The sequence below is a fragment of the Carassius carassius genome, chromosome 48, assembly GCF_963082965.1.
Source record: "Carassius carassius chromosome 48, fCarCar2.1, whole genome shotgun sequence".
Classification (NCBI taxonomy): domain Eukaryota; kingdom Metazoa; phylum Chordata; class Actinopteri; order Cypriniformes; family Cyprinidae; genus Carassius; species Carassius carassius.
The window spans coordinates 19,727,275-19,871,453 of record NC_081802.1 but is presented as its reverse complement, the minus strand read 5'-3'; the positions used below and the strand labels follow the sequence as shown (position 1 = coordinate 19,871,453).

General features: G+C 34.6%; 4 protein-coding genes, 1 long non-coding RNA gene and 2 other non-coding genes across 8 annotated transcripts; 4 read left to right on the top strand and 3 right to left on the bottom strand.

Annotated features, from left to right (window-relative positions):
- The first annotated feature begins 9,791 nt into the window (after positions 1-9,791).
- LOC132131506 (C-type natriuretic peptide 4-like) lies at positions 9,792-12,214 on the top strand. The gene is made up of 3 exons (XM_059543548.1): positions 9,792-9,962; positions 10,885-11,183; positions 11,786-12,214. Coding segments are annotated over exons 1-3 (393 nt in total). The 5' UTR covers positions 9,792-9,869; the 3' UTR covers positions 11,787-12,214.
- A 31,981-nt stretch (positions 12,215-44,195) lies between these two features.
- Positions 44,196-51,729, top strand: LOC132131947 (nucleolin-like). 2 transcript variants are annotated; one of them, XM_059544137.1, is made up of 16 exons: positions 44,196-44,353; positions 45,914-46,202; positions 46,290-46,400; positions 46,486-46,611; positions 46,713-46,850; positions 46,974-47,090; positions 47,499-47,588; positions 47,768-47,891; positions 47,984-48,120; positions 48,303-48,429; positions 48,512-48,642; positions 48,732-48,861; positions 49,620-49,768; positions 49,857-49,983; positions 50,218-50,537; positions 51,081-51,729. In XM_059544137.1, exons 6-16 carry the CDS (start codon positions 46,979-46,981, stop codon positions 51,137-51,139), a joined length of 1,506 nt encoding a protein of 501 aa, XP_059400120.1. In that variant the 5' UTR covers positions 44,196-44,353; positions 45,914-46,202; positions 46,290-46,400; positions 46,486-46,611; positions 46,713-46,850; positions 46,974-46,978; the 3' UTR covers positions 51,140-51,729. The 2 variants fall into 2 exon arrangements, with proteins under 2 accessions (XP_059400120.1, XP_059400119.1); XM_059544136.1 differs by having other exon boundaries at positions 46,971-47,090.
- LOC132132006 (small nucleolar RNA SNORD82) lies at positions 47,629-47,701 on the top strand. Its single transcript, XR_009428987.1, has one exon. It is a non-coding gene; the product is annotated as a small nucleolar RNA SNORD82 (small nucleolar RNA).
- LOC132132005 (small nucleolar RNA SNORA75) lies at positions 50,017-50,146 on the top strand. The gene has a single exon (XR_009428986.1). It is a non-coding gene; the product is annotated as a small nucleolar RNA SNORA75 (small nucleolar RNA).
- Positions 51,730-55,206: 3,477 nt separating the features above from the next.
- On the bottom strand, positions 55,207-58,459 carry LOC132131615 (UDP-GlcNAc:betaGal beta-1,3-N-acetylglucosaminyltransferase 7-like). Its single transcript, XM_059543676.1, has 2 exons — positions 58,266-58,459; positions 55,207-57,093 (listed from the first exon to the last, which is right to left on the bottom strand). Coding segments are annotated over exons 1-2 (1,206 nt in total). The 5' UTR covers positions 58,268-58,459; the 3' UTR covers positions 55,207-55,889.
- A 7,681-nt stretch (positions 58,460-66,140) lies between these two features.
- On the bottom strand, positions 66,141-78,791 carry LOC132131541 (uncharacterized). Its single transcript, XR_009428892.1, has 4 exons — positions 78,754-78,791; positions 75,761-75,869; positions 74,529-74,698; positions 66,141-66,728 (listed from the first exon to the last, which is right to left on the bottom strand). It is a non-coding gene; the product is annotated as an uncharacterized LOC132131541 (long non-coding RNA).
- A 5-nt stretch (positions 78,792-78,796) lies between these two features.
- On the bottom strand, positions 78,797-100,379 carry LOC132131311 (lisH domain-containing protein ARMC9-like; the record flags this gene model as incomplete). Its single annotated transcript, XM_059543337.1, has 22 exons — positions 100,297-100,379; positions 100,085-100,210; positions 98,969-99,139; positions 98,571-98,726; positions 98,239-98,331; positions 97,242-97,266; positions 95,457-95,614; positions 95,263-95,361; positions 93,675-93,710; positions 90,772-90,806; positions 89,967-90,078; positions 89,708-89,800; positions 89,124-89,214; positions 87,668-87,791; positions 87,008-87,147; positions 86,733-86,809; positions 82,693-82,767; positions 81,869-81,959; positions 81,398-81,462; positions 81,152-81,250; positions 80,277-80,386; positions 78,797-78,890 (listed from the first exon to the last, which is right to left on the bottom strand). Coding segments are annotated over exons 1-22 (2,121 nt in total), but the record flags the coding sequence as incomplete, so codon positions are not given.
- Between the last annotated feature and the right edge of the window lie 43,800 nt (positions 100,380-144,179).

The window sequence follows — 144,179 nt, the reverse complement described above, 5'->3', positions numbered from 1 at the left end:
GATTCCTTTAATTAAAAACAACTAGTTTGAGATTAATAGACCTATCCCAGGGGTGTCAAACTCAGTTCCTGGAGGGTCGTAGCCCTGCAGAGTTTAGTTCTAACCCTGCTCCAGCACAGATATCATGTAGTTTTCAAATAAACCTAAATGATAAGATTAGCTGGATCAGGTGTGTTTAATTAGGGTTATATCTAAACTGTGCAGGACTGTGGCCCTCCAGGAACTGAGTTTGACACCCTTGGCCTGTCCCATTTTTGACTCCCTCCCACTGTTAAAATGTAACTAAGTAATTTTTACTCTGAGTAAATTTTAAATGAGCTACTTTTTACTTTTACTTGAGTAGATTTTTAGACTGGTACTTTTACTTGTACTTAAGTAAAATTTCATTAATGTAATGGTACTTTTACTTGAGTAGAATATTTTTGTACTCTTTCCACCTCTGCTTGTAATGCATTACCCCAACCCTGATTGTGTGTAGTTTTTGTCAATTGTAAATCTGCGTGGCCATTGTGAAATCTGCATGGTTAAATCTTTGGTTCTCTTGCGAAATTTCCAATTGTTTAGATTCCTATTAAAATTACTCTATTTTGCCTGCAAAAACTGGAAAACTACAGTGTCACACTGACTGCTCGATGCACGAGATAAAGAGCTCACAACTAAGAAAATTAACTTGAAATGCTTTTTAGATAATCCACAGGCAGAGGAAGATAAGATCCAAACAGCATGAAACAAAAACAATACACGACAACGACATGAACAGAGGGGGGAGCTTAAGTAGGGTGACTAACGAGGGACAGACAGGTGAGGGCAATTAACTAATAAAGACACAAACATAAAACTAGGTCAGGGAACTAAGCAGGAAAACAGAGAAACACAGAAACAAGATCCATATAGTGACAGTATTCCTCCCTCCCCAAAGGTGATGGAGGGAGAAGCCACAGAGGAATCAGGAGGAGCCAGGATGGAGACAGGAGGGACTTGGAGCAGGGTGAATCAAGCAACGAAATTGGAGGAAGAAGCCAGGGCAGAGTAGACAGAGGAAGGAGCCATGACATAGACAAGAGGAGCCCGGAGCAGCCGATGGAAGGAGGAGCCATGGTGGAGGAGGCCTGACAACTCCAGGGGGCCACCTGACAGTGGTAGAGCAGGTGGGAGATGAGCCCAGGGTGGAGACGAAGAGCTACAGAGCCAGGGAGACGCAGATGATCTGGGACAAGGTAAAGGCAGAGGAGTGTAGGCCCGAGGTGAGGGCAGGTCAACGACTGACCTAGGTGGAGCCGGATGGACAAGGGAGCCCGGTGGAGCTGGTGGACTGATGGGCCACGGTGGAGATGAGGAAGCTGGGAGCCATGTATTATACGCTGGATGGCAGATGATTGATAAAAGGGGTTTGAGAGAGAGGCTGGGTGGGAATTCCTGACGGATGGGGCTTTCTGGAAAGGTGTATGCTGCCCAAACACACCAAAGTGCAACTTCCAACACAGGGAGCGCGGCAGACAGGGGAACAACCTCAGAAGTGACGGACAGTTTAGGACAGTCAAACAGTTCAATGCAGACCTCCATGGTCATGATGGGACAGACAGACAGTTCATAAATGACCTCCTTGGCTATAACTGGACAGGCAGAGAGTTCAAAAGAAGATGGGAGAAGAAGAGGCATGTCCACATATAAATCTTTTCCTCCTGAGTCCGACCTCAGAGGTGAAACAGTGGGCAGGGCTTTCCTCCACATCCTCGTACTTTACTGTGCAATGGCTCTTCAGTCGTGGCAAACTCTGGCTCTTTGTCTGCAATGGGCTCTGGCTGATGCTCCACGCAGCGGGGTGATGCATGGCTGGACTCTGGGTTGGGAGTTGGGCTCGTATCATCCGCGTCAGCAGAACAGATGGTCAGAGGTGATCATCAGGATACCAGTACCCACTCCATGTAATCCGCAAAGCTCCCTCGATGGCACTCCCTTGACAACTATGCTCATATGCACTGTTTGGGAAGGTGGTCTGATGTGCGAGACTCAGGAATTCCCCCCTGCGAGTGGCTTCCCTGCTCCAGACAGAGCAGACGGACAGCGGCGAACTAATCCATCATAACAGAAAACAAGAAATGAAAGCTTTAGCCTAAGTTCTGCCAGGAAGACTCAATTACTTCGTCACTAATTACCTTCATCATTATCCAATCACGTCTTTATACTTCGGTATAAAAGATCGTACTTACACATGTTTGAGTTCGCAGATGCCGACGTGATAACAACCTCCACCCTCCCCACCACCACCGGGATGGTCCCGTCCTTACCTTCCAGGGGGGGTCGGCTGCGCCCCTGCCTTCGTCTTCAGGCAGGAAATGCAAATCCGCTACCCTCGGATTACGAACCATGGACGGGGCCTTCCGCCAAAGAAACTTATAATTATGCTTGCTGAGTTGTCAATAAATGTATGCTTCATACATCATTCTATCTCCCGAGTCTTTCTGGTAGAACTGAAAATGAAATGGGGTAAAAGTTAAGTAGGGTGACTAATGAGGTACAAACAGGTGAGGAAGATTCATTAATAAAGACTCAAATGGGAAACTAGGTCAGGGAACTAATCGAGGAAAACAGAAACATGGTAAACATTACCATGCCTCAAGTACTGTTAAAGCTAATTTCATAGCTAGCATTTTGTGTATCCTAAATATAAACAACTACATAATATTATTATTATTTTATTAATTTTTTACATAATTTGATTAAATTAACGCTTGAGTTGAATATGTGTATCAAACACATTGGAAAAAGAATCTGTTCACTAGTTACACAAATGTGATTTTCTTTGTCGCTTACATGAAAACTCAAATATTTATCAGGGTCAAAATTGTTGCATCTACCTAATTACAATGTACCTAAATATGAACAAATATTGGAATGAAAATGTAATGAAAATTCTAAATTTCAGAATGAATATACAAATTGTTGGTTGTGGTCGATATGATGGATAAATAAATTATTTTACACATACACACACACTTATGGATCTAAACTTATCTGCTTTTTCCTCCACATGAAAGCTGAAGAGTGTATAAAAATCAGTGAAAACCGCCACTTTTATAATTAAGTTTTTATAATTTCAAATGAGTATTCAACATTTTATGTCTGGCATATCAAAACATTATTCATGCATTTGTAACTGCAGGTTAAAGGCATTCTTGTCCTGCACTAAACAGTGTGTAAATACATCTAAATGCCACTTCCGATGAAGCTTTTGCATGTCCTCTGTATTGAAAAGGTGAGTTTGTTGATACTGATTTGCCAGATAACAGCCCAAATGTTTTATTATTCTAAATAACTGATTCCTTTAATTAAAAACAACTAGTTTGAGATTAATAGACCTATCCCAGGGGTGTCAAACTCAGTTCCTGGAGGGCCGTAGCCCTGCAGAGTTTAGTTCTGACCCTGCTCCAGCACACATATCATGTAGTTTTCAAATAAACCTAAATGATAAGATTAGCTGGATCAGGTGTGTTTAATTAGGGTTATATCTAAACTGTGCAGGACTGTGGCCCTCCAGGAACTGAGTTTGACACCCTTGGCCTGTCCCATTTTTGACTCCCTCCCACTGTTAAAATGTAACTAAGTAATTTTTACTCTGAGTAAATTTTAAATGAGCTACTTTTTACTTTTACTTGAGTAGATTTTTAGACTGGTACTTTTACTTGTACTTAAGTAAAATTTCATTAATGTAATGGTACTTTTACTTGAGTAGAATATTTTTGTACTCTTTCCACCTCTGCTTGTAATGCATTACCCCAACCCTGATTGTGTGTAGTTTTTGTCAATTGTAAATCTGCGTGGCCATTGTGAAATCTGCATGGTTAAATCTTTGGTTCTCTTGCGAAATTTCCAATTGTGTAGATTCCTATTAAAATTACTCTATTTTGCCTGCAAAAACTGGAAAACTACAGTGTCACACTGACTGCTCGATGCACGAGATAAAGAGCTCACAACTAAGAAAATAAACTTGAAATGCTTTTTAGATAATCCACAGGCAGAGGAAGATAAGATCCAAACAGCATGAAACAAAAACAATACACGACAACGACATGAACAGAGGGGGGAGCTTAAGTAGGGTGACTAACGAGGGACAGACAGGTGAGGGCAATTAACTAATAAAGACACAAACATAAAACTAGGTCAGGGAACTAAGCAGGAAAACAGAGAAACACAGAAACAAGATCCATATAGTGACAGTATTCCTCCCTCCCCAAAGGTGATGGAGGGATAAGCCACAGAGGAATCAGGAGGAGCCAGGATGGAGACAGGAGGGACTTGGAGCAGGGTGAATCAAGCAACGAAATTGGAGGAAGAAGCCAGGGCAGAGTAGACAGAGGAAGGAGCCATGACATAGACAAGAGGAGCCAGGAGCAGCCGATGGAGGGAGGAGCCATGGTGGAGGAGGCCTGACAACTCCAGGGGGCCACCTGACAGTGGTAGAGCAGGTGGGAGATGAGCCCAGGGTGGAGACGAAGAGCTACAGAGCCAGGGAGACGCAGATGATCTGGGACAAGGTAAAGGCAGAGGAGTGTAGGCCCGAGGTGAGGGCAGGTCAACGACTGACCTAGGTGGAGCCGGATGGACAAGGGAGCCCGGTGGAGCTGGTGGACTGATGGGCCACGGTGGAGATGAGGAAGCTGGGAGCCATGTATTATACGCTGGATGGCAGATGATTGATAAAAGGGGTTTGAGAGAGAGGCTGGGTGGGAATTCCTGACGGATGGGGCTTTCTGGAAAGGTGTATGCTGCCCAAACACACCAAAGTGCAACTTCCAACACAGGGAGCGCGGCAGACAGGGGAACAACCTCAGAAGTGACGGACAGTTTAGGACAGTCAAACAGTTCAATGCAGACCTCCATGGTCATGATGGGACAGACAGACAGTTCATAAATGACCTCCTTGGCTATAACTGGACAGGCAGAGAGTTCAAAAGAAGATGGGAGAAGAAGAGGCATGTCCACATATAAATCTTTTCCTCCTGAGTCCGACCTCAGAGGTGAAACAGTGGGCAGGGCTTTCCTCCACATCCTCGTACTTTACTGTGCAATGGCTCTTCAGTCGTGGCAAACTCTGGCTCTTTGTCTGCAATGGGCTCTGGCTGATGCTCCACGCAGCGGGGTGATGCATGGCTGGACTCTGGGTTGGGAGTTGGGCTCGTATCATCCGCGTCAGCAGAACAGATGGTCAGAGGTGATCATCAGGATACCAGTACCCACTCCATGTAATCCGCAAAGCTCCCTCGATGGCACTCCCTTGACAACTATGCTCATATGCCCTGTTTGGGAAGGTGGTCTGATGTGCGAGACTCAGGAATTCCCCCCTGCGAGTGGCTTCCCTGCTCCAGACAGAGCAGACGGACAGCGGCGAACTAATCCATCATAACAGAAAACAAGAAATGAAAGCTTTAGCCTAAGTTCTGCCAGGAAGACTCAATTACTTCGTCACTAATTACCTTCATCATTATCCAATCACGTCTTTATACTTCGGTATAAAAGATCGTACTTACACATGTTTGAGTCCGCAGATGCCGACGTGATAACAACCTCCACCCTCCCCACCACCACCGGGATGGTCCCGTCCTTACCTTCCAGGGGGGGTCGGCTGCGCCCCAGCCTTCGTCTTCAGGCAGGAAATGCAAATCCGCTACCCTCGGATTACGAACCATGGACGGGGCCTTCCGCCAAAGAAACTTATAATTATGCTTGCTGAGTTGTCAATAAATGTATGCTTCATACATCATTCTATCTCCCGAGTCTTTCTGGTAGAACTGAAAATGAAATGGGGTAAAAGTTAAGTAGGGTGACTAATGAGGTACAAACAGGTGAGGAAGATTCATTAATAAAGACTCAAATGGGAAACTAGGTCAGGGAACTAATCGAGGAAAACAGAAACATGGTAAACATTACCATGCCTCAAGTACTGTTAAAGCTAATTTCATAGCTAGCATTTTGTGTATCCTAAATATAAACAACTACATAATATTATTATTATTTTATTATTTTTTTACATAATTTGATTAAATTAACGCTTGAGTTGAATATGTGTATCAAACACATTGGAAAAAGAATCTGTTCACTAGTTACACAAATGTGATTTTCTTTGTCGCTTACATGAAAACTCAAATATTTATCAGGGTCAAAATTGTTGCATCTACCTAATTACAATGTACCTAAATATGAACAAATATTGGAATGAAAATGTAATGAAAATTCTAAATTTCAGAATGAATATACAAATTGTTGGTTGTGGTCGATATGATGGATAAATAAATTATTTTACACATACACACACACACACAAAAAATTATTTTCACTTGTTTTTTTAAACAATGTTTATGCTTTTTAACAATGTTTTTTTTTATTTTTGTTTACCTTTTCATAGTTTACATGACATAACCTGTTTTATGAAGGATTTTCAGTTTAAGATTAAAAATCTGGGTCTTAGAAAGTGTAAAACAATCAACTCCATCCACTCCTCCATATTTGAACCTCCGAGCTTTCAGTAAGCAGACGATTTCTTTAACAGCTTCGTTACTGATGTAGTGAAATAATATTTCTTTGCTTTCTCTATGAATGCTATCTACCTTAATTTGCTAAATGAATGGCCTAGATACTTATGAAATCAACTCATCAGCCATTCTGCTATCAAAAAGCGCCTTTCTCCATTCAAAAACATGTGTATTTTATGAATTAAAAATGTACCAAGTAACATATAAATCATAAATATTTTATTATATTATAGTAGATGTTTAGCCAGCGCTCTTCAAAGCATGAAATGGAAAGGTTTCCCTGACCACTGCCACTGACGTCACAGCTCAGGCCGCTCACCAGTGAATGACTTGTGACTGTGCACATTCTTGCGGTGCTATCAGCCAATCAGCACCGACATGACATCATTTCCCTCTGCGTTTATGGCCAAGCAGCTGCTACTGAATGGGAATGCTAATGGATGGCTTTCTCCAGGTATTACAGACCTCCTGGATTTCTCCGGATGGCCATTCAAGAAAATTCTGCAGACAGACCGACAGACTCAACCACAATGCTTCGAAAAAGCTACATAAGCAAGAGTAATGGCCACAATCTTTCTGAGTGCAAGTCCTGTCCTTGAAGACATTTACATCTACTGATGCTTTTATCCAAAGCGACTTACAAAAGCGATTCGTCTTGAGCAGGAAATTGCATTAGAAGTTTTAAAGTTGGTATGAAAAAAAAAAAAAAAAGTACACACAAATACAGAGAAAAAAGGGGTTGAATATAACAATCTAGTAGGTCAGTTCATCTCGCAGCTTATGAAGGATTATTATTATTATTATGGCAGGGATAGTATAGTTAAATAAAATACATAATAATAAAACCTTAAAAAAACTTATTTGTTGCTATATAAATGTGCTATATTAATGTTAGCTGAAAAAAAAAAATTATTACAAATAAAACTTAAACTTAATTTCATTTCAGCAGTTGCCAAGGAACATTTCTCATTTTCGTTTTGTTTATTTTGATGTACTGAAATAAATAAAACCAAAATTTAAAGAAATAATCATAAAAAAAAAAATTAATACAAATGTATAAAATTAAAAAAAAAAAAAAAAAAAAATATATATATATATATATATATATATATATATATATATATATATATATATATATATATAAACTAATTCAAACTGTCAATGAAAACTATAATAGTGTATTTTAATTGTACTAAAACAACACTGATCATGACAATTTATTATCATTTATTTATTATCAGTTATTATTATATGGTCTGTCATTAGAAAAATAAACTGCAAATAATTTTCTCATATATTTCATTACATTTTCTATTCTAAATGTTAATGTGTAATGGTAGGTTAGGTATAATAATCATGGAGGAATACGTGAGCAGTCAGGCTTGATAGGACTTTAACACAATTGAGGAAGAGAGTCTAACAGTTAAACATAAAATCTGTGATCCGTATGATTTCCTTTGTTAAATACGACCACCAAAAATCTTGTGTTTCCATTTTAAGACTGTTAGAGATCCTTTATACTGTGTTTAACATATGGGGAATTGTCTTAAGGATAAGGCTGCTGCTTTTTGAAAGGTCACACATTTTGGAACTATTTTATGAACGGAAACAACCATGTTTTTAAAAGTCATATTTTGTTCCCTTTCCGTTTTATAACAATAACAGCTAATATAAAATTAATAGTTGCAATCATCTATGCTTATTGACCAATACTGTTAAAAAATAAATAAATAAATAAAAACAAAAATTCAAACTTGTTGAAAATGTACGCACCTTCAGCTAGGCCATCCAAGATGAGTTTCTTCAGCCAGAAGCAGCATTATAAAGGTAAAACATCTTAATGATGGATTTGTTTCTTACAAACATGCATCTTTTGTCTTCTCAGGATGTTAACTGATGGATTGGAGTGGTGTGGATTACTTGTGATGTTTTTATCAGCTGTTTAGACTCTCATTCTGACGGCACCCATTCACTGCAGAGGATCCACTGGTGAGACAGTGACGTAATGCTACATTTCTACAAATCTGATGAAGAAACAAACTCACCTACATCTTGGATGGCTTGAATATTAATACATTTTCAGCTAATTGACATTTTGGGGTGAACTGTTCCTTTAAAGATGGTTTGAACTCAGATTTTTGTAAATATACCTTTGAAGTAAAATTTCATGCCTTCAGCATGCAACAGCTTAACATCAGGGACCCCTAATGTTACCAATTAGCAGTAGCTTTTGAAAATCTTCACTGAGCTCGTTTTCTTGCTACTAAAGTGAACAATAGGGAGGGGAAATTGTCCATTGCAGTATGCATTATGCATCATAAATGCATCATCATATGTGCATTATTTAATGTATTTTAGCTACATTTAAAAATGAAAACAATTCTGAAAAAGAGAGATAGTAAAAAAGAAAAAGAAAGAAATAATTCGAACATGCATGTAGCAAGAATTGTTGTATTTTTATTTTGGGCCAGTGTGTCAACTTCTCTCAAGCTCAATAACACATTCATCTTTAAGTATGTCGACGTGTAATTAAAACTGAGCATTCACCCACTGCAAGAGTATGAGTACTGGTTTTAAAACCCTCGTTTGTAAACGATTATCCCGTCTCTGCAAACTGAAATCTGTGCGCTGGCTGCTGAAAACATTTGAATCAGCATATACTGCCACACAGTGTCACGACCCAGAAAGTGCTTCCTCTGAACACGCATAGATGCGCTATTTTACTGATGAATATGTTTTATTTTTTAACTCCAGCTGACATTTTAGTGTCAGTTACAGATGGCATATGTAATGTAATGCAATTTTAATAAGTGTATTATTTATTTGAGATTATTATAATTATTTCTTCACAACGAATTTACATTCAATGTTTTCATTTAATATATGTGTATAATGCCAATATGCAAATAAAATAATTATTGTTTTCCTTATGTCGAATCAGAATTTTAAGTTGTTTCTATATTTGCAGGACTTTAGACGGCATATGGGATTAAAACCAAATGTAACTTATTACCTCTCCAACGAAATGCAGTCCGGTGATTTGTGGTTATTGTTCTCTTCCCACTTTATACTGAAGCGGTCACTGCAAACGATGACTAAACTAAACTTGCAGCACAAATATCTTCTGATCAGTTACAAAAACACCGTATTGGTCATTAATATTGTGAACGGTAACCTATGACGCAGTCATGGGGGGGTGGGGGGGATTATGATGTCACATCGGCTATAAAACTCTGAGCCGAAATTGCGTTGAGAAAGAGTTGAGCTCGACACCTCTGGGAGTAAATATAGTCGTGCTCGTGTTCTCCACTGACCCCAGCGCACTGAAGCAGCATCACGATGATCGTCTCGCATCTGCTGGCGTGTGGACTTATTCTGACTCTTCTATCAGTCAGCACGGAGACAAAACCACTAACGCAGGCAGAACAGAGGGTGAGCTTCCTATTTAGACATCTATAGCAAATTGAAAAAGTTAGTGTAGGCTGAAACTAAGTCTAAAGCATATGATGCACTGTTTAATAGCCTATATAAAAGTTAATAACAAGATCATTTCAACTTGGGTAAAAGATGCGCAAAAGCTCGGATACGCAGTTGCGCGCAGTCTATGAGAGAATCTACGAGTGTTCAAATAAACAAACATCATCTCAAGTTCAAAATTAGACTTTTTGCTATTCATCTTTCAGTGTCCTTCTCCTCCCATCATCACGATTTGAGAGCATCATTAGAGCGCAGGAGCTCCAGGAGACTCGGACACTTGTCCTGACTCTTGCGCAAAACTTTTGATTCATTCATTTCTGAGGCTTATGTGTCAACAGCTTCTCGTTCTCAGACGTGACAAATAAGTGCATTTACACACTAGACGCGTTCGAGCTGTTACTGAAGCTGTAACATTTAAACACGGCTCCCTTGACAGGTCTCTGTTGATATTAATAGATTGAGTTAGAAGCTGGAGAACCATTTTAGGCTGAAATGGAACTTTGGGGAAGAGTTTAAAGTTCCTGCTCAAGGAGCTCAAACTGGATCGTGCGGTTTTTTTTTGTTGTTGTTGTTGTTGTTGTTTTTTTGTCAGGTTAACTAAACGTGGAGACTAGTTTATTCAAGTCGGAAATCTTTTTAATATTAATAAAACCTAAAATCGATAAAAATCTTTTTTTAAGAATCAGTTCAGGGTGAAATATCTTTAGTACCAGTTTAGATTTTTACGGTGTACATATAGACAAAAAAAAAGAAAAAGGATGTTTAGCAAGTGAAATTGAGAACACACATGAGTAGTAAGAGTGCACTTTGAGTTGTGAGGCTGGTGAGAGTATTGAGAGTGTTTCTGAAGTGCTGCATCATGTGTCCCGTCCCGCAGACCCTGCGGATGCTGTTGGGAGAGGAGCTGTCTGAGATCCTGGCGTCCGATGAGAGCCAGAGGAGGATGGAGAACCGAGTTCGTCTGCTCCGGGACCTCCGCATGGACACTCGAGCCAAGGGCCCGTGGGCTCGGATCCTGAACGAGCAGCCCGGCTCACGCAGACTCAAAGCTGGATCTAAGAAGGGAGGAACGACGGCCAGGAGCGGCTGCTTCGGACACAAGATGGACAGGATAGGAACCATGAGCGGGATGGGCTGCCAACCCTCTCATTACCAGTCTGTCAATAAGCTCTCATGGTGAGTGTCTCGCCAGATCTTTTAATATGAATAATAAATATTAATATGAATTATATTTAATTACATAGACACATGTTTGTGTGCGTATCTATCTATCTATCTATCTATCTATCTATCTATCTATCTATCTATCTATCTATCTATCTATCTATCTATCTAAATCTTGGATATTTGTAGGTATTTTGGGGGGGGGTTCATTCAAACAAATTAATTGCATTTATTTATTTTTACTAGGTATACAATTTTGTTGCATATTACCTTTTGTGTGCCCATACATACAAAATGGTACATATGTATATCATATGTATCATGTGACATGCTAAACTCACTAAATTCCCGATTATTACTGAGTTTTTATATGCAAAAGGCTTTACATAACATTATAGCAGGTGTTGTATGATTGCACGGAGCTTTATTGTGTTAATCATAATGTGACCTCTGCAGTGGGTTGAACAGATTTGAGTGTGTAAGTGTGGTGGATAACTAACTGTGGAGCAGACAGGTTTCGTTTGAGTGCGTCACGTGTCAAACTGATGAGAAGAGTATCTGACTGTGAGATGTGAAGGATCAGTCCATCTGACCAAATGTGCTCTTGTTTTCAGAACCAATCACGGACGTCATTCATTTTGGACAGAACAGACTCAGCTGCTCTTCTTCTGAGGAGAAACCTAGAGAATCAGACTCATGGTACGAAGCCACTACGACAACCATTTGTGAGGACAGCGAAACATACAACAGAAAGGAAATAATTCGATAACATATACGTACAAAAGAAAAGAAACACACGGCGGATGATGTGGATAAAAGCTGTACATTGTTGCTGCTGCTGTACATTCATGTATTTCATTCTCGCATAAATGTATTTATGTTTTAAAAACTATTTATATGTTTATAAAAGAGATATTTATAAATATGAGTTTATTTATGTAACATTTTGAAATGAATGCAAACTGCAGGTCAATTCTGTTTGTAACTATTTTGTCTCTAATAGTTGTAAATGTTTTAAAAATCATTAAAAATGCACAAATGCAAAAAAATTTAACTGATCACTAAAGTTTTTACTATTTAATTTTGTGCAAATTATGATGAAAATGAATTGTGTGTATGTATGAGTGAGTGTGTGTGTGTGTGTGTGTGTGTGTTTTTCATCAATATTTTTACTGTATTAATACAGTAATACATGTATTGTTCATTGTTTGTTCATGTTAATTAATGCTTTGACATTAACTAACGGAAGCTTATTCTAAAGTGTTACTGATATTTATACTCAAAAAAAAAGGTTTTCTCTTAGAAAAGTGAGTGAGTAAAAAGCCTGCGGTCTCTATACTGAATATTTCATTAATAAACCTGCTGTAATGTATAAGCGGGGACATGACAGAGCATTATGTTCAGATGAATCTCTCAAACATTAGGCAAGCGTTTAGCAGAATTTGAACTGAAATGGCAAAAAGGAGTCCAAAAACATTGCTTACTACCATTAAGTTTGACCCACTAAGTGGGCAAAACAGCAGATTTATTACAATGAATTAGTGCTGTATATATTTGTAGAGTGCTTTTAAAGGAGAATTACAGAGATAAGGAAAAAAAGAACAGTGTTTTGTCCTTGAAAGCCAATTCTCAATGACTCGCGCTGGCTCATTTGGGCCTAAATATTGTAAAAGAAGAGACACTGAAATAGATAACCTCACTCCAGTTAAACAAATGATGAGAAACTGGGAGGACTACAGCATGGCCAGACTTTAAACACACAGAAACTATATAAATACGGTAACTAAATATACTGATAGAATAACGTTTTATATTTGTAATTATATGATTCACACCTGATCATTTTTACACCCTGGCCATTTAAAATTCCAATAGAGGGAACAGAATTATTACTCTTTCTGATTTATTTCTGTGAAAAAAAAAGAAAAGAAAAGAAAAGTACCCCTTAATGGGGTCAGTAAGATACATATATTTATATATAATAAAATTGTATTTTACTCTTATAAACTCTTTTCTACTTGAATATATTGTAAAATGCAGTTTATTCCTCTGATCAAAAATGAGTGTCACATGATCCTTCAGAAATCATAATAATATGCTGATATTATTATAATAATTTTATGATATTTGCAGTATTGAAAGTAAGTGATTTTTTGTTGTTGTGGAATTTGTTTCCCCCCAGAATTATATAATGAAGATAAAGTATATATATATATATATATATATATATATATATATATATATATATATATATAATGTATGTATGTATGTATGTATAATTACTTGAAATATTAAATTCAATTGAAATATATTTTGTTAAATATAAATGTCCTTATTGTCATTTTTTTTTATAAATTGAATGGATCTTTGGTGAATAAAATGTATTCATTTTTAAAAAGAAGAAGAAAAAACATACTGACCCTTAGGTGTTTGAACTGTAGTGTATATAGCAAATTGATTATTTAAAAAAGTATATATATAGGCTAATATTTAGATTTTATTGATATTCACATCAAACCATGACTTTTTGTCCAAAACACATTTAGAAAGCATATAAACCATATCCAGAAAATATGAACCGGAGAAGACTAAATTAAAGATAAAAAAAAAATCAAATAAAGACTAGACTTTCCACCTAAGAATATACAGAAAGTATACAAAGAAATACGTTTGGTCTGAAGTTGCAGTACCACTAATAGCCTGCAGGCGGTCACTCCTACATCTGCACCTTCAACATGCTTCGACTGCCGTTTACAATGCAATGATGCCATCTTGTGCCCACTGATAATCACCATTAAAGATTCCTCATTGACACTGATGTTGTAGTGTGGTGAGGTGTTCACGTGTGGGATTTGCTGAGGACAGAGACCTGTTGCATAAGAGGAGAAGATGGAGAACTGAAGGCATGGATGAGATGAGTCAGATTTCAGAGTGAACATCTTACATGCTCTGTTTACAGGGGTTTATAGACTACACGGTATAAGAACAGAAAAAAAAAGTTATTTTGTTTTGTTAGTTACTAAACTATTTTAGTTCCTATTGATTTCCATTATAGACACGGTATTTCTCAAAATATCATATTTTATGTTCCATGGAAGAAATAAATTCCTTTGTGAGGTATGGGAGCTTGTTTCTGCCGGATTTAAAATAAATTAAAAAAGGTAATTGTGACATTTTATATCACAATTCAGACTTTTGGTCTCATTTTATGAGATATTTACTCAGAATTACGAATGACTATATATATACATATAAAAATTGTGAGAGAAAGTCGACTCGTGATTTTCATTTTGTATTTCGTGATTGAAACCAAAAGGCAGAATTATAAGATATAAACTCAGAAAAGAGATATAACCTCAGAATTGTTAGAAGTAAGTTCAGAATTGCGAAATACTATCTGAGAATCGTGATATATTAAGTATATTTGCAAGATTTAAACTCAGAATTGTGAGGTATAAACTTATAATTGCACAATACTATCTCAGAATCATGAAATATTATCTCAGAATTACAATATATAAACTCAGAATTGCTAAATATAATCTCAGAATTATGATATACTGTATAAAGTAAGGATTATGAGATTATCACTCAAAATTGCAAGATGCAAACTCAGAACTGAGAGATATAAAATCTGAATTGAGAGATATATACTAAAATGTATGATATATAAGGTAAGAATTATGAGCTATAAATTCAAAATTGTCAGATATAATCTCAGAATAGAAAGATATAAACTCAGAATTGAGATATAAACTCAGAATTTGGATATTTAAACTCAGAATTGCGGGATGTAAACTTAGAATAATGATATATTAAGAATTATGAGATGCAGTATAAGCTCCGAATTGCAAGCTAAAAACTCAGAATTGCAAAACATTAGTTCAGAATTGAGATATAACATCTGAATTTAGAGATTTAAACTCAGAATAATGATATATTAAAAAATTATGAGATGCAGTGCAAATTAAAAATTGCAAGTTATAAACTCAGAATTGAGATATAAACTCAGAATTGAGATTTAAACTCAGAATTGAGATGTAAACTCAGAATTGATATATAAAATTAGAATTGAGATATATAAACTAAGATTTGATATATAATCTCAGAATTTAGATATAAACTCAGAATTGCGTTATATAAAATCAGAATAGAGATATAAACTCAGAATTTAAACTAAGAATTGAGATATAAACTAAGAATTTAGAGATATAAACTCAGAATTTAAACTAAGAATTGAGATATAAACTCAGAATTTAGAGATTTAAACTCAGGATTGAGATATATAAACTCAGAATTTAGAGATTTAAACTCAGGATTGAGATATATAAACTAAGAATTTAGAGATATAAACTCAGAACTGCCAGATATAATCTAAGAATTAGAGATATAAAACTCAGAATTAAGAGATATAAAACTCAGAATTAAGAGATATAAAACTCAGAATTAAGAGATATAAAACTCAGAATTAAGAGATATAAAACTCAGAATTAAGAGATATAAAACTCAGAATTAAGAGATATAAAACTCAGAATTGAGAGATATAAAACTCAGAATTGAGAGATATAAACTCAGAATGGAGAGATATAAAGTCAGAATGGAGTGATATAAACTCAGAATGAAGAGATATAAACTCAAAATTGTGAAATATTAGTTCAGAATTGAGATATAAACTAAGAATTGAGAGATATAATCTCAGAATTAAGAGATATAAAACTCAGAATTTAAACTCAGAATTGAGATATATAAACTCAGAATTGAGATATAAAATCAGAATTTAGAGATTTAAACTCAGAATTTAGATATATATAAAAAAATCAGAATTGAGATATATAAACTCAGAATTGAGAGATATAAACTAAGAATTGAGAGATTTAAACTCATAATTGAGATATAAACTCAGAATTGCAAGATATGAACTCAGAATTAAGAGATATAAAACTCAGAATTGAGAGATATAAACTAAGAATTGAGAGATTTAAACTCATAATTGAGAGATATAAACTCATAATTGAGAGATATAAACTCAGAACTGCCAGATATAATCTCAGAATTAAGAGATATAAAACTCAGAATTGAGATATAAACTCAGAATTGCAAGATATGAACTCAGAATTGAGATATAAACTCATAATTGAGATATAAAATTAGAATTGAGATATATAAACTAAGATTTGATATATCATCTCAGAATTTAAATATAAACTCAGAATTGCGTTATATAAAATCAGAATAGAGATATAAACTCAGAATTTAAACTCAGAATTGAGATATATAAACTCAGAATTGAGATATAAAATCAGAATTTAAACTCAGAATTGAGATATAAACTCAGAATTTAAACTCAGAATTGAGATATATAAACTCAGAATTGAGATATAAAATCAGAATTTAAACTCAGAATTGAGATATAAACTCAGAACTTAGAGATTTAAACTCAGAATTGAGATATATAAACTAAGAATTTAGAGATATAAACTCAGAACTGCCAGATATAATCTAAGGATTAAGAGATATAAAACTCAGAATTGAGAGATATAAACTCAGAATGGAGAGATATAAACTCAAAATTGTGAAATATTAGTTCAGAATTGAGATATAAACCAAGAATTGAGAGATATAAACTCAGAATTGATAGATATAAACTCAGAATTGAGATATAAACGCAGAATTGCCAGATATAAACTCAGAATTAAGATATAAACTTAGAATAGAGATTTAAACTCAGAATTGAGACTTATAAACACAGAATTGACATATTAACTCAGAATTTGGAAATTTAAACTCAGAATTGAGATATACACTCAGAACTGATAGATATAAACATAGAATTGTGGGGTATAAATTCAGAATTGAGATATAAACTCAGAATTGAGATATAAACCCAGAATTGAGATATAAAATTAGAATTGAGATATATAAACTAAGATTTGATATATAATTTCAGAATTTAGATATAAACTCAGAATTGCGATATATAAAATCAGAATAAAGATATAAACTCAGAATTTAAACTCAGAATTGAGATATAAAATCTGAATTTAAACTAAGAGTTGAGATATAAAATCAGAATTTAGAGATTTAAACTGAGAATTGAGAGATTTAAACTCAGAATTGAGGGATATAAACTCAGAATAATTATATATTAAAAAAAAAAAAAAAATATATATATATATATATATAATTAATATATTATATATTATATATATATATTGAGAGATATAAACTCAGAATTGATAGATATAAATTCAGAATTGAGATATAAACTCAGAATTGAGATATAAAATTAGAATAGAGATTTAAACTCAGAATTGAGATTTATAAACACAGAATTGACATATTAACTCAGAATTTGGAAATTTAAACTCAGAATTGAGATATACACTCAGCTCAGAACTGATATATATATATAAACTTAGAATTGTGAGGTATAAATTCAGAATTGAGATATAAACTCAGAATTGAGATATAAACTCAGAATTGAGATATAAAATTAGAATTGAGATATATAAAATTAGAATTGAGATATATAAATTAAGATTTGATATATCATCTCAGAATTTAGATATAAACTCAGAATTGCGATATATAAAATCAGAATAGAGATATATCCTCAGAATTTAAACTCAGAATTGAGATATATAAACTCAGAATTGAGATATAAAATCAGAATTTAGAGATTTAAACTCAGAATTTAGATATATAACTCAGAATTGAGAGATATAAACTAAGAATTGAGAGATTTAAACTCATAATTGAGATATAAACTCAGAATTGCAAGATATGAACTCAGAATTAAGAGATATAAACTAAGAATTGAGAGATTTAAACTCATAATTGAGAGATATAAACTCATAATTGAGAGATATAAACTCAGAACTGCCAGATATAATCTCAGAATTAAGATATATAAAACTCAGAATTGAGATATAAACTCAGAATTGCAAGATATGAACTCAGAATTGAGATATAAACTCATAATTGAGATATAAAATTAGAATTGAGATATATAAACTAAGATTTGATATATCATCTCAGAATTTAAATATAAACTCAGAATTGCGTTATATAAAATCAGAATAGAGATATAAACTCAGAATTTAAACTCAGAATTGAGATATATAAACTCAGAATTGAGATATAAAATTAGAATTTAAACTCAGAATTGAGATATACACTCAGAACTTAGAGATTTAAACTCAGAATTGAGATATATAAACTAAGAATTTAGAGATATAAACTCAGAACTGCCAGATATAATCTAAGGATTAAGAGATATAAAACTCAGAATTGAGAGATATAAACTCAGAATGGAGAGATATAAACTCAAAATTGTGAAATATTAGTTCAGAATTGAGATATAAACCAAGAATTGAGAGATATAAACTCAGAATTGATAGATATAAACTCAGAATTAAGATATAAACTCAGAATTGATAGATATAAACATAGAATTGTGGGGTATAAATTCAGAATTGAGATATAAACTCAGAATTGAGATATAAACCCAGAATTGAGATATAAAATTAGAATTGAGATATATAAACTAAGATTTGATATATAATTTCAGAATTTAGATATAAACTCAGAATTGCGATATATAAAATCAGAATAAAGATATAAACTCAGAATTTAAACTCAGAATTGAGATATAAAATCTGAATTTAAACTAAGAGTTGAGATATAAAATCAGAATTTAGAGATTTAAACTGAGAATTTATATATATATATATATATATATATAAATTCAGAATTTAGATATAAAATCAGAATTTAAACTAAGAATTGAGATATAAAATCAGAATTTAGAGATTTAAACTGAGAATTTATATATATATATATATATATATATATATATATATATATAAATTCAGAGTTTAGATATATATATATAAATTCAAAATTGAGATATATAAACTCAGAATTGAGAGATATAAACTACGAATTGAGAGATTTAAACTCAGAATTGAGAGATATAAACTCAGAACTGCCAGATATAATCTCAGAATTAAGAGATATAATCTCTGAATTAAGAGATATAAAACTCAGAATTGAGAGATGTAAACTCAGAATTGATAGATATAAACTCAGAATTAAGATATAAACTCAGAATTGATAGATATAAACTCAGAATTGAGATATAAACGCAGAATTGCCAGATATAAACTCAGAATTAAGATATAAACTTAGAATAGAGATTTAAACTCAGAATTGAGACTTATAAACACAGAATTGACATATTAACTCAGAATTTGGAAATTTAAACTCAGAATTGAGATATACACTCAGAATTGATAGATATAAACATAGAATTGTGGGGTATAAATTCAGAATTGAGATATAAACTCAGAATTGAGATATAAACCCAGAATTGAGATATAAAATTAGAATTGAGATATATAAACTAAGATTTGATATATAATTTCAGAATTTAGATATAAACTCAGAATTGCGATATATAAAATCAGAATAAAGATATAAACTCAGAATTTAAACTCAGAATTGAGATATAAAATCTGAATTTAAACTAAGAGTTGAGATATAAAATCAGAATTTAGAGATTTAAACTGAGAATTTATATATATATATATATATATATATATATATATATATATATATATATATAAATTCAGAATTTATATATATATATATATATATATATATATATATATATATATATATATATATATATATATATAAATTCAGAATTGAGATATATAAACTCAGAATTGAGAGATATAAACTACGAATTGAGAGATTTAAACTCAGAATTGAGAGATATAAACTCAGAACTGCCAGATATAATCTCAGAATTAAGAGATATAATCTCTGAATTAAGAGATATAAAACTCAGAATTGAGAGATGTAAACTCAAAATTGTGAAATATTAGTTCAGAATTGAGATATAAACTAAGAATTGATAGATATAAACTCAGAATTGAGATATAAACTCAGAATTGCCAGATATAAACTCAGAATTGAGTTTTAAACTTAGAATAGAGATTTAAACTCAGAATTGAGATATAAACTCAGAATTGCCAGATATAAACTCAGAATTGAGATATAAACTCAGAATTGCCAGATATAAACTCAGAATTGAGATATAAACTTAGAATAGAGATTTAAATTCAGAATTGCCAGATATAAACTCAGAATTGAGATATAAACTTAGAATAGAGATTTAAACTCAGAATTGAGATATATAAACACAGAATTGCCAGATATAAACTCAGAATTGAGATATAAACTTAGAATAGAGATTTAAACTCAGAATTGAGATATATAAACACAGAATTGAGATATAAACTCAGAATTTGGAAATTTAAACTCAGAATTGCGGGATGTAAACTCAGAATAATGATATATTAAGAATTATGAGATGCAGTATAAGCTCCAAATTGCAAGTTATAAACTCAGAATTGCAAAACATTAATTCAGAATTGCAATATATAAACTCAGAATTGAGATATAACATCAGAATTTAGAGATTTAAACTCAGAATAATAATATATTAAAAATTATGAGATGCAGTGTAAATTAAAAATTGCAAGTTATAAACTCAGAATTGAGATATAAACACAGAATTGCCAGATATAAACTCAGAATTGTGAGATATAAACTCAGAATTGAGATACAAACTCAGAATTGCCAGATATAAACTCAGAATTGAGATATAAACACAGAATTGCCAGATATAAACTCAGAATTGTGAGATATAAACTCAGAATTGAGATATAAACTCAGAATTGCCAGATACAAACTCAGAATTGCAATATATAAACTCAGAACTGATAGATATAAACTCAGAATTGCAAGATATAAACTCAGAACTGATAGATATAAACTCAGAATTGCGGGATATAAATTCAGAAATGAGATATAAACTCAGAATTGAGATATAAACTTAAAATTGAGATATATAAACTAAGATTTGATATATAATCTCAGAACTGAGAAATATAATCTCAGAATTGAGATATATAAATTCAGATTTGAGATATTAACTCAGAATTGACAGATATAAACTCAGAATTGAGATATATAAAATCAGAATAGAGATATAAACTCAGAATTTAAACTCAGAATTGAGATGCATAAACTCAGAATTGATAAATAAAATCAGAATTTAGATATATAAAATCAGAATATTTAAAGATTTAAACTCAGAATTTAGATATATATGAACTCAGAATTGAGGGATATAAACTCAGAATAATTATATATTAAAATATATATATATATATATATATATATATATATATATATATATATATATATATATAATTAATATATTATATATTATATATATATTGAGAGATATAAACTCAGAATTGATAGATATAAATTCAGAATTGAGATATAAACTCAGAATTGAGATATAAAATTAGAATAGAGATTTAAACTCAGAATTGAGATTTATAAACACAGAATTGACATATTAACTCAGAATTTGGAAATTTAAACTCAGAATTGAGATATACACTCAGCTCAGAACTGATATATATATATAAACTTAGAATTGTGAGGTATAAATTCAGAATTGAGATATAAACTCAGAATTGAGATATAAACTCAGAATTGAGATATAAAATTAGAATTGAGATATATAAATTAAGATTTGATATATAATCTCAGAATTTAGATATAAACTCAGAATTGCGATATATAAAATCAGAATAGAGACATAACCTCAGAATTTAAACTCAGAATTGATATATATAAACTCAGAATTGAGATATAAAATCAGAATTGAGATATATAAACTCAGAATTGAGAGATATAAACTAAGAATTGAGAGATTTAAACTCATAATTGAGAGATATAAACTCATAATTGAGAGATATAAACTCATAATTGAGAGATATAAACTCAGAACTGCCAGATATAATCTCAGAATTAAGAGATATAAAACTCAGAATTGAGATATAAACTCAGAATTGCAAGATATGAACTCAGAATTGAGATATAAACTCATAATTGAGATATAAAATTAGAATTGAGATATATAAACTAAGATTTGATATATCATCTCAGAATTTAAATATAAACTCAGAATTGCGTTATATAAAATCAGAATAGAGATATAAACTCAGAATTTAAACTCAGAATTGAGATATATAAACTCAGAATTGAGATATAAAATCAGAATTTAAACTCAGAATTGAGATATAAACTCAGAACTTAGAGATTTAAACTCAGAATTGAGATATATAAACTAAGAATTTAGAGATATAAACTCAGAACTGCCAGATATAATCTAAGGATTAAGAGATATAAAACTCAGAATTGAGAGATATAAACTCAGAATGGAGAGATATAAACTCAAAATTGTGAAATATTAGTTCAGAATTGAGATATAAACCAAGAATTGAGAGATATAAACTCAGAATTGATAGATATAAACTCAGAATTGAGATATAAACGCAGAATTGCCAGATATAAACTCAGAATTAAGATATAAACTCAGAATTGATAGATATAAACTCAGAATTGAGATATAAATGCAGAATTGATAGATATAAACTCAGAATTAAGATATAAACTCAGAATTGATAGATATAAACTCAGAATTGAGATATAAACGCAGAATTGCCAGATATAAACTCAGAATTAAGATATAAACTTAGAATAGAGATTTAAACTCAGAATTGAGACTTATAAACACAGAATTGACATATTAACTCAGAATTTGGAAATTTAAACTCAGAATTGAGATATACACTCAGCTCAGAACTGATAGATATAAACATAGAATTGTGGGGTATAAATTCAGAATTGAGATATAAACTCAGAATTGAGATATAAACCCAGAATTGAGATATAAAATTAGAATTGAGATATATAAACTAAGATTTGATATATCATTTCAGAATTTAGATATAAACTCAGAATTGCGATATATAAAATCAGAATAAGGATATAATTTCAGAATTTAAACTCAGAATTGAGATATAAAATCTGAATTTAAACTAAGAATTGAGATATAAAATCAGAATTTAGAGATTTAAACTGAGAATTGAGAGATTTAAACTCAGAATTGAGAGATATAAACTCAGAACTGCCAGATATAATCTCAGAATTAAGAGATATAAAACTCAGAATTGAGAGATGTAAACTCAGAATGGAGAGATATAAACTCAGAATTGAGAGATATAAACTCAAAATTGTGAAATATTAGTTCAGAATTGAGATATAAACTAAGAATTGATAGATATAAACTCAGAATTGAGATATAAACTCAGAATTGCCAGATATAAACTCAGAATTGAGTTATAAACTTAGAATAGAGATATAAACTCAGAATTGCCAGATATAAACTCAGAATTGAGATATAAACTCAGAATTGCCAGATATAAACTCAGAATTGAGATATAAACTCAGAATTGAGATATAAACTCAGAATTGCCAGATATAAACTCAGAATTGAGATTTAAATTCAGAATTGCCAGATATAAACTCAGAATTGAGATATAAACTTAGAATAGAGATTTAAACTCAGAATTGAGATATATAAACAAAGAATTGCCAGATATAAACTCAGAATTGAGATATAAACTTAGAATAGAGATTTAAACTCAGAATTGAGTTATAAACTTAGAATAGAGATATAAACTCAGAATTGAGTTATAAACTTAGAATAGAGATATAAACTCAGAATTGCCAGATATAAACTCAGAATTGAGATATAAACTCAGAATTGCCAGATATAAACTCAGAATTGAGATATAAACTCAGAATTGAGATATAAACTCAGAATTGCCAGATATAAACTCAGAATTGAGATTTAAATTCAGAATTGCCAGATATAAACTCAGAATTGAGATATAAACTTAGAATAGAGATTTAAACTCAGAATTGAGATATATAAACAAAGAATTGCCAGATATAAACTCAGAATTGAGATATAAACTTAGAATAGAGATTTAAACTCAGAATTGAGATATATAAACACAGAATTGAGATATAAACTCAGAATTTGGAAATTTAAACTCAGAATTGCGGGATGTAAACTCAGAATAATGATATATTAAGAATTATGAGATGCAGTATAAGCTCCAAATTGCAAGTTATAAACTCAGAATTGCAAAACATTAATTCAGAATTGCAATATATAAACTCAGAATTGAGATATAACATCAGAATTTAGAGATTTAAACTCAGAATAATAATATATTAAAAATTATGAGATGCAGTGTAAATTAAAAATTGCAAGTTATAAACTCAGAATTGAGATATAAACACAGAATTGCCAGATATAAACTCAGAATTGTGAGATATAAACTCAGAATTGAGATACAAACTCAGAATTGCCAGATATAAACTCAGAATTGAGATATAAACACAGAATTGCCAGATATAAACTCAGAATTGTGAGATATAATCTCAGAATTGAGATATAAACTCAGAATTGCCAGATACAAACTCAGAATTGCAATATATAAACTCAGAACTGATAGATATAAACTCAGAATTGCAAGATATAAACTCAGAACTGATAGATATAAACTCAGAATTGCGGGATATAAATTCAGAAATGAGATATAAACTCAGAATTGAGATATAAACTTAAAATTGAGATATATAAACTAAGATTTGATATATAATCTCAGAACTGAGAAATATAATCTCAGAATTGAGATATATAAATTCAGATTTGAGATATTAACTCAGAATTGACAGATATAAACTCAGAATTGAGATATATAAAATCAGAATAGAGATATAAACTCAGAATTTAAACTCAGAATTGAGATGCATAAACTCAGAATTGATAAATAAAATCAGAATTTAGATATATAAAATCAGAATATTTAAAGATTTAAACTCAGAATTTAGATATATATGAACTCAGAATTGAGGGATATAAACTCAGAATAATTATATATTAAAAAAAAAATATATATATATATATATATATATATATATATATATATATATATATATATATATATATATATATATATATAATTAATATATTATATATTATATATATATATTGAGAGATATAAACTCAGAATTGATAGATATAAATTCAGAATTGAGATATAAACTCAGAATTGAGATATAAAATTAGAATAGAGATTTAAACTCAGAATTGAGATTTATAAACACAGAATTGACATATTAACTCAGAATTTGGAAATTTAAACTCAGAATTGAGATATACACTCAGCTCAGAACTGATATATATATATATAAACTTAGAATTGTGAGGTATAAATTCAGAATTGAGATATAAACTCAGAATTGAGATATAAAATCAGAATTTAGAGATTTAAACTCAGAATTTAGATATATATAAAAAAATCAGAATTGAGATATATAAACTCAGAATTGAGAGATATAAACTAAGAATTGAGAGATTTAAACTCATAATTGAGATATAAACTCAGAATTGCAAGATATGAACTCAGAATTAAGAGATATAAACTAAGAATTGAGAGATTTAAACTCAGAATTGAGATATATAAACTCAGAATTGAGATATAAAATTAGAATTTAAACTCAGAATTGAGATATACACTCAGAACTTAGAGATTTAAACTCAGAATTGAGATATATAAACTAAGAATTTAGAGATATAAACTCAGAACTGCCAGATATAATCTAAGGATTAAGAGATATAAAACTCAGAATTGAGAGATATAAACTCAGAATGGAGAGATATAAACTCAAAATTGTGAAATATTAGTTCAGAATTGAGATATAAACCAAGAATTGAGAGATATAAACTCAGAATTGATAGATATAAACTCAGAATTAAGATATAAACTCAGAATTGATAGATATAAACATAGAATTGTGGGGTATAAATTCAGAATTGAGATATAAACTCAGAATTGAGATATAAACCCAGAATTGAGATATAAAATTAGAATTGAGATATATAAACTAAGATTTGATATATAATTTCAGAATTTAGATATAAACTCAGAATTGCGATATATAAAATCAGAATAAAGATATAAACTCAGAATTTAAACTCAGAATTGAGATATAAAATCTGAATTTAAACTAAGAGTTGAGATATAAAATCAGAATTTAGAGATTTAAACTGAGAATTTATATATATATATATATATATATATATATATATATATATATATAAATTCAGAATTTAGATATAAAATCAGAATTTAAACTAAGAATTGAGATATAAAATCAGAATTTAGAGATTTAAACTGAGAATTTATATATATATATATATATATATATATATATATATATAAATTCAGAGTTTAGATATATATATATAAATTCAAAATTGAGATATATAAACTCAGAATTGAGAGATATAAACTACGAATTGAGAGATTTAAACTCAGAATTGAGAGATATAAACTCAGAACTGCCAGATATAATCTCAGAATTAAGAGATATAATCTCTGAATTAAGAGATATAAAACTCAGAATTGAGAGATGTAAACTCAGAATTGATAGATATAAACTCAGAATTGATAGATATAAACTCAGAATTGAGATATAAACGCAGAATTGCCAGATATAAACTCAGAATTAAGATATAAACTTAGAATAGAGATTTAAACTCAGAATTGAGACTTATAAACACAGAATTGACATATTAACTCAGAATTTGGAAATTTAAACTCAGAATTGAGATATACACTCAGAATTGATAGATATAAACATAGAATTGTGGGGTATAAATTCAGAATTGAGATATAAACTCAGAATTGAGATATAAACCCAGAATTGAGATATAAAATTAGAATTGAGATATATAAACTAAGATTTGATATATAATTTCAGAATTTAGATATAAACTCAGAATTGCGATATATAAAATCAGAATAAAGATATGAACTCAGAATTTAAACTCAGAATTGAGATATAAAATCTGAATTTAAACTAAGAGTTGAGATATAAAATCAGAATTTAGAGATTTAAACTGAGAATTTATATATATATATATATATATATATATATATATATATATATATATATATAAATTCAGAATTTAGATATAAAATCAGTATTTAAACTAAGAATTGAGATATAAAATCAGAATTTAGAAATTTAAACTGAGAATTTATATATATATATATATATATATATATATAAATTCAGAGTTTAGATATATATATATATATAAATTCAGAATTGAGATATATAAACTCAGAATTGAGAGATATAAACTACGAATTGAGAGATTTAAACTCAGAATTGAGAGATTTAAACTCAGAACTGCCAGATATAATCTCAGAATTAAGAGATATAATCTCTGAATTAAGAGATATAAAACTCAGAATTGAGAGATGTAAAACTCAGAATTGATAGATATAAACTCAGAATTAAGATATAAACTCAGAATTGATAGATATAAACTCAGAATTTAGATATAAACGCAGAATTGCCAGATATAAACTCAGAATTAAGATATAAACTTAGAATAGAGATTTAAACTCAGAATTGAGACTTATAAACACAGAATTGACATATTAACTCAGAATTTGGAAATTTAAACTCAGAATTGAGATATACACTCAGAATTGATAGATATAAACATAGAATTGTGGGGTATAAATTCAGAATTGAGATATAAACTCAGAATTGAGATATAAACCCAGAATTGAGATATAAAATTAGAATTGAGATATATAAACTAAGATTTGATATATAATTTCAGAATTTAGATATAAACTCAGAATTGTGATATATAAAATCAGAATAAAGATATAAACTCAGAATTTAAACTCAGAATTGAGATATAAAATCTGAATTTAAACAGAGTTGAGATATAAAATCAGAATTTAGAGATTTAAACTGAGAATTTATATTATATATATATATATATATATATATATATATATATATATAAATTCAGAATTTAGATATAAAATCAGAATTTAAACTAAGAATTGAGATATAAAATCAGAATTTAGAGATTTAAACTGAGAATTTATATATATATATATATATATATATATATATATATATATATATAAATTCAGAATTGAGATATATAAACTCAGAATTGAGAGATATAAACTACGAATTGAGAGATTTAAACTCAGAATTGAGAGATATAAACTCAGAACTGCCAGATATAATCTCAGAATTAAGAGATATAATCTCTGAATTAAGAGATATAAAACTCAGAATTGAGAGATGTAAACTCAGAATGGAGAGATATAAACTCAGAATTGAGAGATATAAACTCAAAATTGTGAAATATTAGTTCAGAATTGAGATATAAACTAAGAATTGATAGATATAAACTCAGAATTGAGATATAAACTCAGAATTGCCAGATATAAACTCAGAATTGAGTTATAAACTTAGAATAGAGATTTAAACTCAGAATTGAGATATAAACTCAGAATTGAGATATAAACTCAGAATTGCCAGATATAAACTCAGAATTGAGATATAAACTCAGAATTGCCAGATATAAACTCAGAATTGAGATATAAACTTAGAATAGAGATTTAAATTCAGAATTGCCAGATATAAACTCAGAATTGAGATATAAACTTAGAATAGAGATTTAAACTCAGAATTGAGATATATAAACACAGAATTGCCAGATATAAACTCAGAATTGAGATATAAACTTAGAATAGAGATTTAAACTCAGAATTGAGATATATAAACACAGAATTGAGATATAAACTCAGAATTTGGAAATTTAAACTCATAATTGCGGGATGTAAACTCAGAATAATGATATATTAAGAATTATGAGATGCAGTATAAGCTCCAAATTGCAAGTTATAAACTCAGAATTGCAAAACATTAATTCAGAATTGCAATATATAAACTCAGAATTGAGATATAACATCAGAATTTAGAGATTTAAACTCAGAATAATAATATATTAAAAATTATGAGATGCAGTGTAAATTAAAAATTGCAAGTTATAAACTCAGAATTGAGATATAAACACAGAATTGCCAGATATAAACTCAGAATTGTGAGATATAAACTCAGAATTGAGATACAAACTCAGAATTGCCAGATATAAACTCAGAATTGAGATATAAACACAGAATTGCCAGATATAAACTCAGAATTGTGAGATATAAACTCAGAATTGAGATATAAACTCAGAATTGCCAGATACAAACTCAGAATTGCAATATATAAACTCAGAACTGATAGATATAAACTCAGAATTGCAAGATATAAACTCAGAACTGATAGATATAAACTCAGAATTGCGGGATATAAATTCAGAAATGAGATATAAACTCAGAATTGAGGTATAAACTTAAAATTGAGATATATAAACTAAGATTTGATATATAATCTCAGAACTGAGAAATATAATCTCAGAATTGAGATATATAAATTCAGATTTGAGATATTAACTCAGAATTGACAGATATAAACTCAGAATTGAGATATATAAAATCAGAATAGAGATATAAACTCAGAATTTAAACTCAGAATTGAGATGCATAAACTCAGAATTGATAAATAAAATCAGAATTTAGATATATAAAATCAGAATATTTAAAGATTTAAACTCAGAATTTAGATATATATGAACTCAGAATTGAGGGATATAAACTCAGAATAATTATATATTTAAAAAAAAAAAAAAAATATATATATATATATATATATATATATATATATATATATAATTAATATATTAAATATATTAAATTCAGAATTGAGATATAAACTCAGAATTGTGGGATATAAACTCAGAATTTAGTAAGGAACTCAGAATTGAGAGATATAAACTTAGAATTGAGATATATAAACTCAGAATTGGTAGATATAAACTCAGAACTAAGATTTTAAACTCAGAATTGAGATGTAAACTCAGAATGGCAAGATATAAACTCAGAATTGAGAGATATAAATTCAGAATTTAGATATATAAATTCAGATTTGAGATTTAAACTCAGAACTGAGATATATAAATTCAGATTTGAGATTTAAAGTCAGAATTGAGATATATAAACTCAGAATTGAGATATGTAAACTCAGAATTGAGATCTAAACTCAGGGTTGAGATATATAAACTCAGAATTGAGAGATATAAACTCATAATTAAGATATTTAAATTCAGAATTGAGATCTAAACTCAGAATTTAGATATGAGCTCAGAATTGAGAGATATAAACTCAGAATTGAGAGATAAACTCAGAATTGAGATATATAAACTCAGAATTGATAGATATAAACTCAGAATTGATAGATATAAACTCAGAATTGAGATGTAAACTCAGAATTGTAAGATATAAACTCAGAATTGAGAGATATAAACTCAGAATTAAGATATATAAATTCAGATTTGAGAGTTAAACTCAGAATTGAGATATATAAACTCAGTATTGAGATATAAACTCATAATTGCAGGATATAAACTCAGAATTGCGAGATATAAACTCAGAATTGAGAGATGTAAACTCAGAAATGAGATATATAAACTCAGAATTGATAGATATAAACTCAGAATTGGTAGATATAAACTCAGAATTGAGATGTAAACTCAGAATTGCAAGATATAAACTCAGAATTGAGAGATATAAACTCAGAATTAAGATATATAAATTCAGATTTGAGAGTTAAACTCAGAATTGAGATATATAAACTCAGAATTGAGAGATATAAATTCAGAATTGAGAGATAAACTTAGAATTGAGATATATAAACTCAGAATTGAGATATAAACTCATATTTGCAGGATACAAACTCAGAACTGAGATATAAACTCAGATTTTAGAGATTTTAACTTAGAATTGATATATAAAATCAGAATTTAGAGATTTAAACTCAGAATTGAGATATATAAAATCAGAATAGAGATATAATATCAGAATTTTAACTCCGAATTTAAATATATAAACTCAGAATTGATACATAAAATCAGAATTTAGAGATTTAAACTCAGAATTGAGATATATAAAATCAGAATAGAGATATGAAATCAGAATTTAGAGATTTAAACTCAGAATTTAGATACATTAACTCAGAATTGAGGGATATAAACTCAGAATAATGATATATTAAAAAATATGAGATCCAGTATAAGCTCAAAATTGCAAGTTATAAACTCAGAATTGTGGGATATCAATTCAGAATTGAGTTATAATCTCAGAATTGAGATATAAACTCAGAATTGAGAGATATAAACTCAGATTTGATATATAAACTCAGAATTGAGAGATAAACTCAGAATTGCCAGATATAAACTCAGAATTGAGTTATAAACTTAGAATAGAGATTTAAACTCAGAATTGAGATATAAACTCAGAATTGAGATATAAACTCAGAATTGCCAGATATAAACTCAGAATTGAGATATAAACTCAGAATTGAGATATAAACTCAGAATTGCCAGATATAAACTCAGAATTGAGATATAAACTCAGAATTGCCAGATATAAACTCAGAACTGAGATATAAACTTAGAATAGAGATTTAAACTCAGAATTGGTAGATATAAACTCAGAATTTAGATATATATGAACTCAGAATTGAGGGATATAAACTCAGAATAATTATATATTTAAAAAAAAAAAAATATATATATATATATATATATATATATATATATATATAATTAATATATTAAATATATTAAATTCAGAATTGAGATATAAACTCAGAATTGTGGGATATAAACTCAGAATTTAGTAAGGAACTCAGAATTGAGAGATATAAACTTAGAATTGAGATATATAAACTCAGAATTGGTAGATATAAACTCAGAACTAAGATTTTAAACTCAGAATTGAGATGTAAACTCAGAATGGCAAGATATAAACTCAGAATTGAGAGATATAAATTCAGAATTTAGATATATAAATTCAGATTTGAGATTTAAACTCAGAACTGAGATATATAAATTCAGATTTGAGATTTAAAGTCAGAATTGAGATATATAAACTCAGAATTGAGATATGTAAACTCAGAATTGAGATCTAAACTCAGGGTTGAGATATATAAACTCAGAATTGAGAGATATAAACTCATAATTAAGATATTTAAATTCAGAATTGAGATCTAAACTCAGAATTTAGATATGAGCTCAGAATTGAGAGATATAAACTCAGAATTGAGAGATAAACTCAGAATTGAGATATATAAACTCAGAATTGATAGATATAAACTCAGAATTGATAGATATAAACTCAGAATTGAGATGTAAACTCAGAATTGTAAGATATAAACTCAGAATTGAGAGATATAAACTCAGAATTAAGATATATAAATTCAGATTTGAGAGTTAAACTCAGAATTGAGATATATAAACTCAGTATTGAGATATAAACTCATAATTGCAGGATATAAACTCAGAATTGCGAGATATAAACTCAGAATTGAGAGATGTAAACTCAGAAATGAGATATATAAACTCAGAATTGATAGATATAAACTCAGAATTGGTAGATATAAACTCAGAATTGAGATGTAAACTCAGAATTGCAAGATATAAACTCAGAATTAAGATATATAAATTCAGATTTGAGAGTTAAACTCAGAATTGAGATATATAAATTCAGATTTGAGATTTAAACTCAGAGTTGAGATATATAAACTCAGAATTGAGAGATATAAATTCAGAATTGAGAGATAAACTTAGAATTGAGATATATAAACTCAGAATTGAGATATAAACTCATTTGCAGGATACAAACTCAGAACTGAGATATAAACTCAGATTTTAGAGATTTTAACTTAGAATTGATATATAAAATCAGAATTTAGAGATTTAAACTCAGAATTGAGATATATAAAATCAGAATAGAGATATAATATCAGAATTTTAACTCCGAATTTAAATATATAAACTCAGAATTGATACATAAAATCAGAATTTAGAGATTTAAACTCAGAATTGAGATATATAAAATCAGAATAGAGATATGAAATCAGAATTTAGAGATTTAAACTCAGAATTTAGATACATTAACTCAGAATTGAGGGATATAAACTCAGAATAATGATATATTAAAAAATATGAGATCCAGTATAAGCTCAAAATTGCAAGTTATAAACTCAGAATTGCGAGATATTAACTCAGAATTGTGGGATATCAATTCAGAATTGAGTTATAATCTCAGAATTGAGATATAAACTCAGAATTGAGAGATATAAACTCAGATTTGATATATAAACTCAGAATTGAGAGATAAACTCAGAATTGCCAGATATAAACTCAGAATTGAGTTTTAAACTTAGAATAGAGATTTAAACTCAGAATTGAGATATAAACTCAGAATTGAGATATAAACTCAGAATTGCCAGATATAAACTCAGAATTGAGATATAAACTCAGAATTGAGATATAAACTCAGAATTGCCAGATATAAACTCAGAATTGCCAGATATAAACTCAGAACTGAGATATAAACTTAGAATAGAGATTTAAACTCAGAATTGCCAGATATAAACTCAGAATTGAGATATAAACTTAGAATAGAGATTTAAACTCAGAATTGAGATATATAAACACAGAATTGCCAGATATAAACCCAGAATTGAGATATAAACTTAGAATAGAGATTTAAACTCAGAATTGAGATATATAAACACAGAATTGAGATATAAACTCAGAATTTGGAAATTTAAACTCAGAATTGCGGGATGTAAACTCAGAATAATGATATATTAAGAATTATGAGATGCAGTATAAGCTCCAAATTGCAAGTTATAAACTCAGAATTGCAAAACATTAATTCAGAATTGCAATATATAAACTCAGAATTGAGATATAACATCAGAATTTAGAGATTTAAACTCAGAATAATAATATATTAAAAATTATGAGATGCAGTGTAAATTAAAAATTGCAAGTTATAAACTCAGAATTGAGATATAAACACAGAATTGCCAGATATAAACTCAGAATTGTGAGATATAAACTCAGAATTGAGATATAAACTCAGAATTGCCAGATATAAACTCAGAATTGTGAGATATAAACTCAGAATTGAGATATAAACTCAGAATTGCCAGATACAAACTCAGAATTGCAATATATAAACTCAGAACTGATAGATATAAACTCAGAATTGCAAGATATAAACTCAGAACTGATAGATATAAACTCAGAATTGCGGGATATAAATTCAGAAATGAGATATAAACTCAGAATTGAGATATAAACTTAAAATTGAGATATATAAACTAAGATTTGATATATAATCTCAGAACTGAGAAATATAATCTCAGAATTGAGATATATAAATTCAGATTTGAGATATTAACTCAGAATTGACAGATATAAACTCAGAATTGAGATATATAAAATCAGAATAGAGATATAAACTCAGAATTTAAACTCAGAATTGAGATGCATAAACTCAGAATTGATAAATAAAATCAGAATTTAGATATATAAAATCAGAATATTTAAAGATTTAAACTCAGAATTTAGATATATATGAACTCAGAATTGAGGGATATAAACTCAGAATAATTATATATTTAAAAAAAAAAAAAATAAAAAAAAAAAAATATATATATATATATATATATATATATATATAATTAATATATTAAATATATTAAATTCAGAATTGAGATATAAACTCAGAATTGTGGGATATAAACTCAGAATTTAGTAAGGAACTCAGAATTGAGAGATATAAACTTAGAATTGAGATATATAAACTCAGAATTGATAGATGTAAACTCAGAATTGGTAGATATAAACTCAGAACTAAGATTTTAAACTCAGAATTGAGATGTAAACTCAGAATGGCAAGATATAAACTCAGAATTGAGAGATATAAATTCAGAATTTAGATATATAAATTCAGATTTGAGATTTAAACTCAGAACTGAGATATATAAATTCAGATTTGAGATTTAAAGTCAGAATTGAGATATATAAACTCAGAATTGAGATATGTAAACTCAGAATTGAGATCTAAACTCAGGGTTGAGATATATAAACTCAGAATTGAGAGATATAAACTCATAATTAAGATATTTAAATTCAGAATTGAGATCTAAACTCAGAATTTAGATATGAGCTCAGAATTGAGAGATATAAACTCAGAATTGAGAGATAAACTCAGAATTGAGATATATAAACTCAGAATTGAGATATAAACTCAGAATTGCGAGATATAAACTCAGAATTGAGAGATGTAAACTCAGAAATGAGATATATAATCTCAGAAATGAGATATATAAACTCAGAATTGGTAGATATAAACTCAGAATTGAGATGTAAACTCAGAATTGCAAGATATAAACTCAGAATTGAGAGATATAAACTCAGAATTAAGATATATAAATTCAGATTTGAGAGTTAAACTCAGAATTGAGATATATAAATTCAGATTTGAGATTTAAACTCAGAGTTGAGATATATAAACTCAGAATTGAGAGATATAAATTCAGAATTGAGAGATAAACTCAGAATTGAGATATATAAACTCAGAATTGAGATATAAACTCATATTTGCAGGATACAAACTCAGAACTGAGATATAAACTCAGATTTTAGAGATTTAAACTTAGAATTGATATATAAAATCAGAATTTAGAGATTTAAACTCAGAATTGAGATATATAAAATCAGAATAGAGATATAATATCAGAATTTTAACTCAGAATTTAGATATATAAACTCAGAATTGATACATAAAATCAGAATTTAGAGATTTAAACTCAGAATTGAGATATATAAAATCAGAATAGAGATATGAAATCAGAATTTAGAGATTTAAACTCAGAATTTAGATACATTAACTCAGAATTGAGGGATATAAACTCAGAATAATGATATATTAAAAAATATGAGATCCAGTATAAGCTCAAAATTGCAAGTTATAAACTCAGAATTGCGAGATATTAACTCAGAATTGTGGGATATCAATTCAGAATTGAGTTATAATCTCAGAATTGAGATATAAACTCAGAATTGAGAGATATAAACTCAGATTTGATATATAAACTCAGAATTGAGAGATATAAACTCAAAATTGTGAAAATTAGTTCAGAATTGAGATATAAACTAAGAATTGATAGATATAAACTCAGAATTGAGATATAAACTCAGAATTGAGATATAAACTCAGAATTGCCAGATATAAACTCAGAATTGCCAGATATAAACTCAGAATTGAGATATAAACTCAGAATTGAGATATAAACTCAGAATTGAGATATAAACTCAGAATTGCCAGATATAAACTCAGAACTGAGATATAAACTTAGAATAGAGATTTAAACTCAGAATTGCCAGATATAAACTCAGAATTGAGATATAAACTTAGAATAGAGATTTAAACTCAGAATTGAGGTATATAAACACAGAATTGCCAGATATAAACTCAGAATTGTGATATAAACTTAGAATAGAGATTTAAACTCAGAATTGAGATATATAAACACAGAATTGCCAGATATAAACACAGAATTGCGATATAAACTTAGAATAGAGATTTAAACTCAGAATTGAGATATATAAACACAGAATTGAGATATAAACTCAGAATTTGGATATTTAAACTCAGAATTGCGGGATGTAAACTCAGAATAATGATATATTAAGAATTATGAGATGCAGTATAAGCTCCAAATTGCAAGTTATAAACTCAGAATTGCAAAACATTAATTCAGAATTGCAATATATAAACTCAGAATTGAGATATAACATCAGAATTTAGAGATTTAAACTCAGAATAATGATATATTAAAAATTATGAGATGCAGTGTAAATTCAAAATTGCAAGTTATAAACTCAGAATTGAGATATAAACTCAGAATTGTGAGATATAAACTCAGAATTGAGATATAAACTCAGAATTGCCAGATACAAACTCAGAATTGCAATATATAAACTCAGAACTGATAGATATAAACTCAGAATTGCAAGATATAAACTCAGAACTGATAGATATAAACTCAGAATTGCGGTATATAAATTCAGAAATGAGATATAAACTCAGAATTGAGATATAAACTTAAAATTGAGATATATAAACTAAGATTTGATATATAATCTCAGAACTGAGAAATATAAACTCAGAATTGAGATATATAAATTCAGATTTGAGATATTAACTCAGAATTGACAGATATAAACTCAGAATTGAGATATATAAAATCAGAATAGAGATATAAACTCAGAATTTAAACTAAGAATTGAGATGCATAAACTCAGAATTGATAAATAAAATCAGAATTTAGAGATTTAAACTCAGAATTTAGATATATAAAATCAGAATAGAGATATAAAATCAGAATTTAAAGATTTAAACTCAGAATTTAGATATATATGAACTCAGAATTGAGAAATATAAACTCAGAATAATTATATATTAAAAAAAAAAAAAAATATATATATATATATATATATATATATATATATATATATATAATTAATATATTAAATATATTAAATTCAGATTTGAGATATAAACTCAGAATTTTGGGATATAAACTCAGAATTTAGTTAGGAACTCAGAATTGAGAGATATAAACTTATAATTGAGATATATAAACTCAGAATTGGTAGATATAAACTCAGAACTAAGATTTTAAACCCAGAATTGAGATGTAAACTCAGAATTGCAAGATATAAACTCAGAATTGAGAGATATAAATTCAGAATTAAGATATATAAATTCAGATTTGAGATTTAAACTCAGAATTGAGATATATAAATTCAGATTTGAGATTTAAAGTCAGAATTGAGATATATAAACTCAGAATTGAGATATATAAATTCAGAGTTGAGATATATAAATTCAGAATTGAGAGATATAGGCCCGTTTTCACAGACATGGCTAACATAAGCCAGGAGTAGGCCTTAATGTGTACTAGTTAAACTGGGGCATTTAAGTACCTTTCATGAACGTGGCTTAAAATAAGCTTAGTTAATCTGAGACTACAGAGTCCTGGAGTAAATTAAGTAAGCTTAAATGAAAACACCTGGGATAGGCCTGATTAAGTTGAGTATAAGCACATGCCGTTGGGCTGATGGTGACAGCGATTAACTACTGGTGGTGGACCACCAAATAAAGACAAAACTGATGAATTGAGTGACTTGCTGTCTGGAATAATACAGCACCAGCAACCTCTGGATGGTATACCAGATGATGATCAGTTGAACAGTTCAGATGAAGATCTGAGCACAAATGGTATGTTAGAAAGAAATTGATTTCTTCCTTTGGTACATATATTCCACTCTGTCAATTTTTATTCTTCTTTCATTGTAAGGATCATGTGAATTAATTTGTGCCTCTGTTTTTCCCCACAGAAGAAAGGAATCTGAACGGGTTGGAAAAGCCAGAGCACAGTGAGTGTGTGCCTTCCACATCTGCTCCTGCATCCCTGAGAAAAGATGCTGCCACCACCTTTCAGCAGAGAACAAGCAAGATGACCATCCATGAAAAGTTAGCCAGAGAATTTCATGAGGAAAAAATGAAATATCTGAAGGAAGAACATGAAATAAAAATGAGAATTCTACAGGTTGAATTGGATATGAAGTTGGAAGAAAGAGGTATGATCCAAAAACGATACAGTAAGGAGGCAATTGTGATTACCAGCCATGGTGAACAATATGATGTATAAACAATAAAAACAAAAATAAACCTTTTGTCATTTAGATATTCATGACTGAGTGTATTTAAACAACCACAAACTACATTTTCAACCAGTATTGGTTTAGTAATTTTTTTTAATTTTGTGGCACACTATTTTAATTTTGTACAGAACAAAAATTATCAAGGCAAAATAAGGCATAATGAATACATTCCACATTGAAATAGATCTCATCTAGCTGAAGTGTTGCAATGTGAAAGCAACTCTGTGTGCAAGTCCTCGTTGGTCACTGGCTGCCTCAGTCATGGGCACATCTGCTTCATCGTCATCTTCCATTGGAGGATCAGGACAGCAGCGCTGCTTCAGGTAGTTGTGCAGCACCGCTGTAGCAATGATGACCTTGCAGCATCTCCTTGGCCTGAAGCGAAGTGTATTACGTAAACACTGGAATCATTTTTTCCATATTCCAAACATGCGTTCAACCATGCCTCTTGTTCGGATATGAGCTCTGTTGTATCTTTGCTGCTCAGCTGTTGTGGGATTTATGAATGGAGTGAATAAAAAGTTACTCTGACCATATCCACTGTCACCAAGTAGAAGTCCACTATACTGTCCACTCTGAAACTGAGCACATAATGAAGAGTTGACAAAAATCCTTGAATCGTGAGTTGAACCTTTCCAGCGCGCAACAATGTTTGAAAACTCTAAATTAGGTGTGCATACACCCTGAACGTTGATAGAAAACCAGTTCTTACGGTTCCTGTACTCCTCAGCATCAGGGGTTGATGGACACTTGACAGAAACATGACATCCATCTATACAGCCAATGACACCTGGGAAGTGCCCATATTCATAGAATTGCACTTTATATTTGGCTTGGTCAGCAGCATCAGGAAACTTTATGTAAAGACTCCTCAGTTCACAAATGGCTCTGCTGACTTTGTGAACTATTCTACACACAGTTGCTTCACTGGCACCACACAAATCACCAGTTTCACGGTGAAAGGTCCCGGACGCAAAAAACTTCAGTGTGAGCAGAACTTGGAGAGAAATGGGTAAAGGCCTTCCTCTCAGAGACAGACAGGAAAGTCTAGGCTCAAGCAAAGATATTATCTCCACTGCATTTTCCTTGGACATACGAAAGCGGTCTTGAAAAGCTGTGTCATCAAAGTAATGTAATGGATCACTCCTATCCACAAGTACTCTGGCTGGCCTCTGTTGTGCATGTTGGTTTTCATTTAGATATTCCAAATATTCCATGCTCCCTCACAAACAGTACTAAACAGGAGTTAAACCTGCCTCTTTGAAGGATTAATTTAAGATTCAATTTAGTCATAGACTAGCTATAATCCTTCCTCTTGCAATCGGCTTTGTTTAATCCAGAACAGGCTAAATCTTTGACTATTTTAATATATATCTGTGCAAGTCGCTTTGAGTTAAGACAGCTCAAGTGGGCAGTTTAGTCTGGGACTAGGTTTAAGCCATGTCTGTGAAACCGGGCCATAAACTCAGAATTGAGAGATATAAACTCAGAATTAAGATATTTAAATTCAGAATTGAGATCTAAACTCAGAATTTAGATTTAAACTCAGAATTGAGAGATATAAACTCAGAATTGAGAGATAAACTCAGAATTGAGAGATATAAACTCAGAATTGAGATATATAAACTCAGAATTGAGATATAAACTCATAATTGCGAGATACAAACTCAGAATTGAGATATAAACTCAGAATTGAGATATAAACTCAGATTTTAGAGATTTAAATTTAGAATTGATATATAATCTCAGAACTGAGAGATACAAACTCAGAATTGAGATATAAACTCAGAATTGAGATATATAAAATCTGAATTGAGATATAAAATCAGAATTTAGAGATTTAAACTCAGAATTGAGATATATAAAATCAGAATAGAGATATAAACTCAGAATTTAGATACATTAACTCAGAATTGAGGGATATAAACTCAGAATAATGATGTATTAAAAATTATGAGATGCAGTATAAGCTCAAAATTGCAAGTTATAAACTCAGAATTGCGAGATATTAACTCAGAATTGTGGGATATCAATTCAGAATTGAGTTATAATCTCAGAATTGAGATATAAACTCAGAATTGAGAGATATAAACTCTGGATCGAGAGATATAAACTCAGAATTGAGAGATAAACTTAAAATTGAGATATAAACTCATAATTGAGAGATGTAAACTTAGAATTGAGAGATATAAAATAAAGTTGTATTTTATTATAAAAAAAATAATTAAAATTACTAATTAAATGAGTAAATGTCTCAGCCTTCAAACTCCACAATTAAATTTATGCCACAGTATTACTGTAAAAGAAAGGAGATGAAAATGGTCGATTACCGGAGATGTGTGCTAGTCTGAATTTAAAGTGAGGAGACTTTCTTTTGAGAAAGAAATGTACAGTACGAGTGTGGTCTGATTCATATTCAAACGACTCTTATGAACCAGAGCTTTCAATGAATGCTTACCAGTTTGAAACATAATGACAAATCATCCACTGAATTAACTCAATCAACATCTGAATTAACCAACAACTTAGAGTAACAATTCAATTGGATATATGATAAAAAAAAATGTTTAATTAAATTCATTATATTAAATTAATATTCATGAATGTAATTTAAGATGCAGCATTATGGTACCATGATACAAGTTTAGAAATATGGGATTTTTTTTACCATATTAAATTATTATAAGCTTAAGTTCTTTAGTGTATATGCCTACAGTGTTTTAATATTTTGTTTGAACATGTCTTTATGTTGAATCGAGTAGCACACAGATGTAAACTCTTCATCGCTTCATCAAACATTTCGATACTTTTCATGTTAGTTTTCGATAATTACATACAACTAAATAATAAATATTTCAGCTTCTTTATATTTATGCTTTGGGTAAGTATTGAGTGCTTCAGATGCCTCAGTGAGTGAATGAACTGTCCGAGTGATTCAGATTGAAGAGCGAACCTATGAACCGTTTGCTAACAAGCTTGATGCATTCATTGAATAGAAACAACTCTTAAAGGAGTCATAACTTCGTATTACCTTGGATACCTACTGCTGTATTATAGTCTTTCAGGCCCTTCTAAAAAAGAAAAGTGGAAAAAAAATAAGCACAGAGCTCCTCAGACTCTTATTTCTGAAGGCATTATTGTCTCGCGAGATCTGATGCGATATTTTGGCTGTCGTGGACGGTCATTATAATAATGCAAATGAGGGGCGCGTTGATTGGTTGCAGGAAGGGGGGGGTTGACAACGCAGGTAACGCTTTAGCATATCATTACAAACTGACATCATGGCGCAAGTTGTGAATGAACGCGACCGGCTTCCCGGCCAGTGTATAAGTATGAGGCGCCGTTTAGGGCTTAAATCAAACTTCATTCACGCACACATATGAAACACGCTTGCATATATACTAAGTACTAGTCACACATACATGTATATGAACTATCTACGCACATAAAGTTACTCATATGAGACGTGAGCACAGCACACACACAAATATAAGACGTGAGCACACACACACACAAGCTAGACGGGGCCTCATGTAAGCGTTAGGCAATAAATAAACAATAACCAAATTCATGATGATCTCAGTCATTTGTTTTGTGCAAAGTACGTTAGCAGCCATTCCCCATACCTCGAAGCTAATACTTCCGCCAGAGTTGTGCCTGGACGCGTTCATTGAACGATAGTGTGTCTGACTCTCTTGTTCGATCTTTTTTCCGAGTCATTTCGTTCATTTAAGGGGCTTTAAATGTTACTATTAACTTGCAAATTCCCCGAACACATCAACCTACGCAATCTTGATCATATTCTGAATTAAGAAATCATTATAATGCAGTCAAAAGTCCGTTTTTGCAGTCCGTTTACAGGGAACATAAACAATTACTTCACCTCAAGTCTTTCGTTTATTTGTCTAGTGACAGACGCAATAGCATACAATAGCCGCATTAGCAGTTAGATGCTGTTTGTTACACACAGTAGAGCAATAAAAACACAGTCTTACCTTTTCAATTGCCGGCAATTTTGTTGGAATGGCGCTTTTCCAGAGATTCGATGCCAACTTCGCCTGATATTGCCCCAAATTTGTGAAGGATTTCGGCGTACAATGTTTAGCACAAACACGTAACAATAAACCAGTGGAAGGGTTGAAGGAACCGTGTCATTAAAAATGAATTTAATCCACTGGTCTCTGATAGCTAGGTCCGTTCTTGGTAGAGAAAACACATTTACATGTTGATTCTGGCTGTCAACCACAGAGCAACTCTTTCTCGACTGAATATGAGGGGGAGAGGGGAAGGGCGAGCTTCCTGCTGCGGTGTCCATATATGGTATATCCTGCCGCGTCTTGACGTCAAGACGAGGAAGAAATCAAAATCTCGTATTTGTGTGCGCGTGCACGTGGGCTATTTTACAAACCCTGAGAACAAACGCTTCACTTTTAAATATCGACTTCCCGGCCAGTGTATAATCGTTAGGCAATCATAACATACATTGATTCTCGTGGAAAAGTGAAAATTGTGGGTCATGACTCCTTTAAGATTTAATCAAGATGCAGGATTTGTATTTGTCATACATTTATACAGGGTATAACTTGCATTGTAAACATAGTCAGCTACTGTGCATTAAAAATTATTATGAACATGAGAAATAATAAAAGGGTAAGAGGCTTAGTAGTGGCTAGTTGAACTAACAACAACAACAACAAAGCAGCAAATTGAGTCATCAAATTCATTAAAAACAATTCAGTTGGGCATTGCTAATTAATATTCAAACATTAATATCATGATTTTTAAACAATTTATATTCTTATATATCATATCATATACAGTATATATATATGCAAACTGAAACTGAATATTGTTTATGATATACATGCTGAATAAAACAAAGTGTGGTTGAAAACTGATACAACATGACACAACTTGGTTCATTTTCATTTGACGAATAAGTCTGATTTATTCAGTAATCACTCAAAATAATTCATAAACGTTATAATACACTACAAAGATCCGGCTCAGAGGAGTCGATTGTTTGAGAACCGAGCACTGCATCTGTATTACTGCATGTATAATTTTGATTCACTAAAATGAACAGGTTCGGCAACACGACAGAAAGTAAAAAAAAAAAATAATAATAAAAAAAAAAAACAATATCATGTTACATGATAACAATATCGGGTTAGTAATCATTTTATCTTATTTTCACAACATCAGTGTTTTTTTTTTACTTATTGTTTCATAGATTGTATTCTTTACTTAGACTTTAAAATTAAAAGCAGACAGGGCCGTTTTTCCTAGCTTTATTGGATAAATTACAACGAAATCGTCAAACTTATTTATTTGCCATCCGCGCCAGAATGTTATGGACCACGCGATGGTGTAATTACGTCGAGACATTAAAGAATCACTGAATCGAAACGAACTGCTCAAAAGATTCGCGGAAACGACTCGGACCTCCCGTCGCGGAATATCATTGGAGGGCGTTCTCAGTGGGCGGGGCTTCGCTGGACGTACTAAAAGCGTATGCGAGCGCTCTTTTCCGTCCTGTACAGAGAACCACGTGTGACTGAACGGTTTTTACCTGCGCCACTCTCCCGTTATCAGCCTTACAGTTAAGAAAAAAACCCAAAAACAACCTTCAGTCATGGTGAAGCTTGCCAAGGTAAGATATCTGCAAATACATTCTAACAATTCATATTTAGATTTAAATGTAAACGGTCGAAACGCGAGATGTTCTGTTTTCCGTTGTATCGCCTCTAAGGTGAAGAAGGCCCACATGTGCGAAACATGAACATCGATCATGTGTGTTTTTTAGCTTTGCAAAGGTAAACACAAAGAATGGAGTTGATTTATAATGCTAAATAGTTGCTTCTAGAATAAACTAATTCTTATCTAATAGCAGTTTTTGTTAGTTATTCGGTTCACACGGACGGGCCACGCTTCTCCTTCTTAGGCCTCAGCTGACACGCATGATGAAGTGTTTTTTCATGTGTATGTGACACGTTTTGTATTGTTATAAAATCAGCAGTCGATTGAAAGCGAGGTTTTCCGAGTTTTTATAGTGTTGTGGTTTCGCGCTAAATCGCGCCTTCGCCACGTGAGCCGTGTAGCCATGTAGCTCGATGCTAAACGCCTCCATTTTGGCTCTTTGAAGCGGATGAGCGGACATTTACCACGCTGCTTTAGACCGCGTCTCGCGGTTAATGCACACTGTGATTTGCGTGAATTTTATGCGAGCCTGCCACATGTGCATACATAGACTTGTAAACTAGTCGGTTGGATCGCGTGCATGTGGGTTTTCCACGTGTAACGAAAACCCCACGTGGGTTTGTCCACGCGGGGACTTTAACGCGCAATGCGGTGCTTTTCGAATTCATTTAAATAAACTTAACATTACTCATTTCTATACTCGATACGTAATATTATTACTACTAGTAATACTAGTTTTTGTTTGTGACAAGTTATTTAATACTAGTCACACAAGATGTTATAACTTGCAAAAATGTGCAATTAACAAATTTCAGCGCGCAAAAGTTTTACGCGAATACCCATCGCGGCGTATAAATTATCTAAAAATAAAATTGAGAAGTTTTTCTTGCTCTTTTGACGCATTTTAAGTTGAAACGGAAGGAAAAAGTTTGTTTAGGCCACACCTCCAAACATTTTCTGTGACTCAAACTTGCCCTGGAGATAAATGCATGTTTATTACTTAAATTGTTTGTTCACTGTCTTAATACAATAAAAAAAGGTTTAAAACGTGCTTTTATTAAAGCAGTTACTATCCCGAACAGACCTAATTGTTGTTAAAAATTAAAACAATCTCCTGTAAATTTACTTAACTTTGTTTTCTGGAAAATAAGTAGCACCTTAGACAAATTTGTTATTTCGAGAAGAAAAACACGTGGCCTTTATTCCCCACAGGCTATCACACTCGTAAATGTAATTTAAACAACTAAATTAAACCATCCACCTGCACACATAAAAAGAAAAACTAGTATTTTTAGTTCTATTCACTGTAAGTCTTTAATGGTGTTTCGAACAGGAATGGGAAGATATATAAAGTCTAGTCAAAACTAAAGCGAAACTAAAAGCTGTTTTGGAATAAGTCGCAGCACATTTCAAGTGAAACGCATTACATGTGTTTCTCAAAACATGATAAACATCAGCATAACTTAAAAAAAAACTCACTAAATTTTCTGTCCCCACAAATCAATCTTTGCAGGCAGCTAAAAAGCAGGCGCCTCCTAAGAAAAAGGCACCTCCACCTCCCAAGGAAGTGGAAGAGGACTCCAGCGAGGAGGACAGTGAAGATGAGGAAGAGGTGAGGAGTCGATCTAGAAATCACAGTATCTTCATCTGCACAGTGATTAATACTAAGGTTTAAATTTCAATTCGGCAGGTGCCGCCAGTTAAGGCTGTAGCAAAGAAGAAAGCCGCTCCGGCGAAGGCAGTGAAGAACGGGAAAGCTGCTGCCAAACAGGAGAGCGAGAGTGACGATGAAGAAGAATCTGGTAAGCTCGTGATTTCTTGATGGTCTTAGTGCCGTGTTTTTTAGTCTGATGGTCAAAGTTGAATAATTTCCCAATTTTTCTCCATAGAAGAGGAAGCTCCTCCTCCAAAGAAGGCCGCACCTGCCAAGGCGACTCCTGCCAAGAAGGCAGCGCCTGCTGAGGAGTCCTCCGATGATGATGATGATGACGACGAGGACGGTAGGATAATGTTTCAGGATTGATAGTGTGTGTCTAAGTTTGAGACCTTTTGACATTCTCTCAACTCCATTTCCTGTCTTCATAGATGACGAATCTGAGGAAGAGCCACCTCCGCCTCCTAAGAAGGCCACGCCTGCTAAAGCCACACCGGCAAAGAAGGCCACTCCTGCCAAGAAAGCTGCTCCTGCCGAGGAGTCCGATGAGGATGAAGGTGCGATATATATTGAGTCCAAGACTCGTTCTGAAGTGAACTCATTCTCACTATGAGTGTGTCTGCTTTCTGTGTTAATCACAGTCTCTGTTTGAATGTAGATGAATCTGAAGAGGAAGAAGCCCCGCCTCCTAAAAAGGCAGCTAAACCCGCAGCCAAAGCCCCTGCTGCTAAAGCCCCCGCAGCTGAGGAGGAATCTGACGAGGATGATGATGATGAGGAGGATGATGATGGTGTGTGTGTGACTGGATGGAAGGGATTTAAATACTGAATGCGTTTGATTCTCTGAACTGATGTTTGTATTTGATAGTTTTGAAACCTTGTCCTGTATGTTTGTCTAAAATCTGATTGTGATTCAGAAGAGGAAATGGACACGACTCCTGCGGCCAAAAAGGCAGGATTGGTGAAGGCGAAGGAGGAGTCTGAAGAAGAGGAAGATGATGAGGACGATGATGACGATGAGGATGAAGAGGAAGAAGGTATGACAGTCAAGTTATAAGTCTATTTTGAGTTTGGTTTATGATTTTTATGCTGATCAGGTGTGGGTTTGTTAAAATATTAAGGCATGGCTGTTAGCATACAGATTGTGAAGGCGTTATTAGAGTTCAGAGAATGTTTTATGCAGTTAAGAACAGAAACGATAATTCCAGTTACAGATCAATAGGTGTACATTTGGTTTTAAACTGTTATAGGTTTACATCTAGACAATTATATAGTTCTCCTTTTTAGTTAAATGCCTAATTAAGTCCCAATGTGTCAGTTCTTCTGTGTTTGTCTGCGTGTCGTGCTCCTGACTTGTGATGGTTTCACAGCGTTTAGTTTTTGAAACTTGACGGCACTGGTCACTTCCTGTTCTCTAATTCAGTTGTTCTGGGTTTGTTCTTCAGAGACCCCGGTCACTCCAGGAAAAAGGAAGGCCGAGGCCAAAAAAGAGAAGGGAACACCACCAGCGAAGAAAGCTAAAACTGATGGCGAAGGTGAGACTTGTGTTCTGAACGCTTGGGTTCTTAAGCATTAACCACATGTGATGATTTAAGGGACTTAATACTGAAACGTGTGATGTGAGCTTTCATATCAGTTCTGATGCTGGTTTAAGAGGGAAAAGAGTTGTTTCTTTGTCTTGGTTTGGCAAACTGACGTTGCTGTACATTTTCAGGTTTCAGTCTCTTCTTGGGCAACTTGAACTCCAATAAAGACTTTGATGAAATTAAGTCTGCAATCACAAAGTTCTTCTCAAAGGAAGGCCTTGAAATTCAGGACGTCCGACTTGGCGGGAGCAAGTAAGGAGAAAGTTGCTGTTGCAAATCCTCAGTCAGTTTTGTCATTGTAAAAGAGTTGTGACTCTGATTCCAAATTCAATTGTCTTTTGAAGGAAATTTGGGTATGTGGACTTTGCATCAGAGGAAGAGCTGCAGAAGGCTTTGGGGCTCAATGGCAAGAAGTTAATGGGCCTGCCGGTGAAACTGGACAAAGCCAGAAGCAAAGAAGACTCCCAGGAAAACAAGAAAGGTAACGTCCCTCAGCTAGCCGCTTTTAAACGTATATCCAACCAGAAATGATGACAGCTTTTCACTTTCCTGAACTCCCGTGTGGGTCTACGATAGTCAAGTGCTGATCTGGAGCCGTCGATTAAGTGCTAGTCAAACACCGAGCTTTCAGATGCTAACGTTTCATCACTGTTCCTCCATTAGAGAGAGATGCACGCACTTTGTTTGTGAAGAACCTGCCATACTCCATAACGCAGGAGGAACTGCAGGAAGTCTTTGAACAGGCCACTGATATCAGGATCCCGATGGGCAGCAACGGTTCTAGCAGAGGGTAAGACTGAGCCCTGGCTGTTTGCATTATTAAAAATGCCTCTTTTAACCGAATGCTTGACTGACGCTCTCTTTGGGTGCAGAATTGCATACCTGGAGTTCAAGACGGAGGCGATCGCTGAGAAGACTATGGAGGAGGCGCAAGGTTCAGATGTCCAGGGCCGCTCCATCATCCTAGACTTCACTGGAGAGAAGAGTCGGCAGGGCAGCAGAAGTGAGCACTTTAGTCTGGTTTGAGTCTGGACTGGTTCTGTTCTAGCTGAATTTGTGAATGTTAACACAATGTCTTTTCTATTAATTTAGCCGTTGGTAATGCAAACAAAATCCTGGTTGTGAACAACCTGTCGTTCAGTGCGAGTGAAGAGTCCCTCCAGAGTGTGTTTGAGAAGGCCGTGTCCATCAGAGTACCACAGAACAACGGCAGACCGAAGGGGTACGTCAGGCACTTCATTAATGCAGGCACAGATGTGTAGACGGTTTGAGTCAGGTGATTAGGCCTGTAGGATGATTTGACTAAATAAGGCCTGTTAAGTATTTGGCCTAAATGGCCTTTGAGTCTAGATTAAAATGTTTGCTGTAGAAAACTGAAGGTCAGTTTTTCTTTCTTTCTTTGTTCACTAAATGAACACCAGGAAGAATGTTTGACTCAATTCTAAACCGGTTCAATCATGAGTCAGATTACATGAAGTTGTGAAATCTTTTGAACTTTACAACTGCTTGAGTCCAATGCTGTTTGTTTCTTTATCACACGCTCCATTCAGACCAGTATCTTAAAAAGTAAAAGTTTGACCATATTAGATCATACTCTGCCACTAGGTGGTGTTTGGAAAAAGAAAAAGGGACTTTCCTAAATTTTACTCTTTTGAAACCTGGAATAATGTTCTGCTGTTTGTGGTGACCGAAAAGCTTTGAAACTTATTGATTGGTCAGTTTCTCGCATTTTAATGGAGAAAAAAAAAACTATCTTAAAGTTGCATTGGTAACATGCCAATGTTAGTTGGCGTTAACAGCCATTTGCTCATTAATTTCACACGTTTTGTTTGCGTAAATTGGCCATAATGTTTAAATTGGTTAAAATTATGCTGTCATCCCTGAATATAGCCACATTCAAGTGTCTTGTTTTTGATGTGCCTACTTTGCTTTGGTCTAATGTCTTTTTTTTTTTTTTTTTTTTTTTTTTTCCCACTTCAGATTTGCGTTTTTGGAGTTCGAAAGCGTGGAGGATGCCAAGGAGGCGATGGAGAATTGCAACAACACAGAAATCGAGGGCAGAAGTATCCGATTAGAGTACAGTCAGAACGACAGAGACCGAAGCAGTGGAGGAGGAAGAGGAGGCTCTGGTTTGTAGATTGCTCATTCACTCCAGCTTTAACAGCTTTTTATTTTACTTTTTTTCACGAATGCCAACTGCTCTCCCTCTGTTTGTAGGGCCAACAAAAACCCTGTTTGTCAAAGGTCTGTCAGAGGACACCACAGACCAGTCTCTGAAAGAAGCTTTTGATGGAGCAGTCAACGCCAGAATCGTCATGGACAGAGAAACCGGATCATCGAAAGGGTACGGCCGTGTTTGATACCTTCATGTTTTTTTTGCTTCTCATGAGCTCCTCTCTGTCAGTCCAGTGGCGGTGTATGGATTCGCACGAGAAGTAGATTGAAATCGCAGTTAAACAGGTGGTTCCACTATATTGGGATGTACCCATGTCTGATGTGAGACATGATGCTGTTTGATGTTAACCGCTGATGCTTTTCCTTTGGGATATTTACCGAATACGGTTTCTTGCCACTCCAGGTTTGGCTTTGTAGACTTCGATAGCGAAGGAGACTGCAAGGCGGCCAAAGAAGCCATGGATGATGGAGAGATCGACGGGAACCGAGTCACTCTGGACTACGCCAAGCCCAAGGGCGAGGGCGGCCGAGGAGGTTTTGGAGGTGGTTTCGGAGGACGTGGCGGTGGACGAGGTGGTTTCGGAGGACGAGGGGGCGGCGGCTTCGGAGGAGGAAGAGGTGGTGGCTTCAGGGGAGGACGAGGAGGAAGAGGCGGTGGTTTTGGAGGAAGAGGAGGTGGCTTCGGAGGAGGAAGAGGTGGCGGCTTTGGTGGAGGAAGAGGCGGTGGGTGTCATCTAGTGATATAGACCCACTACCAATCTATACTGTACCTTTTTTTTTTTTTTTTTTTTTTTATTTTATTTTATTAATTGGTGGCAGGTTTTTTTTTTTTTGCTATAGTAGTTTGTCTAGTTTAAATCTAGTATCTCAATTTTATTGTAATTTTATTTGTCTTCTATAAATTGTAAACTCTTTGTCTCCTTTTGTCATCTAATTCTAATTGTAGTTATTTAGTTCATGTAAGTTTAGTTGCCTCAAAAATTTTATCATGTGTCCTTGAATGTTATCTACTTTGTCTAAATCTAATTTAGTTTTATATACATTTAACATTTATCTTACTAAATCAGTTTTGTTTGTTAAATCTAATGTTAAAGATCTCTTTGTATTTACTCCTTGTATATATTTCTTGGATTTCTATTTGTTGAGACTTTATACGAAGTTAATGAGAAAATGCAAATCATTACTGATGTGGTAGTCAGCCTTTTTGAACGTTAGGATTTTAGGTTTTAATTGAACTCTAAATGAACAAGTGGTCTTATTTTTCAGGTGGACGAGGTGGATTCGGGGACCGACCACAAGGGAAGAAGATCAAGTTTGATGATTAAGTCTGTAACTGAACTGTTTCCATTTGCTTAAATCCACTTTGTCAGAGCGTTTCTAGGACATTCCAGGAAGCATCAGTAACTGTACAGTGACCCCTGACCCCTCACTCCCTCTTAACTGTGTGATTCTGAAATGTCCCAACCATCCACGTGAAGATTAAATGTGAATGTTGTAATTATGCTCTGCTGGTTTAGGTACATGTTGTACATGCAACAGATTGTTGTTTGTTTTATTTTTGTTTAGTTTTTTTTTATGCGGTTTCTCTCCCCACCCCTCCTTTCCCCTCTAAATTTTATTTAATTTTCACTATTCTGTTTAAGTTTGCTTTAGATGCTAGTTTAATGTGCTGTACCTTTTTTAATGTGCAAAGCATATTGTAACATATACATGGAATTGACGCCGATTTAGTATTTAGAGGTGTAAATGTATATGAAATATTTGAATGGGATTAAGATGGATAACAAGTGTGTTGTAAGGCTAATGTCAGATGTATGAACCAAATTTGGCTTGTGACTGAGGGTTTTGCTCTTTTTCCAGTTCAGATTTTTCATAATGTAAAGAACCATTTTGATTAAACATGGTTTTTAAACTCTCTGGTTTGTTGTGATTCTTATAGTCTGTGTGGCTTGATGTTTGTTTTACAAATAAAACAAACTATTATAATTATGCATACTTGGATGCAAGTAACCATAAGCCAAATCCTAACCCTATAGTGAGTTCATGTAGTGAATTAATATTACTCAGTCCTTCACTGTGTAATTTTACTGTAATGAACGCCTTAAAGTGTAACGGCTTTTGTCTTTCCAAACATTAAACGGCACAAATTCTTGTTTCTTACATGAAAAGCAGGGATTCCCAATCATTTTTGGTCAGCTGAAGCTCATTCAACTGATATATTTATTTGCACTTCCCCTTAGAATTTAAAATATTTTAATAATTTGCATGTTCGAGGTTCTCTGACGTTGGTTAATGGGCACGTGTCATGCAGGTAAACAAATATATACCATATACACACATACATATATAAATACAATCATGAAGTGTTTTATTTCGATCAATGCTATTTTAAAATTATATATTTTCATTTGACATTATCTCGATTTAATTAACCTTTCATTAAACTCATAAATCCCCTGCAGTTACTTTACGAGCCGGAAACCTTAATGTAATGATTAATGCAGTTTATCAATGACAACAAATTTAATACATTTTCTTTATCGTATTTTTATATCCGTATGCTACAATATATTATACAATATATTTAAATTAATGTGATAAACGAGTTAGGTCAAATCTTAAAGAGCTTGTCATGTAATTTGTAATCAGAAACAAACTACTTGCAAGTTGCGCTTCTGTTGATCGAAGTACGACTACTGGCAGTTTTTTGTTCGTGAGTAATGTAGATTAAATGACACCCAAAAAGAAAGTAATAACCATAGGGTAATAACTTTTTTTCTGAAGATTTTCCGATCTTCTTACCCATAATCCCCTGCTGTAATGGCAGTGGTTGCCAGATGATGGCAGACTCTTCAAGAAAGAGGACTGAAACGCCGCAGAAACAGCACGTGGCTCATAAACTGGGCTCGTTGCGATCTCAGCATCTTGTTTGGAAGGTAAATGAACTGATTTTACCCGCTTTCCCCCTCAGTTTATTAACCTCATGTCGATTTGTGGAAGCACGCGGCCGCCTCGAGTTTTCTGGTGACATGAAAGTGTTCCAGTTGTCTTTACATAGATACCTGTTTTATACTTGTATTGTGTGTGTGTGTGTGTGTGGTTTAAACATTCTCATGCGTCTCTAGTAATGTTAAGTTTTGGCGCCATACTGCAAAATGTTGTGTAATGCGGTTAAATATCTTGGCTTCATAGTGTAGCTCTGTTCGGTCCTAATTAATATTTCTAACCATTAGATAAACACACGCAAACTGCAAAGAAGGTTTCATGTATCCTCGGCTGACATAAGTCACTCTGAGCCGATGATTTCCCCGCTCTGCTCATTTAAGTCGCGTTTGACTGTCAGTAGACAGTCTATGGTTTGACTGTCAAAACCAGGATTTCCAGCGTTTGACTTGGACGAACCGGTCCGATTTTCCCAGAGGAGCTCGTTCAGCAGGTTTGAAGAGGCTCCGTGTGAATATTTGACCCTGTTTCTACTCTTTCATTGATCACAACTGTGTATCATGCCCTTTTAAGATCTCTCTTGCTGAGAGTTTTAGCTTCAAAAGCCTGTGTGGTTCACAAAGTCAATCAAATTATTGATTTTAAATTCGACATTTATGAAATAAATGTATATTAACTACTGTTCAAAGGTTTAGGATCCATAAAATGTAATAATAATAATACTTTTAATCAGCAATAATGCATTTAACTTATCAAAAGTGACTGTAAATAAATAAATGCTGTTCCTTATGTTTTACTCTCTTCTTCACATAAAGGTGTGGCATGGCTTCAGAAGACTTGGAATGCAACACCACATGTTTGTAATGGTTTTACACTGTTGGTTTATGGTCGGGTTTTTGAAACAAATACCTGTGACTGTACTCTTATTTGCCTGTGTTAGGTGCTTTATATTGTTCAGAAGTGGGTAGGGGTGGGGGTACGTGCTCCAATGAAAGTATACATTTATATAAAATTATCTATATTTAATACAAATGCATGAAAACCACTAAATTATGGTAAAAAACCGAAAACAATGGAGGACCCTGTGCTTGGAAAAGGATGTTAAAGGGGTACCCTATGTGACCAAGTGTCAATGTATGAGGAGTTGGAGTGAGACCGTGTTGTCTTAACAGTGTTTAGGATTTTGGAAAGGTTTTCAACTTTTTATGTTAAAAACTTGGTAATTCATGTTAAAAATCTGTGTTTTTTTTTTTTTAAACCAGACATTGTATGATCATCACTTTGGGCACTCTTCACAATGTTGGCAGAAATTTGTAAATACATTTCTCAAGAATGTCATTGCCGTTTGAACATTCGTTCTGGAAAGAAAAGGCATTGCCAAACCTGATAATTAGACATGACTTTACAGTGGAGTCGCACATCTTATTTTATCTCTTGAGATTTAGGTTAACTGTCTGGACCGCTTGATCCATTGAGCTTATGAATGCACAGTCATGTGACGTGTGGCTTTGAGCTCTCGTGCATAACCTGATCTCAGTTTACGGATCTGCCTTTCATAGGTACCGCATACAAGTCTATAGTCAAATAAAGGATTACTGAATCCTGGTGTCAAATGTCAAGATGTCTATCTTTAGCAGTTTTTAGAATAAAGATGTTTTTATTTTATTTTTTCAGTTTTCCCTTTTTGTATTTCAGCAGCATTTTGACTTCAAACAAAGACCAAAAAAGAACATTGAACAAGAAATCATTTATAATCAACTTTATCAGTGATATTAGTATTCAAATCAACATAGTATTTGCTTTAACACTGTATTTAGTTTTAGTATTTATTAATTATTTTATATGCATATATACATTATAAGAAATGTTGAAATCAAATCTGAAACAAAATAGTTTGTATTTTGTAGCTGAGATATCATAACTTGTTATATATGATATATATTTCAATTATTTTAATATATATATTTATTATAAATTTAGAATTTCACCTGAGACAACATACTGTACATTTTATACATAAAATGATACACTTTCTTCATTATGTGCATATTATTATTATTATACAGTGAAATTTTATCATTCACATCAGAACACAAAACCTTACTGTAGAAATGCAATAAAATGCGTACACGTACGTAAAAATAAGGATTTTCTTTTGTATTTTTTTTTTCCAAGTAAGATGCTCATTTTTGTTCTTTTAGTTGAATTCTTGTTACAAGGAATAATCACCACTTTTGTCGCTTTGAAGAATTTTTTATTTACAAATACTTATCCATTGTTCATCGTAGTAATTGTTTACACATTCAGATCGTGTAGTTTGGATTACAAATGTCCTTGTTTTGCGTAACGTTCAAGTACAATTAAATATCCTACACCAGATTCCGCCTGCTCTGATCCAAGGAGATATTTCATAAATTAAGTCAACATTTACATGTACCAGACAGTGTGATTTTTCACAGTTTTAAAGTAAACCCTCTACCAGATCCATCTCAAATCTATGGGCAAATAAAATAAATAAAATAAAAGCTCTAAGAGATAAAACCTCTTGATCATTTAAATATATACTGTAACTTTATGAATGTATGTCATTGCAGCAGAAATAACATGGTCTTGTTTGACGAATGCACTTTAAAAACCTTTTAAGGTAACATTCATCCACAGAGGGGCAGAGTAAAAGAAAAATGGTGAGGTAGAGACTCATTTCCTTCTGTTTGGGACAACACAGTCATACAGTCATAGTTCACTCAAATTAATATTCTGCCATGATTTAAACACTTTTCGTCTTTTGTCTATACAGTTGAAGTCAGTGGGGTCCAAAACAACAAGACCACTTTGACTTTCATGATGAACATGATGACGAGTAGATTATTTTCATTTGGGGTGATATTTCTAGTTTTGTAGCTTTAATGTTCCCAAAAATCAGCATAACAAGAACCCTATTCACTTTATTATACCATGTCATTTGGTACATAAATTAAGTTAAAATATTGTTCAGAAATCTCCTCAAAAAAGGAGAGCTTGTTATCTTTGAGGAACCTCAAAGTCCTCTCCGCAGATCCTTCATTTTGTTTCCTTCATTTATGAATGAATTTTGACATGTTATGGATTCAGAAACACTATCAAAGTCTTGGACTACAAGAAGTCAATTTTCTGCGAACAGATCAAGTCACTGTTGACCAGTTTCCACGTGTCTATCAAATCCGGCGGGAGCAGTTTATGTACTACTATCAGGCTCTTATAGAAGCAGGGCTCCCTGTTGAGTCGACTGGTCTTATTCTTCACCAGCCCAAAGGTTTTGAAAGCGTCGTGCCTTATTGGGGTCACCTGAAGCACCTCCAGACACATCCCAAGAAACACATCGTCGATGGGATAGAGTTCCAGAGTTTCGCAAGCCCCGTAGAGTTTCCGAGCCAGAGGTCCGTCCATCAGGAAACCGCCTCCGCCAGCGTAAGGCGGGTAGAGCGTCTTATTATACAAAGCTTGTGGGATGTAATACTTGTTCTGCTTTTTGCGAATGGGCTTGGCTTTGAAGAGAACGTCGCCGACGAAGAGGTCCTTCAAGTCTTTGCTGTCTTCCAGATACTCAAAGATGTTGGGAACGCTGACGAACACGTCGTCATCGCCTTTGAAGACATAGCTGGTGTTTCCACAGTAGATGGAGAACCATTTGAGGAAGTGGATCTCCTTGAGGGTCAGGTTGAAGAAGCTGTCCATGAAGTCCCATTGCAGGATGTCTCCGTAGATGTAATCCTCGAATTCCAAAAGCTTCTGATGGTTCGCCCGTTCTTCCTCGTTGGAAGACGTTCCCAGAAGGAAAAGCGTCTTGATTCGTTTCCCGTTGATCACTTGTTCTTTACCCCAAGTTTGCCGTATGACCTCCCGTCGATCGTACTGTGTTATTACAGACTTGATGACCATCAATAAGTCTACATCTCCGGCGCACTTCTCTGGGTGATTCATGAGGATGGGGAAGTACCTGCAGTGTCTGTAGAGCAGGAACTGCTTGAAGTTGTCTTCCAGACCCGTGAACCACTCCGAGGAAGAGAAGTTGAGGTTGATGCTGCAGTTGGAGCTGGTGACGTCCCAGCTCTTGGGGCCTTGCGTTTGGGTTATTCTCGGACCTTCTGTGGTGGATCTTTGAACGCTCTTCCAGAAGCCGACACTAATCAGGTCCTTTCTCCCGCCCTCCACCATGAGCTCCATCCGTGCCTGTCTCTCGATCCCAGCTTGCATGGAGGTGATGTTTCCTCTCTGAACCACAGTAAGTGCGACCACAGCCAGGAAGAACATGAAGCTGATGCGCTTGTAAACTCGCCATCGCTCTCTGGCAGTCATCCTAGGCAAAAAACGAGAGAAGAGCGAAATGTGAACCCGTGCATCATGAACAAACCACTTCAGCAATATTAAAAACCTATTAACTAGTTGCTTATCAGCATGCATATTACTAGCATACTGGCTGCTTATTAGTACTTATGAAGCACCCCACTGCGCAATGTCCAAGTTGGGTCATGGTTGGACGTCGAGATAGTGGACCTAGTTTGGACGTCGAATAGATGTAAATCGAATAGATAAATCCTAATTAACAACTGCCATATTAACTATTAACAAGCAGCAAGTTAGGAGTTTATGGAGCCAAAAGTTGCAGTTAATAGTGAGAATTGGTCTTCAAACTAAAGTGTGACCAAAACCTTAAAACAAATTGTAATGAATTCAATTCAAATGTGGTTTTACTTCGAAAAATGTGAAGTTTTGTATCTCAGCTTTGCATAATCGAGTGGGCTGCGTCACAGCAGGAGTTTGTTTAATTTCTTTTACATGGAATAGATGTATATATATATATATATATATATATATATATATATATATATATATAAAACATTACAATACAAACACAATTTAGATAGTTTCAGTCTTACTACAGATACATATATGACTGCAGAGTTAAAGGTAGCATAACAATACATAAAGGTTGTAATCAAAAGTGATTATTTGATTATTATGCCATCAAATCAATGTGAATATGAAAAATAAAGCAGTTTTATTGTAAAATTATATACATTTATATAGTCGAAGATGACATATCTTGTTTACAGTATATACAAAGCAGTTATTTGAATATTTTTTACTAATATGATTATGCAAATGTATCTTTATGACCGCGTCATAATGAAGTATCTACTCGTGTCATATTATTTCACAATAATGGATGTCTCAACCGAATGAGGTGAGGATTTAAAGATTGCAAACCACAGATGCTGTTGCTAACCCATGGCCTATTATAGATTTTTTTATAACATTATTATTATTGTTATTTTATATATATATATATATATATATATATATATATATATATATATATATATATGTTTTATTGTTATGAACAGTCACCAAGCTTCCAGTAGTATGTGGGTAATATAAATATAACTAATGAAATTAGTTTTATAACATCCTTTTTACTCTAAAAGATTAGAATATAACGAAACTAACACGCACAAAACTTATACTTACATTTTGAGAGAGTGCCTTGACAGTTTTATCTTCTAGAAGTAATGTGAAAGCGGTCTGCTGCTCTTCAGATGAATGAAGGCGTCTCTTTAGATAATCCTACTCATAACTGAACCAGAACAAAGAAAAGAAACGTGCATAAGAACCGCGAAGCACGTAGTTTCTCTTGAAGTTGTGAAAGACGTCCCTGAAACGTCCGCCAGCTTCTTATAAAGCGAGCGTGGCTCATATGCAAATGAGCGGATGGATGACCACGCCCACGCCCAACGTGAAGCGAGCCTTTCCGTGTTACGCAAGCTGTTACATTTAACAATTAAAGTATTGTTGCTTTCACAGCAGTCACGAATGGACTAGCTCACAATGGAACCAAAGAAGTTATTTCTGTACAATAATAACCGATTCATATATGTTTGCGTGTATTTCATCGGTAATTTAGTAATCTAATATAATACTCAATCAACTGCGAAAATGCTCACACATCTGATATTTATTTTAATCTAAGCTGCTACTTTGGCAGTCTGATGTGAATCTATGAATGTTTCTCTAATATCCATTGTGGTCAGGATTTATTTTGTGAGGGAGTGTCAAAAGGTTGTTCCTCAAACACTCCTTGTGTGTTTTAATGCTACCACGTTTGAATCAACAGAAAGAATTGGGATTGAATTACTCTGAGGCAAAAACCTGCGTCATTTTGTGGCTCATTTAAGAAGTTTTAGATTTACCTTAAATAAAACAGGATTTATAAGTATGTAATTTTTTTTTTATTTTAATAAAAAAAATATATATTTCATTGAATAAAGTTTTATTGTTAACTAAAAATGTAGTTTTATTAAAATGTTATATATATATATATATATATATATATATATATATATATATATATATATATATATATATATATATATATATATATATATATAATATGGTTAATCAATATTTACTAATTTATTGGCTGGCAATATATTAAAATGTTTAATCATGATAAATTGCATAGAGTTAACACATTTTTATCTGTTCTAAATTTACCTAAAATTAATACTTTTCAAGTTTTTAATACTCTAATCAACATGGGTGTGGACAAAAATGGATGCTTTACGCAAATGTATGTTTATTATTAGTGAAACCATACTCAACATAGAACATAAAGAATACAGATGCAGGATTCTCTGACTGTAAACAAAGCAGCGCAGACTCTGAAATGTGCAGCATTCACATTAATTCAATAAAATCATCGCCTTTTGAAGTTTAATCGTCACATTAAGCCATATCATAATTCTTGTCTTTCCCTCCCCAAATTTAAGACCTCTTGAAATCATAATTAAGACTTTCTTGTAGCCTACCATTTAAGACTTTTTTTATGGCCTTAAAAAAAAAAAAAAAATTTCAACTAAATTTTAAGCCCTTTTAAGGACACATGGAAACTCTGAAACAGAAAATACGCGCTGCATTAATCGTTGCATTAATTAATAAAATTAGGGCTGTTAAAATGAATTTGCATTAATGTGTTACATGGATATAAATGCATTCATATATATTAATTTATATGCATATTATTATTATTATTGATCATATATTTTCATACCAGAAAAATCACATTTTCCTTAAAGTAGCTACCCTTGTAGTAAAGCTTGTGAACATTAGTAATTTTAAATGCTAAGGTTAATGGCTTGGTTTAAGCATTCTGTTTAAGAAAGTTTCACCTCCCTAGTGCTGTGCTGCTTACTGATTGACCCGTCACAGAATGAAGTCAAAGACAATATGAGGAAACCAGCAGCACATGACAAAATGAGTCACTGTGCAGGTGGTCTAGAGTTGCCTGGCATGGCAGCGGAAAGAAACAAGGACTAACAAGTGTCATGAAAACAAACAAGCAGCAGAGCACAACATGCAGCAGTAATCTGTTTTTTATTCACTTGATACATCAAAAGTCATTGAAGTGTATCCTTTGAAGTACAGAGGCAAGTTTGAGATCATGTCTCAGTGAAGGGCCCTCAGTGTCACTGGGCTCGCGGTCACTCCATCAGCCGTGTTTATCTGGAGACGGCGGTGTGCTTTACTGATAACAGACGCTGTCATGTAGAGCCAGCACTTCCCCTTTCCTTCTGTCCCAACACAGACTCACTTTCTGGAAGAGGTGTGTGTGTAATTTATCTTCTCTGGGAGCTTTTATGTCCTTCGGAAGATTTTCTTTCTGTTATATGATGTTCATTAAAACTCCTTGATTTATCTGTCATGTGTAGATTGTATGGTTTTACCCTCGTCCCAGACCCATTAAATTAATTGTGCATTTTTAAAACTCTATTAGAATGTTATGAAATCAGCCTTAACAAGACATAATCAGCCATTCTGTTCCGAATTATTATTCCAAAAATTATTTCCACCACAGCATGTTATTATACAAAACACACAATCTGAGAACATTAATTCAGTAATTCAGAAAACAAATGACTGCTAATCTCCTGCTAACAAACGAGATCTGAACATGTGACAAGCCATAACGAACCTGAAAGCTGATCAATGGCCCTCAAACCTGCTCTCGGGAGAAACTTTTTTCTTCTTACTGTTTTACGTTTATGTAAAGTATATGTATTCATTATTTATGATGTGATTTGAATGAAAATGTAAGATATTTTAAGAAAAGCAGCATATAGGGTCCATCCCTAAACCAAACTATCAGTGCAGTGTAAGCACATTCTATAAAAACAAATGAGATTATACAAATTAGCCAACATGTAACGGTTACAATTTTCCAAACGAGTGAATTGGAGCCATGATTGGCTTACAAGGTGCATGTGATTCAAGTTAACTGCTGCACTTTCTACAATTATACAGATGCAGTGGTGACCAACTTATAAAACAATTATACAGACCAGTGCTGTAAACAATTCAGTTTCCTTTGGTCTGTGTTCCATGAAGAAAGAGGATAACCAATACAACATGGGTGCTGTCCTCTGGCATACAAACACAAACATTTCAGAGATATAGATGTCCTACAGTCATATTAGAAAGTCAAATTAAGCCTAACCTAAGGCATAACTGCATTTACTTCCCAGAATGCTTTGTGATTTACTCCTTGAAAAAGCTTGCAAATTGTTGAACTGAGAGAAAAGTTACATTTAACACAATGTCACATCAAATATAACTTTTATTTTAGGTTCATCACATTATCTTGTTGTTAGCTTGGCGATATGCTAACAATAAACCTAATTGGAGTCAAGCCACTTCTCGTAAGGAGCGCCATTTCTATGACATATAGAGTTGCCATCTATGTACAGTGCTTCAAATCGTTCACTTCAGAACTTCAATCTTAGTTCACATAATTCCTCATCGTTACAGGTACACTTCATTTTCTGTGTTTTGCTCAGTCAGTTTAGTGCACAGTCAAGTGTGCAAGCCATTCAAAGCACAGTCCACCAACTGTGAGGGCAGACTGGTGCACTTGGCACTAGCTGAACTGTTTTTGAGCACTCAAATCAGCCGTGCATGCGCTGTTGTCCAGGAGGATGTTTGTCCGTGGATGGTGTGCATGGAAATCAGTCGGACTGGAACATGGACATAGGAAGTAAACATCTGTTCGCTTTTCCACTACATCTAACACACAGTTGAGTGTGAAAGCCATTCAAAGGACAGTCCACTGACCATGACTGCAGACTGACGCATTCGGCACATGTGCCCTTACCCTAGTTGCCTAGTAGTCTTTGATTTCGAACATTCAAATCAGTCACTCATGTGGAGCTGTCCAAGAGAATACAACATTGCACAGTGTTGGGGGTAACCCATTACAAGTGATGCAAGTTACATAATCAGATTCCTTTTTTCAAGTAACTAGTAACATAGCACATTACTTCTTAATTTTCAAGAAAATATCTACAGTAAGTTACTTTTTCAAATAAGTAATGCCACTTTGTTTTCCCATGTATTGACGGACAGCTTTTCTGTCCGCATGTTGAGTAAAACCAGGAGTGAGTGCAGAGATGTTGTGCGCTCTGTATAAATGATGGTTACTGTAGATCTGAACTAAATGTGAACGTGCATATACTTACCTCACTTATATAAAAACTGATTCAATATTCCTCAAAATGAATAAAATTAGTGAACACAACTCAGAATATGATACAAACCTGCTATAACTGAATATGTTAAGTAATACAAATATCCTTTATGTATTTAATCTTATTAACGTGTTTAGTGTTTAGTAACGTGTTTCTTTTCTATTCTACTGAGCCCCCGCACATGACATGCAAGAAAAAATAAATCGTGTGCACAATTTACTAATTCGTTCTCTTGATTTATAAATCGTGCACAACTTAGACTGCTATTTTCCTTTCATGCCATGTGTGGGGCGCCGTACTTTTCTTGCTGAAAATTGTTGAACTTTCTTCTCCTGCATCCTATTCTTCATGCAATCCAGAATTGCAGCGCAGCTGAAAGGTTAGTTTGCGTCCTCTACAGTACAGACGTGAATTTGAACATGGGAACTTGAGTACAGACTGACGTATTCGGCAAAAGTGCACCATCCAGTTGACCTTTGTTTTCTAACATTCAAATCACCTGTGCTTGCGCTGTTGTCCATGAGGAAACAAAATCCAGGCGGCATGCAGACATTGTGCGCAGACATCAGTGGAATTACTTGATGCCAAAATTTGCATTACACTTACTGAGTGGAACATGGACATGGGATACTTTTGTAAATGTTAAGTGTTCCACTTTTACTGTAACTTTTCATTATCCAATGGGTCACACTTACAATATATCTCCCTTCGAAGGGCACTTCGAGGTGAAAACAATCATGCCCACCATATTGAAGGGTCCTTCCAAACCGAAGTGTTCAAAACTAGCCAGTTTCAAATCGCCCTTCATATTTAAGGATTTCGAAGAGCACAACTAATGGACACTTCAGGCCCCCAATTCAGGCAAAATGTGTCAATTTAAAACCAATTGCTTATGAAGTAATACCATTGCACTTGGTGCGATAAACTAAAAATAAAAATGACGTTAAACAAATAAGTTTGAAGTTCTCACTGAGGAGGGTAAACCTTTGAAGGGGTTAGAGCATAAGCTTCCGAATGGAATGCAGGGATAGTGTTAAGTTTTCAAAGAACTTTAGTCACACATTTTCTACATTTCATACTTTTCGCTTTTCAATGAACTTATATATTTCTATAACGAACAATGCAGTTAATGTGGTGCTTCTAATTAAGTGATAAGTTATGAATTATGTCCAAAATACACATACTCATATTTGCACCAGTAAAATGAGCAGCAATTTATGCTTTACTACTAGATTAATATCTTATTAACTTAACGTACAGTGGAATGTTTCCTTGATATCATGTGATTTCAGGGCACGTGAGTTCCTGAACATGATGCATGATTGGATCGACTTAGCCTTGAATACCGTGGATGGGCGTTAAGGGCACTGAGTTGTGGCATTTTGGCGTTTTTAAGACCTGTGACAGTTTTGTGCATGCACTTCCTGTTGTGTGCACATGCTCTCACATGACCAAAACAACAAATGTTGGTATTTGGACATACCACCTGTGTGGTGATGCCTGAATTTGCATTACACAGTCAAAGGCAGAACATAGACACGGGAACTTTACTTTGGTTTCCTATTAAGGAAGCTACATTATATACCAAGGTACTTCAAAGCATATTGTGACATTACCATGACATTTGTACAAAAATATACAAATAGTGTATTAAACAACAAGTAATATAAGTTTGTAATAAGCTTGAAACTGCTGGGTAAACAACGCAAGGAGCGATTCCACTCTTAGTGTAAAACAATTTTTTAATCAATATGGTATGAGGTGACATTAATCACTATGTAAAGTTTTACATAAACAAAAGGTTGAACATGGATTCAGCGGGGGGGTTTTATTTATTTTTTTTTTTTTAGCATTTGTCCGCAGGGTTGTCACAAAGCCAAGGCCTGCAGGAAATCTGCAAACGCAAGGTACAAACACAGCTGAGGATTCAGATGTTTGGTACTCCATCATACCGAGCTCAAAACAGCTCAGCTTGAGTCATAAAAACATATCCCGAGAGCTCGTCCCCTGTGGACAGGTCTAACCTCACCAGGAGTTCTGTTCCAAAGAGCACAGCGTTCCGTAAGCAGGACAGTTTCTGCCAGAAGAACACTGCCATGCTTTAACGAACTCGACATGATCTAGAAACTCTGCAACCATGCTTTGGGATCTACTAAGACAAGCCCAGCTTCGTCCATCATTAACAACAAATATCTTGCTCTTTGATGGTTTTCTTTGGACTTCCTCATTCCCAAGAGGCCGATTGGACAACACAATCTGCAGGGCACACTCATGTCTACCAAGAGTTGGCTGCAAAGGTGTTGTTTTAGGTGACAGAAACAGAGGGACTTATGGTCCAAATATGCTACACTTTCAGGCCAAAGGTGGGGGAAACAGGAAAAATCCCCCTGGAGCGCAGGATGCACATGGACAGACCATGACAGCTGGAATAAAGCAGGATATGGAGAGAGAACGAAGGGAAGAGAGGATTGTGGGATGCAGCTGAAGTTAGATTAAATAATTCCTGTTTTGCAGGGCTGTTTTTGTGTGCCGTTGTTGTTGCGCACCATCCAGGAAGCTGGAGAAACGGTGCTGTCGTCAGAACTGTTGACTGGTAGATGGCACAACACCTGCCAAATAAAACACATTATTCACTTAAGTTAAACTACATTTACTGAAGAAAACGTTGAGTGGGGTTTGCTTTGAAATTCACTGCCAGCGCGTTGCATTGCAGTTGCTAGGGTATTCTGGGTGATCGCTAATACGCTGCTAGGTTGTTTTTTTAGAATGTTATGATGTGGATGCTAGGGTGTTCTGAATGGTTGCTAAGACACTCCGAATTGGTTGATAAGGTGTTCTGAATGATTTTAAGCACATTGTTATCCAGTGTCTGGTTGCTAGGACAAATCAAGGTAGTTTATGGGGTGTTCTGAATGGCTTTTAACATGTCGTTAACGTAGTGGTTGTTAGGTGGCTATGATCTCATGATCTATTTTTGCAGTAATTTCCAGTGGCTAGGGTTGGCAGACAATTACTGTGAGTGTTTTGGTCAGTTTTCAGCACATTGTAATATGATTGTTGGGGTGTTCTGATCGGTTTTTAACATTTTGCCATGCAGTTGCCATGGCGTTGACAGGTGTTTTTTTTTTTTTCATTTTCAGTCAATTTCTAGTTGGTTGTTAATGTGTTCTAATATTTCTTTAATATTGTTCTGATCCTTTTCACCACATAAATTTGAATTTGCAAGCGTGGTCTGATTGGTTGTTTTTGGGCACTGTGATGGTGTTCTGATCAGTTTTTTAAAACATTGCTATGGACATTTTGACCTGCTGCTGCTTTGGCATTCTAGAGAAGGTACTTTACATTCATTTACCATCTATTCAAATGCTTTTTCAAGTACTTCTGGAACTCACGCCTCACAAACATGAGATATTTGAGACGACACATATGTGAAATGAGAGAACAAACAAAAGAAAGAGGATTAAGGGGCCTGAAATAGATGTGTATCAACATGAGTTCACTTAAGATTTCAACACTGTTGAGCTTCATTTGTGCAGATGTCCAGGCCGACTGGGGAAAGACACGACACACAGTAGGACTTTAAAAAAAAAATAAAACAAAGATTTAAGCAATATGCATAAAACAAAAATATCAATGAACATTTAGTCATAAACATTTAAAAAAATATATATTCTATTTTTTTTACTTATAAATTCAAATCGTTTTAAATGATCACCAGAAGTATTTCCCCTAGCTTTTTGTTGGTTTTATTTTGTTATATGACACAACAGGTATTTTTGTATAAAATGTATTCTATTTTATGAAAAATATTCACTCACACAATTCATGACTTTAAAACACTTCATTGCACAAACCAAACCTAAAATTGCAACCTAGAGGTGTGAATATTAATCTGAATATTCAAAGTTACCAGCATTAGTTTCTTCCATCAGGTCTATTTCACACAGCACTACAGGTCAACTACAGGTCAATATGAAGTTTTATGACTAAAACGTACACAAAAAACGGCAACAACAATAAAACGGCATCAAATCACAGGCGCAAGACAGAAAACAACTTCATTCTTGTATGATTTTAAATCTCTCTGCTTCAGATGAGCGAGGGTGGTCGAGGTTCAAGAGTAACAAAGCAGGAGCGGAGCGCCAGGTGTTTGGGAGGTTGCGGGACAATGAAAGTACTTGTTGTGATTATTGCTTGTGTGTGTTGTGTTACAGATACACTCTGTGGCAGGGGCTGAAAGGCCCTCCGAAACCACAATCCTCAGCTTTGTTCCACAGGCCCTCGGGCATCTCTGTTGACCTGACTGTGATAAGAAACTTGGATGATGTTACAGGAAGTAGGATGCTCATCCATCTGGCGATAGGATTCTCCAGCTGAAAGCTCCTCTTTTTTCACTTTCTATGTGATTGGCTGCCTAGAAGGTGAAAAGAAGGTATGGAATATCATAAGCAAGCTTGGCATGTTTAAAACTGGTTTAGTCACTCCAATTAGTGGTTAACCTGTTAATCCTTATGAAAGTGGAGGAGATCATTTTTTTTGTTCCAATAAGAACATAATTAGTCAGACACTGTAAAATATTATTGCATTTCCCGATAAACATTAAGACAGCGCTTTGAAGAGATCAATCATCATCATATTTCAGAAAGCTATTCAGATACCAGATACATAATATGCACCTATTAAATTGTGGCACAGACACAACATCATAACATCAGGATTATATGGTCTAATACAACACACATTAAGAAAGATCCACAATCAAAAATAAAGAATTTTCATTTTCCAGAGAAAAATGTTAGTTTTAAGATCAATGAGATTGTTATTGTGGAACTATTTCACCAAAATTCTCATTGGGGGAAATTTGTGTAATTGACGAAAATAATGCAACAATTAGGGTGCACCGATCAAGATCGGCCGATCGTTAATGCGCATCTCGTCAGTAAAGCCGGTTCCCTAATCAGCGATAAATTCCATCAGGTGTGTGATTTCACATAGAACAGCTGTTACTACACAGAGCCGTTGTTAACTGACTAGCTGCGCAAATCAATGCTGATAATGAACGTGGATTTGGTTGCACCAGCAACTAAAGCAAAGTCTGAGGTGTGGAAAAGTTTTGACCATGTTTATAATGACCATGTAAATAATCATTTTCCTCCACAAAAACATGTCGGCTTAAATGCCAATTTATACTTCTGCGTAGAGTGTACGCCGTAGTGTAAATGCTCACGACGGCGTAGCCTACGACGTACACTACAGCGTACACTCGACGCAGAAGTATAAATTGGCCTTTAGCCTAATCGCTGTGAGTAATAAAGTTTTTTTTTAATGAAAACTAAATATTAATTGAGTCTTAAATGCATAATGTGGACAGAGTATATACGCTAATGCTGGCATTATTCTTTTATTAAATGTCAGCTGCTAGTGGCGAAGCAAATCCGACGGTGCCTTTATCTTAATTTCGTTATTGCCAAATACCCATCTTAATTTAAAATTTATCTTAATTAAATTTTAATCGTTTTTATTGGTGCGTTGTTCTATTTATAGGCTAAATGAGCCTATGTCTATTTAGAGTGCTGAGATGTTAAGATGTCACAGAGGACTTATTTTATTTCTTTATTCCAACTTCCAAGTGGTCTAGTCTACGTTAGTTATTAATAAATTATGTTAAAACATGAATAAATTACTCATTTTTGACAAAGGCAAAAGAGCTGTGTGCATGTGCACATTTGAATAATGTTGGGCTGTAAACGGGTTCGGGCTTTTACAAAACTGTCAATCAAAATGTACTTGTCAGGCTCGGGTCCTGTCGGGCCTAACTTTTAAGGCCCGATTACAGCTCTAACAGCTACTCTATGTGAAATCACACCCTAGCAACAATGCCAATTTTTTTTTGGTATTTTATATTTTGTCAATGTCAAATTTGACAAATAGGGATTAAAAGAAAATTACATTGAAATATGTAATAAAAAAGTATTTTTTGGATTGTTTTTAACTTTATTTTAATATTGTCCATGTAATTATTTTTCTTAATTGTCACAATGAAATATTTTATTTTTAATTAATACGGATATATATCAATTATTTGTCATTTATTTGAGTTTAAATAAGTGCCGTACATATTTTTGACATGTTTGCTGAGATTCACCCATCTACCAGTGATCTCATGTTGGATAATGGACATATTTTCAGTGCTTTTGACTAATCAGATAGTGGTCTGAACGGACACACTGGGTGCACTTTCCTGTTTGTAACATTATAATCATTGAGATAGAAAAATGTTGGATCGCATAACAGGAAGTAAATATTCAGTATGTGTGCATTAGAGAGGAAAATCGAATTCATTTTGGTTTCTGAGACAGACCGACCTTACAGTGGACTGATATAAAAATCATTCAAGACATTGAGAACAGGAACAGATAAGAGAACATACAATCAGTAAATGTGATGAAATGAATGTAAACTTTGCTTTCATTGTCTGATTATAATATTGACTGTTAAATGAATACAGTAAATGTTGACATTGTAAATATCAAGTCATAATGACTGTTTTATTATGTTACTTCAGCCATCAAATGCACAGAACCACTGTAACACAGTAAACAACGAACCAGAACACCTTAGAAACCACCTGGAAAACCCTATGAAACAATCTGAACACCCAAGCAACAACACAGAACACCGTAGCAACCACCCAAAACACCCTAGCAACCACTTAGGAACCTCACCATGACACCGTATGAATTAGCAAGAATGTCCTATCAACCACATTGGAAGAAACAAATCATCCTACCAACCACCCAGAATCCCCAATCAAACACCCAAACACATTCCAGAACACCCTTCCAGCCACCCAGAACATTGTAACAACAACCCAGCACATCCAAATAACTGCCCAGAAAACCCTATAAATCACCAGCACACCCTAACCACCCAGAAAACCCCAGTAACCAATCAAAACTATGTAGCAACAAGCCATAACATCCTAGCAAGCACCCAAACACTGAAGCAGAACACCTAAAACACCACAGCAACAACCTTCCAATCACTCAGAACACCCTAAACACCTAAAACATTTCAGAACATCCTAGAAACCATACAAAAAACTGTAACAACAAACCAGAACTACCAAGCAACCACACAAAACACTGTACCAACAACCTAGCAACCGCATCAATACTGTAGCAGAATGCCTAAAACACCACTGCAACCACCTTTCAATCACTCAGAACACCCTAAACACCTAAAACATTTCAGAACAGCCTAGAAACCATCCAAAAAACTGTAACAACAAACCAGAACTACCAAGCAACCACACAAAACACTGTACCAACAACCTAGCAACCGCATCAATACTGTAGCAGGGGGCATATTTTTAGACATATTTTCAGTGCTTTTGACTAATCAGATAGTGGTCTGAACGGACACACTGGGTGCACTTTCCTGTTTGTAACATTATATTCATTGAGATAGAAAAATGTTGGATCGCATAACAGGAAGTAAATATTCAGTATGTGTGCATTAGAGAGGAAAATCGAATTCATTTTGGTTTCTGAGACAGACCGACCTTACAGTGGACTGATATAAAAATCATTCAAGACATTGAGAACAGGAACAGATAAGAGAACATACAATCAGTAAATGTGATGAAATGAATGTAAACTTTGCTTTCATTGTCTGATTATAATATTGACTGTTAAATGAATACAGTAAATGTTGACATTGTAAATATCAAGTCATAATGACTGTTTTATTATGTTACTTCAGCCATCAAATGCACAGAACCACTGTAACACAGTAAACAACGAACCAGAACACCTTAGAAACCACCTGGAAAACCCTATGAAACAATCTGAACACCCAAGCAACAACACAGAACACCGTAGCAACCACCCAAAACACCCTAGCAACCACTTAGGAACCTCACCATGACACCGTATGAATTACCAAGAATGTCCTATCAACCACATTGGAAGAAACAAATCATCCTACCAACCACCCAGAATCCCCAATCAAACACCCAAACACATTCCAGAACACCCTTCCAGCCACCCAGAACATTGTAACAACAACCCAGCACATCCAAATAACTGCCCAGAAAACCCTATAAATCACCAGCACACCCTAACCACCCAGAAAACCCCAGTAACCAATCAAAACTATGTAGCAACAAGCCATAACATCCTAGCAAGCACCCAAACACTGAAGCAGAACACCTAAAACACCACAGCAACAACCTTCCAATCACTCAGAACACCCTAAACACCTAAAACATTTCAGAACATCCTAGAAACCATCCAAAAAACTGTAACAACAAACCAGAACTACCAAGCAACCACACAAAACACTGTACCAACAACCTAGCAACCGCATCAATACTGTAGCAGAATGCCTAAAACACCACAGCAACAACCTTTCAATCACTCAGAACACCCTAAACACCTAAAACATTTCAGAACATCCTAGAAACCATCCAAAAAACTGTAACAACAAACCAGAACTACCAAGCAACCACACAAAACACTGTACCAACAACCTAGCAACCGCATCAATACTGTAGCAGAATGCCTAAAACACCACTGCAACCACCTTTCAATCACTCAGAACACCCTAAACACCTAAAACATTTCAGAACAGCCTAGAAACCATCCAAAAAACTGTAACAACAAACCAGAACTACCAAGCAACCACACAAAACACTGTACCAACAACCTAGCAACCGCATCAATACTGTAGCAGAACACCTAAAACATCACAGCAACAACCTAACAAGAACCCAGAACACCCTAAACACATAATACATTCCAGAACATCATAGTAACCACCAAAACACTGTAACAACAACCTAGCAACCACATCAACACTGTAGTAGAACACCTAAAACACCACAGCAACAACCTTTCAATCACTCAGAACACCCTAAACACCTAAAACATTTCAGAACATCCTAGCAACCACCCAAAAAACTGTAACGACAAACCAGAACTACCAAGCAACCACACAAAACACTGTACCAACAACCTAGCAACCGCATCAACACTGTAGCAGAATGCCTAAAACACCACAGCAACAACCTTTCAATCATTTAAAACACCCTAAACACCTAAAACATTCCAGAACATCCTAGCAACCACCCAAAAAACTGTAACAACAACCTAGCAACCGCATCAACACTGTAGCAGAATGCCTAAAACACCACAGCAAAAACCTTTCAATCATTTAGAACACCCTAAATAACCTAAAACATTCCAGAACATCCTAGCAACCACCCAAAAAACTGTAACAACAACCCAGACCATCCAAATACCTGCTCATAACACCCTATCAATCACCAGCACACCCTAACCACCCAGAACACCTTAGCAAAAACCCAGAATGACCTAGAGTATTTTATTAATTACCCATAATGCTCTAGCAAACACTTATAAACATTCCAGAACACCTTAGCAACAGCCCAAAACACTGTTAACCACTACCTAGCAACAGCCCAGATCCCAGCAACCACATAGGAACAACTCAGAATGCCCTAACAACCACCCAGACTACCAAAGAGAATTGGTACAAATGAGATTGTCAGGAAATCTAATTTACATCCAGAAGAAAACACATTTATGTTCCTTATTTGCAAGTTGCTTTGGATAAAAGTGTCTTAAAAATGTGTCCTTTTCTTGTCTTTTAATTTTATTAAAAAAAAAAAACCTGCCTATGCGTTCTATACTAGACTAATTGAGACTTGTCATGGCACTTGTACACTGTTGTTGTTCTCTTGTTGACCTGACTGCTTCTATTGTTCTCATTTGTAAGTCGCTTTGGATAAAAGCGTCTGCTAAATGATTTAACGTAATGTAATGTAAATGTGTCCAAATTATGATAATTGTTTATCATATCATATTGAACTCAAATCTGATTAGAAAGAAATGATCGCTTGCTTATATAACTTGTGTAATAACAGTACAAGTGTAATTTGTTAAACCACGTACCCTTCACATCAGGTTATTTAAATTAAATGTTAAAGATGTCTTAGTTAACCTCTAGACACTATGGTTTGACATCACAAAACACGCAGCTGTTCTTCATACTGTTTGACATCTGTTCCAATAAAAAACAAGAACAAACCACTGAATGAGAGAGTCAACAAATAAAGACACATTAAAGTGTTCCCTTGTCTCAAGTCCAATATCTTCATATTTGCATTTATAGTGATTTTTTTATGACATTTTATCTCCATTGACTGTCCTAAAGCCGTTGAGATTACAATACTATTTATAAAAATCTACTTCACTCTACTTCACAACATTATTTCCAGTTCATAATTTTTGTTGAATCATCACGTTATGTATAAAAAAAAAAAAAACAAAAAAAAAAAACCTTCTGAGCTTAAACTGTTAACAAATTCTGTAACCCAAGCTTTTCCTTGTGGAATCCAATACTCTGGGAACACCGGTTTACCTTAACGACAAGATTTCCATTGAACTGGTTCCTTTCATTGTTCTGATGTGATTTATATAGAGATCAAATACAAGTACATCAAGTTTCATGAAGAACGTAAGACACAAAAAATACCTGACAAGAAAAAAAGAGAGGTTTTGACTGCCAGTAATGAACTATGAATGAATGAATAAAAAAATTTAAATGTGACGGTACCAGGTTTCTTTAAGTACCGGTAGTACCGAGGTCCCGTTCAAACCCGGTTCGGGTTCACAAATCTCCATATGGACCAGTATCTGTAAATGTTAAGCCACAAAAGATGTTTGAAATATGAATCCGTGTTCTGCGCGTCTCTGTGTGAATTAATGAATGGCAGAGACGTGCGGGTTTGTTTACTACATAGACTGAAGCGCATGACGCTTGCATTAATTTCAGCATCTGAGCTTCAGAGTTATCTCTCCATCAAGCGATCTGAACTGTTCAGTTCATCTCAATGGATGCACAGCGCACCTGTATTTGATGCTCTGTAAACTCTTGGTGAAGGCACTCGACTGTCCGTTTCTTTACTGATAGGGCTGTTTCTCACACATGCAAAGAGAGAGAGAGCGAGAGTCTTACCACACTGAATCGACACGCTATATGTAAACTATTCTTTTTTCTTCTCCTGTTAAAATAATGGAGTTCATTTAGAATTATTCATATTCATTTTCGAACAAGCAGAAGACATACCGGTTTCTCCGGTAGTGGGCGGAGCTAATGCGCAAATGGCAATTTCATTGGCTGGCGCTGATCTCTTACCGTCCCTGTTTTGATTTCAGCAAATCAGTTTGACCGAACGCAGACAACGTGATTAATATTCATGAACCAGCAGCTCATCAATTCATAGTGCATTGTATATACATTAGTATGATAGTAGAATTATTAGTAGTATTATCTTTTAATAATAATTAATATGATCTATTACTATTTTTTTACAGAAACCCTCAACGACCAAAAATATCTTAAGCATCACCACCAGTCTTAAGTTCAGTTAAAATGACAAATATGCATTCATTAGGCCTAAAACTTAAGTTTTACATAAAGGCATTGTGCTAGAAATATTACTATTATTTAGTAAAATGTATGTGATACTGCTACTACTGTTGAAAAAATTTATAACACTTTATTTTTTAAAGAAATAAATCACAATATTTCTTCCATGTTTTAATTTTAATAGCAAATCCCCTTTATTTACCAAAAATAAATTTTTTAAATTTCATAAATTAAAAGACAAATTAAATTTGGGTGAAACTTGTTTACTGTTTTTCATAATTATATAACTTGTAGAAAAACTTTAAACACAATTGTAAATAAGTATAAAGAATGGCATTGATTTTATTTTTAGTGCTAAAAAGTTTTTTTTTTTTAAATTAGCATATTTTTGTGTTTTGCTTTGGTACCGAAGTTGGTACCGAGAAGCGTGGATTTTCACTGGTATCGGTACCGAATACTGAAATTTTGGTACCGTGACAACACTAGTAGAAATGGCCGGTCATGGTGTATTTGCTTTATAGATAAGAGCCCACCATGATGACACAACGTATGGTACACATGACGATGATAATAAAATTATAAAGGCATATGTATTTAAACTGCACGCAAACAAAATGTCACACATCCATCACATTTACATTTAAAAGGGATTCGCAAAGATAGTCTTCAAACATGGGTGGGGTTGGTGTGTGAATGAGATAAAGACATGTTTTGTATGAGTGTCAATTTCGCTGGGGAGGTGGGGTGAAATACTCACTGTGTTGGCTGGGCCGCCCACCGGAGCCCCCTGAAGAACCGGGCCTGCTGCTGCTCTGCTGGGGCTCACTGTTGGAGAACTGGGGGGCCAGCGGGGGAAGACGAGGCCTGCCGGTCCTGTCAGGGGTGCGAGGAATCTTTGCCCGGTTTTCAAAGCCTATGTTTTGGCCACTATAAAGGAAAGAACGAAAGAGATACTACTTTGGCTTCATCCAGTGCCGCTCAAGTGACTAGCAGACTTATTACTTCAATTGTTTTTAATCCAAATATATCAAGTTTTTTGTTTTTTTTTTCACTGTGAAACAAAACAAAACGTTTTATCAATAAATATTTTTAGGGCTCTTTTGTTTGTACAGAAAGTTAAGCGAAAAATACAGAATGGCATCTTAGTTTAGACAATTTACATAAGTTACATTTCTGGCTACTTAAAATATACTTCAAGAACCTACTGAGTGTAAAAAAAAATAAATAAATAAAAAACACTTAATTTAACTGATTCCATGTGGAACTGTTTTCAAAGAATGAGGTGAGAAATATATTATTTGTAGCTTTCTATACTATGCTAACAGTATTCCTCCTATTCCAAACAGTTTTCTGTTAAACCCAAATTATATATATATATATATATATATATATATATATATATATATATTTTTTTTTTTTAAAGACAAATGTTTTCTCTGTGAACAACACCTTAGACAAGTTTGCGTTCTTGTATTTACATGGTTCCAGCCTTACAGAATAAATAAGACTGGAGGATTTAGCTCACACACTCAATTTGGCAGTTTTTCTGCTGGATGAAGGTGACATTATAGATTTATACAAGAAAATGTGATACGTGTGTGTTCACAGGGTCATTACATCCACGGGCCTCCAGGAGTCAGGTGGGACAGGGATATAGGAAGGAAGGGAGCTGAATCAGCCCTTTGTTTAGCAGTTGTTTGATTCTCATGAAAAAGTCTGTCCTGTGCCATTGCTGACTCAAGGTTTGATACCCCCAAATTCCTCTGGTCTCTCTCCAGCTCGCTGCCTTCCAAAGCCAAGTTACAGCCTATGACACACTTGATAACGCTGGATCCTGCGGACCCTTACATTTTAGATATGTCTTGCCCACAGTGAGCATGGAATATTGCACCCAGATCCTTAAACCTCTTGATTACATAACACTTATGTGGAAGATCCTGAGATGGGTAATGTTGGGCTAAAAATACACGGATTGGGCAGCATACCCACCTGTACGAGTGGCCACTGGTGTCGTTCTGGCCTGGCAGAGGTACGTGTCTTTCCGGGGACCCCGTGAGTCCCGATTCCACAGAGGAGCGCCAGCATTCTGAATCAGTGGCTGATTGGAGAAAGACCAAAAGATGTCACACACACACACCTCACATGTGGCTGACATCATTAACACACACAGTGACGAACACACACTTTCACAAGGAACTGCGAAGTGGTCTAGGAGACATGTGCTATATGGTTTCTGTTCATATGGAAATTCAGGAATAGCTGATAACAGAGAAAGTCAGTGAGAGATACATGAAACCGTTGCCCTATAATTTTGACGATTTAACATAGCTTGCAGACAACTGCAAAAAAAAGTGTCAATTTATAGATTGGGGGTTTTAGACTGATATCTTGTGTAGCTTTTTTTTTATAACAAATATATATAAAATGCCACAACATACGTACTTTTTCCACTGACCACATTCAGCCCTGTTACCAAAATTATTTAAATGATCAAACATTCAATCTGTTACCAAAAGTTATTAAAACAATGAAACGTTCAGCCCTGTTTAAAAGCCATTAATAGATCAAATACTCAACCTGTTACCAAACTTACTAAAAAAAGTTATTAAAGTTATCAAACATACAACCCAGTTACCAAATATATATATATATATACATACATATATATATATATATATATATGACCCACAAGAGCCCATGTTACACCTCTCTTTATCTCCTTGCACTGGCTACCAGTTGTGGCTCGCATCAAGTTCAAGACATAGAACAGCCACAGGCTCAGCACCCCTCTGCTTCCACTCATTATTACGAATCTACATTCCCTCCAGTAGTCTGAGATCGCTAGTGAGCTTGAGCAGAGAGGCTCAAAATCACTTTCCAGAACATTCTCGTTCACCATTCCTGGCTGGTGGATTGATCTTCCCACCCCTATCCTGAATAATGAATCCCTGACAGTTTTCAAGTGTCATCTGAAAACTTGTCTCTTTCGAAACTACTTTGCTTCATCGTAAAAAACAAAACAAAAACAAACCTCTCTGTATTTATTCCTTCTTTTTCTAGCTTATACTTATTTGAACAATGTCTAAAACTTGGTATTACAAGCACTTCTGGTGTCTGGTTGCCTCTTTAAGAAGAATCACTCTATGTTTCCCCTAATTGTAAGTTGCTTTGGATAAAAGCATTTGCAAAACGACAATGTAAGTGTAAATTATATATATATATATATATACACACACACACACACACACACACACACGAGTCATTAAAGACGATCAAACGTTTCTAAAAGTAAACATTAAATACTCAGCCATTACCTGAGTTAAGTTATTAAAACAATCAAACATTCAACAGTTACCAAATGTAAAAAAATGACCAAACATTCAAATGTTAGCAAAATAATCCCCTCCCTCTTTAATTTATGTGAATTTTAACCATATCAACATTTAATAATAAAGTCCTTCTAAACGATAGCTTGGATAATTCTATATCTGCAATCGTTACCCATTTGAGCTCATTTTATTTTTATAAATCATTGACTTTTTATCATTATTATTACTACATTTAAAAAATATAATTGCAATCACCCTAATTGAGGTTTTAAACTCTATATAGGTATCCCAATTTTGCATAACATGGTTGAAAAAAAAAACTGCAAACCTGATACAAAAAAGAAGAAGAAAGAAAACACTTTGAGGCAAATGAAAGCGTTTTCTACCTATCCACATGATTACCTATATTTCAGAGAAAACAATTTTGAAATGTGACAACACATGAGCGACCAAGGCCATGTGTCCTCCAAAGTGCTTTAAGCCTGCTGAAAATACCTAGCTGTGAACGCTTAAGAGCGCTTCTGTGGCGCAGTGTTATTTTTAGCTGTCATGCTACGGTTGCTCTATGGCACGGAGTATCCGGAGTAGTAATGTGGCAGACGCATCGTGAATTAAATGTGGTAAGCATTTTTTTTTTCACATCAATATTTGTAGTAGTCCAGAATCCCATCTGGTACAGACATGAATAATCAGGGTCTTAGCCTTAAAAAAAGTGACATGACATTCAGCCAAGTATGGTGACCCATACTCAGAATTCGTGCTCTGCATTTAACCCATCCGAAGTGCACACACACACACACTGTGAACACACACACACACACACACTGTGAGCACACACCCGGAGCAGTGGGCAGCCATTTATGCTGCGGCGCCCGGCGAGCAGTTGGGGGTTCGATGCCTTGCTCAAGGGCACCTAAGTCGTGGTATTGAAGGTGGAGAGAGAACTGTACATGCACTCCCCCCACTCACAATTCCTGCCGGCCCGGGACTCGAACTCACAACCTTAAGATTGCGAGTCCGACTCTCTAACCATTAGGCCACGACTTCCCCTCTGCCTTAGTGGTTGGAGTGGTATTAGTCCCGCCCCTCCACTGTGATTGGACAGCTGACTTAAAAAAGTGACTGTGATGAGCACTGCTTTTTACCCAAATTAAACATTCTTCAAGTCCCAAAGCCAAAAAAAAAAAAAGACACTCAGTGCTCGTTATACTGCTGATGTTTTAAAAAATGTGGAGCTCACATTGAAAACAATTGAAAATATATGTCATATATATATATATCATGCTTGGATGGAAGCATACTCAGACAAACCCTGGCCTGCAGGCACAGAAAACCGCATCAAAGTGATTCCATCAGGCTGTGCGTTTGGAGCAGTAGTGAGAGGACCATGAAAGCACAGCCTAAGGCCCTCGGAAATTGAATCATTTCAGAGAAAAATTTAATATTTATTAAAGATAGAACTGTAATTTCATCTTTATGGAGGGTTAGAAAACAATGACATCAGACAATAAAAAAGGGCAAAAAAACTAAACAAAACAACTCAACTTTTAAGGTGGATGTGAAATGGAAGTCAGTCAATTTGTATACAATAAGAAAAAAAAATGAAGACATTCCAGAGTTCAATTAATATTTGTCAGTTGACGGCACACATACCCAGGGTTTGGTGGATGGATTCAGCAGTGCTGGGGCGGCTGCCAGAGCGAGTAGGTGGGCGGGAACTAAATTGAGAGTGGGCGGGGCTATCTTCCCTTCTCTGTTGGGTAACAGCGTAGACTCCATCACCACCAGCTCTGTGTAGGCAAATACACATGCACACATGTACATTATCATGGCCAGGTGTGTTTTAATTCAACTGCTAAAACACTGAAAATTAAAGTTAGGAAATTCAGTTAATATTCCACAAACATTTTTTTTTTTTACTGTTCGGTCTAACACTATTTTTTTTTACTGTTCGGTCTAACACTATGCTTGTCACAAAATACTCACAAATGGCTTTTTTATGTGATCCAACATTTTATTTTAAAACTAGGTAATTATTGATGTTTATACATATCATTTTGTTTGTATATATTGTTGATTATACACTTTTCCTTGTGATAATTTAGTGTACAGATATATATATATATATATATATATATATATATATATATATATATATATATATATATATATATATATATATATATATATGTTTTATCAATATGTGATGACAAAATGATGATTCCTCTGACTGATAAAAAACAAATACATCTATTATTACATAACTCACCTGCTTTCCCTCCAGCTTGAAATGCCATTCATTCTTACTTTGTCTACTCCAAATTTCCTTTGGAGACTATATATAGATTATCTTATTAAATTATTATCAAATTATTATATAAACCAAAGCTTGGATAAATGATACATCCAAATGCTCAAATAAGTTGGCACCCAATCAAGGGCCCGATCACAATGTTGCGTTCTGTCATTCATAGCACTTTAAAGCACCAAGGTCAAAGCAGCGAGAGTCACGCAATCAATTGTCTGTACTCGTTGCCATCACTGATCCAAAGGCTTCAGTAGAAACAATGAGGATATATCCAACTGAGGATGGAGTCTTACATCCTGCTTGCACTTTAACATTATTTGACTTGAGGGCAGACCTATTGACTTTTTCCCAGCGTTGACGACAAGAACAATATGAATAAAGACACATTTGCATTTCTGCTGTGGGCGAGAGTTAGTATAGTGTAGTATCTTATATAATCATCACAAATTAATATTTAACACTTCATTTAGTAAAAAAAGCACACACAATTAGTGGTTATTGTACCAACATGGAATCAAACTAGTAAACCTGTACTTAAAATAACACGACATGCACATGAACCACATCCGGTTACATGTTAACAGAATTTCAGCATTTGTTAATTTCATAAGAATTCTGACCAAGAGAGGAAGATTTTGGAATGATACTAATGTTAGAATGCTTTTAAACTCCATTTTAAAAGCCACATGAACAAGAAGATAGGTTGAATTAATAGATTCCTTGGTGTGACTCTATAAAACCATTCCACTATGTTAACAAATTTTAAGTAATGATAAACAATTTTTTCAACATTTAAGTAACAAACTGTTACTGAAATAACACCAAATATTCATCTTAAAGTAACAGGCATTCAGAAAGAGGTTCTTACATGGTGTTTTTGTGTGAACTGGGCGTAACGGGCCTCTGGAGTGGCTCGTCTGTGCTGCGTGTTGATGGAGGATAGGATCTTCTCTTCATCTTCACCATGTTGGTCATTATCTACAAAGCCCCAGAGAGACACTTATCATCTGATTTTCCAAACACATTGCAAACATAAATCACAAGAATGCCAGCTGTTCGCAAATGAATCGTTCTTTTGAACTGGTTCTTTTTAGTGAACTAAAAAGATCGGACTGAAGCATCTGAACAGTTCATGTCTCGAGCAGCAAGATCCGCAAGTTACTCAATCAAAACTCACTTTAAGACACCTGCCAGCCACTTCAGAGTCGAAATAGCATGAAATCATTATTAGGTGCTTTAATAATATAATTGCGTATCTGGTGAATCGGTTATTTAAACCAGTTTATTGAAACAAACCGTCCAAACAAACCATTTTGTTGAATAGAATCTGCCTTACCCTTCTACCTGAGGCTCTGGATTACAGGTAATAATGGTTTAAATAATGTTCAGTTTCTTGCAGAGACTGATCATTTCGCTTCATAAGATCATCAGGAGCCACAGGGATTCATTTTGTGCTGCATTTATATGCTTTTTTAACTCTCAAATGAAAATGAATCACCAAAGACCGCAGTTTCAGCTAAAAATCTTCTGTATACTGAAGATAAAAAGGCAACTACATTTTGGACGGCCTGAGGGTGTGTAAATCATGGGGTAATTTACATTTTTAGGTGAACTATCCCTTTAAATGGACTTTGATAATTGTTCTTATATTAACCCTTTACAGGCCTTGACCTACAATACCCCTGTGTGTGAAGTTTTGGGCCAGACTTGTGCACTGTGATGTACTGTAGAGAGATGCTTTACCCCGAGATACTCTGTTGTCAGCAAAGATTCTCCATTGAGCTCTTTCGGCTGAGGCTGCAGGACTTCCTCTTTATCTAGGTCTGCCTCCATCACATCTTCCTGTTAACAAGATAAGTCCATGAGTTAGATCAAAGGACTGTGTGCTAAATCTTTTCAAACCTGCCAATAAAATGCATGTCGCAGCGATAGCCTTTCACACAGATTATGTGAAATCATTTCTCACAAGACATGATCAAAGTGAATTACCTCATCATCGCCGTCGTCATCATCCTCTTCATCATCTGACTCAAGTTCATGTTCAGGGATGTCCGCTGTTTCATAAATCATAAATGAATACAAAAGATTCAGTGAAATAATGACATAAATATGAGAAACAAACCATGAAATGCAACGGATGAATTTTTGAAGAACATCCTAGCAACTCTTTGCAATTCAGTGAACTTGTGAACAACATAGACAGCCATCATAAATGCATTATAAAAAAATTAAAATGACTCGCACTGTGTTTCATATCATACAGACCAAGTTTATGATATTTTATGGTGCTTTTCCATTCCTTTTTAATCTGATAACCTGGTTCTCACTCACTTTCATTTTACTGAAAAAGTAGTTTTCTCCATGGAAGAAAAAAGTTATGTGGCTTAAACAGGGTGATGACAGATTTATTCATTTGTTTATTTATCATTTTTCAGGTGAACAATTTCTTACTTGTCTTACCTGAGTTAAGCTGTCGGATGATGAATTCAATTTGTCTGTTGAGTTCAGTATTTTCTTCTTTACTGTAACAGCGTAAGATCTCCTCCATACTCTAATCACAACAACAAAGTCCACATCCACATTACGCAACACAACAGAGACTAATTACTTTTTTTTTTTTTTTTCAGTAGTCTTTGTTTCCTGCAGGATTTTTCTCATTCCTCTTTCTCCATTGGATTAATATATATATATATATATATATATATATATATATATATATATATATATATATATATATATAATTTTTTAATCTTTTCTGCTCAGGATGCATTTATTTGATCAAAAATGCAGTAAAAACAGTCTTTGGTTCCACATGACCCTTCAGAAAATAATACGCTGATTTGATGCTCAAGAAACTTTTCTGATTATTTTCAATGGTGAAAACAGTTGTGCTATTTAAGATTTTTGTGGAAACGGTAATCCACATTTTTGTGATTAATACTGTAGAACGTTGAAGAGAACAATATTTATCTGAAATACATCTTTTTTATTATATTATAAATGCATTTACTGTAATTTTTTATCAATTTAATGCATCCTAGAAAAATTATATAATAATATAATTTACTGATTATATAATAAGTGTAGGGAGTGTAGTTTTGTTTGACAGTGACTTTTTTATTTAACTTAAGGATTAGCTATGTGTTGAGTAGTGTTTCCTCTAGGATTTTTAAACAATTCTCAAACAGTAGCCTTCTCATTTGTTGCGTCATATATCACTGTTTAACTTTGAACGCTTTAAATGTTATCGCAAAAATGCAATGGATGATTTGTATTACTCATACCATCTGTTTAGCTTCCTCTCGTATCTCTGGCATGGACAGGATGCTGTATAAAGCTCCATTCACATAGTACCGAATCTATATTTGCAAACAGGAACACAAACATGCAATCAACATTTGAAACTTTGCATCTTAAAACACTTTCATCCACTACCAGCCAAAGTTTAAACACTTTAAACATCTTAAAGTCATTTTCAACTAAACGTATGGTTATAAAAGCTTTGTACACAATTATACACAATTATAAAAGCTTTGTACACTAATCGGCTGGAAGCTAACCAAAAAATGTGTGAGGATTTAAAAACAAAATTTGTAAATAAAGTTGATAATCTTTGGGCATAGATTACCCCAGTGACAACAGTTTGTCCAACCAATATCGAAAAAGTTTTTATTAAAAGTTTTAGAGTATGTTGTTTTATCACAACTGAATGCCTTTATATATATGTTCCAGTCATGTTTTAGGTCCCTTTGTAGTACATAACCTGCCCTTCTTAAAGGGATACTACACCCCAAAATGAAAATTGTAATTAATCACTATCCCCCATGTCGTTCCAAATCCGTAAAAGCTTTGTTCGTCTTCAAAACAAAATTGATTGTGACCGTCAAACTCACTGCCAAGTAACTTACACTGTCAAGGTCCAGAAAAGTATGAAAGACATCGTCAGAATAGTCCATCTGCCATCAGTGGTTCAACTGTAACGTTCTGAAGCAACGAGAATACTTTTTGTATGCGAAGAAAACAAAAATAACAAATTTACTCTAATATCTGTGTCTTTTTTTTGTTGTTGCATCAAGCAGATATTCTCCAAAATGGGGCTACGGTTATGTAAAACTACATGTTCTGAAAACGAACAAAGCTTTTACGGATTTGAAATGACATGGGGGTAAGTGATTAATGACAAAAACATTATGTAGAGGTGGAGTATCCATTTAAAGTCTTTAACAATATTTTAGGGGCAGGTAGTATTCTAGAAAGGTAGTAATACTTAAGCCGCGTAAAAAAATGCCCCTCAGAAAGTCCCTGCGGGCGAGGTGGTACTTTTTCAAAGTTCCGGAACTTTCAGGGGCGAAATGCACACGGCATTGTGATTTCAACCACCATTTATTCGGATCATTTTCAAAATATTATTTAAATAAAATAAAATAATATATGTTATGTCATGAAATGTATTTTCTAAAGTATTTCAGGCGAGAATGTAGTTGTTTAAAACTCAAATCTGTGGTTTATTTATAAAGACAGCGCCTATTTAAAAATGTGTTTCAACGATTTCGGAGACGGTGAACTCCACGCGATCAGCGAGATCTCAGTGATCGAGCAGCCTCACCTCGGCTAGACCTTCTGATGTGTGCCGCTGGCTCTGATGTCTCTTTAGTGGTTAAACACTAAATTCGAATGCTCAAAGTCCGAACTACCGAGGATGCACATCCAAAATCAGCATACTTTGTATTGAGAAATGCGCGCAGACCTACGTCACTAGTCTATTTGCCTAATCTTCCCGGTACTTTACTTTTGTAATGTACCTGTTTAGACTTTAGAGTGCCACAGGGCTCTTTACTCGGGCCTATTTTATTTTCATAGTATATGTGCCCGTTATGGCTCAGTTTTTTGTAAATACAATATTATGTATCATCTATACACATATGATACTCATTAATTAATTCCAATTGATCCAAAAGGCTCCCAATCCTTTAATGAACTTGTACAGGGCTGGGTTTTTAAGGGTCTTTTTCTGTGATTGCTGCTCACTTGTGGAACTCTCTTCCATGCATTTAAAATCTTCTGTAGATGATTTTAAGTCTAGTTTGAAGACGTACAGTATCCAGAGGTGGGTAGTAACGAGTTACATTTACTTCGTTACATTTACTTGAGTAATTTTTTGGGGTAACTAATACTTTTCGGAGTATATTTAAAGATGGGTACTTTATACTCTTACTTGAGTAAAGTTTTGGGGAAAAATCTGTACTTTTACTTCGTTACTGTGGGCGACGCTCCTCTCGTTACTTTATCTTAATGCAATAAATGTTATAAATGCTTCAGTTTATTCCAAACGCGCCGTCTACTTTTCTCTGGGCAATGAGCGATGCCCATTCGCGAATGATTCATTCTTTTGAGTCAATTCTGTTCAAAGGCTTGATCAAACCAATTGGCAAACGAGTGAATTGGTTCATGAATCAGTTTGAATGAGTCGTTCAGTTCCCTGCCGCACGCGCTGAGCGTCTGAAGTGGTTCACTCGGAGTTGTAACGTTTAACATCAGCAGCGTTGAAAACGTGGCTGGAACTGCACTGAATTGAAAGCAAATCTGCAAAGGCTATTATTTGCTAGCGATGGAGATCCTTATTAGATGAACACCGCGTGTGCTGTCTACTGTTTAATAACTTGGGCTACATTTGATTACAGTACACGATACCACTGTGACATTAGTTTGTTGTACGTGTGTGGCTTATAACAGAGGGGAGTCAAGTTGAATGCAGCTTCCAAAAGACAAAAAATAGCCGATTAAGATTTTATTAATTTAGTCATATCATCAGCTGCTAAATTCAGATCTGCGATTGTTTGCAGGCGCTTAGCCAGAGATAGATGCGTTTATACAGCCCTGCGCATTATAACAAATCACACATGATTCTTTTGAGCTTATTAAAGCATTGGCCAATCAGAGGCGTTCAGATGAGTCATCGCTAAAATGCCGGTGCTTCCTTCACTCGCTCACTGACTGAATGCCTCTTTCTGGCGAATTCTCTCGTCAGAAACAACAAAGTGCAGATGTGTGTACGAATCTTTAATTAAGATATTGATTTCACAGTGTTAACAGTTTCAGTGATTTTAATGGGAGTTTCTGAGAGTGATTGAACTCTAGACTGTCAGTGAAAATGATCTTTAATAATGTAAATGTTATTTGCTCTCTTTCTGAACAATGAAAGATTAGTAGCAATATTTATATCACATTAACTTTCAATGTTAAATTCACATTTAATATAAAGTCAGTCGTATTAAAAATATGTTATGGCATGACACCTATATCTGTTACTTAAGTAAACAGACAGGGTTTTATAATAAATTACATAAATTGGAGTAAAGGCTGATGAAATATATACATTTATACACACACACATATATTACATACATTTTATCTATATATCTAAATAAAAATAGGCTCAGTATATATGACCCAAAGTAACTAGTAACTAACTACTTGAGTAGATTTTTTATCCGATACTCTTTTACTCTTACTCAAGTAACTATTCAAGACTAGTACTTTTACTTGAGTAAATATTTCTAGAAGTACTTTTACTTTTACTTGAGTACAGTTTTTGGGTACTCTACCCACGTCTGACAGTATCTCTTTGAGATCTGATTAGAGTGAACAGGATTTAATTATGTTTGCATAGATGTTTGTAATTTTTTATGTTGTATTTATTATGGTTTTCATTATTCAGTTGTTTTAAATGTGCTAAAGAAATGCATTTGTAATTTATTGTACGTTTGACCACAGCTAAATGTTAAATAAATGTTAAATGTTTCTTTAATAAACTAAATGTTTCTTTGTTGTAACAATTGCTCAGTTCTAATTTACATAAAAAAAACTATTAACTTTAACATTGTTTAATAGTTTATTATTATTAATAGTTGATTGCACTAAGTTTTAGTTTTTCAATTAATATTAAAAATGACTGATTTAAAAAAAAATGATTATAATAATGGAAATAAAACAATTATCCAAATTTTTCAAGAGATCATTTTAATCTTAAAAAAATAGTTTTGAGGTGCTGAGCAAATTCAGTAGGGAATATAATAGTGTAGGCTTGATTATCCATCTCAAACATTTCACAAAAGGAGTGAAATCTTTATGGTACATTTGCAAGACAAACTTTTAAAATCCAAAGTCGACAAAAGCGTTCTTTTTTGAGAATCATCTGACGTAAAAAGGACTAAGCTAATTGACGCCTTTAGTATTCACTCTCACTGTATTTAGGAAGGCGGTAAACAAACTCAAATAACACACCTTGTTTGTGCATAAAGCGGTTGAGCAATTACTGTTTTACCTCATGGTTCTCATGTCCCAGGAGCTCCGTCAGGACTTTCAGGACATGCTTGCCCTCCTCTGCGCATTTCTTCTTTCCTGAAATGTAATACATACAACAATAAACACTGCACTCCTTAAAGTACATTTAGCCTATCAATTTACTTTAGAAAATCTAATAAAAAAGTTCTAACAGACTAAATAGAGGATGATTAGCAACAATGCAATTGTTAACACATATCTTTATTTCTTTGATAAGTATTGATTACTATATCATTGTGGTGGTGTATCTGATACCTTGAGTGCGCAGGCAGAGGTTCATGAGGAGGGAGATGGCATATTCAAGCGTGTAGTCAGACAGACAGTCGGAGTCATGGAGCTCTTTGACCAACCAGACAATCAGACCGTCTCTGATCATAGCAGACTGTTGTGCTCGCCTGCACACAGCAGCATATTCAAAAACACTTGGCATTTTTGAGCCATTTAAAATGTGCCGTGTTGGAAATCCTTTACCTCATTTGGTATTCCCCAGTCAAAAATCTCAGCTCATAAATTTCTCATTGTGGTATCTTATCACCAAAATTTGGATTCAAACTTCTTTTCCAGTTTTAATTAGCAATTAATTTAATTTCTATTATTTTAATCCACAAAGCTTTTGTGTTTCTTTTTGCAAAGTCAGAAAGTTGTAGTACAATGCGATAAAATGATAAAAAAAAAAAAAATATATATATATATATATACACACACACACACACACACACACACACATATATATATATATATATATATATATATATATATATATATAAACTTTTTACATTTTTGTAATTTTTTTAAATTATATTTAAAACTCTGTTTGTGCAGCTGAGTTTTACACACTTTTCTAAAGAAAGGAACAACTGAAAACACATTATTACAGTTTGTAGGTTTATTAACATATATCAACAAATGGCGTACCTGAGGCTGAGTTTTTGCAGTGCTCCAAGGACATTTTCTCGAGTTACAGACTCTTTGTCCTCAGTCTTCAGACAGTCGAGCAGAAACCTCAGTAAAGAAGGTATCTGAGACAGGTACATACGTCCTGGGCGTGCAATAGAGTATGAGTCCACGGTAAACACATTTCAGAAGTAAAGAAAGATTTATACACAATTTATACGATGGCAATTTTGTGAAAATTCTGCTCCAAGAATTTGAGAAATGAGAACCAGAAGTGAGACAACATTTTGCTCAAAACAATATCAATTATCAATTAATAACTTATTGGCTCATATCTGCCAAACAGAATAAAGGTGGGGTCACATAAGCAAAATGTATATTAAAATGTAACAGCACGAAAGGTCAAATCCATGTGGCCAATATGAACTCGTGGGGAATTCTTTCGCCCTTAGGCAAAACTTCTAAATACAAGCAACATAATTTGACCAAACAACAATAAAACAGAGTTTGATGTAGGGTTCGAATTTTTATTCTAGTCTATACATTTCGGAAGTTATGCAACATTTGTTTGCATATTATAGTGCCACCTAGAGTATTGGAGATTGGTGTGTTTTTATGATTAACGAGTGAGATCTTATAGCATCCCGTCAAGTTTGTTTGTTCTCTGATACACATAAAGGTCACATTAGCAATGTACTATTATGAATTATGAATAATCCATTGACTCTTCTCAATTGTTTATTGAACAAAGCCATCAATCCGCTGAATGTAGTGTAACATTCAATGTGCAAATCCACAACTTGACATTGTGTGGAATTATTTTGCCCTTCTGTGAATTCCTACTGAAATAACCTGGTTTATCATATAATAAGTGAACTATAAGTTCACTGAACAACAGTAAACGTGACTGCACCTTATGTTCAAAAAATGTAACCATCCTGTCAAGTTCGTTTACAGTCCCTGACACACAAATAGATCACATTTGGGAAATTTTCTGCAAAATTTTACACACAAAGAAAAGGTCCACAGTGGCAAATAGAGCGATCAATGCACTGAATCGATCAACGTGACCAATCCACATGACCGACTTGATCTAGTGTGGAATCGTGTGAATTCCTGTTGAGATTTATTCTGTGAGAATTCAATGAATAATCGCACCTTCACTTCGAAAAAGTAGTTTTTTTTCATTAAATGTTAAATGCCCAAAAAGTTTGAAGTGGAAATAAAAATCCACCTGCACAACTGATTCAGTGACAGAATTTGTATTCTAGCCTGTTATACAAACATTTTGCACATTATAGCACCACCTAAAGCGTTGGAGGGATGTGTATTTATGATTAATGGATGGGATTTGGGGCCATCCTACCAAGTTTGTTTATGGCCTCTGACACACAAACTGGTTTAAGGAAGAAAAAGAAGAAGACTGGAACAAACAAAACCAGACTTCTCTGCTTGAAGCGAAGACATTTTCACTTACCACCACACAAAGAGGCAAAGGCATTGATGAGTCGTGCCATATACTGTCTGACAATCCCATTTTTGGATTTCATCAGATGAAGAACAGTTTTCTGTAAAGTAAACAACAACAAAAACGTTTTATTTATTTTCTTGCTTTTTCATATTGCTTTTGGCCCAATAAGTTGTTCCTTAATGTGAAAAGGCCTATTTTGTCTTCCTTCTAAGTTTATTCTGGATTTAAGTAACATGATCTATTGTCTTTCAGCCTGCACAAGAACTGAAAGGTGACCTAAAAGCATGTGTGACTCGACTGCTTTAAGGAACTTGCTGACAATGATTGGAAATTATGAGTCAAGATGTCATGTTATCTGCTGAAACCTGATCATCCACATTCAGGTTCATTCTAAATACCTGTTAAAAGACAGATGGTAATCACATTTTAGAAAAGGACCAGGTCACAGACAGCACAAGTTGTTTTAAATGTTTCAATCGTTTTGATGTAAGTGTACTCATTCTGAACCGCAAAACAAATATGTATTAAAATCTGGATAGAAATGCAATTTATAAATATATTGGAATTTCATAAAAGGTCTTGTAATGTACCTGTTTGGAACTGTAGCGCTCCAGAAGATCATTACTGATGAAGGCTTGCAAAACCATGTCTCTTTGCTCACCATGCAGAGATCTGGTTAACCTCTGGAAAATAACAACAATAAAATAGCATGTAATGTGAAAACCAATGTATGTGTTTCAATGTGTATTCTAAAGAGCAGGTAATACCTCAAAGTTGGAGATAAAACAACAAAATATAATGGGATACATCAGTGATGTGTTTAGCTTACTAACAGTAATTCTGAGTTACCCAGCGCAAAGCTTGAAGCAGCAAAGCCTTCAGTCGATCTGATCCATTCACTAGGTCTTTCTTCAGCTTCTCGTAGTCAAGGGAAGGCAACAATGATACGTCTTTGGGCCTCCTGACAGCAGGAAATAAAAGGATGATTAATCGGCACACAAGATCCTGCTCCTCAAGTTACTGATGGGAATATTTCTATCTCTGGGATCATCATAGTCTGGTTTGTTTGCATTTATAGAACTATATCTTTTTGAATGATCCGACAAGTATAAGATGCTAAAGGTAACAAGCTATGTAAGATATTAATTAATTATGTTTAAAAATGTTCAAAAAAAGTAAAAAAAAAATAAAAAAGAAAAGATAATTACACTTTTACCCTGGTTTCCAAAGAATCTAAAATGCAATTATTTAATTCTATTCACAGCATATTTTACAGAAATAAATAAATCTGGATATTATGACGTTAAGGATTAATGTGAATAAAATAAAACCAATTAACAAGGAAACTTTTTTGTTCGGGTTTCTTCAGATTTTTTTTTTTTTTTTTTCAGATTTAAATATATTCTACATCTTCATTTATACTATATATTCTGTAAATTTATCGTAATTAGAAAAAAAAATCCAGAGAATATACTTTTTAATAATGATATATTTTCTATAAAAATAATTGAAAATTTTAACATACACACACACAGATATCTATCTATATATATAAAATATAAAAAAAAATGAAATGTGTAATGTGCAAACCTGCTAGGCAAGATAAGATTTTCTACAAATTTTTTTAATCAATCAAAAACAAACAAACACTTACTGAGGTGTGACTGATGCCCGCAGCATTGAGGAAGCCTAAACGAAAGAAAAAAAAAATGTATGTCATTGCATTGGAATCTGTTGAAATATTGGCTTGCAAATGAAAATAAAATGCCTGTTTGTTAATGATATGTTATTTATTATAGTTGGTTACTCTAAAGTATTTTGAGTATTCATGTTTTTGCAGTAATTAACTAGAATGTGTTCTGTAATACAACAGTTGCGAGCGCATGCAGTGCGGTGGGGTTATGTGTACATATACACGCAATGAATGACCTGAAACAGTGAATACCCTGTTTTCGCAAAGCAGGGAGGTTAGTGAAAGTAATTCCCCACGCTCATTTACTCTGCTGCACCTGCACGATCTAATTTCCAACTAAGCTTAAGAGCGCGGCAAATTCAGGCATCTCAAATATGCAATTAGAAGCCATTCCTTGGGGGAGGCATACACCGAAACCTGCGGGAAGACAGATCATGTGAGCACAAACTCAGGGGAGTGGTTCCCATTACTTGGGAGTGTGAGAAATGGTGATATCAGTCTGATTTAAAGTTTATGGGTAAGTTACGTGAAGCCAAATTTCCTGTCAAATATAAACATCCTTCTCTGAAGGGGTGAGTGAGTCATGCTAGATTAACTTCAAACTGGTTTGAGAAAATGTTCCCGATAGCCGCCATTATGTACACCAAGATTCTCAAGTTTGGCCAATCTTAAGTGTTTGCTCTAAATATTTGCAGTTTGTAGGCGTATGTGGATGTCACAATGACAAGGGGTTGAACTTTACGAGAGTATCCTGGTTCAGGGCTGATTCACTGTCATTTTTTAAACAAATAAAGCAATTTAACACTACCAATTAAAAGTTTGGAACCATAACTATTTTAAAATGAAAGAAGTCTCTGCTGCTCACCAAGACTGTATTTATTTGATTAAAAATACAGTAATATTGTAAAATATAAGTTAAAATAACTACTTTCTATTTGAGTATGTGTTAAAATATAATTTATTCCTGTGATTTTTCAGCATCATTTCTCCAGTCTTCAGTGTCACAGGATCTTTCAGAAATCACTCTAATATACTGATTTGCTGCTCAAGAAACATTTCTGATTATTATCAATGCTGAAAACTATTTTTGTTGTTTGATTATTTGGGAAAAAATTACATATTGCCATTTAAAAGTTTTTATGTTTTTTTTTTTTTATAATAAATACATCATTATTATTGCAATAAATGTATTATATTATCATATTGTTCCCCCCCCTTTTAAATAAACTGTGACTTCCTGGCATCAGATATAAACACACACACACACACACACACACACACACACAAACACACACACACACACACACAGCCGCCTACATTTACATAGTAGCATGCCAACTTTTTGTTCAGAAACAGGAAGAAGGAAAAACTTTGCAAAGAATATATAAATAATACACACACAAAACATAAATAATAATTTGAAAGTCATCAATATAAGTGAAATATATCAAAAGTATATTCCATATATGTGCCAATCTTCCTGTTGCCAGCAGGTGGCGCTATCATTATAATGGAATATTGGCCTTCAGATGTGTTCAGGCCAGGACTCTTATCGAACATGCAGAATCTGGGGAAGATTGAACATTTTATGCCTGAGTTACAACAACTTCTCTTGCTGTGGCGAGACATCAAATTTTGTCATGGCGCCATGGACACGCCCTTTAACAAAAACTGAAGATCTCCACAATTTAACATTGCACAGGCCTTTAGATTAGACTGACCACAAAAAATACATTAATGTCAAAATATTTCTAGGAGAAGTTTGTCACAGCGTAAAACATGTCACTTCCTGTTGCCAGCAGGTGGCACTATGACTATAACTGAATATGGGCATGTAAATATGTTCAGGTCAGGAGTCGTATTAAACATGTGAAGTTTTGGGCAGATTGGACATTGTATGTCTGAGTTACAGCAACTTCCTTTTTCATGGCGAATCATCAAAATTTCTCAGGCCGCCACGGACACTCCCTTTAACGAAACCTCAAGATCTTCGCAATTTAACATCGCAAAGGCCTTTAGATTAGGCATACCAAATTTGGTGTTGATCTGAATAAAATCTCTAGGAGGAGTTTGTTAAAATAAAACGCATGGAAATGACAAAAATTGCACAATATTTGCTCATAATATTAAAAATAACCGACTTCCTGTTGGGTTTAGAATTTTGCTCCAAGAGTCTTTTTTGTAGGTATTGGTGTGTTACATGTGTGTGCCAATTTTCGTGCATGTACATGAAAACATAACTGGAAGGCTGTAGATTTTTTTAGTATAGGTGGCGCTGGCGAGCCATTTTGAATACATAAACAGCAAATTATTAATTTTTGGTGTATTATTGATTGAATTCTGTGCAAAGGGCAAAGTTTTTCCTCCTTCCTTCTCCATGGCCCAGTGGCTCAAGTTTCTGAACAACAGGCTGGCACATTGATATGTAAATGTAGGCATTCCTGTGTTTTTTTATCTGACACCAGGAAGTCGCAGATTATTTAGAAAGGAAAAAATGTAAAATTCATTCAAGATATTCAATCATATGACCCATACCGAGTGTATGTGTATATGTTCTTACTGTGACAGTTTTGTTTGTCTACTGCTCACTGAAGACAAGTGAAACACGGTCTTCAAAGTAATCTGTGTTATGTGCTTCCTTTGGGATTCTGCTACAATGTACATGACAGTCGGACAAAGCACAGCATTCCTAAAAGTGAACAAGGACATTTGTCCCCTGACAATAGGGCAATCTAATGGGAACTAGATGAAGTAGAGGGCTTTGGGATTAAATACAAAGGAGGATGAGGACAGGCAGGGCTCATGGTCATACAGGCAAGACCAGGGAGGCAGGAAGAAAGATGATGAAACATTCAGCAACTCACATATCCATCATCGTAAGGACTCATAGAGTAATATCCCTTTATGAACAGATGATCACACAAACACACAGAAGATATGACTGAGGACACGCTAGCTGGAAAGGCAATTTTAAATATCAAAACATTTTAGGCAATGTCAGATTATTCCACCGCTATGTGACTCTTTATAGGGTCCCAATTTGAAAAATTATGGGTTTTGTTGGGAAAATGTTGCAAACCAAAACATTTTGGGTGGCTTTAAGTTACTAAACCATGATAGAAACTGAAAACAAAACACAATATACATATCATAAAAGCAATAGATTAAAAAAAAAAATTCAGCAACAAAAATTCATTGAATAATGGCAAATAAGAAAAGCAATTCAAATGTTATTTTTTTAAGGTTAAAAAAATTTGGAAACACACAAAATACAAAGTCAAGAAAAATAAGAAAAATCATATTGTGCTTAAAATAAAGCTTATTTTAGATTTTTGTCATTGTGACATTATATTTATGACATTTTAGCAAATTTCCCTGCTAATTTTCATGACCATAATCTATAAAAATCTCATTGTTACAAAAATGCATTGTCTTGATATATCAAAATGGTCATTACCAAAATATAATTAAAATAATTGAAAATTAAGAATTATGGTAGCGTTTGTCACTTTAAATTTAGCTGATTTTAATCAACACACAGACACACACACATACACACAAATCTTTTTTTATATAGTTACAGAAATGAATCACCATTGAGAATAATGACAATGGATTTTTTTTATGCAAAAACACGCAGAACAGTGGTCAAACGTGTTCTTCTAACATGTCCAAAAAAAAAAAAAAAACGCTTTGGAATGCAAAACTTGTTCTGTGTGAACATCTTTAAGGCTTTGTTCAGACTAGAAAGAAAATGTGGTTTTTTTTTTTTTTTTTTTTTTTCTGAAATAATACAAAACAATGACAAAGCAGAAAGAGACAAAGCCTCTCGCGGCTGTAGACGGTAATGCTTTCTCTTAGTTCATTTTTTTGGTTCATGTCAAATTAATTTTGATAAGTCGCACCTGTCTATAAGTCGCAGGGCCAGCCAAACTATGAAAAAAAGTGTGACTTATAGTCTGGAAAATACGGTATGTAAGACAATATGCAATGCTCAAGTAATGAGGGACTGAATTTAAACTGAGTCAAACAAGATTTATCATGTCGGACATGAGCAGATTCAGAATTTCCCAGTTTGTGTGCTTTTAAAAATGACAGCTACTTTTGAGTTTCGATGTCTGGGTCTTTTTTCTATGGAAGAAAAATTCCACCACGAAATAATAAAAAAAAAAAAGGTAATTGTGAGGTCATTTCACAATCCTTTTTTTATTCTAAGAAAAAAACTAAAAGTGAGAACTGCGAGATACAAACGCAGAACTGTGAGGCTTCTGAGAAGAAAGGTATGAATTGTGATATATAATCTTACAGTGAAATGTGAGATAAAATGTTGCAAATACCTTTTTATTGTATTCTATACTTGCAAAATAAGAAAGAAATTGTGGAGTGTAGATGCTTTAAAAAGCCAAATGCATATGAATATATTGTCTGCGATCTGTGAAGGCAGTGACTCACAGTGCCAGGTCTGGTGAAGTCCACGCTCTCAGCAGCACTCTGACTCATGTGACCGCTGAAGAGCTGCATGCACACACCCTGCAGGTACTCTGGGGAGATCTGCAAAACATCAGCCATATCCCCTGAGCACTTTGGGGAGAATTTTCTGTATTGCTGGAATTGTGCAGATAATGTCTGAGTTGATGTTTGCTTGCCATCTTTCCACGGACTGTGGCCTCCAGCGAATCCACCAGCTCGGCCGTGACGCCGATGAGGCTGTGATGGTCGGCCTGCAGCTTAGCGAATCTCCTCATGCAGATGGCCAACTTCCTTTCTGCCTCGGTCAGATGGAGCTGCATTTGCTGATTTGCTTCTGGGAGACCAAACACACACAGAGTCAAATAAGGGGCTGGTGAACACTCATGATGCAAAAGAGCCATATAGCCACAATACGGTACATTGGACCTACAATCAGGGTCCATAAGGAACACCAAAATCAGATTTTCCTCAGGTTATGTTGACAATATTTAGAACAAAAAGTATATTTTTGTTTGATGGCCATTTGCAAGGAAAATCATTAATCTTAGCTTATTAGGGACAAAATTATACATACCTTATTTAAATTATGAAATTGCACACTATTATTTGTTATTATATTAAGATAAATCAAATTGAATCATCATCCACAGTAATGTGTTCTCATGATTTACAATGTGACTGGAGATTCAGGATTAAAGCTACTTCCCTTATTTTCTGAACAATTTTTACACTTTTATTTTATGTTACATTATATAATTTATATCCTATTATGCCTTCAAGATAAAAATATTTTCAACAAAATCACAACATTTGTATAACAGGTCACAAAAACATAATATGTTAATAAAAAGTCTAAATAATACTATTATTAGGGATAAAATTATAAATATTGTAATTATTTAAACAACTTGTATTATATTACATTATTTTACAATATTATTACCCATTTTCTGACCAATGATTTTTTAAATCCTTATTTAACTTATATCATGTAAAAAATATTTAGAACAAAAAATATCTTAGTGATATAGACAATTTTTTGTGTTTGACAGACACATAATACCCAAGGAAAATTACTAAATAATACCAATATTAGAGAAAAAATTATACATATTTATTGCACATTTAAAATGAAAAAAATATTATATGCAGATACAAATGTTATTGTTACCCATGTAATGTGTAATTGTGATTTACAATGTGACTGGCTATTAGGGATTAAACTTACTTGTGACCAATAATTTTTTTTATGATTTATTATTTTCAAAAATCATTATTTCATTTATATCACATTATGCCATCAATATACACTGTATATTTGAATTATTTAAATAATGAATTAAATTATTACATTATAGTATTTGAAAATAGTGCTACTTTACAAACCTAATGATTTTTTATGACTTTTACAGTCATTTGTAATTACTGATAAATATTTGTGACCCTGGAAAACAAACCAGTCTTAAGTGTAATATATATATATATATATATATATATATATATATATATATATATATATATATATATATATATTTTTTTTTTTTTTTTTTTTTTTTCCGAAACACAGTCTGAAAGTTGAAAAAGTTATTTTTCCATTGATGTATGGTTTGTTATTATTGGACAATATTTGGCTGAGATACAACTACTTGAAAATCTGGAATCTGAGGGTGCAAAAAAAATCGAAATATTAAGAAAACCGCCTTAAAATTTGTCCAAATTAAATACTTAGCAATGCATATTATTCATAAAAAATATAAAATCTTTATGATTATTTTCAAAAATCATTAAATATCAAGTATTTGGTGCAAAACTAATGTTTCCGTGACTGTTGTCGTTTCATATGCAATAAAAACAGCTAAATAATCCAATTTTTAGGGACAAAAATAAACACGTTTTAATCAATTATTTAGTTAATTATAATCTAATATTATAAATTTACGAACGGCATCACAATAATTCACCTTTGTTGCCCTTTCCACCTTCGTTCTGGTTTCGTGGTGTTTAGGAGTTATGCCAAAAAGTCATTGTTCATCTTGATGGTTTAATGTCAACGAGTGTCCCTACCATCAAACTTCTGAATCCTTATGTAATATGTTACCTCCATCCTCTGACACTTTTAAGCATTAAATGCTACTTTTATGTCGAGCTGTAAACACTTTGAAATGCAATCTTCCAATTGTTCAAAATATTTTAGCTGTACGTTTCTGCCTTCATAGCTTTTACTTCCTCTTTCTCATATGCATGGATGTCAAATAAAGAAGACACAAAAAGAAGCTTCTGCAATGAGATCAGAACTGCGACATTTCAATGAGGTTTAATGAATAAATAAATGTTAATCATTTTCATTGAGAAAGTATATTTAACATGGGACACATTTAATTATTACCCACAGAAAATGTGCAATAAAGATTAACAATGTGACTGGAGATTCAGGATTAAAGCTGCTCCTCTAAAGTAGTGCTTTCCAATTATTATTTTTTTGGCCACGGCACAGTTTTGATCAGTAAAAAAGTAAAAAAATGCCATGGCACAAACATACATTGCTTTAAATAGCATATTAAAATTGGATATTATATTAAAAGCCACAGTACCAGCTCTGACAATTCAGAGTTTAATTATTAAAAAAAGGAAAAAAAAAGGAAATGTTTTTACATCTCAGGATACAAAACAACAGCTCATCTCGGCTCTTCAAACACACACACACACACACACACACACACACCCACACACACACACTAGCCTTAATAGACAGTGTTTCTTAATTACTTTTTTCTTTTTGTTGTTGTTGTGTAATACAACAAATAAAGTAGTTTTATTTTACATTTTTTTGTATTTAATTGTTTTATTTACTTCATACTTTTATATTTTTTTTATTATTATTTCTAAGGGTTTTACAGGCCTGTAAATCATAATTTTAAAATGATATAAAAGGCCTCACAGTATACACAAAAAGGATACATATAAAGTCAGAAGCCTTGGTGTGTTTGAAGCTTTCAGAGTCACTGAGAGAAACTTCTCCAGGCTTTCTCTCAACTCCGGCATCCAGGAATCCTATGATCCGGTAAAAAACAATGACAACACTGTAAAACCTCTTCTGCATCAAGCAAGTGCTCAGTGTACATGAGGTTTATCATACAGAATAATATGATTTTTCAGTATGCAACAATATGACGTATCTATAAGAAAGTGTTCCCCAGTATATCCTGTTCTAAGAACTAACCTCAGTTTTCAGAGGGGTTTTTTGCAATGACTTTTAATCAGCTGGTGTTTTCGGGATTGTCATGTTGTACCTGGAAAAGCTCCTGGAAGGACGGGTGTACGGTGGGATTGGGCACGAACGGCAGGGCGTAGAATGGCAGGAATTCAGTGGTCTGGCTCAGTGCCGCCCCTCTGGTCTCCAGATAGTGCCTGAAATGTGTGATCCTGCTGTCAAACTCTCCTTTATCCTGTATTACACAAACACATTTTACATAAAAAAGAGAGAGTATGCATTTTGAGTGAAAGCTAATACTATGCCATTCAAATACTGATTCAAGTCATGTATTGACTGAAGGAGAGGTTTGCCTGAATGTTTTAGTTTATGAGGACATCTGTTGGTCAAACAGAATACATGCATCATAGACTTGTCTACTCAATTTATTTAAAAAAGGTAATTTTATTAGTATTTCCAACAGTAAAATGCACTTACTTGTCTTCCTACAGGGGATTTTAGTGGGTATATTGTAAAATGAATTTGTAAGTAGAATTCCAGTTTCTGAGCTACTGGATCAAAATCCCGAATCTCCGCAGGAATATTTTTAGCCCACAGCTCAGAGAATACCTTATAGTCGCCATCATTAAAAGAGCTGAGAAGATCATCCTATAGGGAAAAAACAAGTTATGAAGAAAAAACTAACTTTTCATTTTCATCAAGTCTAAATAAATTAATGTTTTTTCTGATCTACATGTAAACACTTAAAAAATGTATAACACACCCACATATATACAAATATATATATATATATATATATATATATATATATTTATATATATATATATATATATATATATATATACACACACAATTTGTGTAAATGTAAATCATATAAATGTCAAGTAATTTATTTCTGTTGCTTTTTACTTTTCTGTCTTTTTAATTAAATGAAAATTCACCAATACTGAGAAATTTGGTAACGACAGAGATTTTCTCAGATCATCATGTATTTAAAAAAAAAAGAAATTTAAATAGTAATAGATTTTAAATTATAGATATGATCCAAATACATTATATGTGTATAACTACACTAAAATGAAGGTGAAAGGGAATAAGGTTAATAGGCAGTGTTGGGTACACTGATTTTGTATTAATAAATGGTACATTATAAATGGTACATGATTAAAATTATGATTTCTCATGAAAAGTGCAAAAGGTTTTGGAATTCCAGCTAAAAAATAATAACAATTAAAATAAAAAAGAAACCATTTAAAAAGTTAAATAAACTTTCGTTGATATGTTTATAACAAGATTATAATAAAGCAAGCTATAACAAAAAAACAAAAAATAACAAAAAAATAATTAAAAAAACACTAGGCGTACAACACACTGATTCTGTGATGTAAAAATGTTACATATATCATATTGTACGCTTTCAAAATAGGGCAATTCTGGCTAATAACACTAACAAAACAGGAAAAGGTAATTAAAGAGATAATTTAAAAGTTAACTTTCTTAAATATGTTTTTATTAGAATTATATCCAAGCAAGCTAATCTAATAAAAACACTGCAAATTGTAATTTTTCGTGAATAATCAAGGTCAGTCTCACGTGATTGCTGATGGTTTTGGAGTCTCTCTGGGACTGTCCTGCACCTCTGAGGGCAGGTTTGCCTTTGCCCTTGAGCTCCTTTTCAAACACTCTCGCAGTCTCTTCAAACTCAGCAAACCTCAGATACTGTAAAGGGTTACATTAGTTGTCATTGTCTGTTTATATTTGTGAAATGTTATTTAAATAGAGTGATCAAAGTCTTAGAAGCAGACCTCGTTGATCACTGACAGCAGATCACTTTCACTTGCAAGATCCTCACCCATCTTTACAGACTTTCTGGAGCTCACTGATCCACAATCTTAAAAAAAAAAAAAAACTTGATTTTAATTCTGGGATACTGTGACAGAAAACATCAGATCACAAGATGATGCTGTAACTGCCAAATACTAACATGTTAAAAGCATATTGGCTCACTGGAAATCGACACAAATATATTTTGCTTTACAAATAACGTTAAGGCACTTAAGAGCCTTTTTTTTTTCCATCTTCAGCTCGAGGCCAAAACAAACTGGTTATGCAGAAATAAGCTAAAGCGGCTCATATGTGCTGCTAAAAACACTACACGTGTTTGTTCGTAAATAATAATGAATTGAATAAACATTTACGTTATAACATCTATGAAAACAGGCGTGCGTGTACTCGATACTCGAAAAATAATAATAACAGAACTCACCTAACTAACAATATTTGACGTACAGCCGTCGCTGAACATGTCTGATGTGTTTTCTGTCAAATCTGTAGAGATATACACGCTATTACAGACGATTTCAGCAGGATTAACACGAGCTGTTTGGCTAACTGCGACAGTCGGTAACCATGAGGAAGACGCTTTCTCCTAGCAACCGCAACGGAATATATGTGTCGTAAAGAAATGTAGTTTTATGTAAGCTGAAGTGTAGTCCTTTTGACGTTAGAGTTTTAAATTATTTGTTTGTTTCTTTGAGTGCGAAGAAACGTTTTTTTTTTTATTATTGCGTTTTTGTATTATTGTTAATGTTAATATTAATCCATTTTAAAACATTAAAGCCTCATATAAAATATTGCGTGAATATATTCAGATCAAATTATATAATTCATGCAAAACATAAGCAGAAATGTATTTATTTATTTTTGATTGTATTTTTAAAAATTTATTTATTTATTTTTGATTGTATTTTTAATAATTTTACTTCGAAGTTGTTTTTACTCATTTCTTAAATATGTAATGCGGTGTTCATAAGTGCTTCGTTCAGCTCGTCTACTGTTTCATGCAGATATTTTTATGTATAATTTCACAAATCTAAAGTCAAGTCATTCTGTTTTTGCTTCAAAATTTCTAAATTATACAATTTAATTTGGATTAAAAACTGCTTATGTTGCATGCATCTTTGTTTGGATCCTGATTAAAATGCGTTGGTCTGTGTAATGGTAATTACCGAGCGGCATTGAGTACGGTAAGCTGAGTATGGTTCTTCTGGTGTGCACTACAGCTTACATTTGTACTTTACTATGGGTTATATACACTTTTTATATACACATAGGTAAACATCAAAACTAAATAAATAAATCATAGTGTTTTTTTTTTCTTTTTGTTTTTTTTTTGTTAAACTTGAATTATGATTCATATTATTATCTATTATTAATATTAATATTATATGTTTATTATATGTTGTTATGTGTATTATTTTATATTAATAATAATTAATCTATTCATATAAAATAATAATAGAATATAAAATAATGTTGATGGATGTTCCAGTAGGAAAATTGTTAATTAAGTTCATTATAATCTGGATTTATTGGAACTAGAATTTGAATTAAATTTACAACACACTCATTTGTTGAATTGGAATTTTAATATATCTGAATTTAAATCGACTTTATTGAATTTTAGCCCCTGAGGATGGTTCGACTGTTTTTTGCTGTGGTTATGGCCTGGCGTCAAACTGGGCTTCTGATTGGTCAGTGAAAATAAATTAGTAGACCTTACATGGAAGTTAGGATTTGTGCAAAAAACAACAACAAAAATAATACCTGTTTATATTCCGCAGGGGTTCTAGCGAACATATAGTTTAATTAATTATATGTAATACAATATTTATAACAATTACATCATTATAAATGTATTAATTAATAATTAATCATTTATTTATTAATTTGCAGCACTGGTGATGTGGAGTGACACAGAGGAGACTGTTGACAAAGGAATTATTGAATAAAGTCATTATTTTTGTTTTCTTCACTTACAAAAAGTGTTCCTGTCACTTCATATGACCCAGTTAGCACTGGTGGCAGACAGACTTTTCTGACGACGACTTTCATACCTTTCCTGAAACTTTACTTTTTACCTTTACTTGGGAAAGTCTCAAGCCTCCAGGTTTTCACGCAAAATATCTTAAATGATGTTCTGAAGACGAAGGAAGCTTTTACATGTTTGGAACAACATGGGGGTAAGTGATTAATGACAACAGATTCATTTTAAGGTGTTGTATCCCTTTAATGAAGCTCCAGCTGAAAATCCATCAGTAACCACTGGACAACATCTAGATTGACTGCAACATAAATAAACAGCAGTGAACGGAGAGCACAGGAGAAGGGTAAGAGCAGCATAAGAAGCAGAATGATAAATGTATAATATGTATCAAACAAAGATGACTTTTTACCTATAACAGTTAAACTATATAGCCTGACAAAAAAAAGAGAATATGATTTAATTTTCTAAAAAAACAAACGTTTTAAAATGGTGAATTGTCTCAGCAAGTCTATCTATCTATCTATCTATCTATCTATCTATCTATCTATCTATCTATCTATCTATCTATCTATCTATCTATCTCTCTCTCTCTCTCTCTCTCTCTCTCTCTCTCTCTCTCTCTCTCTCTATATATATATATATATATATATATATATATATATATATATATATATATATAGTACAGACCAAAAGTTTGGAAACATTACTATTTTTAATGTTTTTAAAAGTAGTTTCTTCTGCTCATCAATCCTGAATTTATTTGATCAAAAAATTTAGAAATCATTCTAATATGATGATTCATTATCAAAGTTGCAAACAGTTCTGCTGCTTAATATTTTTTCAGAACATGTGATACTTTTTTAGGATACTGTGATGAATAAAAAGAAAAAATTAATTTGGGGTCAGTAATTTTTCTTTCTTTCTTCTTTTTAAATAAAATCAATACTTTTATTCAGCAAGGATGCTAAATTGATAAAAAGTGATAGTAAAGAAAATATATTATTAGAATATATATTATTAGAATTGTTTTTTTATTTTGAATAATTGCAGTTCTTTTTAACCCTTTATTCATCAAATATATTCGACAGCAGAACTGTTTCCAACGCTCATAATAAATCAGAATATTAGAATGATTTCTAAAGGATCATGTGATAGACTGATGTTACATGTGACACTGAAGGCTGGAGTATATATTGTATATATATAATAATTTCTTAATAATATAATATTACAATGATATTAATTCATTTTGCATTTCACTAAAGACTATGGTTGAGATTGAGATTATTAGCATGTTCCTTAAATCTCTGTAGAATACAGTTATACTGCACATAAACTGTACACTAGAGTGCGTCATTAACAGTAACGTGCGGTGAAATCTTGTCATGGGTAGGCTGTGACCTATCAATGTGTGGAATATATGTTCATATATTCATTCAGTTAATTTAGCAACCCAAGTTCATATCAGGCATCATCAGATCGCTGCCTGCATTCAGCAAAGTCAGTCATGTGAGGCTAATGCACAATCAAATATAATAATCAAATTAATGGACACATCTATCTTATGACTTATACAACAAACAAATGTTTTGTGCGGGACACAGAGAAGGAGGCGGCGCGGCAGCCTAGTCACTCCATCAAAATGCGCAAACGCGCACAGACAGCCACGGCGCACACACACACACACACACACACACACACACACACACACACACACACACACACACACTTTTGGTCTGGTGACGGCGCACCAGGCTACAGTCAGAAAACATTGCGTCAGCAGTACAGCTTTAAAGTACAAAAACAGCTTATTCGCCCCTACAAACTGCTAGGCGCACACACCGACACGCAAGTATACTAGATGCTAGTATTCGGGAAGCGCGCGGATTGAGTGAGAGCGAGTAGATCACGTGACATGAAGCAAGCTCGGTCTCTGCCTCAATGTTGATAATTCAAGACAGCATGAGAACTGACTGCGCATGCGCAAATCTACATAAACTACGTTCTATGGACCAAAGAGGCACCGCTCACCTCTGCCTCAATGGCCATGGCTTTTGAATTTCCTGCATGAAACAACGGTTTTTAGGAGCAAACAATGGCAAAATGAGTATATTATGTGTATTCCTGAAAATTTTTGTTACAAAAAATAATATTTGGAATACAATTAATGCAATTAATAATGTGGTGAATTAATAAAGCTCTTGGAATTAATAAATGTAATGTCAACATTTCCTTTGGTGAGGCACTGCCTACCCTGCCTACCCTGACCGCACATCCCTGGTCATTAACGGACACAAAACAATCCAGCATCCTCCGAGAATGACTGAGAAACAGTGAGGCATTTCTAAATATACAATAAACTCATTACTCCTTGTTTCTCTTCTGCAGGCTGACTTGTAAAATGACTGTATTTGTTAAAATTGCACACTGCGATCACCACTATGCAATAACATATTGCTCTTCAATTAAAATGTATAAGAACGAGATTATGGTCTGTGTTATGATTTTGATATTTTTTTTAGGCTAGATTTTGTTAGATTTGTTAGACAAATTTGACATTTACTTTTTCAAATGGGAGCATGCATTTACGACTATATATATATATATATATATATAAACTAATCTATTGAAACATTTTCAGTTTCATACTGAAAAAAACTGGGATAATTGTTCTGATGGAAATCATCCAGGTGCTTCTCGACAAAAAATGTTTTATACATTTTGCATTTATTTATTTATTTATTTATTTATTTGTGTTTGTGTGTGTGTGTGTGTGTGTGTGTGTGTGTATGCAGTGCGTTTGTTACAAGTCTACATATTTTTTTCCTGCATTTTTTGATTGCATAATATCAGATTTTGGTTGGAAACTATATATAATCAGTACATAAACATGGTAAAAATGTTCTTTATAAATTATATGCAAAACCATTTAAATAAAAAATAATAATAAATAATAACCTGATGATCATGCTGTCCAACCAGAGCGTCCTGTGTTGCAGAATCTTAAATATTTCTTCTGTTTTATGTCAAAAAATTTCTTTATTTTTATTTTCTGTTTTAACCCTGACTTTTTTCGGTAACACTTTACAAACAAGGTTAATAAATTAACAAGTTAATTACTAAAGTTAAAATGAACTAACAATAAACTTTACTGCTGCAGCATTTATTAATGTGTTAAGTTCAACATTTACTAATACATGATTAAAATCAAAAGTTGTGCTTGTTAACATCAGTTAATACACTGTGAATTATCATGAACAACTGTATTTTATTTCACTAACATTAACAAAGATGATTAAATACTGTAATAAATTTATTGTCCATTGTTTGTTCAAATAATCCACAATTCAAATAATATTATTTTAAGAATATTTTAGTAACACATATTAATATTCATTTTCACATGAAACTTAAGCTCAATAAGAGTCTGTTCTTGGCAAATTACACAGAACTCCTAACAGGCACGGACGTAAAATTTATAATTTGTAAAATAAAATAATACATTAAATGGTATCATTTTACATGACAGATTTGTGTTTTCATCCACAAAAGTAATCAGCTTTGAAAACACAATTTTCCAGCTCCAAACACCAGGGGTCACTGTGTTTCCGTATGAAGAAACGGTCACGCGGCGCGAGCAACTTAACGATGGGCGGAGCAAAGACGTCTGCGCTCGTTAACATTCCCTGTAAACAAGTGCTGTTTTGAGGGCGGGGCGATTCGGTGGCCTTTCTCTGAACTCTGATTCGAGACAGAGGAGGGGGCTGATTATGAAGGAATGAAAGTACGGCATGTTGGCGATGGCCAAGCATTTCTGTTTTGTTTTAGTGAGCCGACTCGTGGCCCCCAGGAGAGATTTGACCGCACGATGACCTGAAGACTGGGCTCAGAAGTTCACAAAATGTCACGTCACAGCTGATGTGACATTCTGTGGCTAGTGTTGAGCCCCCCCAAAAAAACCCAAATTAAAAATATCAGCCTTCATTCCCTCCAGTGTAACTCTATGATACCAGACGTGTGAACTTCTGATGACCTTTGCTTAATTCGAGAGTTCATACTTTGTTTGAGATTGGACATTTGAAAAGAAACACCGCAGCAGTATCCGATTTTTGTTAGATCATCCGAGAACTGACCGAAGTTTGACCTCGTGCGCAAGCGACAAATTCGGCTAGATTTCGTAAGCGCCGCTAAGTGACTTCGCCATGCCATTTTGCACTTTATCTACTTTATAATGTCAACTAAGACTTTAAAAATATATTGCAGAGAGCATTGCACTATACAACACCATAAAATGCATTTTATTGTTTTTATTTTTTTTTTGCGTTTTACAGGCACTTTATTAAATATTGAGATTATACATTGGTGTTGGAAGATGCTTTTAAGAGTTGTATATCAAGGAAGTGTCAGTGCCTCAAAAAAGCCTTTAAATAATCCAGCGTGACATTTACTGAAGTGCGGCGGCATGTGCGATCGAGGACTGCGGCTGAATATCCTCCTTGATAATGGATGTGAGATTTGTATGAAGTCCAGCCGAGGGCTTCTTGAAATCACGTATTAAGGGAACAGGAAGACGAGAGAATGTCGAGTGGACTTAAAATTACAGGGGAAGATGTCATGGGTGTCATGAAGGAGTTCGGACACAATTATGTTGACTTTAGAATGCTTTATCTTTTGTGAATTATTCACATTCTTCTTAATATTTTTTAAAAGTAAACCTAAAACACCAGATTTTCCTATAAAGACAAACACGTTCAATGCAAGTTAATTTGTAATCTTAATGGATTAGTTCACCTAAACAAAGTTTGTGTCATCACTTACTCTTCCGAGTTTGTAACGTTCTTTATTCTTTAGAGGCCAAATGGAGATATTTTGAATGATGTACTGGCACAAAAGCATCATAAAAGCATATAAAAAAATGTTGTAAGTAGTCCAAAAGTATCATAACTCGTGTGTTGTACAGTATACATATATTCTAAAGTGAAATGAGAGATTAGTTTAGTTTGTAATCATTTTGAGCAATTTTTTTACTCTTTTAAGTGAATTCGCCATAAGATGGTGAAATTTTAAAAGGCATTGTATTCTACTGTATGAGTCATGTCCTATAAAAATGTACAACTCAAACCTAAACCAACTCTTAAACTTAACCATGATTTTATAGGAGTTTTTTTTTTTTGTTAAATCTTAGTTGTACAATCATATAAACAATATCATACAATCTAGCAATTTCGTATAAATGATTGCAGTTTTACCATTTTTGTGAACTGGATAAATAAAATCATTGAAAAGATCCATGAATAGAATTTGAAAAGTCATCGCAGTGAAAAAAAACAAGGACTATTAAATAATTAGATTACTATTTTCATAAAGCTTAGAAACAACGTTTGTTTTTCCTTTAAGTGTCACAACTGAGATTGTTGCAATTCAAATATCACAATAGTCATTGCAATGAAAATAAAATAACTAATATCTTATTAAAATAAGTTAAAAAAATAATAATAATTCTGTTGCAATTCAAATAACACAATAGTCATTGCAATGAAAATAAAATAACTAATATCTTATTAATATAAATTAAAAAATAATAATAATTCTGTTGCAATTCAAATAACACAATAGTCATTGGGGGAAAAACTGACTTCTACATCATTACGATTTGTTCTTTTCTTTTACTGTTTCGCAGAAGAAAATCACATTGGCTTGGAACAACATCTTTGATTTAGTGCTGTATATGTCAAAAAGAAAAAAAATTATAAATCTGTTACAATTCGATTGTCACAATAGTCATTGCAATGAAAAAAATATAAATATATTAGTGTATATTATACTATATTATATTAGTGTATGTTTTTAGTGTGTTTTACAGAAGGAAGAAGTTATGGGTTTAGAGCAACATTGCTCTGCATTATTACTGCAGAGGTCAAATATATATATATATATATATATATATATATTCTGTCTGTTAAAATATCTCGATAGTCATTGCAATATATACTGACCAACAGATCGCTCAATTTTTATATTTAATGTTGCACAAAAGAAAATAATACAGGTTTGGAGTGCAGCCCATTAAAAAAACACACACACACACACACACACACACACACACACACACACACACACACACACACACACACACACACACACAAAACAAACCTCTATTCTGTCCCAATTCAAATATTACATTATTCATTTTATTGGGAAAAATTACTTCTACATCATAATTCTTTTGTCCTTTTTTTTTCTTTTTTTTGTATTTCACAGAGGAGAGAAACTCACAACATTACTGTGCATTATTGGAGCAGATGTCTAATAAGACATTACAGTCTTTCACCAGCAGATACTCAAAACAAAAATGTTGGGATGGCTAAATCACGTTCATTAGTCCACTTCATAAAACCCCCCAAAACAAAACCAGTTTGTCTGAAGAATAAACTTCTCCTGCCTCTGGTGTATTCGCTTCAGTTTAGTGTTTGTTCACCCCTGATTCTGAACAGCCCTGATGACCACTGAGGTCCTCATCCTAACCCGCAGGCATCGGGATTATCGCCCCATCTGTCTCACCCGCGCAGGCCATGCTGAGACACCGAGTCCCCTGCTTAGCAGGAACCTGGATTGTTAACCCTGATTAACATGATGTGGCATTGAGTGGAGAAACAGTGTGAAAATCAAATGCATGGCATGACCTACTGCCCTGCCACTGAACCATAAGAGAGAGAGAGCGAGAGAGCGAGAGAGAGAGAGAGAGAGAGAGAGAGAGAGCGAGAGAGCGAGAGTGAGAGAGAGAGAGAGAGAGAGAGAGAGAGAGAGAGAGAGCGAGAGAGAGAGAGAGAGAGAGAGAGAGACCAGCAAACAAGACATGTAAAAGCCTCAGCGAGTGGCTGGAAAGCTCAATGTTTTTAAGTAAATTACATGATACTTAATATACGTGCATACTGTTTTTTATTCAATTACTCATACAGTGAATAAAAATATAAATATATATCTAGATTTCTTTCTTTTCTGAAGATTTTTTATAAATTTTTTTGCAACAGTGTTAATTGTTAATATGTGGTTGCCAAGTTGTTCTGGTTGGTTTGGAGTGCTTTAAAAAATGTCAAGGATAATGGTTATTATTGTATTCATATAGAATTAATTCTGTTAATAATTAAATTGGACTATATATAAAACAATTATTTATTATTATATTTTGTTACAATGTACAACTATTATTATTTGTATTTTTATTCTCAACTCAGTTTCATTTATAAAGCACCACTTGGCTGACCAAGGGGCTGTACAAAATCATCAACATTTTAATCATGTACAACATGAATTGCAGCACAGAATAGACCAGACACAGCACAAATCAACTACAATTAAGCCAGAGAAAAAAAATGGGTTTTGAGTTTTACTTTAAACTCATGTAGTGTAGAGGCAGTTCTAAAAATAACATGTTAACCGTTCTAGACTTTAAATGCGGCAACTGCAAAGGCTCGATCTCCTCTCAACCTCTGTTGAGGAACATTTAATAGTCTCTGGTTGGATGCCCTAACAGTGCTTCCACGAATCTGCACAGATAATAAATCATAAAAATATAAAGGTGTTGTCCCATTCACAGCTTTAAAAACCAGCAAGAAGATTTTAAAATCAACTCTATAACAAATTGGGAGCAAATGCAAAAATATTAGTACTGGGGTAATGTGCTCTCATTTATGCAGAACAGTAAGGAAGCTAACAGCAGCATTTTGCACCATTTGGAGACTGATAAGAGATTGGTTAATACCCATATAAACGGAATTACCATAATCAAGCTTCATTGAAATAAAAGCATGAATAACCCTTTCAAAGTCCTTACAGGAAAGAAATGATTTTACTTTAGCAAAAAATAAATACAAATAAAAAATCTGTTTGTCAAATTTGAGAGCACTATCAAAATACACATCTACATTTTTTAGTAGTGGTTTCACACATAAAAAACATGGCCAACATTTAAACAGGGGAGATAGCAGCTTCTGAAGATTTGAATATAATTTCAGTTTTTCCTTCAAGGAGGTGAAGAAAATGTAGGGACACCCAGGCCTTAACATCCGCAAGACCAGCCAACAGAGAATTCAAATCCACGTTATTAGATCCTAGGGGGAGATACATTTGGGTATCATCTGCGTAATAGTGGAAGGAGATTCTGTTTTCTTAAAAATTGAACCCAGGGGAAGTATATACTAGGAGAATAAAATTGATGCAAGAATAGAGCCTTGAGGGACACCACATGTAAAAGAAGCTGCATCCGAAGCAAATTCACCCATGCAAGCAGAGAATCTTCCATTATTAAAATAGTATTGAAACCATTTAAGATAGGGTGAACAATACGTCCTCTTTTCCCCAGACATGTACTCTTTTTGGACCTAAAAAATGCTTCCAGTGAGGGTTTCTTAATGTCTGGGATTTGGCTATTTTATTAATCTCACTCCCACAGAATCTCTGACCATTGCCGCATGCTCCCGCAACATATGTTTCGCTCTCCACTATATTGTGTATAATTTTGTTGCATCAGGGAGCCGCGCTCAGTATGCAGAGTATTTAAATTTATTTTGAATGAATGTTCACGCTGTTCACTTTCACTTTCAAGTTCATGATCACACGCACTCTGTGTAAAGGGAGCACATCTTACAAGATCGGATATTTGTCAATGAGCAGGATCTGTTGAGCAGCAAATAACTCCAGCTTGGTCTTGTGAGTCATCTCTCCTTATTCTCGACCTGAGATCAGTCAAATCTGACTCTGGCAGCTCTTCTTGGATGCAGGCCTGCCAAGTCCACATTTTTTTCCACAAAATTTGATTTGATTAATTTGAATACTGTTGCCATGGGTTGATTTTCGGATTTGTGGGATTTGTTTGAAATATTGCATCGATTACATTTGACTGAAATGCTTGTATTGAAACATTTAGCATTCTACCTATGATAAAAACTTTCATGCACTTTTACATTACCTGTTTCATCCTGCTGGAACGACCTTTCCCCCAATCAATCTAAGCAGCTGAGTCTTTAATTATTTTCAAGACACATCTCTTTTATCTTCATTTGACCCTCTAACTCTAACACTGTCTATTATAATGCTAATTCTAATTTGATCAGCTTTATTGTTATTATTACTATTATTATTATTAAAGAAATTTGACCCTCTAACATTTGCACTCTCTAATCTATTTCTATTCTAACTACTTGTTTTCTTTTTATTTATTCTAAAAACAGAACAAGCAAACAAACACAAAAACACTTGCTACGTACTGTATACTTTTAGGCTAAACCCCTCCCAGGAAGCCCCCACTGTCCTCTGTTTGGAAAACTAAAATATGTTGTTGGTTGTCAAGGTGTTATTATGTGGCTTGGTATTTGACAGTTTTTAGCATGTTTCTGGGTTTAAAAATAATAATGTTTTATATTTAGTAATTTTTTTCTATTTTAATGAATTAATTTATATGTTAATTATATGTGTTTGTGTGTGTGTGTGTGTGTGTGTGTGTATATATATACACACAGACACACACACACACAGACACACACAGTAAAATGTTTTCCTTAAAATTAATTCTAGAGGAAATAAATGAAAAATAACTATATCAAACTGTTTAAATGATGGAAGAACTGATCTCACATATTGATAGGATTTAAACACATTCAATGTTGTTTAATTCATTTAATAATAATTATGTTATTTCATTATTTTAATTTAAATAAATGACTAGTTTTAATAAAACAAATTGCTGTGTGTGTATGTGTGTGTGTGTGTGTGTACCTACTTAACCATATTTTTGGGACAAATTTGTACCCAAAGGTGAGCTAAACCTGACAAAATCTCCAAAAAACCTCCCTTTGGGGACATCCTCATTTGTAAAACTGGTATACAACTAAAGTAAACAAAGTTGTGGTTATTGTTTTTTTTTTTTTTAAATGCAGAAAGTTTTGAATTTACTTATTTAATTTAATTTAAATTTAACAACTGTTAATTACCACATCATTCATGTTATTATATTATTGAAACATAAATATTGTGATGATAATATAATTTTATTTTATATTTTATATACTTATATAGTTTTATATTTTATTATTTCATTTCAGCTAGTTTCAACATTTCTCATTTATAATTTATTTATTATTTTATATATTAGATGAAAATTATAAACTAATTCTAAATCTTTCAGTGATACTAAAATAGTTCATCAGTATTATTACCACTATTGTGCTAAAATATGATAAGTGGAAATAATAAAAAGTGGTGATTCTACAAAATTTCGGTTTTTTTCGAAAAAAAAAAAAATACAGATGAACAGACATCTAAATAAATGAAAGAGGGATATATCTGATCAGCTTGGAGAGGCAAACTAAGCAGAAGTTTAGATTGGTGCTGTTAAAAAGCTTTGGCCGTGTCTCGAGACATGTTCCCATTACAGAGCACTGACCCGCGAGTAAACGGCCGGGACAGAGCAGTTAGATTTGATCAGGCTGTGCCATGTTAAATCATTCATTAAATCCAATAAGCAGAGGTGCCTCTAATCGGCTCAGTGCTCCAGAGCTGAATTACATGTGTTTACCACAGTAGATCCTGCACTCAGTCTAGTTAAAAAAACACCTAAGTAAAACACTTTGTAAATTAAATGGTGAACTTTATTGTTGTTTATGCAACAAAAGCAATTAGATATACTGAGTATTCTTCAGCATGTCTTGGCTAGTTTTATTCCTCAAGTTCAGTTATTTTCCCCTTCCCTTTAAATTCTCACTCATATCGTTGTGCTTGTAATAAAATAATAAAACAGATTAAATTAGAAAATAAGTGCTGTAATGAATAGTGTCGTTCCCCCTGACGTTTCATATCAACGGCAGAGGGATCACTCAGAGATCTGACCTACTTTCTGGTCTAATCTCTGCTGATGGAATCAAATATTCAGAAAGGACATGCAGAATCAAAAAATCATGTAAATACCCGTGAGAAAGCATCACGTTCTGGGTGAAAGATTGAAATGAATTTGAGAAATATTCAAGTACTTCAGCAACAGTGATCTTTTTCTTTTGATCTGAGTGATGTTAGCACATGTCGGGTGAAATGTTGAGATCAATATTAGAAATGTTACTAAATATTTGAACTGGCTGTGCTACATTTAAAGAAGCAGAACATATTCATATATTCATGCGTTTAATAGTTTAAACTGCAGTTTCTAGGTGTATTTCCATTTTTCGATTTTAAAAACAATATTTATTTTTATTTAAAGTCATTTAAGTCATTTTTCTTTTCAAATTTACATTTTTTTTTAAGTATTTCTTTAAGTATTGACTTTTCTCACATACAATTGAACAAACAGAAAATACAAATAGAATAGAACAAGAAGAATTTACACACAAATAGCAAGCCATAACAATACAGAAAGTTATTTATATATATTCACAAATAACATTTTTGTTTGTTTGTTTTATGTATTTATATAGCACCATATAATTACTGTTTATTGTCCTAGGTGCTTTACAATTCAAAAATAAAACTAAATACCAGCGAACAGAAAACAATATAACCATAAAACGCAATTCAGAAAAAGAACATCAACAAAAAAAGACCACATATATACAAGTTATTTGAAAGCAAGAGAGAATAATGTTCATGCATAGTTCATGCTTAAAAAAGGACAAAGTGGTAAGATATTCCAAAGATTGGGACCAGCTACCTTAATATGTGTATTGTTTATTTGATAATGAGGTTAGTAAAATAGTTTGCTATTAGATTAGTTCGTATAGCTGTAGTACAAAAAGTTTTAGTTATATAAATATATATATATGTATTGATTTTGCTATGTTAAAATATATGAATTCATAAACAAAACTGATGAATGTAGCTGTTTTTTAACATGGATTTACAGTTTAATGTATATCCACACACACACTATTTAAAATAAAAATTGTAGATGTTCCAATTCGATGATTAATAGATTCTTTAAATGTAAAATATATATTTTAAAACTAATGCTTTAATTGTTATGTTTATTGATATTTATACTCAGTAATATAAAACAACAAGATAAAGCTTAATGCCATTTAAATTGAAAATCTTATATAATATTATGTTAAACACACAGATTTATAATTGTGATGATATAACCTTGTCTACATAAAATAAACAAATAAATAATTAAATAAATAAATAATAAAAATAAAGCATTCAAGCCATTATGCGATAGCTTTATTTTGTAGATGAAAAGATCACAATACAGGTGTTCACAAAAAAAAAAAAAAAAAAAATTTTAAATTTAAATCAAATTGATTAAATATAATTTTACAGAATTACATTTATTTTACATTCATTACTTAAATGTAAGCTTACGTTATAATGTCTGTTTATAACAAAGTATCCATCTTCTTTTGTCTATGCAAATGTACTAAAGATTATTGTATATTTAAATAAAACATTTCAAAATAATACATAAAAAACATAAAATTAATAAATAAAGATGTTGCAGTATTGCCGTGATCTAGTTATTTTCTTTCAGCATTGCATGGTCTATATCTTAGATGTTGAAATTCGACACAATTCCAGAGAAAAGTTATTATAGTGTCAGTTTCATGATATTTAAACCCTGTACAAACAGATTAGATGTCTTCTGAGGACTGTCTGGAATACGCATCTATTTCCTCAAGCGTGATTGCTGAATTCTACTGTGTCATTCTAGAATCATAGAAATATAGAATCATAGAGTACAGCCCACCTATCTGCCTATACAGTCAGAAATAATAATTTAAATGTTTTACAACTAAGTTTGCAAGCACAATAAAAAAAGAAATAAAAAAAGATATTGGGCCTAGTTCATGGCCAGGTGGCACCCCAATAATATTTCTGTTACACTATGCTTTTACACTTCATTGAAAGGCCTTAGTCTACTGCACACCATCAGAAATCAAGTTTTCTTGATTTCGTGTTATTACTTTCAGAAAAAAAATTACAGCAGTGTGCACTTCAGGGGCTGCTAGAGTCAAGACTGAACTCTTGACCCCATCCAGTGGTCCTGGTTAAAATATAGGAGAACCAAACTGCCGCAGTCAGTGAAATCATAGCATGAGGAGCTCCCTTGGTGGCTTACACTCACTATAGGGCAAAAGCTCGCAAACATACCCTGGCTTGGTGCCCTAATTACATCGACATTTGAGTGATTTCCCTTCGGGTCACTAGAGCGATGCCAGCTGCGAGTCTGCTGCGATTCTATCTTGCTCTGTCTCTCGATCCAGCCATATCCTTTCTTTATTGGCTGGATATAGGAATTGTCAGTGTCACATCCATTCGTGAATGCTGAGTTTTCGATCTGTAAGCAGATTAACCGAGTATCTGGGACAATATTTAAGCCATCAAACTTGATCATCTTTGTATGTCCAAACTAGGGTCAGAAATTAACCAGGGCAAAAATGCCACAAAAGTGACAGTGATATGACCTAGATATTTTGAATTCCTCTGCATCATTTGTCTGGCGCTTTTCAAAAATAGGATAAAAAAAAAGAAATCCTGAAATCCAACAAATGGCCAGTGTAGGCGCTTAATCATCAGAACATGTTGACAACCAGCAAATGGAAGGAATTATTATTTTTTATGAAGCTGTTTTTTTATTTAATTAAACATTTAGCAAACATCCAAATTATACAGCCACAAAATAAACAAACAAACACACAAACCAACTGCACTAAATATAAGTTAATACATTTGCCTAAATTAGATGGCTGGTGTGTAATTATTGATGAACATACTTTTTCTATATATAAAAAAACAAGAAACATATTTTTGCCTATATATATATATATATGCATAAACCTCCTCCGAAAATGTTTCTTAACTAAAGATGACATCTTTTATAAAATAAATTACTAAAAAAAAATTAATACATTTCAATAAATCTACAAATAAATATACAATTAATATTTTATTCATATATTAAAATAATATAGTCCCTTTCTTATTGTCATACGAAATGCTAGAGTTGATCTATCATATTTAATCATTCTCACAAGAAGATTTTATTACTATTTAAGCTATTTGTCGATATTTTTATGGGTTTAGCACCATATTTACCATTTCAGTTAATAAATTTCGTTGAAGTATTTTGAATACATTTTGGAGAAATGTTATTTTAGGGGAAAAAATTTAAATAATATTACTTTTTTATTTAAAATTTTTGTTTGTTTGATTCCCTGAAAATCAGTTCTTGGGGAACTAATGAGAATTTCCTATGTCAAACTGTTAAAATGATAGAAAATCTGTTCTGACTCCTGGCTATGAAATAATTGCAAAACAATTAGGCTTATACAGTATGTGATATATAATACACAGAAAAACACAAATATATAACCAGAACTTAATTCAATATAGATCTGTTTCTCTTTCTAACATTCGTTCGGTATCTCACTATGGGACCGCCTCAGGCGTGGCCAATCGCGGAAGCACCAATAACACCATGTCTGCCAACCATGGCAGACCAATCGCTGCAGCGATCAGGGAGTCCTGCTCCCTGTATATAAACCGCAGCTACCTGCCATTTCGTCATTCTCGTTCTCTTCCCCGTGAAGATTACTGTCACGTTGTGGCGGGCTTACCGTACGAAGATAGTGCAGGCTTCATGGCCACTACAAAAGAGCCGGAGAGCCCCGGAGGACAGGGCCGTCCTCCTCATCCGTGTGCGTGCGGAATGTGGATTTCTGCGAAAGATTCACACAGTCTCTGCATCTCCTGCTTAGGTGCTAAACACGCTCAGGCAGCGTTGACCGACCCCGAGGGCTATCCCCACTGTGCAAAGTTCTCTGTCAAAATGCGAGAGCGAAGGCTTCGCGTTGCAGTAGCTGGGAAGTCGGACCCATGCCTCTCTGCTCAACCCAGAGAGGAACCGATGGATTGTCCACAGGCCTTCAGCTCCTGGGGTGAGATGATGGAGAAGGTGTCACCCGTCCTTCCCCCGCTGCTTGGAGATCCGTTAGCGGGAGAGGAAGATGACGATGACAAAGTTTTGACGACCATCCTCGAGGACGAGGATGACGATGATGAAGATGCTATTCTTCCCCTGATGCAGTCGCGTCCGCCGAGTGCACAGGATGAGAACTCACCCTCCCCTGTGCAGGTGGATACAGATCTTATCGAGGTCTGTTGCAGGGCCACGGCTAGACTGTCGATCGACTGGCCATCCCAACCAGCAGATAAAGGAGCTGAAAGAGACTTGTATGACGGAAAGAGACTTCCGTCACGTCTCCCTCCATCAAGGCAGTTTATTCCAGCCGTCCCGGCTTGTGTGGCTGAAATGAAGAGGTTTTGGGATAAGCCTTTTTCCCACCGAGTACCTGTTAAGGGCTTCTTGAGGCTAGATGTCCAGGGAATGGAGAATTTGGGGATGGCAGATCCTCCCCCTGTAGAATCATCTGTGGCAAATCATTTGCATCCGAGCCGCTGGGCAGCGTTTTCTTCAAACGGGGCTTCGTTGCCAGGGAACGTTGCTTCGCCTCCTCTGTTTTTCAAAAGATTTATAAATCCTCTGCACTGGCTGTACGTGCTTTGCAAGCGGAGTTATTAGAGGAGATGGGGCGTCAGCTAGACTCCGGTTCTCCCAACCCAGCGCTCTGGGAGGAGATATGCGTCATTGCAGATTTAAACCTGCGCACGTCCCGCGGAGCAGTTCAAAGTTGCGGTCGGAGTATGGGCTTAGCGTTTGTGGGAGAGAGATCGCTATGGCTGGGAAACAATCGAAACAATCGTTCGCAGCCGCAGCAGTGAAACACCGGTTGGGCCCCCCTCAGGGCAACAAAAAGAGGCGGTCGACCTGAGACATCAGGCAACAAGAAGGGTTTGGAGACAGCACTCAGGGTTTCTCTGTTCCATCCCTTCAAAACGATTCCTTTCTCCCTCCCGAAGGAATCTAAATGTGCAAAGTGTTCATGTGGGCAGTTCAAAGTCCAGTGTTCGCGGGAAAATGGCACATGTTCACCTGGCGCCCCCCAAAGAATTGTCTCTCCCTCCACTTACGAGGTTGATTCTGAGGGAGGAAAGACAAAAGTGTGTAAGCATCCCTCCACAAATATAGTTTTCTCGGTTGCATCCAGGCCAAGGGCCGAGGGCACAGAGCGGGATGAAAATAAAAAGATATCACAAAAAAGAAAAACAATCACAAAAAATAACGAATATAACTCCTTCGATGGAGCGTTATTCCCCCCTTCGCCACTAGAGGGTGCCACAGCACCGCCAGTGAGCAAAGCCGGCAAGGGCTCACTCGCTGCTCAAACGGAGAACTGGCGCACATGCGCAGTTCATCCCTGGGTTTTACCCACGATAGACAGAGGATACAGACTTCAAATTGCTGTTAAACCTCCTGTGTTCAATGGAGTGGTGATTTCAGTGGCCCAAGGGGAAGCAGCTCAGGTTTTAGAGTAAGAAATATCCTCTTTAATGAGAAAAGGAGTGATAAGAATGATTCCAATGGAGGAAAGCCAGATGGGCTTCTACTCCCGTTATTTTGTGATTCCCAAACGAGGGGTAGGTCTCTGTCCCATTTTAGATTTACGGGTCCTCAACAAACACCTCAGAAAATACAAATTCAAAATGCTTTCGCTTTAGAACTTTATGTCAAAGTATTCGTCAAGGGAATTGATTCACCTCAGTGGACCTCCAGGACGCATATTTTCAGATAGATATTTTTCCTGCTCACAGGAAATATCTAAGGTTCGCTTATCAGGGCACAGCATACGAGTATATTAGAATCCCCTTTGGCATGGCTTTAGCACCCAGGGTATTTACCAAATGTGTGGAAGCGGCTCTGACACCGTTAAGGAACGGAGGAGTCAGAGTTTCATCATATCTGGACGATCTGCTCATCTGTGCACCATCTCCGCATCAAGCAGAGAGCGATACACACACACTAGTGACGCATCTGGAGAGATTAGGTTTCAAGATAAACCAAACGAAAAGTTGTCTAATTCCTTTACAGGAAATAGTCTACTTGGGTCTCAGGTTGAATTCAGTGAGATTTTGAGCGTTCCTATCAGAAGAGCGCATCAAAACATTTCTCAACTGCCTCTCCCTCTTTCAACGAGAGAGTTTAGTCTCTTTTCGAATGTGTCTTCGACTACTGGGTCTGATGGCCTCAACAGTGTCAGTGGTTCTCCCCTGGGACTGCTGAGAATGAGGGATTCTCAGAACTGGACAGCGTCACAGGGCATTCGCCCCACAAGCCGTCTCAGCCGCAGAGTGCGAGTCTCACCAGAATGCATGAGCGCTCTCTGTCATTGGAGAGCCCCATCTTTTCTCAGGACAGGATGTCCTCTGGGTCCTGTACTATTGAGGAAAGTGGTGACAACAGATGCATCTCTCACGGGCTGGGGGGCAGTGTTTGAGGGCAGAACAGTGAGGGGAGTTTGGTCTTCGGCACTGAGAGAGAAGAACATACATTTTCTAGAACTACTTACAGTGTTACTAGCTCTGAGACATTTTGTGCTTTTTCTCAGAATCATCACGTATTGGTCAGGACAGACAATACAACGGTGATAGCCTACATAAACTGACAGGGAGAAGTGCGTTCTCACAAGCTCCATTTGTTAGCGAAAGACCTGATTACGTAGAGCAGCAGGAACCTCCTGTCATTACGCGCAACGCATGTTCCAGGAATAGTGAACAGGGGAGCAGACTTACTGTCCAGAGGGAATCCTCTGTACGGTGAGTGGAGACTCCACCCCCAAGTTATGATCATGGTGTGGCAGAGATTCGGCCAGGCCACCGTAGATCTCTTCGCATCGCGCGAAGACTCGCAATGTCCCCTGTTCTTCTCTCTGGTGGGCAACGATGCACCGTTGGGTGTGGATGCTCTAGCCCACGAGTGGCCAGACGTATTACTTTACGCTTTCCCTCCGTTGAGCCTGATCGAGCCGACTCTACGAAGGGTTCGGGAACGAAAACATGTAATGATTCTGATCGCATCATACTGGCCGGGGGGAGACTTTGGGTGGCGGAGATTGCGCAACTGCTCTACGACCAGCCATGGCCGTTACCAGCGCACAGGGATCTCCTCTCACAAGCACGGGGGGAAATATTTCACCCTTCCCCTCAGAAACTAGCTCTCTGGGCCTGGCCCGTGAGAGGCTAAATCTGGATGCAGCTGGGTTACCTCCAAAAGTGATTGAGACAATTCAGAACGCGAGGGCTGCCTCAACGCGCTCTTTATATAATCTCAAATGGAGAGTGTTTGAGGGTTGGTGCGCAAAAAGGAACATTGTTCCTTTCTTGTGTTCAGTTTCGGATGTGCTGGTCTTTTTACAGGACCTTCTAGATAAGGGCAGAGCCTTTTCTACGGTTAAGGTTTATCTGTCGGCTATCTCGGCATGTCACGTGGGTATTAACTTGGGTACTATTGGCCAGCACCCTCTGGTCTGTCGATTTATGAGAGGTGCATGTCGGTTACACCCAGTATCGAAGCCGCTGGTCCTGCCCTGGGACCTGTCCGTGGTTCTGAACGCGCTCTCAAAAGCCCCTTTTGAACCCATTGATAAAATTGCCTTGAAGCTACTAGCTCTTAAGACGGCTCTGTTGCTCGCTCTCACTACAGCAAAAAGGTTGAGTGAACTACATTCTTTATCAGTTCACTCCTCATGTATAAAGTTCGCTCCGGGTGTTCAAAAAGTCACTTTTAGAACTAACCCTGCGTTCGTACCCAAAGTGTTTGATCACGCTGGGGCAGTTCAATCAGTGAGCCTGCTAGCTTTTCATCCACCACCCTTTGCATCCCCAGAGGAGGAGAGGTTGCACACTTTATGTCCTGTTCCTACTCTTCATATGTACGTTCAGAGAACACATACACTTCGTAAGAGCAATCAGCTGTTTGTCTCGTGGGCTGATTCTTACAGAGGAAGACTTATCTCCCGTCAACGCCTTTCCCATTGGTTGGTGGAGGCTATCGTATTATGTTACAATAATTCAAATTTGGAGCCCCCAATAGGACTACGAGCACACTCTACTAGAGGTGTGGCTAGTCCCTGGGCTCTGTTTAGAGGCATCTCTATTCAGGACATTTGCTCGTTTTTATATACTGGATGTGACAGAGCCCTCTCTGGCCCATTCAGTTCTAGAAGTGAGTAGTCAGGTTGTATAATGCAATTTTATTAAAGGGCGAATTCCTCATATTATTCTGTTTTCATCTCCGTCGGGAGCTATGATTCAGATAATTTCTCAGCCTTTCTAGTCAGCATATTGGCAATACGGGAGTTGTCTATATCCCATAGTAAGATACCGAACGAGTGTTAGAAAGAGAACGTTAAGTTACTAACGTAACCCCGGTTCTCTGATAACATGAAGTGAGGTATCTCACAAACATTTCCCTCCTTGCCTGTTCTGCACGGAGAAGAGATATGCGAGAATGACGAAATGGCAGTGTAACCATATCAACCTTCATATTCATCCGGAAGAAGGAGGCGGGAACCGGCGGACAATCAAAAACATTTTAATAACAAAATAAACACAAAACAGCGCACCAGCCCCTCACGGACGACTGGTGCGCATAAAATAAAAACCAAAACACAACTAAAAGCCCAGGCCTGGTCCTCTCTCGTCCTTCACTGTCGTCGCTCCAGTTTTATATCCTTCCATCTCCTCTGTGGGACTCAAGACCGGTGGTGGGTCGCAGGTGTAGCGGATTTCCCAATCACTCCACCGGCCTCACTCGTGTTCCCACATCCCTCGGCCTCGCCCCACTCGTCACATACCCCCATCGCCCCTCGCAGGCCGGGGGGTACCCTCGAGACTGCGCTCTACTCCCCCCCCCCCCTCCCTCCGGGGGGGACCGCTCACGGGGACCTGCGGGAACCTGGGGGTAGGACAGACGAGGCGAGAGAAACGGAGATGGAAGGAGGAGCGACAGAGACGAGAGAGGGGAGAGAGGAGAAAAAAAAAAAAAAAAAAATCCGGTTCCCAGACGCACTGCTGCTCGGCCCTCCACCGGCTGGGTGATCTCCTCCGTGGTGCCTGGCGGTGGCACTGGACGGCCCTCGGCGGACGGCACGACACTCCTCCGCCGCCCGGTGGACGGCGACGGCTCCTCCGGTTTTGGGCAGCCGGCAGGAGTCCCCCGTTCCCTGCTCCTCCGGATTCCTTCACGGAGGCAGCAGGCTCCGGCCCCCTGGCGAACGGCGCCGACTCCTCCGCTCCCTCACGGACGGCAGCCGCCCCTCCCTATCGTGGGCGGTCGGTAGCGAGCTCGCCCGTCCCCGGCAACTCGCTCCAGTCCACCGCCCCGAGCGTCCATGGCGGCATCCTCCTCGCCAGCTCTATGGCACCGCGGATTCACCACAGCGGCGAGGGATCTTCAGCAGCGCGTCCCTCCTTCTCCCGGGTTTCGGCACCACTGTAACCATATCAACCTTCATATTCATCCGGAAGAAGGAGGCGGGAACCGGCGGACAATCAAAAACATTTTAATAACAAAATAAACACAAAACAGCGCACCAGCCCCTCACGGACGACTGGTGCGCATAAAATAAAAACCAAAACACAACTAAAAGCCCAGGCCTGGTCCTCTCTCGTCCTTCACTGTCGTCGCTCCAGTTTTATATCCTTCCATCTCCTCTGTGGGACTCAAGACCGGTGGTGGGTCGCAGGTGTAGCGGATTTCCCAATCACTCCACCGGCCTCACTCGTGTTCCCACATCCCTCGGCCTCGCCCCACTCGTCACAGGCAGGTAGCTGCGGTTTATATACAGGGAGCAGGACTCCCTGATCGCTGCAGCGATTGGTCTGCCATGGTTGGCAGACGTGGTGTTATTGGTGCTTCCGCGATCGGCCACGCCTGAGGCAGTCCCATAGTGAGATACCTCACTTCATGTTATCAGAGAACCGGGTTACGTTAGTAAACTAACGATTTCTATATCTTTCTGTTCTGTATGCGCGCTACGAAGCATCAGCCTTCTCATCGGTTCAGATTTCTGCTGCGGGTCAGTTGTGTGGCAGTATGTCAGATGTCAATTACAGCACACTAATTTTCAAAATTCAACAAGCGTGAGTAATCAGAGCTGTAGGGGAAAAGTGAGTGTGTGTATCTCTTGTAAATATGTTTCTAAAGCACTACATGTGTCTCATGTTCCCCAAATAATCTTCATGTGCGGATTAATGTCTCATAAAAAGCAAGAATCTGTGAACAGAGGTAAAACTGAGGTCATTTATTTCATCTAACAGGATAAAAAAATCCAGCAATATGAGCTTGACATGATTTAAATATGATATAAATATGAGCTTGATGTTGTGAAATCTAGTAATTCATTAAAAAAATATTCAATAATCAAAGTTCCATAATAATAATAATAATACGTTTAAAAATGTGTGTATTTTATATTTTTTATTCCATAGCTTAACTGTAATTTTGTTCTCTCTAATTTCGGATTGAAACTTATTTACACTGACTGCAATTAATGCTGTCTACCCTAATACATAATAATATATTACATTCATTATATTAAAAGATCAATATTATTTTTTATTAGTTTTCTGTTATAATGGAACAGTTTTCATTGATTTATCTAATTTTTATTACATTGATTTGAATGATACACACACACACATACATATATATACATATATATATACATATGTCAGATATATATATAATTATTTTTCTTAAATGACTGGTTAATAAAAATCATACATATAAAAGTCAAACATATTCAGTCTGCAAGAATTAATACTGCTTTTAGTCAATTATAAACATCACTTTGGTTAGTTGCCCTCTTAGATGTGTACTTTTTATTTTTATAGTCAAGACATTTGAACAGTTATGAAAATATTATGTATTATTCTTTATAATTGTAAATTCATTATAACTAGTAGCCCCCCCCCCCCCCTCTCCTCTAAACACTTTTTTGTTTGTAATACTACATACAAGTGAGTATTTTTATCACCGGATTATATAAAAATACTTATCTTTTACTGCCTTCAAATCCGTCTGCATTTCACCCAAGTACTGATCCTGCTTTTACTCTATTAAAAGCATTATTTTGGTTATTTAGAGTCTGTCCTCCTGTGTCTGAAGCAATCATAAAGCATGGAAATGAAATGTATAAATCGGAAAAAAGGAAACATTAAGCGTATGTATGATATATTAATTCTAGTGCTCTGTTCTCTGAAAGAAAAGCTGCTGATGTTGTGTGTCAGTAACTGTAGAAGTGTGATGGTGTCCGGAGCGTGTGGACGGTCGCTTCACCTGTGCTGGATTCTCTTGACTGGCGAAGCGTGACATTGACTGGAGATTTCACCTTCTTCTGTCTGAATCTGTGCTGCTGAAATGAAGCAAAAGAGGAGCACTTAAACACTTTCAGACAAACCTGCTTCTGCTTTAACCCTGCTGGCCTTCAGAACTAGAGCGAGAAGAAGGCTGTTTCACAGCCAAATCAAAAGACAAAGATTATTTTTGTAGAGTTGCAGTGTTTTAATTACATTTCCCACAAATGCAGAAATGTTTTATATTTTAAGTCAAAAAAGAAAAAAGAAAGAAAATAAAAAAAGCGTTTTGTTCATACACTGGTAAATTTTGAGATTTTGGGCTATTTTGCTTCCATAACATATTTCAGACTAGTGGAAATAAAAAAAATTAAAAATAAAATATTTTATTACACTATCTAATTTCATTCTGAAGAATACACAGAGATTTCTTAAAATACAATTTCTTTGTCTGATTTATATAACATTTTCCTCCTAAAACATGGTGAAATTATTTTATTTTATTTTATTTTATTTTACTGGCTGTTGACAGTATTTTCTGATTTATAGAGTGATAAAAAAGAAAAATCCAAACCCTCCTCTCAAAAAACCTTTAACTCGTCAAAATCATTTTAAAACTGCCTTTATCCAATGTTCAGATTTATGCTCTGGAAATGTATTCAAATGTATTTTTAATTAGACAATGCCTCATCTTCATATTTAAACACAATGTTTCAGAAAATGTATAATACCATAAAATGTGTCGTGACTAATCAACTGAGGAAATTCTCTAAGGTATTTCCCAGTGGCATTACTGTAATATATTTTATTTCATTTGAAATCAGCATTAATTGAAGTTCATTTATGCAAATGTTTTATTTACTACTTTACAACAATACAGTAATGGGAAAGTTATTTGTCTGTATTATAAAAATAAGAAATCAATGCAATATAAACTTAACTGTCATCAAAATATGCAAAAGTTTGTATATTATAAATGTATATAAAATCTTGTCTGCAAAATATAATTTTTACATTTATTTCTTCAGATTTGTTTTTCTGGGTGAAACTTCAAAACGTCCATAATTATATAATGTAAATTATTTGAATATATATATATATATATATATATATATATATATATATATATATATATATATATATATACATATATATATATCACAGTCTTATATTTTACTGTCGATAAATAAATAATGACAATTTTTTCTAAGGCTAAGGCCTTTCAATGAAGTGTAAAAGCATACTGTAACAGAAATATTATTGGGGTGCCACCTGGCCATGATATAGGCCCAATTTTCTTTTCACTTTCCACACTGTTGCCATATTGTATTTTAGCATTTTTGTTTCTTTATTTATGAAAAAGCATTCTAATGTATAGCAAATATGACAGCTTCAGTGTAATGCAGTGCAGTCCATCTATTTGCATCCAGCATGCAGACACAGCACTAGAGGGCAGCATGTGTCCTACAGTTTGACCGTGTTCATGTGGAATCACTGTTGAACTGAAATGAATGTGATGGAGTGACTGATGACCTCCAGATGAACCGCAGTTCTGGAGAGATTCAACACAAGTATTCCTGCTGATTAAATGCCACCACAAACCTGATCAGTGAAAACAGCCATAGCAGATTGGCTATCGGTGTGTGTGTGTGTGTGTGTGTGTGGTGTGATAGATGTGTATGGGCATGTTTTGACAGGGCTTCATGTCTGTCAAGTGCAGCCCCTTTGAACAGAGCCTTCATTTACAGTCTGTGCTCAAGACACATGGGACGCTAAATGAGGACCATTTGTGTCCACAGCATTTCATGGAGAGCAATAAACACAAAGATCTGCTGTTACTTAAGTGTCATGCTAGCTTAATTTAATATACTAATTCAAATTAATTGTGCTTTATTTCATATTTGTTTAGTGACTTAATAAACAAAAAAAATTAATTTAATTTAAACCTAATACACTTTCGAGGCGAATAGAGAGAGCAAGATATTAATATGTGTCTGGCTTTTACTGACATTACGTGTAAACAGTGTGTTTGTAAATTTTCTTTTATAAAATTGTCTGTAAATAGTTTGTTAAAGTAAGTGAAAAATAAATTTGATGTTAGGTTCTTGTGTGAGGAAACCATCCATACCTAAACAAGTTTATAAACACAATTATAAATATATATTTTTATACATTTTTATATTTTTTGCTTGTGTTTTGCTATCTTAATTTAAGATATTAATTCAAGATTCAATGTAATCTTATTAAGATGTATTTCAATTGTATTTAGTTTTATGTATTAATTTATTTATTAATTACACAATTATTATAATTGTTACTAATTAAAAAAATATAGAATATATCTATAGATATAGATATAAAAATATTTAGAAATATTAAGGAGTATATTCATGTATATCTATGAGCCATATATAGAAACTAAAGGATATAAATATATAACTTTATAAGATATATCTATATAAGCCATATACAGTAAATATATTATTAAATATATATTTTATATTGAATTTATCTTTTATATATTTTCATAATATTTCACAATTTCATCATATCTTCCACATCCTGAATGGCAATAGATCATTAACATAACTGTTTCATATGAATTCTTGCTGACATGCATTAACATTTAGGGCTGTTAAACTGCATGTTACGCTCATGGTGGCTATTTAATGTGCCTTAAAAGTCAACATTCAAAAAGGGAATAGCCACCCATTTCATTGATTAATAAAACACCTAATCGTTTTCATAGCAGATTCAATTTAGAAAATTTGAACTTTGCCAGACTGTTTCCAATAGAAGTCCCTGTACATTTTCCTGTCTTTTCTTTGCAATCTCCTCCCTTTCAGTCTACAACGTGTGCCAGGAATTGTAGGCCCATGATTATGAACTAGCTAATTGGGTACAGATCTGAATTTTGGATCCGACAGAGTGAGACTTAAACAGCCAAGCTTCAGCATCTCAAGAAAGCTTGTATAAAACGCATATATTTTCACGCTCCACCACCAACCTATTTGCTCTAAAAACAAAACGCTCCAGCCCCCATGCCAAGCCAATATTAGTCTATTGTTCAAATTAATTACACATCCATAATTTAATAGAGCGCCAGTTTGTTAAGATTGATGTATGGGTGAAAGCACTGTTGGGTTGGGCTGGGATGGTGTGGCGGCAGTTTGATCTTTCCCTAAAGCAAGGTCACCAGAACACAAGAGCCTGCCGGTTGCTTTCAGCATGTCACGCTTAATGTGTCTTGTCAGCGGGCCTCCTGTTTTGGTATATTTGAGGGATTCTGATTGGCCCTCTAGTTGGCAGTGTGTTTATTTTGGTATCGCACACTCAAGGTTTTGACTTATCGCAGGACACAATTTGCTATAGTTATAGCTTGTAATATTGTGCTAGAATCATGGCTCCGAGCGGAAGTGGTCTGAAGAAATGGTGGGACACCTGTAGGCTTGAGTAATGTGACCCTTAGAAATTTCACTGTATGTCGTTATCAGATAAGTATGGAGGCCCTAAAAGAACATGGTGATAGTAAAAAAAAAAAAAAAAAACGAGTAGGGAGGAAAATAAACAAAAGAAATACTTTTGTGAGAATAAAACATTAAAATGCTTTACTTTGCAAGAGAATGCAAATGGTAGGTTTCTCAGGGAAAAGCAATCATTCTGCAGTTTCTCTGGAGTACATAATTACTTTATCAAGAGAATGACAATATTTTGTAATAGAATGCAATATACAATATTTTTTAGTTTTTCGAGATAACTTTCTTAGAATATGTAATAGTTTTGCGAGGCTTCTTGGGGGAATGCAATAATTTTGCAAGAGAATTACAAATTTTTGTGAGAAAATACTAAATTGTGAGGGAATGCAATACTTTATTGAGAGAATGCAAATGTATTTTTGGGGAATGCAGTGCTTTTGCGAGAGATAACACCAATGTTTTATTAGAGAATGCAAAGTTTCTCTGGGGAATGCAATACTTTAGTGATAAAATGCCAATATATAGTTAATGCAACATTTCTCAGAAGAATTTAATACTTTTGCAAGAGAATGCAAAGGTTTGTAGAGAGAATGCATTTGTTTTGTTACAGAATGCAAATTTCTCAGAGGAACGCAAAGGTTTTGTGAGTGAATGCAAATGTTTTATGAGCAAAAAAAATTTCAAAAGGAAACAACGCTTTTGCAGTGGAAATATTATTTAGCAAGAGAACACAAATGTTTTGTGGGAGAACGCAAATTGTCTCAATGAAACTGATTTCTATTGCAAGAGAATGTAAATAGTTTACAAGAAATGCAAAGTTTCTTGAGGGAATGCAATAATCTTGCAAGAACATTCAAATATTTTATGAGAAAATGCCTAGTTTCTCAGGGCAACACAATAATTTTGCAAGAGAACAAATGTTTTTTTGTGAAAATGCAAATATTTTGTGAGCGAACAGCTTCTGAAGAAGGTGTATTTCTTTTGCGAGAGAATGCAAATGGTTTGCAAGAAATGCAAGGTTTCTTGAGAGGAATGCAATATTTCATAGAGATTACACGTTTTGTGAGAAAATGCTTCTCAGGGGAATGCAATAATGTTACTACATGCAGTGCAAAGCAATAAATTTACTAATAGAAAGGTTTCTAAATGCAAAATATAGAACAATACTTTTGCAAGAGAATGCACATTTTTGTTTTCTTGCAGGAATGCAATAATTTTGCAAGAATGGAAATGTTTTGCTGAAAAATCCTATGTTTCGTGGGATATGTAACTTTCTGAGGGGAACAAAATACTTTAGTGGGAGAATGAAAATATTTTGCAAGAGAATGCAATGCTTTGTTGGGGGAATGCAATCGTTTGCGAGAGAAAACATTATATTTATTCTATAACCTCAACAAGGTTTTTTTTCCATCCCCATGTCCCCTCATAGGCTCCATAAATAAGAACCGTGACACACCAATCAAATGTAGAAAACAGCCTGCCGCCTCCCAGGTACTTTGGCGAGATTTCTGCTCAAAACGACTATGTATTTGGTCCATTGTTCGCTCCCTTGGTCCCACGCAATCCTGCACGCGCTCAACCATTTGCTTCGGCCAAACACAACATCCAATCGTCCTGGAAAGCGAGAGGAACTAAAATAACATTTAGCCTGCTGGCACATCTAATTAAATTAACGTTAAAGATGAAAAAGATGTCACAGCATCTTGTCCTGAGCGAGACGGAAGGGCTGAACTGTGACGGACTGTGGCCGCCTGTAGAGATCTACTGATAGTGGCCTGAGAAAAACAGGCTCGCACTTTAATCCTGCAAGGAAACTAGAGAGAAGAAGAAAGGAACCGTCTTCAGCAATTTTGAATCTACAATAATAACTAGCGTGGCTCGATGCTGGTCCTAATCCAAGCCAGGCCTTGAAACCCACTAAGCAAGTGACGGGAATTGTCTGGTTCCAGTTATAGGCCTGTTGGAGGTAGCGCAACAGATGGGACCTTATCTACGGCTGGGATCGCTGCTTGCCACACATTCTTAGACATCTCAGTAATGCCTCTGTTGTAAGCTAATGCTAACTTCACGTTGAATTACATGGCAAATTTACAGCACAATTCCAAGCATTTGCTCTTACTGTCGGACTTCAGACACCTTGGTAACATGCTAAATTGTTTCATAACATGCACACACCTAAAAAGCTCCTATATCGAGCATCTTATTGAGTGATGTTTCAAGCACATGGCTTCATATGCAATTTGGGCAATAGTAATATGTTAAATGTAGCAAACAGGGTCCAAATATAATAACCTATAAGTGCTAAATGTGACTAAAAATCCCTTTTCAGTAACTCTGTTTGGAACCGAGATGTATATAGTTTTAATTTAATTGGAAAAACAATAATCAATCCCTTGACTTAAAATAAAGACACACTAACCAAACTATACTGTCAATATTGCAACAATTTTTTTTTAGTATTTGAAATATATTTATTTCTGGGCTTTTCTTTGCAGATATATGCAATTCATTGTAATTATTTGCTATTACTTGAGTGGCATATCATGGAAATAATCATTAAGGATGTCTGTCTGTTTCGGTCAATGACATAAGACTAATTTTTATGTAAAATGTTTTATTTTTTTATTTTTTTAAAGACATAAAAAATGCAGTTCATGCAGTGACTTGAAATCACTTATTTTATAAGTTAAAAATTTAACAGTGATACAACTACCCTGATATGAAGAAAAATAAAGATAATAGACCAAAAGCATGGAATTATTGGTATTATTATTACTATTACTACTATTATTATTCCTTATAAATTGATTAATTTAATTAATTTAATTATTTTTTTATTTTATATTTTATTATGCCATTTTAATTAAATTTAAAATATATATATATTTTTATTAATTATATAATATTATTATTTAATTCACCATTTATTATGACTGTCAAGGTCAAAAGGTCTCTTAAAATATAAAATATTTTGTATGACAAGGCAATAGTTTTGCTTACTTCTAGAAACCTAATAATTAATGATATTTTAAATAAAACAAACAAACCTTTTTTTTGATAATAATGTTTCATGTGCATACACTGACTTTTTTCAAAAACTTTTTTTGAAAAAATAAACGATTAAAGTAGGTAAACGATTAAATTACCTATGCAAAATATGCTGTTGTTTAATGGCTGAAAAGGTTTATGGGCAGTCAGTTTTCTCAAGTTAACTTTGGATCCTTGAGATTATTTTACTTAAATACAGTACCAATGCTGACTTGTCCTTAAGCGTATTTATAGTATGAATTTGCGTGTATATGCCTGTTTTGCATAACCATCAAAACCACCAGTGGTAGAAACACAGAGCTGTCTGGTCGGCCTTGAGCCATGATCTTTCGTGAATATTCACTAGCTCATTACTCTTTCCTGTCAGGAAACCAAGCCAAAGGATTGGCCCGGCTTGCTGCTCTTGTCAGGGACCCAAAATGTCGTTAGCAGGCCCTTAATAATAGAGCATTATTTTTAAATGTTATTAAATCCTGTCACTCACAGAAATACCTTTTGTGTCGGAGCTCGTGTTGAGTGAGGCACTGGATGAGCACCAGTGATCCGCTGTGGGGGGAGAAGTTCACGCTGGGATGTTTCACCAGGTCGGGCGACACACACACACACACACATGCTAACTGTGAGCCGCTAACCCATTGATTTCACTGACACCAGCATCATTTCAGTCTGTCTTTGATTGGTTGAATTGGTGACCTATTAGTTGGCGGTCTCGCACAGGAAAAGAAAAACTAATGGGCTGCTGCAGAGACTGCTGTGAATATATCACGAATACACCTGCATGTCGAGGAGGTCCTTAAAAAAAGTATTAAAAGATAAAAAATGAACATTATATTTCTATACTTTTAGCCTGTTTGTTTGGACGTTTTTGTATTTTCTGTTTTCTTATGAGATTCTCATTTCATTAAATAATACTTAACATTTATAATAACACTAATAACACTTAACATATTTTAACTCCAGTAAATTATAAATTATGTAATTATTATTATCATTATCTATTTGTTTTGCTGCTCAAGAAACCTATTTTGCCACCTAATTTTTGTGGAAACAGTGATGGACTAGATTAAAAAAAAATACTTTTATTCAGCAAAGATGCACTAAACTGATTAAAATTGATTTTATTATAATGTTACAAAAGATGACAGAATCATCAGGGAAAAAAAAATATAGTAGCAAAAACTGTAATACTGAGCACCAATGATAATTGATAATGAATAATGTTTTGCTTATGAATAATAATATACAATTCAGCATATTAGAATGAATACTGCAGGATCATGTGACCCTGAAGACTGGAGTAACGATGCTGAAAATTCAGCTTTGATCACAGAAATAAATTAGTTTACAATGTATTCAAACAGAAAACAGTCATTTTAAATTCACAGTTACTTTGATTTTAATCAATTAAATGCAGTTTTGCCAAGATTAAGAAACTTCTTTATCAGAATCTGCCTCTATCGTGTTTTTCTTCAACAAAAAATTGTTGTATATGGCTATTTCCTATAACTTATTCTATTTGTATTTTCCGTGTCTTGTTACTGTAATCTCTCTGTGCTGTGGAAGGTCTGTCACCATAACACATTCCTCTTTCGGACTCTGCGGAATATGTGCCGATAGACCTTTTGATTTGGACACACATCACATGTGGAATCAAAGTGAGTGCATATTGTCATCAAGATGTTTCGAGGTTCGTTGTCGCTGCTTTTGTTCTCTAATCAGTGATGAGAGCTAAAGCCAACATGCACATAAACAACGGTGGCATTCTGGATCAATGCCCATGAGGGCAAGGCCGCCCAGTGAAAGCAACTGTGACATTGGCATGGCACTTCTTACAAATATTCCACGAGCCACAATACCTTACTATGTCCCATAGTAATTCCATGCAAATACCATGATATACAGTAGGAATAAGATGATCATTATGAACATTGGTATAGTGTATATGAAAATGGTCACACCATCTGATTATGCCACTATCATACAGAACCGCTACAGCACCTTTAGTAACAGTGGAGTTTAGTTTTGTGGTCTTCACAAAACCACCGTCTAATGTTTCGTTGTTTGTTTATATCACAGCCCACTGAAATACTTTGTTTGGAATAATCTTTTGAAGACACGCAGTCAATAAGGCCTAGGCCTATTTATGCTGATCAGTGGGGTATTGTGTGTAACCAGGCAATGTAAGAGGAGAGTTATTGTAACACCTCTGTCCCGCAGTGTGCAGCTGAGCTGGTAAGCGTCTTGCCAGCTGTCACTGTTCTTTTGTGGACAAAACCAATGGGACCAGTGCAAATCCGTCCTGGAGACAGTGTGACCCTTAGACACTGACACACACACACACACTGCAGCAGCAGTCTGCTTGATTGCTAAATGCCTTGATTACACCACAGACAAGTTTCGCAAAATTAGCAATCCCAAAATTAAACAGGTTATTAAATAAGCATTCTTGGGTTGTTGGGGCTGGTTACTGGTAAAAACCAAACATTGCTAAATAGAAATTGTGGAAGCTGTGCTAGTAAACATTTTTAGCTATTTTCCAGACACTACATAGAGTTGGACCATTAAGCCAATTTAAATCATATGTTAAGTGGATTTTTATCATTTTTCAGCCTATTTGTCACATTTCAGTTCAATTTATCAAAAACAGAAACTTGCTCCTTTACTCAAATAACCTTTGAAGGTAAATTTTTAACATGTGTATATGTAAATAATTACTGTATAGCTGGGATGCTACTGTGTGAGCACATAAGCAATAAGTATATGTCGCAATTGTAGACAGATATGTAATTCACGTCAACTCCTTGTGAGGTCTGGAAAAGGTGCGTCTTGAGTGGAAACCCTTCATCTGGAGACGAGTGCAAGGACTAGGTGACCAGAAGTGTTTGATTTAACAGCCTGACTGTGGCATATAGCTTGATGAATAATTGCATGTAACGGGAGATGATTGCAGCTGTCTAAGCAGGCAAATGTGAAGGAACCAGTGAAGATACCTTAGCAGCATTGGAGATGCAGACAGATGCAGTCAGTCATAGCAAGTAGAGCAGCCAGACAAATGCTTGAAAAACAAAAAATACAAACCTTCATCCAAAGCTACAGCTTTACAATCAATATAGACTGTTTGTTTTGTTTCCTTCCTGGAAACCTTGGCATTGCTAGCACTATGCTCTTCTGTTTGAGGTGTAACCTTTACCTGCAATGTTCAGGTGATGGTTTGGGTTCCACCACAGGGAAGTCAGTGAGTGTGAAGATGAAAAGTGACTACCAGGTATCAGTGGCTCACTGACCACATGGGAAGGGATGGAACATAGAATTGAAGAAGATAGAGTGGGCCTTCAAGAGCCTTGAATTTGATGCGGGGGCCAGAGTTTGGCTTAGGGTTCCTCAAATATGGCCCTGGAGAGCCACTGCCCTGCAGAGTTTAGTTTCAGCAATAATCAAAGACACATGAGTAAGCTAATCAAAGAGTTACTATACTATCCAAGCAGGTGAGTTTGATCAGAATTTGAGCAAAACTCTGCAGGACAAGTAGCGCTTCAGGGTCAGATTTGAGGAACACTTGTATAGCCAATGGAGAGATACCAAGGGATTCTTGACCTGACTCAGAACTATGCATGATGAATTGGATTTTTGTGAGATGGGAGTGTGATAGGACTAGACAAGGAGGTATTGTCAGTAGAGGAGAGGTAAAGCAGAGGATAACAGGATTTCTCTCATAGCAAAAAGGAGGGTTTGGGTTCAGGAGGTCAGGGGGTTTGTGCCTTATGATAAGTTGTAATATATTCTTATCTGAAAGGTCTCAAATAAGGTTAGCAGCCCAGTGGGTGGCATGTCGACAGATATTGTCAAAGGTCTTGGAGAAAGAGTTGTGAATAATGGCCACCTCACTTCTAAAGTGTGAATAATAGGGAAATGATAAGTACAGATGGTGGAGGAGATGGGAAAAGACAGACAAGGAATAAAAACAGCATTCCATTGAACACTGTACCTGCCCTCTTTGCTCCCAATTAGTTCCTTCTCCTTCAAAAGATATCCTTTGATCTTCTGCCTTACCTGATCTTCCTAGCAGAGGTAGTATCATTAGACTTGATTCTTGAGTTAAAACTGATTCCGTGATAGAAGTATAATTTATGATTTGATGTCTAAGGAAACCTCATCTCAAAGGGTGTAGTACAGGATTCCTTGAATCTTGTCCCAAGGGTCCAATGATCTGGAGAGTTTAGCTCAAACCCAGCTCAAACACCTGAGCAAGCCAATCAGTTTCCGGATCACTAGAAAATCACAGGTAGGTGAGTTTGATAAGGGTTTGAGCTACACTCTTAAGCGCAGTGGCCCTCCAGGACCTGATTTGAGGAACCCTGGTGTACAGTAGTATGATGTTAGGGGGGCTCAGTCCTGCTCCTGAAAATCAACCATCATCTGCAAAGTTTAGCTTCAACCTAAACTAATTAAGATCTTCAGAAACATTTGACAATTACAAACAGGTGTCTTGGAGCAGGGTTTGAACTGAACTCTGCAAGAAGGTATCTTTACGAAAGTACACCTTTGGCTTAGAAACTAAAGATCAAAGGTCATCAAGTGGTAATGAGAGTGTGAAAATCAGGTTATTTGGAGCAGTATCTACAGACATTTCAGAAGATTAGTTGGTGGAGTATCACAAGACATTTGTTGAAAATGTGGAGGAGAATGACATGGGCTGAAATTTGACCAAGTGACTAAGAATGAGCGGGAGGACAAGGAGGTTCCCAGAGAGAGACAGCAGAAATTAGATGAAGAAGTAGGTGTTTCTTTACAAATACCACAGATAATAGTTTAGACAAAGACAAGACACAGTTGCTTTCCTGTCTTGATGCACTGATATATACAGTGGCAGACTTTTTTATCCAGCTTATTTTAAGGTATACACTTTATCATGACAAACATTCCCTGTGACACAAGCACATGACCTTGTCATTATTAGTATAATGCTCCACCAGCTGAACTACAGCAGGGGTGTCCAATCCAGCTCCTGGAGGGCCACTTCCCTGCAGAGAACTAAACACACCTGAACCAACTTATCAGCTTCTTAAGAATTACTATTTACTTTCTGGGATCAATACATATTTCAAAGATGTCAAAATGAGTGGAAATGTGCCTCTGTTTTGACTTGAGGCAAAGGGATACTCCAAGTCCAAAGGGAAGATCTCAAGAAAAGTGATGCTTTCAGTGACTCTACAGGTTCCAGTTAAACCAAGGGAGACTAGATACATAATTGTGGCAATGTGTGCCCTCATAATGAGATAGAAGTTTGATGGACTTCCAAACCTCGGAGGTTAGAAATTGGTATCTGAGGTTAAGGTTAGCAGCAGGTTAAGGCTAAATTGGTTAAAGATTAAAAAAGGTTATCAGATAATTTTGTCAGAGGACTTGGAGAATGAGTTGTGAATGATGGTAACTTCACTTTACTAAATTTCGAAGTAAGATAAAACAATTCTTATTTTCATAAAATACTAAGTCTTATTTGCTGGGTTAGTCATGCGAATGTATCTTTGTATTGTATATGAGTTGATTGCTGACCGATGAGCTGATTTATACAGTGTGTATGATCATTCAACCAACTAGTTAGAATGTGTTTGCCTTGCTGTCAAAATTCAAGCTACAGCTGAGCAGTTAAGATTGTCTTTCAGAACACCCCTCCCCAATACACACACACAATCAATCAGCTTTCAAACCCTTCATACCTGACAGATGTGATTAGTTCTTAGTTTCTTTGGATTTTGTAGCTGTGTTTGTAGCAGAAGGAAATTGAGAGTTGTGTTAGCAATATAGGAAAAGCCTGGGGAATACTAGTGATGCCAATGTCTAAGAATGCTTTTGTTGGCCTTCATCACTGTATGTTAAACCTCAGGCACAATTACAATGCAATAATTACAAATGAGTGACAGATGACATGACATTGTGACATATTTATTGGCTCAGACTCCTATACAAATGCCAGATATCCATTAGCTCGCTCTTAGGATGCAGCCGGGCTTTTAAGACAGTCATGGAAGTGACATTAACCCTGACCTTTGCCCTCATGTGGATTTGTTGAGATGGTGGTCACCCATTGGGAAAGACTGTGACTCCATTAAGTGTTGCAATCAGTGTAATGCACTCAGATCTGTGTGTGTGAAGTAGAAAAATACAGACATTAAGAAAGGAAAACTGCTTTGAGTGTCCATCTGTACCTCATTTCCAGTTCCAAATACCTTAACGACAGCAAATAATGTTAAATATGATTAACACAATTGATGTACTGGACGTCGCTTTGGATAATATCTGCTAAATAATGTTTAAGATGGTTAACTCTACATCTGAACAATATACCACAAAATATTTTTTTTATTGGCATTTTCTTCACTGTTGCACAAGGAATTCATCTTAAATTTAAGCACAACAGTCAATAAGTTTATGTATTAAATGACTCAAGTACAGCTCAAAGAAAGGTTTTAATTTCTGCTAACTGATGTCTTCATCTTAACTGACGGGCTCCCTTCATTAAAGATTAAAGGCGAGCAGTGAGCTAATGCATGGAAACTCGGTGGCCTGGCCTCAGTGACCACTGCGTCATTGCTCAGCACCACCACACAGCTAACGAGCAGCTGCCATCAGAACAAATGAGAAAATTGATGACATAAATGGTCATATTTCTGCTGCTGATAGACAGGTGACCCTAAACCCCACGGAGAATGAAAGTTAGAATGAGGTGAAGCAATGAGAGGGCCAATCCACATCATCTGCAAGTTATTAGCCGATGTATTCTACGCATACATTGTGTCTTTTTCTCTCCCAGTATGAATCCCATTAAACTTTGTATGCTTTAGCATCCCATTTAAACTACTTTATTTACACCAATCCCATTAGGTTTTTTTTTTAATGTACTAATAAAATAGCATGCAAAGGTCATTTTAAATGCATCAAATGTCTAAACTCTTGACAGTATGGAATAATAATTTAAATAATAGAAATCATTCAATAATGTCACACTTCTGACATAAGTTTTTCATGTTTTCATAACTGATATTTGATATCTGATATTTTATTGTCAGAAGAAAATACCCGTCAAATAAGTTAACAGAACTTATTAACTAATAGCTAACAGAAAAATTTGGTTATCAGTCAAGAACTACAACCCAATGGGTATCAAGAGCTGAATTTGAGCTAAATGTGCAACCCTGTTATCTTTTGACTTGATCTTTTTTTTTGATGCTGTTATAAATAGTAGAACATTCCTTAAAATTGCAACATCCAAGAGGAATCGAAATGTACATTTTATAACAAGTGTCCGATTCCTGACATGAAGTATTCTGTTCCAGAATTGGAATTGATTTTGGATTCCCAAAGCCTAGGTACAGTTTAATAAAATGCTCTTTTTTTTCATTCTAACGAAAATGTGCCTGAAATCTACTATTCCTATTGTAACGAACTACATTCTTATGTGCATTCGATTGACAGATAAATCATGGTTTATCTGTCAGTCATATGCATGTAAAAATGCATGGGCTCTTATATCAATGTAGTTAATTATTGGGCTTTTATTTCAGTGCTGTTCAGCTTCGTACAATTAGTTTAACTGCACTGTTAAAGAGGGCAAACTTTACCATCACACTGAACTGTGTGCATGCATTTTAGACACTTAGGCTACATTGTCCTTGCACCGTCAATACAATAACTGGGTCCTTCCATCAACCGAGTTTTCTATTTGCTCTGGTAAAATCAATGATATGACCCATTTTAAGAGCTGTCAAAATTACAATTTAAAATCAGAGCATTGCTCTTACATACAGTACACTAAAATATTGTAACGTTAAAGATACCGAATCAAAACATCAACACCAGTGATTGACTATCAAACCAAAGGGAAATTTGAACAAAGTATTCTTAATATAGATTGTAATGCATTATATCTTTTCATCATTTGTAACGAAAGTTAAAATGCTTTCTAATATTTGAAGGTTTGTTTGTCATGTGTTAGAATGCATTATATTTCCAAAAGGTGTAACAATGAATAGATAAGCAAAATAAAATATTAACACTGGTAACAATTATTAATGAAATAATACAATGTATTTATAAGTTGCATTGTAAGGCATATTGAATGCATTAAAATTATGCTTTATATACAGTATAAAGGCTTTAAGTGTAGCGTTAGCAATGCTTGTTGAGAAAAAATGAAACATGGAAATCACAAAGCCTAACTCAGGTTTTAAAAATGTATTTAGATATTTATGGCAACAGAGTTTCTAAAACACCTCCTTTTACTGAAAAAAGACTATTTGTGCACTGTTCATGGAAAGTGCCACTCATGCTGACTTTTTAACCCTGCCCATGGGTAATCAAAACACAGCACTTATCCTTCAATCCGTTTGTGCTTCCCATCTTGTGCCCTTAACCAATTGTTTGTTTATACTTGTTTTAAATTCTTGACTTTCACCTTGTCTTACCTGCATTAGCGCTCCGTAGGAAATTGGTCACGGCTGACTTTAAAAAGGGGTTTTATTTTTACTATACAGAGCTTTTAGATGATGTCACCTTGGGATGTAATCCCATCAAAGGCAGGCTGGACTGGTCTGGAGATGGCTTTTTTTATGCCGTCTGGAGAGTCAAACAAAGCACATATGGTGTTGAAGAGATGAGATGATAAGACGCATGGTGGGGTATAGGCAAAGGCTTATGGGAAGGGAGTACTGTTTGATTTTCAGTCCAGGGCGTAATAAATAGTCATCAAATGGTTCCCTGACAGTTCTACAGCACAGTTCCTCAACAATTCATCCAAAGAGAATGAAATACATGCAAAAAATAAGAAACATTGGCTCATACTGCGATGGCACCATAGAATCTACTGAACAAAAGGAAATATTGGTAAGGAAAATAATTAAATTATTAAAGGAATGCAAACCCAGTCTTAAGTTGCTGGGGTATATATACATATTATTATTATTAATTTTTTTTTATTTTTTTTTTACTATTGCTACATTGTATGGGTCAAAATTATTGATTTTCCGCATGCCAAAAATCATTAGGATATTAAGTAAAGATTATGTTCCTTGAAGATATTTTGTAAATTTCCTACGGTCAATACATAAAATCAAAAATTAAGTTTAGTAATAAGCATTGCTAAGAACTTTGTTTGGACAAATTTAAAGGCAATTTTCTCAGTATTTTTATTTTTTTGCACCCTCAGATTCCAGATTTTCAAATAGTTGTATCTTGCCAAATATCGTCAGATCCTAATAAATCATACATCAATGGAAGGCTTATTTATTCAGCTTTCAGATGCTGTATAAATCTAAATTTTTTAAAAACTGACACTTAAGACTGGTTTTGTGATCTAGGGTCAAAAATGCTGTTAATGTGGTCAATAGTGGTTATACATTTAATAAAAGTGGTTCATTTAAAAATATTATAAAACTATTACTTGGCAAAGAAAATATTACTGACACAAATTTCTTAAATTAATATTATTTTACCAAGCGGTTTCATCAAATGTTTTAAAAACATGAAAACATAACCCAACTATTTTAATTCAGTTATCATTTACTCACTCTAATGTCCTTCCAAGTCTGTATGATTTTCTATCTTCTGCAGATACTGTATTTTGAAGAATATTTCCACTGTTTTTGTCCTTACATGTAAGGAAATATATTTCCGCTGACTCTCCTCGTATATGGACAAAAACAAGACAAAAACAAACCAACAACAACAAAAAATGATGAACAATCCCTTTAAGAGTTGCCTGAACTGGTGTTTGCAGTTACATGCAGGTGTTTTGTGTTATAGATGATATTGTGTATTTTAGTCTGGCTTAAACATCATACTGACAAATCAGCCACTCTCCATTAATATAACGGTTTTTGATATTTTAAGTTGTAGAATACCATTACTTTATTAACACTGGTCTTTAATTTTTCCATTGCATTTCCCTTTCAGTGTCCTCCAGAGCTCTTCCTTCTCAATGGCTCATTGTTTATCCACTCTTTGATTCATTTTACAGGCCAGATGTGACTGCTTGCACTTAATTTGTTTTCTGTGCAACATATTTGCACAGAGCTCTGCTTGTGTTCGTGGGAAACTTTTTGGCGATGGTCGCTGTCAGACGGGCCTCTAATGAATCCCATTAAATCATGCACATTTGTCACTTTATCATGCACTTTACAAAAATGCAATCCCCATTGTGAGTGAATGCTACACTGAGGACAACAAACTACTTGACATCAGTGGACTCCTGCAATAAAAAAAACAAAACAAAAAAAAATCCATTGAGTGTCTTCTAACTTGGGATTAGAAAGTTTGACAAGCAAGACTGCTTTTGCCAAACTTTGTGTTGAAGAGAACCTTCCAAAGTCTACGGCATGCATAAACACTTGGAAGACTTGTCATCCGCCAAGAAGGGTAACATGTGTTTAGAGAATGGCTCGGATAAAAAGGGTGGACTTTACACTGAGCAGACCAGTCCAATCAATCTTTTGGTCCACCACTTTCCAAAAGCTAGTCTTGACTGTATCCTTCAACTTAAAAATAGAGGAATAAAAGAGTGCAAGATAAATTTGCTGATGATGTCCACTATTGTGGATTTTCCCAGTCTCAAGGCACATCAACAGTAGGTTTTGTTGGATCTGCAAATTTCCCCAACAGTACAGAGAAGATTTCATGGATGGTTATACTGTGGACACTTAACACAAAAAGATCCCTTGATCTCCAGTGTCCAGAAGTGTTCTGGTTCTGGGGGTAGAACATGGCCCAGACACCAACCTTTTGGCTAAAGTTGGTGTAAATCCCATGGACTACAGCTGTAGTGATGACTTGATTTTAGACCCTTTTCAGAAAGAAAAACTTACAAGATGGACATTTGACAGGTTAGCGTTGAGTCAGGCTTGGGTTTGTTCACAAACTCAATGAAGAAAATGCATGAATGATGCATGCAAATCAAGCTGGAGCTAAACTCTGCAGGACACTATAAGAGCTTGGACATCCCTGTTCTGTCGGCGAGTGAAAATCGGGGCTAGTGACATGTTAGTGACTTGGTGTTTTTCTTGGAACTAAACTCTGCTGGACAGCGGCACTCCAGGACTGACGGTGCCTACCCCTGGTCTAGATCAGGGGTTCCCAAACTTTATCATGACAAGGCCCCCATAATACCACTAAGTTCTGGCCAAGGCCCCCCTTTTGCATGATGTGTTATTGAACCCATCGACAATACCTACTACGGCAAATGTAAATAAATAAACAAATTAAACATCTGGGTGAACATCCATTGACATTTATTAGTGTTGTAATAACAACATTTGTATGTCAGATCATCATATATGGTAATTTCAATATCTTCAAATCTGGAACAGTAATTTCAACATTCAACATTGTATCTGTGTGTGTCAGTCAGTGAATGGAAAAAGAAAGATCTTAAAGAGTGTGTGTGTGTGTGTGTGTGTGTGTGTGTGTGTGTGTGTGTGTGTGCGTGTGTGCGTGTGTGCGTGTGTGTGTGTGTGTGTGTCAATGGGAGTGCTTGGCCTGGTTGCAACATTCAACACTGAGAGAGAGAGAGGATATTAATGGGACGGATGGGCCTGGTGGCTTCTACATAGTTTGTCCAGCCTGGGCTTTATGTCTGTCAGTGCAACACGCATGTCACTCTCCACATTTAGACGTGCTCTGTGTTTTGTTTTAAGTACTTTTAAAGTTGAAAAACCAGACTCACACAAATAAGTGGTTGCAAAAGGAAGAAGGAATTTCAGAGCACTCTCAGCTAGGATTGGAAAGTCATTTCTTACATACATCCAGTAGTTAGAGAGAGAAAGAGTCTCAAATTTCATTTTTAAATCCCATGAAGAAGTCATCTCAATCAGCTCCTCTTGTGATTTTAAGTCCAGACAAGAGCCTACATCAGGGGCAAATGGGTTCCTTACCCAGTTTAGATGGGTGCTGTCAATGTCAGGGAAATAGTCTCTGAAATATCCCTGGAGGTGCTCCAGGTGTGATTGTATCAGTGAAGAAATGGTGTTCAACTCACCACCAGATGACAGCAGCTCTTGGTGTAAAAGTGGGAACATTTCTGTAATTCCCTCCTTGAGCTTGTTTGACCACAGCATAATCTTCAGGGAAAAAGCACGCACTTTGTCTTGCATATGCACTATGTATGTGTCACGCCCTTGCATGCTTTGGTTAAGCACATTCAGATGACAAAAAATGTCAGCCATATATGCAAGTTTGAGAATCCAGGCTTCATTTGTAAAACGGTCAGCCAGCTGATGTTTCTCAGACAAGAGAAACTCTGCAACCTCCCTCCGCAACTCATACACACGGTTCAAAACTGCCCCTCGTGAAAGCCAGCGTACGTTTGAGTGAAGAAGCAATCCATCAAAACGGGCTCCCATTTCTTTACACAGAATAGCAAAAAGTCTGTGTTTCAAGGGGCGTGCTTTAATGAAGTTTACTACGTGTATTACGTCCTGTAGTACCTGGTTAAGCTCATCATCCAACCGTTTAGCCACCAGTGCTTCTCGATGGAGCATACAGTGCGTGAACGCCGCATTCGGGGCCTTCTGTTTGATGAGAGCTGTCACCCCACTGTTCTTCCCAGTCATAGCCGCGGCCCCGTCAGAACACACACCCACGCAACGAGACCAGTCAAGTCCATTTGAATTAATATATTCGTTCAGCACTTGAAAAATCTCTTTCCCGGTGGTTCTACTTTCAAGTTCTTTACAAAACAGTATTTCCTCAACGAACATTTCTTGGGAAATGAATCTTATGTACACAAGCAACTCGGCAGCGTTTGCCACATCTGTACTTTCATCTAGCTGCAGCGCAAAATATTCGCTAGCTCTCACCTGGTCCAACAGTTGAGCAGACACATCCTCAGCCATGTCTCCAATACGTCTGCTCACAGTGTTATCAGAGAGTGGTACAGCGTTAATTTTCTTGGCAGCATCCTCACCCAGTAGCTCTTTAACAATGTCTTTAGTAGCTGGTAGTATCAAATCCTCTCCAATTGTGTGCGGCTTCTTAGCTCGCGCAATGTGAAAGGAAGCCAAAAACGATGCCCTCAATGCTCTCTCAGGGACAGTAGCTTGCCGCACGAATG

Bases quoted from the DNA above. Each gene is read 5' to 3' on its own strand.
- LOC132131947 (XM_059544137.1), top strand. From the start codon at position 46,979: ATGGACACGACTCCTGCGGCCAAAAAGGCAGGATTGGTGAAGGCGAAG. The intron at 47,091-47,498 runs GTATGACAGTCA...TTTGTTCTTCAG, and splicing joins TGAGGATGAAGAGGAAGAAG to AGACCCCGGTCACTCCAGGA. The intron at 48,643-48,731 runs GTGAGCACTTTA...CTATTAATTTAG, and splicing joins GAGTCGGCAGGGCAGCAGAA to CCGTTGGTAATGCAAACAAA.
- LOC132131506 (XM_059543548.1), top strand. From the start codon at position 9,870: ATGATCGTCTCGCATCTGCTGGCGTGTGGACTTATTCTGACTCTTCTA. The intron at 9,963-10,884 runs GTGAGCTTCCTA...CCCGTCCCGCAG, and splicing joins TAACGCAGGCAGAACAGAGG to ACCCTGCGGATGCTGTTGGG.